Genomic DNA, 144,179 nt, shown 5'->3' with positions numbered 1-144,179 from the left:
AAGCCGAATACCACCTCAGAAGAAAAAAAAAAAAAAAGCTACCGCATCAAAGTAACAGCTCTTTGACGCAGGCGCACACCCTCCAGAACGCTCTAAAAATACCCGTCAGCCTCCCTAAATTTCTACCCTTCCGCTGTAAAGCCAGGAAAGGAGAGGATGGTATTAATATGATTCTGTTTTAAAATTTAGTGACAGTATCCGAAAAATTAAGGGGAAGAAAACCAATCAAGATTTGAGCTACAAGAAAACCTGAGGAAGTTGGCGACAGTGATAGCATTTGTGAATATTTATTCAACCTCACTCAACTTCGCAGTCAGTTTCACTCTTCAAATCGCCATGTCTCTCTTTTACGTATGTACACTTTACTGCACCGGTCCTATTCTCCATCACAGTTTCGTTGCAGACACACACACGAGCACACACGACCCCCTCCCCACGTTTGTGACACACTGCCCTTGCCTCTCCCATGTGAAGCGAACACACACTCATCCACTCTCCCTCCTTTTTCACACACACAAACCCACATATTTACTCTTTCTCTTCTCCAAACACACTCAGACACCACCTATCACACTCCCCGCCCCCCGCCCCACAACACACACTCTATACTGCACTGTCCCTCTTCCCTCCCCAGGTTTATCACTCAGTCACACTACACTCACCCTTCCCCTCAACAATTTACTGGTCTGCTCCCCTTAGTCACACATACAGTTAAATTGTCACTCACAACCCCCTCTCCCTCTCTGCACTGTCCCTCCCCTCCCCCCGTCACTGTTACACTGCCAGACTCTAGTCCCCAACCTCTCCGCATCCCCCCACCCCCTCCCCCGGCTGCACTGTGTTCTCCTCAGCTTGGTTGCACTCGCACATAGTTACATACACACACACAAAACCGCTTTGTAACACACACGCAGTCACGCGCGCCCCTCCCGCTACCGCTCCCCGCAGCCCCCCCACGGCGGCCGGCGGCGGCGCCGATGACCTCACGGCGCGCGCGCGGCGCGGCCCGGCGAGGCCGCAGATTGGCTGGCCGCGCCTCCGCGGCACTTCAAAGCCGGAGAGGGAGCTACAATTGTGGTGGAATGGGCGGAACTGATCATTGTATTGCACACCTCTAAAAAAAACACTGCCTCTGATTTATCAATATAAAAAAGATCCTCTGAGAGGAGGAGGGCACTTTTGTGTGATGGCAACTTCACTTCTAGGGGTGAGTCTCAGGATTTTCTCTTGCTGGTTTAATTAGTTTTCTTTTATTGCCGATCGGAGGGGGTTAAAGTCGCCCCGGCCAGGCCACGGGCTATCGGTCTCTATTGAGAGCTTTTTTCCTCCCCCCTTTAAATACAAGTGAGTTTAGAGAAAAGAAAGAGGGGGAGGGGGGGGGGCAGAGTCACTTTTTTCAGCGCAGGAAAAGGTTCGGAGGGCATTTAGACAAGCCACCTCGCAGCGCCCGGCCGCTCCCCGCCCCGGAGACGTGCGTCCAGCCTATTTTACGTGAGACGATTTAGGGGGTAAAGAGAGCAAGTTTTTCCTCCTGGGCAAATTGCAGATTTTTCTCTCTTCCCCTTAAAAAATTCCTCAGCCCGCCTTGTCTTGCAGGTACGTTGAACCCGTCTCTCTCTCTCATTTTCTCTTTTTTAGTATTGTAGACTTTTTTTTTTTTTTTTTAAGAAAATCAGGAAGAGCGATCGAGCCCTACAGTTTCACGTCTTTTGGCCTGGGAGAAACAACCCAGGATGGGTTTCTGGGAACTGCAACAGGATTTTCAAAGCTCTTCTGTGGATTTCAGGAGTAGCTCTTAAAACCAATCCAATGGTTTTTCCCCAGGCTTCTCCGCAAAGGAATCTTCCTTCCTCCCCAATCTGGACTTTCTGCTTGCTTGTTTGTTTCGAAGTGCCTGGGGCCTTGTGTGCATAAGAGTGTTGTTTTAGGTGAGAATACTTGTCAAACTCTTCTTTAGCGTGGCGCTTTACTCCCGAATCAGACGCCGGCAGCCAAACTTGTCCCCTCCCGTAGAGTAGGAAGCAGCCGGGCGCCGGGGCTGTTGGGGGAGCCAGGTGAGTTGGTGGCGCCGTGCCGCAGCGAGAAATGGGGTGCACTGGGGGCGTTTTGGAGGCTACTGGAGGACTGATGCACATTTCCTTCCTCCCTCCCCCACCGGACTTTTGCCCACCTCCCCTCCCCCACCCCTTCTCCTCTCCTTCTCTCAGGAAGAACCGAGGTTGGGATCGACTCCTTTGGCCATGCTTGCTGCTACCTGTAATAAGATCGGCAGCCCCAGCCCGTCTCCCTCCTCCCTCTCGGACAGCTCATCTTCCTTCGGCAAAGGCTTCCACCCCTGGAAACGGTCCTCGTCCTCTTCCTCAGGCAGCTGCAACGTAGTGGGCTCCAGTCTCTCAAGCTTCGGCGTGTCAGGGCCCTCCAGAAACGGCGGCTCGTCCTCGGCCGCGGCGGCGGCGGCGGCGGCGGCGGCGGCGGCGGCGGCTCTGGTGTCCGACTCTTTTAGCTGTGGCGGCTCACCCGGCTCTAGCGCTTTCTCCCTAACCTCCAGCAGCGCCGCCGCCGCCGCCGCCGCCGCGGCCGCCGCCGCCTCGAGCTCTCCCTTCGCAAACGACTACTCGGTGTTCCAGGCCCCTGGCGTGTCGGGGGGCAGCGGCGGCGGCGGTGGCGGCGGCGGCTCCTCGGCACACTCGCAGGACGGCTCCCACCAGCCCGTGTTCATCTCTAAGGTGCACACCTCTGTGGACGGGCTGCAGGGCATCTACCCGCGCGTAGGCATGGCGCACCCTTACGAGTCGTGGTTCAAGCCCTCGCATCCCGGCCTGGGCGCCGCCGGCGAAGTGGGGTCGGCAGGCGCCTCCAGCTGGTGGGACGTGGGCGCGGGCTGGATCGACGTGCAGAACCCGAATGGCGCGGCGGCGCTGCCCGGCTCCCTGCACCCCGCCGCCGGGGGGCTCCAAACCTCGCTGCACTCGCCGCTCGGAGGCTACAACTCGGATTACTCAGGCCTGAGCCACTCAGCCTTCAGCAGCGGTGCCTCTTCGCACCTGCTCAGCCCCGCGGGGCAACACCTCATGGACGGCTTCAAGCCAGTGCTGCCCGGCACCTACCCGGACTCGGCCCCGTCGCCGCTGGCCGGCGCTGGGGGCTCCATGCTGAGCGCGGGGCCGTCGGCGCCTCTGGGGGGCTCCCCGCGCTCTTCAGCCCGCCGCTACTCCGGCCGCGCCACCTGCGACTGCCCCAACTGCCAAGAGGCGGAGCGTCTGGGCCCGGCCGGGGCGAGCCTGCGGCGCAAGGGCCTGCACAGCTGCCATATCCCGGGTTGCGGCAAGGTGTACGGCAAGACGTCGCACCTCAAAGCGCACCTGCGCTGGCACACGGGCGAGCGGCCCTTCGTGTGCAACTGGCTCTTCTGCGGCAAGCGCTTCACGCGCTCCGATGAGCTTCAGCGGCACCTTCGGACCCACACCGGCGAGAAGCGCTTCGCCTGCCCCGTGTGCAACAAGCGCTTCATGCGCAGCGACCACCTCAGCAAGCACGTGAAGACGCACAGCGGCGGCGGCGGCGGCGGCTCGGCGGGGTCCGGAAGCGGCGGCAAGAAGGGCAGCGACACCGACAGCGAGCACAGCGCCGCAGGCAGCCCGCCTTGCCACTCCCCGGAGCTGCTGCCGCCCCCCGAGCCCGGGCACCGAAACGGCCTGGAGTGACGTGCACCCCGCCCCTGCCCCTCTCCCCTTCCTCCTCCCACCTTGGTCCGTTTGGGCTTCGTGGGTCCTGGCTTTGGCTTCAGTCTCTTTCCACCCTGCTCAGTATGTCTTTCTGTCTCTGCCCTTCTCTCTTTTAACTCTCTCTGTGACAACTTTGTAAAGGGAATGTGGACATGTAAGTAACACGCGTTGTTCTCCTGGGCCCTAGCTGTCTCTCTACCCGATAACACCGTTGGGGCCCAGAACAGCCCCAGCCGGCCCCTCGGCAGGCCTTTAATTCTTGTCCTCTCCTTGTTCTCCCTTCACCATCCCCAGTTGGGACGGGCACATCTTTTAGAGGGAAGTGGCCGCTGGAGGTAAGGCTGGACCGATCCAGTGCCTGGGACCCCGGGCCTCCGAACGCGCGGTTAACCACTAGGCTGAGCAAGTTTGAGCGCCACCCAGGGCCTCCGGGGCAGGCCAGCCGCCGACTGGCTAGGTACCAGTACCAGAACCGTGTTTTCGGGCGTCTGAGTTGCTGAGCGCCCTGCCCTGCAGCCGGGCGTCGCGGCCTGCCCTTCGCAGAGCTGTCGGGTGCCCATCTCGGACACGGAGACCCGGAGTTTGTCTAGTTCAGCTCTCCAACGCCAGCCCTGACTCTTTCCCTTTGTTCCCTGGGGTGGAACCGATGCAAGTTTTAGCTAAGGGCAGTTTTGGTGAATCGATGCAACAGCCTTCTTTAATCTTTATAACTTTTTTAAACGGAAAATCTAAAGAAAACACAACAGCATCCTTCTATTTGGTTTCCCTTGTAGGTAGTTTTTCCTCTATCAGTAAGCAAGTCTTTCTCTCAAAATTGTGCTAATATTGATCCCAAAGTTATTTTGATCGCATTAACTTAACTTATGAGGTTGGGGGTGGGGGTGAGGGTAGGTGTCTTTTTCTTATGCAAAAATACCCTTTTCCGGTGAGACCAGATTAACTATCTCTGTGTTTGTCCTTTGCTACCTCGTTTTCACCACTCCCGAGCATAATCTCTCTCTCTTTTTTTTTTTTTGCTAGTCCAGCAGTCAATTTGTATAGTACCCATTTCTGTAAATTCTTGCAATTCGTTGAAGATTCTTAGGGTTTAACTTTTTTGTGTGTGATTTAAACTTATAAACAAGTAAAGAAGCTATTGTTTATTTCGGACCAGGCTGTAGTTTAAATGCCAAAAGGGAAAAACAGAAAAAAATTGTAAGATTTATCTGAACCTAATGGTTTGTACAACGGGAGAATAGTTCTAGATTAGGTATCGATTAACTATAACTCCACCAGTGTATGGGTGCGAGGTGCAGTTGTCCAGGAGACGATTTTGTATATTATTTTTCTTGTACATTACTTCCAGTAAATATTTGAAAATATATTGAAGTAAACTTGATTTTTTTTTTTTTTGGTCACAAGAAAATATTAAGAGTTATTCTTGCAGTTCTGATGAGCTGCAGATTTTTTGAACTCACTTCTGGAGGTGCAGAGCCACAAACGCACTTTCGGGGCCTAGTTTTGCTCGAATATGAATTTAGATAGGTATCAAACTGTAACTAAGACAATATTTGATAAATGTGGGATGACACTTAATTTAATGAAGCATGTACTTACTTGCATTTGCTGGCAGTTCAGGCATAGTTAAAGTGAGAGTACTCTTATATTTCATAATAACTGGGTCTGCCAAAAACCCATGTGTTAAATAAAATGTCCAAGTGAATCTCAACTAACTTTGGCCTCTGTGTATTTCCTGAAGGTAATATTGTTAACTGTTAATAATAAACACTCCTGACACTACATTTAAATGTTTGCAGATTCTGCAAACTAATTGCTCATTGTAATGTTGAAATAATTTGGATATTTCACATTGAAATGAAAAGCCTTTCTCTGGAACATTTTAGACTTGCATTTTAAATGCATGAAATGTAATTGATTTATTTGTAATATTTTAAATGGTATTAATAAACTCAGATAAAGACTAGGTCAGTTAATTTGTTTTTTTTTTTTCCTTTTTAAACTATGGACATTTGCATTTTATCTTCAGTTAAATGTCTAATTTAAACAAAACATAGCCCTGTTTTGAGGTAATATTTAAAGAATTATTTTTAAGCTATTACTTAGATGGAATGATATATTTGGGGAAGCTGTGTTTTCTCTATTTACCAAGATAAAGACTGTAGTGTCTAAGAAATGTAATTATTTACCAGTAGATTTTAGCTCCAAGCATCAGGATTTACTGAGCTCTTAAAATTTATACAAAGTCACCAAACAATTGAAAGAAATTTCTTCGTTCTGCTTTCTTCTCATTCTCCAGAAGGAGTCAGGTTGTTGGCCATTGGTTGCATTTGGTATTTAAAGGCCAAGCCTTACACTAGAAGATCAGTACATCTAAAATAAAAACATGGGTTTGGGAATAACTTTTTGTTGTTAGGGGGTGGAGGAGGTCAAGCTAACAAAAGCTTGTTTTTGGCATTCCATGTCTTAGCTAAAGATTATGTAGAGGTAAATATCAGTAGTAGATTCCTGTTGAAATGACTTATCTGTTCTTTTAAAGTCTCTAAACAGCCACCAAAGAAAAGGAAGGTTAAACCTTAATCTATCTACTAGGCTATTGTTCATAGGTGTCAATGATGCCAATAAAAAGATACTGTCTTGTTATGTCTAAGTGCATTTAAGCAATGGGTGTTCCTTGAGCCATACTTTGAAACATAAAATACTTTAAATGTTGATTGCTGTTATATCAAAGTATTTCACTATTAGATTAATATTATTTTGAAACAAACTGAATAAAAAGTTAGTGTGTTCAGATTCTTTTAAGTTTAGCTTCTTTCTTTCCGTTTGCATTTCCCCACCCTAAATTCAGTCTTGGTGTGCATCTTGAATTGACAATTTTTCAATGAAATTTATATAAAGTCATTACTATCCATAGAAACAAATGAAAATACGGAGTATAATTAAATACTGTAAATTCATAAGGAAAAGACAGGGATAAAGTATTTTAGAATAATGTGGTTTGTGCCCAAGTAACAGCGTGCCTTAATCCTGTTGCCTGTGCTGACGTTTGAGAACTCCAACCCCTATGACTTCAGGCAAGCAAGTAAGCTCTAATTCTTTGGTATACTACAGCTCTACATAATGGTTTTAAAAAGTAAAACAGTCTCTTTCTGTTACTTTCTTCCTAGGAATAACACGCAGAACACAATTTAAGTGTTGTTCCTTTTTTATTGAAAGTTGCAGTGCTGAGGGATTCAGAGAAAACGGTTCTGAAGGAGTTAAATGTAGTGGCAGGTAAGAAAAAAGCTGCTTGGTACCTTCATTATATCAGTTGCATTTTACCCAGGATCACATTTGATTTACAAAGTGATTGATGATAAGGATAGATATTGTCTGGAAGAAGCTTCTGGGGTGGGTAAACGGGACAGATTTTTCTGTAGTATGGATGTTCAAATTTTCACTTTCTTCCTTGGGCTTCTCCCCATTTTAGCTTTGGTTTATTTTGTATTGTTGGCTATAGCCAACATATTCATTTCTGCAGGGTGGCCAGGATTTCCTTTTGGGGGTGCACATCTTTTTGGAGGATAGAGGATGAAGTAAAAAACTGGTTTCTCCCCGTTTTATTTATGCTAACGCACCCCATAACAGTGCCTGCAGGCTCACTCAAATGAAGCCAAAGGGTTGGTCTCACTTTAAACCAAGGGACAAGCTTCCAGTCTTGCAGATCAAGGTAGAGTTAAACTAGTTGTTGACCCACAGTCAGGCCAGCATATATCAGTCCACCCTCAGGAGACTGGAATAGGGCTGCAGCTGAGTCCAGCTTTTCTGTTAACCTGCTTCATTTCGTCCCCAAACTTGAGTGTTTCTTCCTTACCCTGCTTTCTCCTGTTCTGGTTCAATTTCTTTTTGGATGATGTCTTTTGCTTAGGAACATGACTATGATTTGTTGAGATGGACTATCAGCAAAAAATTTGTTTAAGCTAACACAATTTAAGCAAATGTGATGAGGTACTCTTCTTTATTAACTGATACTAGAAAAAGTTCCTGGATGGATTTGTCCTCCTTCCTCTCTCATCTTACCCCAGTCTTGGCATAACTTCTCAATGGGGCTCCCATTGGGGACAGAATGCTGAAATTAAAAATTAATGACAAGCATATGATGAGACTGGACTCCTGAGCGGACAAATCGATAATCCTGCCATCTACATTTTCATTTCCCCATGGATCTTTTGTTGAGATTATTGAATGGAATGTTACAGAGGACCTGTGGAGGAATTTTTTTAAAATAAATATTCTATTTTAGAGGATTAGCTCAAAGGTCAGTTAATCTTTTAGGCTGGTAAATTAAGGCAGGAACTTTGGGGGGAGCGAGAGTGTAGATTTGATTTTTCTCTGGTTGCCTAAACTGGTAGAGAAATTCTACATTTTGCTCAATTTTTCAAATAGCCTCAAAGAGGGGTTAATTTGAGGTAGATATTTTGAATAAACTGGGGTTTAAAATTTACTGCTGACTTTTACAGCTTCTGTCCAAACAGGCATTATTATTCTCCCTACACCCTTAAGAAAAACTCAGGTATGATCAAGCCCCTCTCTCTTTTAAAAATGTGATTTTTATGTTGTTCCCCCCCCCTTTTTTTTTCTTTAAAAAGTAGACAAGCAGATTAATTCTATCACTGTCTTGAAAGAAAATCGTGTTAAGTAAAGGATCAGTGGGAGTGAAGTGTACTCATTTTTAAGTTAGGATTGTTATTCTGGGTGGTATCTTTTGAAGACTTTGCTCGATATACAATTGTTGCTGTTGTTTAAAAATTAAGATTCAGAATTTGCTTCCGCCCTATTTATTCCCTGCTTCCGGATTAAAGGAAAGCCGATAATTCCTTGCTCCAGCCGCTAAGGTTTAAGGGGATGCGCGTCAGTGGCCATCTCTAGGTTCGCCGCATTCCCTGTACGCTGAAGTGTTGATTTGCTTAGCGGGGGGAGGGGGTTTGGGGCTGGTATCTGTTTTCTTTGGTCCCTGGGCGCGTGTTAATTTAATTTAATTTCCTGCGGAGTCTCCTGGCGGTGAGGAAGCAGCCTTAAATACATTTTGCTTCGATTCCTAACGACAGTCGGGGCTTCTAGAGCTCCAGAGACAGCGAAGGGAGCTGGAGGATGACTGAGAACCGGGAATGAAGCGCCCGCTCAAAACTGCTGCTTTTCACTGTTGTTCTTTCCTGTCCATTTGGGGAATTTCTTCTAAGCCCATTCCCTAACTTTACTTCTCAGACAAGCCATTTCTTGCGCGGGAGGGAAGGTGGAGACACCCGCTGCTTCTCTTGCGGGGCTCGAGGCTGAGTTTGGGCTGCCCAAAGTTGCCATTATTCTGTTTCAGTGAATTCAAGGCGATGTGTTGAGCCCAAGAGAGTTTTCCAGCCTCTCTAAACGCTACTTCCTCTTTCCTTTCCCTTCTCGACTTGCCAGCTGCTCTCAAAAAGCCTCTCCGATTCCCCGGAAGCTTTTGAGCGGACGAGCTGCGTTGTCCACCCAAGAGCTGCAGCGAAGGGTAGGGCGGCAGTCGGGTCTATCCCGGACCACCGTACCCGCCCGCATTCCCCCTTGTGCTGCCAGCCGAGCCGCCGCAAGCGGCGCCCGCGCACACAAAGGCACCGCGGCCGCCTCCTCCCGCTGCACGGACAGCGAGCGCCACCCTGTGCCCCGTGCGCGTCCTGCAGCGCGCCAGCCGCGGCCGACACCGGCCCAACCAGCCCGCGCTTCCCGGAGCCTCTCTGGCCCCGCGCGAACCCATCGCGGGAATCGCCGGGTGAACTTCTCCTGCGCTCACTTCCCGGCTCAAAAGAAGCCGGCGGGCCTGGGATGGGCGGATTCCCTCCTTTGGCTCGCCAAATCACCAGCATCCGCCCACTGCCTTTAGCCATCCGAGCGCCGGGACCCTCGGGCCTCTATCCCACCCTATCCCGGTATGGCAGGCCAAGTGCCTCGTCCCTGCCGGTGCTACCCCGGGCCTACCGCGGCGTGGCGGGCCAAGATCCTTCTTCCTGAACCTGTTGGATTTCTTTGGTATAGCATCGACTGTGCTCTTTTCTGGCTAAAGTACTCTGTTCACTTTTGCTTGTCTCTTACCCGTTTCTGGCCCTGTAGCAGTTTAATAAACTGCTACTCTTGTCATTTTATTAAGGGTTTGCCGGACTCAAATGAAGGAATTTGTGCACCTTTTCTCACACTATTGTCATAAGGGAAGCAAAATCAGGACCGATTGACTGTGATTTTTGATTTCAGGAATCAAAAGAACAGTTTAGCCACTTAAATGACGACCTAGAAGAGAATCTTATCGACAGGTATATATAGATACATAATCACTGTACCTGTTGAGCTGATTTCAACTTGTCTTTGCTGCGTTGTACCTAAAACCCAACAACCTCTTTTGGGCTTCTTCCTCTCCCTTCTTGCCCGTCCACGCTTCTGGCAGCTGAATAATTGAGGAGTGCCAGCAGTATTCTCCCGGCCCCGTATTTTGGTGACATCTGATGGGAGGAACGGGTCAGTCCTTCAGAAAAAGTACCATACTTCCTTTAAAGATCATCTTTATTTTGAGAATGTACCTGGTGCTCCCTGGGGCGGACTGAGGAACAGAGGCCCCTCTCAGTAGGTTTGGATCTGAGTTCCACTTTGTACTCTCTAGATATGCCAGGGATTAAATTTGGAGTTTATTTTTGGTTATGCATGCACCATCTACAGGCTTTTAAAGTGCCCTGTGATGTGCTGCAATCTAAGCGTCTGCTTCAATATTCAAGAGTTCGCAGAGCTGCACACCTGCGTGTGCTATGGCTCCAATCATGTCCAGTTTGTGGTTAAATCCACCGGCACCACTGACCCGCAATCCCAGTAGCAGGGAAGGGAGAGGAATGGCTTAACTGGTCTGCAGTTTGGGCCTCTCTCGAAAAGCCCCTGAAGCCTCAGGGTAGAAGCAGCCTGGCCTTCTGGAATTCAAGGGTGTATTTGACACATCCACCTCCGGAGTCCTTCCCTCAAACCAGCCGGTGTGGAAGCCCCCACCTCCACCCCTCTCTCCAGGGTCCGGAAAGCCGGAAAGTGCTGGAATGTCGCGTTCTCTCACCCTATTGTGCCTAGGTGTTGCAAACCACTGGAGGACAGAGCTTCCGGCTTTGATCTCGTGTCTCGGTCATTCTTTACCACCGAGGGGTGAGTTTAAATTAAATTTCTTTCTCTGCTGATAAGTTCTAATGGGCCTCAGAAGGTGAATAATTATGCAGTAACATTTCATGGGTTGTTGGAGTGGGAATTCCCACTGCGCTGTCACCAGGAACAGCATTTCCCCTGTACCTCAATGCTAAATGAAGCTTCACAAGTAAACTACAAGTGTCTTTCAAAGTCCCCGTCTGGATGATCTAATCTTTCCCTGCTCTCACCTTTCTTGTGCCTGCAAAACAGTTTGGCATCACTTTTTAAATTTAAGTTTTATTTGTGGCTTAAAAAAACTTTAAAAATCTCTACTAAAGGATCTTATGTTTGAGTGTAAAAATTTTTGCTTTGATGATTAAATATGCATTCCTATCAAGACAAAATATACATTCATGAAAGCTGAGGCCACATTTTTCCTGGAAAAAGGCAGACAAGCCACCTGGGATTTGCCTGCTTTCTCTTGTCACTTATTTTAGTGAATTTGTGCGTTTTTTGCTTGGTTCTTGAGAAAAAGGCTCAAGACCTGGAACTGCTGCAGTCAGTGGTCTGAACATACCTGGTTTGCGGTTCAGAAGTGCACTTTCTGTGCCAGAGGGAGAGGATAAAAAGCATACTACTTTGTTGCTTCATTCAAAATAGCTATTTACCTATTTGAAAATGTGGACTTCCTTAAGATTTTGATTTATATTTAATTTTCCCCCAAGATAGGTAAGAAATAGCATCAACAGTTTGAATATTTAAATGGATCAGGACATTCTGACACATACTTTAAAATCAGACTCAGCTTAAATCAAAGAAATCCAAATTTGTAATTTAAAAGCACAATGGAACTCTTTATAGCTTTTTCTTTAAAGAAAATCCTTTATACCCTGTTCACATCAGTGTTTCACTGCTTAGCATTTTCCTTGTTTACTTTTCTTCCTTTTAAATTTATTGTGCTCCCACAGTTTTAAGATTTCTTAACACATGGAAACTGGAGCCTGCTTATCAAGTTTTCACTCCTTTCTTGGCAACTAATTTGAAAGTGCCCAAACAATGAGTTGATTTACATTATGTTCATTTCACTCTATACTCCTTGTGAATGTTAGAAAAAAACTCAGTAATTTACCTAGGGTTATCTTTATATCTTTGAAGGGGACTGATCCTTCCAGTTTTAAGATTTTTAGCCACTCCATTTTAAGCACCAAAACAGAAGAAAGAAAGAAAGTAGATGTTATGCCCTCCACCTCCCCCAGAGTTCAGGTGATTGTCTACTTCAACTGAAAATAAAGATTGTACTGCCCAATTCTGCACCCAATTTAATATCCCTAATTATTCAAGTACCCTATCATCAGGTTTCCCATCATTTCAGGAAGTTTTGTGCTCATTCTTCTGTACCGATCAATATTTCGTTTCTCTTTTACATACCTGTCCCTTATTTTGGCTTTTTTTTTTTTTCATAAGCACTTTCCCCTTTCAATTAAACAAACAATGACCTTTGTAAGGAGAGGGGAACCAGTAAGTGGAAGTGAATTTAAGAGTTATTCACATTGATTTAGTGAATCAATATTATCAAGTTGTGTATATGTATGTATGTATGTGTGTGTGTGTGTATATATATATATATATACACTCTTAACAGAATTTGACTACAAATATATGAAGTCTCAGTTTAAGGAAAAATAATCATTTTTCTAATATTAAATTCTGTTTCTCTTAAACCTTTAAGAAAGTAAGATGCTTGCAGATGACAATTCAGTGTCCTTTGTACTGTTAGGCAAATTGAGTTTTTCTCTTTTTCCCAGTACATAACTATTTGGTTTAAAACTGTAGCAGTTATGTTGGAGTATGATATACATGTATCATATTTTCTATGCCCTCAGTAGTGACATACTTTAGTTTATTATCACAATTGACTGTTGTAATAGTAAGGAATATAAGGGAATAAAACAGCCTTGAAAATATTTTGGCAATAGAACATTATATATTCTTTAGTTGCATATACTTTGTAGAAAGTATATGATATAATTTATTTAGTATATGGTGTAATTATTAAATGTGAACATACTTTGCTTAGTGACATGTTCACTTGAATGTTTTACTATGTATACCCAAGAAAATCAGAATCTGTGAAGTGTTCCATTCTTAAAATTCTGCCTGTTGTTTTGCAGAGAAAATGTTTCAGAAGTGGAATATAATAGTGATTCCTATTGTAAAGAAATAGTATTTATGTCTGTGAAGAGGTTTAGAATGACTTTTAGTATTTTTATAATCCAAAAGCAGTGGCATTTTTTTACTTCATTTTTTTTTAAATAAACTTTTCATTTTGGAATAATTTTAGAACAGTATAGTGAGCTCTAGTAGTTTTCTCTATTAATAACATCTTACATTATGATGGTGTATTTATCACATCCAGGAAATCAATATTGGTATATAATTTTTTTAAATAAAGAATTAAAGTAAACAAATGTCGCACTGCATATCTGTCAGTGATAGATTGCAGCTTAGGAAAATGCTGACTTCTTTTTGTTCAACTTCTTATAGTCAACTTGTCTATGCTGCTGCTGCTGGTAAGTTGCTTCAGTCGTGTCCGACTCTGTGCGGCCCCAGAGACGGAAGCCTACCAGGCTCCCCGGTCCTTGGGATTCTCCAGGCAAGAACACTGGAGTGGGTTGCCATTTCCTTCTCCAATGAATGAAAGTGAAAAGTGAAAGGGAAGTCGCTCAGTCGTGTCCGACTCCTAGAGACTCCATGGACTACAGCCCACCAGGCTCCTCCATCCATGGGATTCTCCAGGCAAGAGTACTGGAGTGGGGTGCCATTGCCTTCTCCCTTGTCTATGCAGAGGCTATATACTACATTAATAAACAAGTTACGTAGAAAGCTACTCTACAGGGGTGTGTTTTTAAAATATTTTTTCTTAGAATAAAAAGATTTTTAAAAATTCTTTAATAGTTAAAATCTATGAAAATATCTAGTTCAGTTTTCATTTTTATTTCATGTATGAAAACATCAGATTAAATTTTCACAGTTGATGGTTTCACTTAAAATTATAATGCAATTATTGTTAGCAATGTTCTACTTGTAGCCTAGAACTATTTTTTGTCCTGCAATTTAAAATTACTTATTTACTCATTACTTGTAATAATATACTGATTCTATTTATTTCCTGTTTTCCAAGTTAAATTTTAGGAACACTTTTACTAAGGAACTGAGTTTGTCAGCATATAGAAAGCTTTGAAACTTAATGATTTTTCTTTCTTCTTTTTTTAAACACAGATAAATGTGTTTCCATGGAGCAATACATTTGCTTGGATCTTTGTCTCATTTAAGTGAGATTATAAGCAGTTTCATAAAAAGGAAGTATTCTTTATTTAATATATATTTTAATTTTATATAGAGTTGCTAGATAAAATACAGGAAATCCAGTTACACTGGTGTTTTAGATAAACAACAAATAATTTTATTTGTGTAAGTATGTCCCATGTAATATTTGGGACATAATTATACTAAGCATGATTTGTTGCTTTTTTAAAATTCAGATTTAACTGGGTGTCCTGATTATTTATTTTTCCTTTTTTTAAATGAAATTCATGTATTTATAAGGATAAATCTAAAAATAAAAGGCAATATAAATATAAAATAACTTCTGCTTGTTCATGAAAATGCTAAAGATAGCATTCCATACTATTTAAAATGGAAGTACATGACATAATAAAGTTAAAATTTACTTGTTACGTGTAGGATGAAAATATAAATATAAAATTGGTTTTCCTCTTTTCTGTTTTTTATTTTTCAGCTTGTTTGGCTTCAAACTGGACTTTCCTTATACATTTAGAATAATCCGAGTATTACTTTGCCATACTAAGAATCTACATTTACCTAGCTTTCAAGAAAGTAATATTATGCTGATGTGTGCACTCTTCTTTCTAATATTAATGTTATAAAAAGGAGATATCTAAAAAATCACCCTAACTTCTAGTCATTAGATTCATGCATTTAAGACCCTATAGTAAACTTTTGCTCTTGCAAATTCTGCTCCCCAGGTACTTTACACCTACTTAATTGCTCTTACCTAAACTGTATAAGGAGAAGGAAATGGCAGCCCACTCCAGTGTTCTTGCCTGGAGAATCCCAGGGACGGTGGAGCCTGGTGGGCTGCCGTCTATGGGGTCGCACAGAGTCGGACACGACTGAAGCGACTTAGCAGCAGCAGCAGCAGCAAACTGTATAAATGTGGATTCCTGTATCTCCAGAAGTCATGTATAAGTTGTAGCAGCAGTACTGCATATGGAATTCATTTGCCAGATGGTCTATAAATTATAAGTAACTAGAAGTTAAAGTTCTTCCTACTAGGAGAGTTTGTTTTTCCTTCTGTGGAAGTATTGCTGTAGGACATAAAGGTAATATCCACTTATTTATTCATGACATTTTCTCCAGAAGCAATCCATTATCCTAATATAATAGTTTTCCTCCTTGTGATTCATTTATACTATTAATTTTTCTAACAATTTCCTATCTCTTGGCAGTTATTATTTGTGATTATTCCTAAAAATAATGAGTAAAATTCTATGTAGCTTAGATACAATACAGGCTAATAATAATAAATAAGTGTGAGGGGGGACAGTGAACCTGGCATCTGGTTTATCCATGTTGCTTTCACACAGCGCAAAGAGTAAGTAAAGACAACATTAACAGGCCATGTATACCAATGAGATAAATCATTAAGAACAATACAGGCAGTCTTTTATTCATAAACAAGGAATTTATCAAAAGCCCAGACTTTAAAGGTAGCTGCTTTTATCAGACAGTTAAGCTATTACTCTAAAGGTCGGGAAGTAATGGCTAAGTGGGAAGTGTAGGAAAATTTATTTAGGAGGCTGCCTTGATGGTAGCACTCCCTGAAAATTAAATTGTAGGCAAGTTTTCACAAAGTGCCCTACTTGCCCCTCCACTTTACTTTGTTTTATAAAGCTAATTAGATATTCATTTTGGTTAATTTTTAAAAATATAATTACCTCTGTGACTTTTAAGGGAGGCATTCATATACAAATGCAAATTTGTCAAAACATATTACCTCCATCCTAATCCAAAGACTTTCCATTTCAACAAAGTTTGAAACTTCAGTTTTTGGAGACTATTAGAGCCTCACGAAGAGTTGACTCATTGGAAGAGACACTGATGCTGGGAGGGATTGGGAGCAGGAGGAAAAGGGGACGACAGAAGATGAGATGGCTGGATGGCATCACCGACTCGATGGACGTGAGTTTGAGTGAACTCCGGGAGTTGGTTTTGGACAGGGAGGCCTGGCGTGCTGCAGTTCATGGGGTCGCAAAGAGTCGGACACAACTGAGCGACTGAACTGAACTGAACTGAACTGAGAGCCTCACTGAAGATATCCTAGAAAATACAAGAAATTGTGAAGAAGCAGAGAAAACAAATACCTTAAACCCACTTCTGAGATACATTATGTCTTATAATTTTTTTCTTTGTGATTTTTATATGAGTATAATTTACTTTTTCCTCATTAATATCAAAATTAATTTTCCTCACTATTAAAAGTTATCTGCAAATGCAATTTTCAGTGGTTATGGACCCCATATTATCAAAATTTTACTACTTCCCTAATACTGGGCATCTGGTTGTTCCCAAATGATTGAACATCCTTATGTATGACTTTTTGTTCTAATTTCTGATTATTTCCTTAGGATACTAAAAGAGGAGAGAATTTTTGGGATAAGAACATTTTAATGACTCTAGATAAGGATGACCAGATTACTGTCCCTGAAGTATATAGCAGTTTATACTTCAGGAAACAGCAGTTGAAAGAACTGGCCTTAAGTGCACTGAATTCTTTGTTCATTTAATAAGAAAGAAATGACTCTCATTATTGCTTTAAGTCATATATTTCAGATTCCTAAACTTTTCTTCACCATGTGTGTTTGCTGTTTTTATTCTCTCTTTTGTAAATTGTCCTTCCATGGCTATGCCCTTTCCTGAATGATCGTCCACGTGGTTGCAAAATCAAGCAGATGATCTGGGCCAGAGAAGAACACTAGAGAAACAGTGTTGGCTCTGGAAGCAGAAACTCCTTTTCAGTCTTTGCACCATACAGTTCCCTTAAGGTGAAACCTGCAGATCGGTTTCCTTTTGTTGGTACCAGCTTAATTGCGGTAAGTGGGCAGAGTGGAACATAAATACATGCTATCATTTTACAAAAGAATTTTGGGGAAACAACCAGTTGTATTTCCCAACTAAGTGTGAACCTTGTCTTGCACTGTCACATAGTTCTAAGTATAGATTCACTTGAACATGTGAGCTGTAACTGTTTGAAAAGTTAAAAAAAAAATGAGTCTATAGGATAGTCCCAAAAAATGACTTATAATTTTAATAGTTTACTTTTTAAGCTGAATTAGCTAGGGCCTCTGGCTGCATGAAGCCACAGATTTGATCTTTAAAGAGACTTATTTCATTCCATGGTGGCTCAGATGGTAAAGAGTTTGCCAGCAATGCAGGAGACCTGGGTTTGATCCCTAGGTTGGGAAGATCCCCATAAGAAGAGAACAGCTATCCATTCCAGTATTCCTCCCTGGAGAATTCTATGGACAGAGGAGCCTGACAGGCTACAGTCCATGGGGTTGCAGAGAGTCAGACACAACTGAGCGACTTTCACTCACTCATTCAACTAATTCATGGTCACCATAGATAATGAGTTTGAGTCAGCCATTTTAGCAGGACAGAAAGATCTATTTTAAAATTTTGATATTTTATGGCCACTGGAGAAATAATGTCCAAGAATAAAGTAAGGTCTACATAATCACTAATGAATTCTAAGTTTTTTAAAAAGTTTTTTACATAATTATTCCTTAACAAGCTTGAAGTAATAACTACATGACATATTCATTAGCCCTTGAAAGGAATGCTTAAATACAACCATTAAAGAGTCAAACCCTTGAGTTACTGGGAAAAGAGAAGGAAGAAGAGGGTGAGTAGATTGGACATACATCATATCTCTAATATAGCCTCAGCTTGTAGTAGAGATAACAATATCTCATAGTGATATTTTAAATGATACATTTGCTGTTGTTCAAAAATTTTTAAAAATAACAAATACCAAATGCCTACTTTGTGTTCAGTCTTTTGGGTTAAAAATAAGCCTTAAGCATTATTATGAATCACTGACATAATTTGAGAACTTATTGTAAACAGGAGTAAAATATTTCTTGTGTCCTTTCTTTAAGAAAAAAATAATCATTTGAAAAGAAATCACCCCATCATTCTGACCATATGACTAAAATCAACTATTTAAAAATTTAACAGTATGAAGGCATTTTCGCATTATAATTTCAAAATGCTCAAAGTGTTAAAATAGCTTAAACTTTAGTCTGTGTGTGTATATGTATTTACCCAGAATTATGCCCAATCTATTTTTAATCTAAAATTGTTATAAGAGGACAAGTTAATATTAGTTCATCCTCCAAATAAAGTTAATTGATTATTAACTAAATGTAAATATTCTTTTGTGTATAATAAACTGATAGTCACTGATGTTGCTAAATAGACTTTTGTAAAAGTAATTGCTCTCCTTTTTAAACTATATATAACAAATTTTGAATACATCCAAAAAAAAAAAAAAATGGATCCAAGAGCTTATGCCTTTCTAAAACTAAACTTCAACAAAGAAAATAAGGTAACACTTACTGGATTTAATTAATTGTTCTATCCATGCTCAAGTTTACAACTTTTGTTTATGAATCCTATATTTAAAGTGGCTAGTTTTAGAGACAGTTTTTGTTCTGTTTTGTCTTTTTTTTTTAAATTCTGCTCTAGAACAATGGTTCTCAATTTTGTTGTTAACAAACCCCTTTGAGAATTTGATTCAGGTTATGGATCTTATCTTAAGAATATACTTATCTCAATACCTCTCTGATACCTGTAAATTGACTCAAGATTTAGAGGTAGATGTATACTGTTGAGTCCTTAGTTTGTATGTTCTACTAAAATGCACATGTTTTTAGAGGAATTTTACTTGAGTAAGTCAAAGAAAGTGTCTTTTATCTTTGACTCTGTTATCTAACCTTGATAAAAATGAACGTGGAGAAAGGTTGGCTCTTTTCCAACAGACTGGAATGTCTCTGAAGATTCCAATAAAGAAGAACTACCAGGGTGTTGTCCTTCACATTTCAGAAGTGTATGATTAAAATTTTGTGATGTTTGTACTTTTCTATGCTGGGTCTGTGATATACTAGTGGTCACTCCAGATGTTTTAATTTTGTCTAGGCTAATGTCTTAGGCCTTCTGTTAATATGGAAATAGATGGAATTTTATAGTACATCATTTAATGTCCCACTTTAAAATAATTTTATTACTGAAGCAGTATTTATTTTCTAATATTTGGAAAGTCATTCATATGAATAGGAGCCTCAGTACAATTGAGCAAACCCAAACCACTTCTGATGGACTCCACCTTAGCCAACACTTTATCCAATGCGTATGTTACTATCTTTTTTTTTGTCAGTTACAACATTTGTAAATCTGTCTTAGTTTTTGCATGATACAGCTATCAACATCTTTTTTATCTTAACCAAAGAGAAGAATGATACATCAGCAAGTGGGCTGTAAATGGAACAAAAGAGTTATGATAAACACCCTGAAAATAAAGATAGAAGGGGTGATTCAACAGTGAGAGAGACAGTCTATGTACACCTTGGGTCTAATCTTCCTCTACACTTGTGAGCACTGGTGTCTGAAGGTAGAGAAGACTGAACAATTGTGGGGAGAATGTGCTATTGCCATAGCAGCTTTATTTGTAAGCCTTCCAAATCATAATTAGGTTGTGCATGAGAATTTTTTTCAGAGTATGGGTTGGCAGGAAAAAAAAATCTAGATTCACATCAGATGTTAACCAGGGAGGAACCATGCACCTTTATGTTTTTGCTGTGTAAGGCGGAGGCACATAGCAAGCTATTTTCTATGTAAATGATTCAAAAGTACGACTTCCAGTTCCATCTTAGAAGGGTAATGTGTTAGTTGAGTGTGGGTTATAGAGTCAGATTTTCTGAATTGAATCCTCATTCTGTTACTTCCTTGGTGTTTGCTTTGAGAAGATTCCTTAATTAATCTGTGCCTCATTTGGTAAAGTTTGAATAAAAGAATCTTACTGTCAGTAGGTTAATGCCTGTAAGGCTCAATCGTAGTGCCTGATGGATGAGTGCTTAATGAATGTGAACTTAATTTTATAAGTTCTGTATAAAAAGTATGTATGGTATATAAAAACTGGAACTTATAAATTAGCTTATTTTATATTATTGATCTTATTATTGTGGATGCTAATGACAGGAGCATTTCATTTTATAATGGAAGATATTCTCTTTGTTACTTTGGAGGTTCTTTTCCCTTTCTCTTTGAGAGCCCTATTGACCTAGCTCTTATTTGGTGACCCCTTCTTGCTCCTGATTTCCTTTGGTGTCCTGTATATACCATGCTTTAAGAGCCAGACTTTTCCTTTTTGGCTTGTATGCTGGTCTTAACCCTCTCTTCCTAGGGGATTTAGTTCTAGGAAAGTGGGGGCTAAAGGAACTTATAAAACTAATATAGGCAAAGTAATTCTGCTTTAACTAGGGCCACGAAACTACAAATTTAAATTTGTAGGGTTTTTTTTTTTTTTTTTTTACATTTTCTGAGGATTTCATGGTGGAATATTTTTTTCCTTTCAGTCCTAAGCTGATTCCTTGAGTCTATTATATTCTTTACTGTTTGAGTATTTTCAAATAGTTTTTTCCCTCTTTTTCTAGTTCATTCTTTCTCTTGCTTGCTCTCCTTTTCTTTTTTGCTGTACAATTGTCCAGAATGTTCTGGTAATTTAACAACTTCAACTATCTTCCTAGAATCTTTTCTTGACTTTCAGCTGGGGAGAAAATATTTTAGCCATGTATTACATTACTGGATTGTAGTAAAGCTGATGGTCAAACAAAATACCTCCATTCAATAGAAAATTTTACTTGGCTTATAAAGAATAGCATTCCATCATTTACTACATCTACAGAAGCACAGATCAGTTTACGAGACCATTCTTTCCTTCAGTTTAATAATGCAGCAGTGATTGCTTTCATTTATAGTTCTTCACACTGAATTGTCTATAACTTTTGCTTTTCTAAAATCTCAAACATCTTTAAGGAGCTCCTCAAGTAGTTTTAAAAGTAAAATATTTTAATAGGATTGAACTGCACCTTTATAATTAAGTATAAATCATTAAGGAAACATGCCTAACAAATTCAATTACATTGGTAATGCTTTTCAGTGTATTTCGATAGACATTGTATTCACAGATACTATGCTTTTTTTTAAGATGGGAAAATTATCCTGGATACCTACATGGGCTCAGTGTAATCATAGGGTCCTTATATAAGAGAACGAGAAGAAGGGCAAAGGCAGAGACGGAGGTATAATGAAGTAATCAGAGATCTGAGAGATGCATGCTGAGGTGCATGGGTAAAGAACAAGGAATGGATCTGTCTCTGGAGCCTATGGAGACTGATTTTAGACTTCTGTTCTCGAGAATTGCCAGATAACAAATGTATATTTTTTTAATCCACTGCATTTGTGGTAATTTGTTACAGCAGCAATAGAAAAGTAATACAGACTTTATTAGTGTGCTTTTGCTAAAAGGAGGCAAGCTGTGTTGCTTGAGGTTACTATGTAGACATTTGATGATCCATGCATTTTTTAAAAAATAATTATGTCTTTTAAATGAGCTTTTAAGTTTCTATTACTTCCAATTTTCCCAGTTTCCTCCCTTGGCTAGTTCTTATGAGTGAATTTTCTAGTCAACTTATGATTCCACTTCAGTAATCCTCTGGAAATAAGAGCTCAAATTAAAACAAGGAACACACAAGTGGACACTAACAGAAAATATTTTCATACAATAAGTCATATGCAAAGCACTCTGTATATACTATGAAACCGATACATTGAGTAGGCTAAAAGCCAGGTTATTAGCTATGACCTAAGATTACTGAACATAAAAACACACCACCGTTTGTTTTAAGGAGTGGTAAGATAAAAAGTGAGTTGGTTGGGTTATATTTTAAAACCATTTTTAAAATAATACAGCAATTTAAAATTTTTAAATTGTGATGTTTACTAAAAGCAACTGGTCTCTACTTACTTTCTGCCTTCATCAGCTGATAACCCCACAGATCCTTGTATACTATCCAGGACCCCAGTTCTCAGCCTGGTTACTTGTTCCAGTGAAGGCAGTAGCTTTAAGAGAATTCTGCCTGTGGAGTACCCTTTAAAATCTTTTGAAATACAAATACAATATTAGACGGGGCTATTAATTAGAAAGTGTTTCACTGACATCTGTAGGTATGACTGTGGAACTGCTGTGGCTAAGCCCAAGGAGAATATAGGCTTGGCAGGTATTTCTAATCTAGGAGGCATTACAGAATTGAAGCCTGGACTGCTCCTGCTCTGAGAAATTAGCATATCCAATACCATACTGCTCTCTCCCTCCTTACTCAGGAAAGAGAAACCACCAAGAGCTCGACATCCACACATAGCAAAGCGGCCACAGGCTTTCATGCCAATGCCTTTAAACAATAATCGGGTTCTCAATCCCCCAATCCTATTTTTATTTTGCATTTTCTAAAGTGTGGCATAAAACACAAATGGTTTTAATTTTTTTCACATTTCAGATTACTGGCAGAGTGCACTTTAGGGAGGCTGGTTGTAAGTATCACTGTAAATAGAAAGAAATACAGTGAAGAATAGACATAAAATCACTGGATGAAATTACATATTTAAGTAAATGTAAAACATGACTCAGTTGATCAATACTGTTATTTACGTGGAATTTTAAAATCATACATGTATTACATATAAAGTTTAAACAAATTAGTTGATTTAATAATAATAAAGGCATTAAAATTTTTTTCACCATAGTAAAAGCAGCTCTTATTTTAAGTAAATAAGTGTTCATATATGGAGTAAGCTTGTGACTTACTCTGCCAAACCCAAAGCTTGAAATAGTGGAATCTTCAGAATGGATCATGTAAACCATTTCATTTACTGAAGTGGAAGATAACTTCCCAATTCTGCCAAAAATTTTACATTCTTAATTACATTATAATTCTCTCTATCCTCTTGACAAAAGGATATAATGAAAGTTTGGGTAATAGTGGATATTCACTGAGAGAAGCATTGAGAGATACTGTGAGAGAACATCTGATGGTTTGGAGAAAAGGACCAGCTCAAATTACTCTAATATTTGCTAGAAAATTTGGGATGTTCCAAATCATTCTTCCTGCAATGCCACAGGTCCAACTACATCATACTATTTGCTAAAATCTTTAAATTTAGTTAGTTGGGTAATTTTTCCCTCTAGGAATATATTCCCAATTTTATAGCAGAAATTGATAGGAAAATACGCACTTTGCAGCAAATTGCTTTATAAGCAAGTGTGCTTTTTATAAATTGAAGGATATATGCATTATCTCACTTAAATGAATTTTTGTTTCCTTTTAAGAATCTGAAGGGTAGATGGTGTGTGAACAAAACGTGTCTACTTGAATAGCATGATTCTATTGATACATGCAATAAACAAGATCAAAGCATACCAAATAATTCTTAGGCAGTCTTTCTTTGCATACACAAAGATCAAAATATGTGTTAACTCCAACAAAATCATTGCACTGACTGTGCGTTTACTAATTTAAAATATATGTCTCGATTTCTCAGGAGCTCTTGATGAGTTCCTTGTTCCTTTATTTTCCCATTGTGCAGAACCACTATCAAATCTGCGTTCTGTATCGTGGAGAGTCTGTGAGCCACCACTAGGCATGTCCTCCCCTTACTGGCCTTATCAAGGGCATGTTGAACCACCTGAAAGAGAGAAGGACCTGTGATTGCTAGCTTTGGTTAAATGCCAGTAAACTTGCCCAAGTCAAATTGATTAAGGAAATCTAATAACATTCATTGTCTATTTGCTTATCTTCAAGGAAACTACCCTTATTTGTGGAATATCTTAATAGAAATTTAGAAAAAGTAATTACAGACACTAATTAAGATTTTTATTTGGAGTAGCTTTTGTGACAATAAAAGTTAGATGGTTATTTGTATGTGAAAGTCAAGTCGCTCAGTCGTGTCCGACTCTTTGCGACCCCATGGACTGTAGCCTACCAGGCTCCTCTGTCCACGGGGTTTTCCAGGCAATAGTACTAGAGTGGATTGCCATTATTTGTATTTAAGTGGTTTCAAAGTCAAACCCAGAAAGTAGTATTTCCATACTCAATTGTCTGTTTACTTCATTTCTTCTCATAGTTTCTTTTGTTTGTTTTTCTTTTTAGAATTTAGTTGTAAAACTGTCCTAGCTAAAACAGCATCTCAGCTACAAAGAGGTAATAATGTTGTATGTATATGAGAAATAAGGGAATTCCCTGGAGGTCCAGTGGTAGGATCTGTGCTCTCACTACAGGGAACACAGGTTCAGTCCCTGCTTGGGAAACTAAGATCCCACATGCCTCACGGTGCAGCCAAAAACAAAACAAGAACAAGCAAGAAATGGAAGCAGAAGGTAAAATCCGATTATTTGCTGAATATATAAAATATTCTAATGATGGTTATCTCATTTAAATCATTTCAGTATCTCTGTAAGGAGTATTTTCATTTTCCTGATAAATAAACCAAGATTCGAAAAATTCAGGTCACTTGACCTAGGTCACACTGCTAGTAACTGATGAATCCAGAATTACAGCCCAAATATGTTTGATTCCAAAAGTCCCATTTTTTTCTTTCATAACACACTGTCTCATGGAAATCAAGAATGATAATCATCTACAAATAGTAGTTGTGTAGTGATTAATCTCATGGGATCTTAGATCAGATGCACTTTATTAGAATTTAAAGTGAAAGTGAAAGTTGCTCAGTCGTGTCCGACTCTTTGGGACCCATGGACTATGGGATTCTCCAGGCTAGAATACTGGAGTGGGTAGCCTTTCCCTTCTCCAGGGGATCTTCCCAACCCAGGGATCGAACCCAGGTCTCCTGCATTGCAGATGGATTCTTTACCAGCTGAGCCACAAGGGATTTAAGGAAGTTACTTAACTTTTTCTAAAGCCTTAGTGTGCTGATCTGTAAATTGAACATAGTAAAAAATAATTAATCAAACTGTTGTGAGGATTGAGATAGTAGTGTATAATAAGCACTTAATAAATATTGAACATTATTATTCATTTAACCAGCTTTCATTTAACAAGAACATACTGTATATGCAAGAACTTCTAAGGGACAAGAATATAGTAAAATTAAACATGAGAAGAAGCTTGAACTGTACACCTGTTGTTACATGTCTATTTGCCCCCTTGTTTCCTTTTCAAGGGGGCAAATAGAGAAGGAAATGACAACCCACTCCAGTATTCTTGCCTGGAGAATCCCATGGACGGAGGAGCCTGGGGGGCTACAGTCCACGGGGTCGCAAAGAGTCAGACACTACTGAGCGACTTCACCCACTCACTCACTTCCTTTTCAAACTGAGCAAATATTCTAAAGAAGGTAGAGAAACTAGCAGGCTCCAACATTGCTGTGTAGATCACTCTCTTACATATGTAGATTACCTTATTATTTTGTTTGGTATCATTAGAATAATAATAAAACAGGAAAGTAATCTTCCTTGGGCTTTTTTCTTGAGTGGAGAAGCATTTCAAGAATTGGGACCCTTTTGATGATGAGACCAATTCTAATGAGAAAACCTTTCTAACACACGAGATGCTTTGTGCCCCAACTCTCTCCCCCCTCCCCACCAGCCTCTGACCTTTACATAAAGGTCAAAACCTTAATTACAACTGGTGACCCTATGACTACAGTTCTCTCCAGGCCTTTTTTTTCTCCACCAACTGACCTTAATTTCTTCCAAAATACTCCACTCTCATATTTCCTATTAATCCTGAGATGAAAGAAGAGAAAGTTACCTTTTCACTCTCATTGTCAAGAGCTGAAGTGGCCTCATCCAACAATAAAATTTTTGGTTTACGGAGAAGAGCCCTTGCAATAGCTAGTCTTTGTTTCTGGCCGCCAGAAAGCTGTGTTCCTTTCAGTCCAACGTGTGTGTTGTATTTCTATTACAGGAACATGCAATTAAGAAAGCAAGTCTTGGTTATTTAAATTAACATGGCAACTGTGGGCGAGAGCCATCTAAATATTTCAGATTTTGCTACTCTAAAATTTGTGTCCCAACAAGTGCTGAAATCTATTCTTGGGCTTTGTTGCAAATAAATGCTAAACCAGCAGTAAACACTACCATTTCATTTACATATCTAATCTGATCACAAACAGTAGACCTTTGCCATTTTGCTTCTACAAAAGAATTGTTCAAATTAAAGCATTAAAAAAAAAAAAAAATTAGGGAAAAAGTTCCCAGTAAACACAAATCTTTCCCCATTAAGTTAAATTATCTTCTGTTTTCAGGTCAAAATGATTTAAAGTAACATTTTAAAATAAGTCATTGGGTTCCCTAGCTGTGGCTCTTACTAAATCTCTGTGGGCACATTTCTCCAGGTGTCATGATGCCATTCTCAGTGGTGCAGGTATCATCCTAGGAATAAGTTAGGCCGTCATCTTAAGACAGTCCATTCAACTTTTCAGGTCATGATAGTGATATTTAGCACTTCACAAATTGCTACACTCTCCTACTTACTAATGACTACCTTTTCAGTATTACACTCCATGGAAGGGTAAAGGAAATTTCTCACATATCTAAATCATAATGGATCAGCAAGCAGGCTCCCACTTGTTTTCTACATTATCCTGTTGACTCTGCTTTCCTCCAGGGTTTCATACTGCTCTCTGTTAGCCCTTGCCAGTTGTCTGAGAAATACATGCCATTGGTACCCAAACAAGGATGTGTGGGTGGATCAGCTCCACTGGGAAAGTAAGTCCAACTGTACAACCTTCTAAAGGTGGATCCCGTAGCATCATCATAGAGAAACGCAGCACGTGATGATGTACTGTTTAGCTTAGGACCCTGGAGAGGCCTGATTCAACTGCCTTTCCCTCCGCACCTTGCTGCCTTCAGGAGGTGTTTCTCCAGCAGAGGGGGTTTTGACAGAGCTTGTGAGTAACTTTAATAACAGATATGTCTCCTTAATCTCATTTTTCAACTTAAAATGCTTAGTTGCTTACTTTATATCAAACAATGGGTGTCTGAATTATTGAAGCCCAGTAAGAGTGTCCTTTGTGAATGGTCTACAAAGGAAACAGACTTCAGCTATCTCCTTTGTGATTTTGGGAGAGTCCCTGGTGGCTCAGATGGCAAAGTGTCTCCCTGCAATGCGGGAGACCTAGGTTCAATCCCTGGGTCAGGAAGATCCCCTGGAGAAGGAAATGGCAACCCAATCCAGTACTCTTGCCTGGAAAATCCCATGGATGGAGAGGCCTGGCGGGCTAGAGTCCATGGGGTCGCAAAGAGTCGGTCGCGACTTCAGCTTCATTCTTTTTTCTTTGTGATTTTACCTGAGACTGCTAGCCCACTGGGCCTTTTCCTCCTAAAACACATTTTATTAAAACTGGAATCACAGGGCTGTAGATAATTAGGTAAAACTCAGCGGTTCATATCCACACACCGCAAGTTTCCCATCTAAATTAGAGGATTCAATCTTAAGCCAAAAACTGGATTTGGTGGCAATGATAACGGACTTTTAGTTCTTTCTGCCAGTCTAGATTAAATTGTACGTGGATTCTTCTCTTACAGCTGAAGAAGATATAATACTAGCTTAGAAATCACTTTGCATTTCTTGGCTTTCTTTAGCTTTCAGGAAGATGTAAGCCTCAAAGAATGAACTGGATGAAAATACAGTTCAGATGTTTTTGCCCATCATTAAGCCCTGGTGGCTCAGATGGTAAAGAATCTGCCTGCTATGCAGGAGACACAGGTTCAATCGCTGGGTGGGGAGGATCCCCTGGAGGAGGAAATGGCAACCCACTCCAGTATTCTTGCCTGGAGAATTCCATGGACAGAGGAACCTGGCAGTCTACAGTCCATTGGGATCATAAAGAGTCGGACACAACTGAAAGACTAACACTTTCAAGCAGAACAGATTATAAATATAAATATACATGTTGTCTCAATAGTAATCTAAAAACATTTTCAGACACTTAAACTGAAGGTTTTTGTCTTTTTGTTTGTTTCTAATGAAGAACTACAGGATTTCATTCTTTCCTGTTTCAACTGAAAATCTAAATCAGTTTTCTGGCAAACACTAGGATGGTGAGTGCCCTGAAATCACCTGTTTTATGAGATACTCAAGAAGCAGTAGCTGTTCAGTGTAAACCTGGGTCTAAATACCAACTGGATCCTGGAAGGAACATCAGATAGAGTCTAATCCTAAACCAACTGCATGCTGGAGATTCCTTGCAGGCCCTTTAAAGGAGTTTCAGGGTGGTTCCAATGGGAGCCAGGAAGTGGTTCGAGAGCTGACTGTGTGAAATTGTGGGCACTAGGGGATTTCTACATCTGATGTTTTTCTCAGGGATCCTCAAGACCAAGCCAGTGTTATCTGAACTCCTCTCCCAGGCTGATATTTCCAAATGCCTGGAGGTTCTATTCATGGCATACACCATAGATTTGTTACCCTTAGCACACTCTAAAGTGAAGTCACTCAGTCGTGTCCGACTCTGCGACCCCATGGACTGTAGCCTACCAGGCTCCTCTGTCCATGGGATTTTCCAGGCAATAGTACTGGAGTGGATTGCCATTTCCTTCTCCAGGGGATCTTCCCGACCCAGGGATCGAACCTAGGTCTCCTGCATTGTAGGAAGACGCTTTACCATCTGAGCCGCCAGGGAAGTTTAGCCTTGATCTGCCAGACAGGTCCATAATCCTTTACCTGAAACCCACAGGGCTATAGTTGCTTAACAATTCTATTTTTCTTTACTTTAGAATAAAATACTATAAATTGTACACATCATACATTATTTATATTTAATATGCAATATATATTATTTTGGGCTTCCCAGGCTTTGGGGGTAAAGAATTCGCCTGCCAGTGCAGGAGACACAGGAGACTCAGGTTTGATGCCTGGGATGGGAAGATCCCCTGGAGAAGGAAATAGCAACATGCTCCAGTATTCTTGCCTGGAAAATTCCATGGACAATGTAGCCTACCAGGGTCTCAAAGAGTCTCAAAGAGTCAGACATGACTGAGCAACTGAGCACATACACATATATTATTTAAGACCCTCAGAAAGGGCTGGGTAGCAATCAGTAATCAAATATGTGAATACTTATGTAGAAATAATTGACAATTCATTCTAAGTAGGATTAATAAAGACTACATAAAACCTCACATCATTTTGACCACCCAACAAATTTACTTCAAACATATGGTCTTTGTGTGTGGAGGGGAGTGTGTGACGTTTAAGAACTTTTGGAAATTGGAACTGGGGGAAAGAAAAATATGGACCTGAGTTTCTCTCATCCAGGTTGTAATGTACCAAGACTTGCCCCTTTCATGTAGTCTGGGCCATTGCCACAGAGGTCACAGCGTCTCTTGAATGAGCAAACAAAAGGCTGAGCTTCACATGATTTTTTTTTTTTTTCCTTTAAAAATTCGATCATGTCGCTTCTTTGTGTAAAAACGTCTAGCGGTTTCCTCTTTCCAATAATAACAGAGACCAAACTTAGTCTGGTAATTCAGAACCTTCACATTTAGTCCATGCTCATATTTGTGTGGCTTATTCTTAATTCCCCACTTTATGCTCAGAACTTTAAACTTATTTTCCCTCAAACACATAAAACCCTTTCACATGTATGTGTTTCTGCACGAGCTTATTCTGTCTCCTAAAAATGGTGTTGCTCCCTGTGCCTAGTGAACTACTCATTCTTCAAAACCCAGTTCAAAGCAATATCCTCTGTGTGGTTTTCTGTGAAACTTCGTCATTCCTGCTTTTGTACTCTCATCATATGCTCTTTGTGTTTTCATGCCAGAAAGCTGCCCAGTGTATTATGTACTTTCTTGCTCACTTTCTACAGACAACCTGAAGCTCAGTCCTGACAATTCCACTTTTATGATATTTTTTACATCCTTTTCCTTGTTTTATTTTACTTTATTAATTCAGACCTTCATAACTTAACCCTGGAAATAGCTCTGAGTTGATTTCCCAAAATCCCTGTCCTTTCTCCACTCCAAATGGTCATTTACATTACTGCTAGACTAGTAATTTCCCTGTCCTATTCCAAAAGGATATTTTGGCACCAGATTTCTTTATGGTTCTATATATTTTGCAGGTAAGAGTGATATGAAAGTAAACTACAGTTTTATTTTAAAACACTTAGAAACAAGCTATTCTTTCTTTTGGAAATGACATTATGATTCTCAAAGTTGATTGTAAAAAGAATGCTGAATCTCTGCAGTATATAGTTCTGGGTAAATCTGAGAAATAGTACAATGAAAAGAATGAAAGATAAAAAACAATTTAACGGTAAAAGTCAAATGGTACAAATATAAAGTGGATAGCATTTTACCATACATAAATTAAAGAAAAACCCTATTAGGATTATGTAGATAATAATCTATCCTTGAATCAATAATTCAGTGAGTGTCTTGGTTAAAAAAGGGAAAGCTATAGGGTCACAATATTTTGTTACTCCTTCTATTATAGTTAGTAATGCAGAACCGTACTGAAGTTAGGGAAACTGTATTAATGGCCCATTTCTAGTTAGAGGAACCAATTAATGTGGACAGGAGATGGTGAGGGATGATCTAGTAGTATAAAAGAGAGTATCCTTCTCCCAAAACAGGGCATTAGATTATTGTTTGATACAATGCTTACTAACCTTTGGCATTTCCTTTTAAAGTGAGCTAGAAAACCACATTATACAAACTTGTTTCTAATCAAAAGTAAGTGTGTGTGTGTATATATATAAATGTAGGTATACACATATACTTTTTAAAAATTTTTTTGCTGCACTGTGCAACATGTGGGGTCTTAGTTCTCTCACCAGGGATCAAACCTGTGCCCCTTTTAGGAAGTGTGGAGTCTTAACCACTGGCCCACCAGGAAGTCCCTATACTTTTATTTTATCTATGTGTGCATGTAGGTATAAATAGTAAGAACTTATAAGTTGCAATCAACATTAGTGTCTCTGTGCACTAATTCTGGATTTGTATCAATGCTTGCTATGCTAAAGCCCTCTTGACAACCAAGATTTTCAACTTTTCTGAGATTTTGTGTCAGCTGCCACAGCCAATACAGAGAGATGACAAAAATGGCAGACAAGGACCTAACACTCTAGTGGGAAAAGGAGACCCTAAGCAAATTAATAAGCACCAGCATAATTTTAGACTGTGGTAAGCACTCTGAAGACTATGCGATAGGCTATAAGGGCTGGTGGGTCCTCTTTAAAATAAGATGGCCACGGAAGACTTCTGCAAAAGTGACATTTGAAAGAGCTTGAAATTTAAGGAACTGGCTCTTCGAAGAGTCATAAGAAGGGAGAACCCAGCTGAATAAATATGAGTGTAAATGTCCTGCAGTAGGGAATTAAAAATTTCATGAGACAGAAAGAAGTCAGTATGGCTGGAGAGAGTGAGCACATAAAGAGATCAGGGCCAGATCACAGAAGGCCCTGCCGGTCTTATAAGAAGTTTTGATTTCATTCTTAGTTCAAAGGGATGACTTTAGGAGGTTTTAGGCAGGGAGGGGTATGATTTACTTTATGTTTTTAAAAGATCCAATTGATGTGAGGAAGAATTATAAAGAGGCAAGACTGGAAGCAGGAAGACAGATTAAGAAGGTACTAAAGTGGTCCTCTCTGATGTCTCAGACAGTAAAGAATCCATCTGCAATGTGGAAGACTCAGGTTCAATTCCTAGGTTGGGAAGATCCCCTGGAGAAGGGAATGGCTACCCACTCCAGTGTTCTTGCCTAGAGAATTCCATGGACAGAGTCCATGGCATCACAGTCAGATGTGACTGAGCGACTAACACTTTCACTTACTTTCAAGGTGGTCCAGAGGGGGATGATGGTGGTGTAGCCATAAGTAGAGTATAAATGAATAGAAGTATAAAATGAAGTATAAATGAATAAATGAGTAGAAGGTATAAAATAAAAATATGAAAATTAATTGATATTCAGTGAATATTAATACAGTTGGTCTTGGAAAAAGTCACACAAACATAATTTCAAATTTTGCTTTTTATATCTCACTTTACATTAGATGCCAGCAATAAATAAATTGTGTAATCCAAGAAGCACATAAAAATAACCACTTAAGCCCAATAAAATACTAGACAGCTTTTAGTTCAAGATTTCAGACATTTTCTTACCTCAGGGAGACTCTCAATAAAAGAGTGGATGTTTGCTGCGTTTGCTACTTCTTTTATCTCATTCAGTGACACAACACGGCTGTTATCACCATAGGCTATGTTCTCAGCAATGCTACAGTTGAAGAGCACAGGTTCTTGAGAAACGATTGCTATCTGGGAACGGAGCCACTGTACGTTCAATTCCTTTGCATCCACACCATCAAATAGCTGCCAAAAGCAGAATGGAGAATGGTATGTGAAGATCCAACAACTGCATCATGTTACAGCTCACTGCATTCAAACGTATACAAATCATAACAAGAAGGTTAGGAATCCAAGCTGTTTCATAGCATAAACGTTACCCGAGAAGGGCTCATAAATCATATGTTGTATAGAAGCAGACAGCATGTATTAATAACTAACTGAAGTACCAACTCTTAAACTTACTTGACATTTCTGGGAATGGCCATATATTCTAGAGACCTGCCCAGAGTTTAGAATGAAGTCTGGTGTTCTGGACTAAAGTCAGATGAAAAATGACCAACCTCCACTGTAAAGGACCCTGTTTTATTAAAGCCTAGTGAGGTAACAAAATTCAACTGACATCTGATGAGCATAAGCATACCTACTATGTGATGAGGACTCTTCAGGCACTGGGGAAAGAGTAATAAACAAGACAAAGGTCTTACCCTCCTGTAGCTTATACTGTAGTGGAGAGAGGCAGGTAATAAGCACACTAACAAACAACGTCAGAAAAATAAAGTGTCATGATAACATGATAAGATAATGGGATAGAGAGTGACTAAGAATGTGCTGAGGATTTGGGAAGGGGACAGGTGAATGCATTATATTCTATCTAAGAAGTCCCCTCTAAGGAAGTAGAATTTTTAGACTGAGATGTGAATGATGAGAAGGTATTGGCAAAGAAGTTATAGTAAGAACAAATTTTGATCAGGGGAACAGCAAGAACAATGTGTGTTCAAAGAACACTGTGTATTTAAAGAACATAAAGAAGTCAGTGAGACTGATACACAGTGTATAGTGAGGTAGGAGTGATAGGAGAGGAGTCTGGAGGGAGAGGCAAGGGCTAGATCACAAAGGACCTTGATTTGATAGTATGGACTCTCGTTTATTCTAACTGCGATAGAGAATCATTGGAGAGTTTAAAAGAAGGAGTGTGCTATGCTGTATGCAAACAGCTGAGTGTTACCTTATTTTGGTACTCATTGTTCATTGTTTTCTGTGAAGGCAGCCATTTTGCAAATAATCTTTGCGACTGTGATGGGCAAAAGACTAAATTGCAGCAGAATGATGACTATCAGGACAATCTTTGACTTTTATGGGCTTTTTGTTTTTTGCGGTGGTAGGGGAAGGAAGAACAGGAAGTTGTCTTTGTGTGTTTGTAATGTGGTGGTGTTTGAAGGGACAGAATAATTGAAAATCTGAATATAAGTTAGAGTAAGAAAAGTGCCAGGTAAAAAAAACCATCCTTGGAGTTCAAAGGAGGGAGAGGTTGCGTTTTTTTGAGATCAGGATGCAGAACTTAATGGAGCTGATTCAAAAGAGCTCTAATCATGCCTATGGTTTTGAGAACTGTGGTGTGGAGATGGCCAGAGTGAATAGCAGGAAGCCTGAACTTAAGCCCAAGGGAATGTTTAAGAACAGCTCTGCTAACCTCCAGATAAGTTGTATTTGAATTCAGTCTTACCACTTGTCCTTTGACTGGGTCGTAAAATCTCTGCAGAAGTTGGACAGAAGTGCTTTTCCCACAGCCACTGCTTCCAACAAATGCTACTGTCTTCCCTTTCTCAATACTGAGGGATAAACTGCGAAGGATTAGGACATCTGGGCGACTTGGATAGAAGAAAGAGACTTCTCGGAACTCTATATTCCCTTCACATATGTCCTGTGAAAGAAAGTTGGCAGTGTTTAAAAGGATGACTTAGAAAGTCTGTAACATACTACAGCACACTCTGGCCGAGTGCTTTCTGAAAACTGTCTGTTCCACAACCATTTTAATTTTAAACATCATGTTCCTCTGTGTCGCGTTGCTGACTGCACATTGTTGTCGTTCAGTCACTAAGTCGTGTCCAAATCTCTGCGACCCCGTGGACTGCAGCATGCCAGGCCTCCCTGTCCTTCATTATATCTTTCAAACTTATGTCCACTGAGTTGGTGATGCCATCCAACTATTTCATCCTCTGTCTCCCCCTTCTTCTCTTGCCCTCAAACTTTTCCAGCATCAGGGTCTTTTCCAGTGAGTTGACCCTTCACATCAGGTGGCCAAAGTTTCAGCTTCAGCATCAGTACTTTCTGTCATTTTGCTTGAGATTTTTATATCTGTAGTTGTTGTGGTCTTAGCTCTCAGACTTCCTAAAAACACTGGTTTTCTTTGGCTTCAGTACCCAGTCACAGTCTGATCTGCAGAAGAGCTGTTTGACCACCTGCTCTAAATAAATACATCTTTTAAAAAAATTAGTTTGTGTTTTACAGATATTATTTGTGCTTTATAGGTATTATTGCTTAACTCAGAATAGCTGGAGCCCTCATAAACTATGTATAAATGTTGTTTTTATAAGTTGGACCATGATTTACAGTTTATATACATCTCTTTTAAATTCAGATTTATCTGTGTTAATTGATCTTTTGGCAGTGACATTTGCCTATAAATTTATTTTTCTCTTTATGCTTCAATCTCTTTAGTGGTTGATAATTTGTAAACCAATATTTATGTATATCATAAGTATGATGTTTATAAAAGATTTTCCAGAACAATCACTAAATGATGATTAACTTTCTCTTTATATATTTCGTTCTTAAGATTTTAGGTTCTTTTGAATTCCATGTTTGCCCTCAATCAAATGCATTTTAACTAGTGAGGTTTAATAATCATGCTCAGCATATTCTGAGCCCAGTATATAGGTAGGAGGCAGAGATAGGTAGAGGGGAGGAGTATCAAAAAATATTTGACAAATTATTCTGTTGTCAAAGGAAAGAAATGTTAACTTGTGGTTAAGTATTGTAGAATTAGGAAAAAAAATCCTGAAACGATATGTGCCAAAATATTAAGTTTAACAGCAGCTTATTTTTAGCTTTTTCAATGCTTTCTGTTTTGCCCATTACAGCACATGAATATTATTTGTGAAAAAAAAATTTTAAAAAAAACCTTAGAGAGTACAATTATTTCTGTATGCTCTGATGCCTTTTGGAAAGGTATAGAAAGATATTCTAGACTTCCAGACTTTAATACATTTAAAATTTTACTATTTTAAATATTTTGTAATGGAAAAATTTCAAACATCTATAAAAGTAGAGAGAATAACATGTAATGGACTGTTTGCATATATGCCTATCTCCCAACCTCAGTAATAATCATTGTTTGCCAGTTTTGTTTTTATCAGACTTTATTTTTTTAAAGCATAGAGAATGGGCTTCCCTGGTGGCTCAGTAGTAAATAATCCACCTGCCAGTGCAGGAGACAGACTAGATCCCTGATCTGGGAAGATCCCATATGCCACAGAACAACTGAGCCTGTGTGCCACAACTATTGAGCCTATGCTCTAGAGCCCGGGAACTGCAGCTACTGAAGCCTGCTCAACCTGGAGCCTGTGCTCTTCAGTAAGAGAAGCCACCACAGGAGAAGCCTGCGTACCACAGCTAGAGAGAAGCCCCTGCCCACCACAACTAGAGAAAAGGCAGCACAGCAACAAAGACCCAGCACAGCCAAAATAAATGAATAAAAATTAAAATAAAAAATAAAGCATAGGGAGTGATAGAAGTAAGTGTCTATTAAATACAGTAGAGATTAAATAACTTAATTTTATAGTCTTTATAAGAAACATTTCCACAATCTATCCCTTTGAAACAGTTCTATGGGAATGTTTATCAGTGAGATGCTCAATCCCTCTATTGTAACATTTAGAAAGAAATGACTAGTAATATTACTAAATATCTAAATCCTAAGATTTAAAAATTTTCCTATATTACTTTTCAAAAGACAAGTATGAAATTTTATTGTGACATTCATGTATCTTAAAGCATTCTATTTTGAGAATGTTATGATCTTTTTATTTTTAACTCTCATTTCTTTTAATAATTATGAAGTTTGAGTGATAATGTACTATTTTAAGCTATCATACATATAAATCTACTGTTAAAATTCTAGAGGGAAATACATTTAAATGAAAATTTCCTTTTAAGTGTATACCTAATAGTTATTCTTTTAAATTTAAAATGTCTAGAAAAACTGAATATATATTTAATGTATGTATCTTTTAGAGTTTGTGACTAAATGTGTACATGTGTTTTAATATTAATAATTTAATATAGTTCCCATTTCCTATCTTCTGTTTACACATATATTTTCCATGAAAAATGGCATCTGAAGTAGCAGGATACTATTTACTTTGCATATGTTATCAGAGAAAAAAATGAATAAATCTTAATGCAAAGCTTTATCCAATATTAAAACTTTTGCAGTCTAAATAAAATCAAATGTATAAATCAATCCTGTGTTCAAGAACATTCTCATGGCATCAGGCAAATAAACCAGAAGCACATATTTTTTAATATAAAATCTGTACATTTTAGTAGGAGAGGTGAAAATTTGATTAAGAAAAGATCCTCTTTCTCCTTCTGTAACCATAACAGTTATTTATACAAGCTTTTAATTATTATAGCACTCATTTGCAGTTATCGAATAATGCCTTAATTTAAGTCTAATTAGAGAGCATGCATATGAAGAATTAATAATAAGTGGACATTTAAAATCATAGTTGTGCTTACTGTTTTTTTCCCTTCTTGACTATAGCTGTCTATAGTTGGTTTCTTTTCCAACAAAGCAAACAGATGCGCAGCCCCAGATTTGGCTCTCGAATATTCAGGTGCCAAAACAAGTGTTTCTCCAATGGCCATAGCTCCATATGCAATTGCAGTAAAAACTCTATCAAAAGATAAAACATTTGAATCTCAGTTAGGTATATTTTCAAATAAGAGCTCTAAAAGTGAAGGAAAAATCAAGCACTGGAATATAATCTTTTGAACCAGATAGAGCCATTAATGCTCAAGGCCCAACAATGATACAGCTCTTTTGTAATTTTCTACCACATATTGATTATCCCTTTCCTATACAACAAAATAACTTTGGAGCTCAGGTAATCTTAAAAATTTCTCTTCCAATTAGAAAGACAGGTCAAAGGCTCTAACTAGTGAATATAAAACTTCTTAGCTTCTTTGATATAAGGATCATTTGCTTGGAGATTTGACAGAGAATTCAACTAACAAGGGAAGAATGGACTCCCCAGTCATGAGGTCGGAATTTACACAGTAGATATGAATGGTTTTTTTTTCCCCCTTTTTTTGCATATAATGTAGTTAGAACAGATAACTGATGCCAGATGATTGGTTATCTGCCTGAAGTGCTACAAGATTTAAAGTGAGCAAAGCATGGAGACTGTGCTTTGTTAAGATCCTAAAAACAATGTATGAGTAAAGTACAGCTTAGCCAGACTGGAAGAAGTGCTGTGATCTTTGGTCTGCTACAGATTATGATCTCAGTTTTAAAACATATTAATTCTAAAATGGTAAGTATGCAGATGATAGCACACAGGATAATAGTCACAGAAATGTGGCATATCATGTGGCCATGGTTAAATATTTTTCCTCTCATTTTTCATTTTAGTCATGAAAACACATTATTGGAATGAAAAATACTGCATCTCAGTGACAGAGCTAAAGGTGTAATTCAGCTAACAATTATATAAGTTTCACTGGCAGTATTTAAACATTAGGCAATAAAAGGACACATAGAACCTAGCTGCTTGTTTGCTGTGCTGGATCGCAGCAAGGTAAACACAAACACACTGGTCCCCTCATGAATTTCTCCAGCGATGGGACCTATCAAGGGGTGGATTTTGATGCAATCTCTTCAGCAACATAGACTTCAGATCTTGAACCTTGTTTTCTTTATAAAGGTCAAACACCATATAAGATATATAAACAACTGGTTTACTGGAATGTGTGATGCTAAAATTTTGTAGTTACTAGCTCTGTGATGTCAAGGCATTTTTAGTACTAATATTTACCGAAATTTAGAGCTTAAAATGCCATTCAAAATACTTAATACTCAGCTATAAATATCAGAAGTGTGTACTGAATTTAGGTAACACATGAGAGTAGGCTTCTCAGAACAACTAAGAACATACCTTAGTATCTGAAATGTGCCAAAATATCTTACTGTCCTAAAATTTGCATAATTAAAAGTCAATTTAATTATTTGACGTAAGTGTACCGAGGCTAATGTCTTTGTTAGGTCTCCCATAAGATGAATTTACTGAGAAGGGGAGAAGGGAAAACAAAGATGCAAAATAGATTAAGAAGAAAAGTTTTAGTAAGAAGGAGAGCACCAACTGAAAGCTCTGTGCTGTCTTTATTGTGTTTATGTTGAGGGGAGGCTAAATGGAACGGGGATTGATGTTGATGAGGATTAGATTGAGGAAACTAACTTTGTGGTGATGGGACTGTCTAGGGGTTTCAGTTCAGTTCAGTTCAGTCGCTCAGTTGTGTGACTCTTTGCAACCTCATGGACTGCAGCACGCCAGGCCTCCCTGTCCATCACCAACTCCAGGAGTTTCCTCAAACTCATGTCTGTTGAGCTGGTGATGCCATGCAACCATCTCATCCTCTGTCGTCCCCTTCTCCTCCTGCCTTCAATCTTTCCCAGCATCAGGGTCTTTTCCAATGAGTCAGTTCTTCGCATCAGGCGGCCAAAGTATTGAAGTTTCAGCTTCAGCGTCAGTCCTTCCAATGAATATCCAGGGATGATTTCCTTTAGGATGGACTGGTTGGATCTCCTTGCAGTCCAAGGGATGCTCAAGAGTCTTCTCCAACACCACAGTTCAAAAGCATCAATTCTTCGGTGCTCAGCTTTTTTTATAGCCCAACTCTCATATCCATACACGACTACTGGAAAAACCATAGCTTTGACTAGACTGACCTTTGTTGGCAGAGTAATGTCTCTGCTCTTTAATATGCTGTCTAGGTTGATCATAACTTTTCTTTCAAGGAGCAAGCGTCATTTAATTTCATGGCTGCAGTCACCATCTGCAGTGATTTTGGAGCCCCCAAAAATAAAGTCTAGGGGTTTAGTCAGGGACATTATTCTCCCTTATACTTTTCTCCCAGTGGGTGCTGTATAAAGAGACCAAAGCTACGGAATCTGTCCTAACCTCATCTGGCCCAATTAGATAGAATGAACTAAAGTGCAGTTCACTTCCACTTAAGTATTTATTGCACAATAACCAGTGCTCTAACTCCATGAGAGTGTTAGTGAAGTGAAGTCGCTCAGTCGTGTCCGACTCTTTGCGACCCCATGGACTGTAGCCCACCAGGATCCTCAATCCATGGAATTTTCTAGGCAAGAATATTGGAGTGGGTTGCCATTTCCTTCTCCAGCAACCTTCCCGACCCAGGGATCGAACCCAGGTCTCCCGCATTTCAGGCAGATGCTTTACCGCCTGAGCCACCTGAGCCCTATGAGAGTGTTAAGTCTCTTCAAATTGGTCCCAGCTCCTGGAGGCCTCTGAACCAAGAGCTTACTCCAGGAAATGTTCAGGCTGACTTCCCATGCCAATATTGGTCATGGGAATTTTGCCCATTTAAGATATATAAAGAGTAATTTGCTGTAGTGGAGAAGGCAATGGCACCCCACTCCAGTACTCTTGCCTGGAAAATCCCATGGATGGAGGAGCTTGGAAGGCTGCAGTCCAAGAGGTCGCTGAGGGTCGGACACGACTGAGTGACTTCACTTTCACTTTTCACTTTTATGCATTGGAGAAGGAAATGGCAACCCACTCCAGTGTTCTTGCCTGGAGAATCCCAGGGACGGGGGAGCCTGGTGGGCTGCCATCTATGGGGTTACACAGGGTCAGACACGACTGAAGCAACTTAGCAGCAGCAGCAGCAGCAATTTGCTATAGTTTTAAAGTCACCAATAACACATTCATCAAAGTATTAATCAATGATAAATACTTATACAGCCTCTTCATGCCTAAATAAGATTACAAGAAACATTGCACAGTTCAGAAATGATTTGCATGCTGAAAAAATTCTTGAGCCACAAATATGTAATGTAAGAATTCAAAAACCTAAAATTTAACTTCCATAATTTTCTTAAATTTAAATTGTCCATGGAAGAAGAAATCTTTATCTACAGCTTATCCTTACATGGATTTACTCTGAATTTATACTGCTTTACTGATTTTATACCAAAAATCTCTGGGATGGCTAGAGTTGAGGAAAGAGAATATTGAGCAGAGAGAGATCTGGAGAGGGTTTTCACGTGCTGAGCTTCTTTTCTAGTTATATGGATTCTTCATGGGTGCATGGGGTCATTGTCACTGCAGCCTCGCTACAATGATCCTTTCAAGCATTCCCAAGCAATGGAGAAATCTCCTTGCCCATCATTGCTGCTGAAGTAGAATTCAAATTTTTAAAAGATCTTTTGGCTAGGAACAAGAATAAAAAAAGCATAGAAATGAACAAACCTGATTTTAATACAATTGCTCCAAATAGAAATATCTAGCCTAGTAACTAGTTCATGTCTGTATGTCTCCCCTTAACCCTGCTCCCATATCCAGTGTGTATACCTTGGCGACTTACTTCAAGAGGAAGTATACTAGTGGGTTCTGAGACTGACTCTGCAGCCAGACCACTGGGACTACATCCAAACTCCGTCCTTTCTGTACTAGCTCTGCGACCCTCAGCATGTTCTTTGTGGTTCTGCTTCTGCATGACAATTCGGAGATAACAAGTCTATCTGCATCTTACAGGATTGTTGTGAGAATTGAATATGTTAATAATGTAAAGTGTTTAGTATAGTGCTCAGTGAATGTTTAAGTTGTTGTCATTCCTCTCACAGAACTGAAAGTTAATGGGACACTTCCTGTTGGAAAATAAGCTCACACATTTCTATGGATGTAGATTAGTGCAGCAGGTCAAACCACAACTTCTGAAGTCCCTACCCAGTAAGTTTCTGTTTTTGAATTGGAAGATAAAGTATCTTTCCTCACACAGGTGGCCATTACAATTATTCCTATACTCATACTCTTTCTCCCTGTATCTAGGTAACAATACAAAGATCCTTTTCTTTTTACCCTAAATCCCTTTCTCAGCAGAAGGGAGAAAGAAAATATACAACTTATATTTATTTGTTTCCTTAGGTTTTATAGAATATTTTCATATATATGATACCATTTGATCACTTAGGAGTAAGGTAGGAAAATTTATCCATTTTTAATAAATCAGGAGACTCTTAACTCAGAGAAATAAGCAATTTGCCCAGAATCACATAGCTATGAAAACTTTAGGCCTGGAACTTGAACTTCCTTGTTTACTGTATTTTCCCTTCTACAGTGCTCCTTTCCGTGGAAAGCTGACCTGAACTATGTCCTGCATGTTGGGGTTTGTTACCACTTGTTTCCCATTTTAGAATCTTCAGACAACCTTAGATATCAAATCTCCCGTGATTTGTCTCCTTTAGATCCCTTCACTGCTTGATCCCTCTATCTGGTCTCCTTATCTTGTCCCCCTCTCTTCTGGATAATCTCTGGGGAGAAGTTGGGCAGCTGTCTTGGCAGTAAACACTGAAAGAAGACTTTCCTGTTTTCCTTGTTTTGGCTAATCAAGATTGTTTTCCTAACTATCAATATAATGTTAACTCAGTTCCATGGCTGCCTGGCTTACCAGAGCAAAGATAATAGTGAGGATCTAGCTTGCTTTCTGGGCTTGTGCTCAGTTGCTAAGTTTGTCTGACTCTTTGTGACCCCACGGGCTGTTGCCCACCAGGCTTCTCTGTCCATGAGATTTTCCAGGCAAGAAAACTGGAGTGGGTTGCCATTTCCTCCTCCAGTGAATCTTTCCGACCCAGGGATCAAACCTGTGTCTCCTGAGTGGCAGGCAATTTATCACTGAGCTACCTGGGATTGAATATTTAAAGTCCAATATGATTTCCTGTCATGAACTGTATTTTTGATTTTTGGAGGACTAGGCTGCAACACATATGCTGCTTGGCTCTGCTTGTCAGGCAGTTTTCAAAGCTGTGGCTTTTATTTTAACTATTCTGAAGGTGTCATGCCTTGATTCTTTCTTACCCATCTGCTCTGCTTAGCTTCCTGCTAATATGCATAACATAGAAGGAAGAAACAGAGAGAGAGGCAAGTTCTGAAGTCGGAGTACGAAGAGCTACAGAAACCTCTGCTGGACACTAAGGTTTCTGGACTATATTGCACAAGACAGGTCAGCTAGAAACTAACCTAAAGACACTAAAATTCAGACAGAATAAACATGTTGTATTTCTCAAAGTCTGTACGTTTATATTAGAGTAAACCCAAAGTGTTACAAGGACTAACAGTGGCAGAAGTGGAGAGTTTTACTACACATATGTGTAATGAAAACCTAAGCAAGAAATTTTTCTAAATGCTTATGCATCGGCTGCAAGGCAACAGAGTGAAAATGTTTAAAACCTTTTAAAAAATGCTCATTTCAGAGAAACTTTTACAATAATAGAGACAGCTTCTACCATAAGAGATCTATATGACCCCTTTTTTTTAAGAAGAAAAAACTAAGGTTGATAGGAGCTTGGCTGATTAATACTATGAGCACATCAAGGAATTCTGCTGATAAGACTGTCTTTGTGTATCTCCTTTTATAAGTGAAGTGAAAGTCGCTCAGTCATGTTTGACTCTTTGTGACCCATGGACTGTAGCCTGCCAGGCTCTGTCCATGGAATTCTCCAGGCCAGAATACTGGAGTGGGTAGCCATCCCTTCTCCAGGAGATCTTCCCAACCCAGGGATCAAACCTGGGTCTCCTGCATTGCAGGCAGATTCTTTGCCATCTGAGCCACCAGGGAAGCCTTCTAAAGGCACACTGTCATTTCTGAAAGAGAGACAGCTTCCTCATCCTGGTGGCCATACATCATGAAAATACATTCACATTTTACAGAGTGAATAAAACATTTTTATTTTATACAGTAAATTAAAATATGAATTTCCCAATTTTTAGATAATTCTAGGAAAATTTTCTGAAATGATCAAAAGAAAACTCTAAGGTTTTAAGGAGCTATGGAGAGCAGCCTGGGATTCAGTCCGTATACTCATATTTCTTAAAGAGTGATCTTCAGATTCTGTGCCTCAGAATAATCTGGATGTTTGGTAAAATGTAGGTTCCTGGCCCTACACCAAATCTACATATCTCTGGATTAGATCTATGGGGTGAGCTCCAAATATCTTCATTTTTAACCAGTTTCTCGATTAATGAATCAGGAAATCACTGATTTAGAAAACACCACAAAGTTCTTTTTACCTAAAGAGGGTTCTAGTAGAAAGTGGTTAACTTTGTAAAATTTTCCATTCACTTAGCTGATGAGGTAGAAAGCTGTCCTACTCTGGAAAGTGCAGCATCCTTCAAGCTAGGTATAATTTAGTGTTGATAAAGGGACACTCATGACATGATCATGGTTGTCAGAGACCACTTTGGATTTCCAAGAAAGCTGAAGATTTTGCTATTGAAGACAAATCTTATCTGTTCACATTTTGCACAGTCCCATTCCCATATTTTTCAGAGCCCATCTCCTATGTCCACACTATAAAAGTATCAGTATCCTTAGTCTGTTTGTAGTCTGGTTGAATGAAACAAATCAAAAATGATACTAGTGCTCCTAGTTCAGATAGCTCCTTGTTTCTTCCTTCCCTCAGGGCCCTGGGAAATACCAATGTGATGCTGTTCATTAATCAATGCTCTCATGTTAATAGCCTTAACATATATTCTGACAGCTAAAAAGTTTATGTCTCCAGAAATTATCCTTTTTAATGAGTTTAATAAAAAAGAAATTCAGGAAATGTGGTAGGCCAGCAGGAGGAGGAGTTTTTGTACGGGGGCCTTTTGATTCTCCTACTTTTTAGGGCCATAAAATAACATAAGCAAGTTACTTGTTTCATTTATGGTAATCATTAGCCCGACTCTAGATATTTAAATGTTCAGAAAACTACATAAGAATTTAAAAATAATAATTTTATAGAAATATTCTATGCAAATTTGTCACAGAGTTAGTAATAATAATAACTAATGATTAATAATAATAAATGTCTACTAAGCAAAGCCCCTAGCATCTTGCATCATGAACTTGAATCTGTGCTCTGCCACTTACTGATTAAGTGACTTTGGCCAAGTTAGGTAACCTCCTTGAGTCTTAATTTTCCCCACCTGTAAAATGGGAATCATAACATTTCACAGGGCAGTTGAGAAGATTAAGCAAATCATGTATTACAAATCCTTAATACTGAATAAGGACTCAATCAAGTTTGTTGTTACTGTGATTATCATATGAAACAGAATGGTTGGCAGTCTTGAGAGGCCCCATTCAAGAAATATCCTGCCAGATGTCATTTGCAGGCATGAGAGTGATGGTGTGATTTTGAGGTTGTATCATTCTTTAACTAAGAAGATTGTTTGCTTAGTTTTTATCTAAACAAATCTCAGGGCAGCTCTAAATGTTTAGCAATGACATCTATGATATAGATTAATAACATTCTGACATTTCAGGGAGACTTAAGAAGCTCAGAATTAATACTCAAAATTAATTTTTCTAATTTCAGAAGTTGAATTTAGGTATTTGTATGAAGTAAAGAAATTCATATCTATGTGAACAGAGTTTCAAATAGAAGCACCAACAAATGCTTTGGGAAGAGGCAGCCTCATTGGGATGCCAAGATCGATTCTCAGTGTGACTTTTCTGAGGAGAAATACTCATTTACATGTGTTTCTTCTGGAGTGTTTGCTTAGCAAGGAACTCACCTCGCTGATTTACAATCATACTTGTTAAAGCCATCTCTACCTGGAGAGATAATGGATAACAAGAAGACATATTTTACCTTACATTCCCACATCTAGTAAACTGAAGTAGTAAGTGATTCATTTGAGAGTTTAATTCAGAGTACCTGTGTTGGACAAGGAAATGGCAACCACTCCAGTATTCTTGCCTGGAGAACCCCATGGACAGAGAAACCTGGCGGGCTACAGTCCATAGGATCGTAGAGAGTCAGACATGACTGGAGCAACAACACACACACACACACACCTGTGTTGACATTGAAGTTGCTCAGTCGTGTCTGACTGTTTGCGACCCCATGGACTTTAGCCTACCAGGCTCCTCCGTCCATGGGATTTTCCAGGCAAGAGTACTGGAGTGGGTTGCCATTTCCTTCTCCAGGAGCTCTTCCTGACCCAGGGGTCGAACCCAGGTCTCCCGCATTGTAGGCAGACACTTTACTGTTTGAGCCACCAGGAAGTCCTGTGTTATATTAGTATTTTACTGACGTGACTGTACTTATTAAATAACAATTATTTTTAAATTTCCCAGTATGTCTTTTACACATATATATTATTTAAATGATAATGCACTCTAAACTAGATATCTTTCTGGTTACTTTAAGTACATAACCCATTTACAGAGTTTATATTTGCATGACTTACATGAACATGCCCTCTGGGGTCATTCGTCCTGCTTGAATTAAGTAAGTTCCAAATCGAAATCCCACTGCATAGGCAAAATATACGAAGGCATGGCTGAATGCATAACAGATTCCAATGATCTGTGCTTTCTTCAAGGTATTTCTGAAATGCACAAAATTTACCAGATAATGGGGCATGAGGTATAGCAAGGTCTTTTAAATAAATGTAGAGTAATGAATATAGAAAACAAGATAGATTATTATTTAGAATTTTAGAGAATTTTTTCTAAGAATTAAAAAAAGAATTCACCTTTTTAACTACTAAATTATTACAGAGAAAACAACAAAAAAATAATGATTTTCCCTATAGCTCTATGTCTCTATAGTTCGATGTAACAAAACTGACTCCATGTATTTTTAAATGAATGGGCAAGGTCTGTTAAAGCAGACCTAATGAAAGAGTTAAAGAGATTTGGCTTAAAAATATTTTCTATCCTAATCTTGCACTAAGAGAACAAATGGTGGAAATTAAAGGGCATTACTAACCAAAGAAGCATGAGTGTGAAAGAATACAAAGCTGTCTTTCTGATAAAGTAAGGAGGGCTAGTTTAAAATTAAAAGAAGTGATCGCATTTGATGCGTATATATTTGTTTTAAAATGTGAACTATTTTAGAGATTCAATATAAAGGGCTAAGCAATATTATTTTCTTTCTTAGATATTATTATTTCCTCAACCTTGTTTCATGGAAATAATAAAATGCTCACCCAGTTATAGTTCATGGCAATGTGAGAGGACCTAAAACATATGTTCTAAATGTGCTTACTCTCAACTCCTCTTTCTAGTCTCCTCTTGGTGGACTTATGTGAGAAAGTCTGATATGCCATTATTAGGAATGATTCCAGAGCAAATGAATTGGCAGGCAAACCACTGCAGTCACCCGGGAGTACTGCCTTTATAGGAACAAACTATAGTTAATACAGTCAGTATGAATCTACAATCACCTGTGCTGAGTCTGAAGCGTCTCCTCATACATTTGCTCAAAGGCTTTTTCTCTTGTTAATGACATTATAGTACGTATATTCTCCACAGCTTCAGTTGCTATCTTATAAAACAAGATAATAAAAGAGAAATAAAATTAGTAGTGGTTAAACTTCTGATTGTGAATTACAGTCACATCGAAGACATGTTAAGTACATCAAGTCAATAAGTTTTTCTAATGAGTTTTCTTAGCTTCTTTTTTCCTTTCCCCAAAATAAGATTGTTGTTGTTTAGTTGTTAAGTTGTGTCTGACTCTTTTTGCAATCCCATGGACAAAATAAGATAAGAAAGTAATATATCAGGATAATACACTCAAGGAAAATTCCTTTGGAAAAGATTTAGTCCACTGATCTAAATTTAGCCTTCAAGTCTTCATTGAATTTCTATTTAAACTAGTTCCATAAGCAGAGGGATCAAATGTTAGTCAACATTATATCCATATGTAACTATGCAAAGGAGCTGTCTTATGAATTATGAGCTAATTCAAGAAAAAGACAGCAGAGAGAATCAAATAAATAATTATTTCATTCTAGCACAGAAATGCAAACAGCAACCTGTTTGCAACTTAGGAACACTGCCATAAAGTAACATAGAGTGTGGCTTTTCAATTCTGTATAAGATATTTTATGGCTATTTTAAATTTTGATTTCTTTAACCTTAAAAGGATATTTATTTATTCAATTATTTGCTGCACCACACAACACATAGGATCTTGGTTCTCCAACTAGGGATCGAAGCTGTGCTCCCTGCAGTGAAGCATGGGTTTTTAACTACTGGATTGCCAGAGATATCCCTTAAAAATGATATTTAGTTTAATTATATTAATGCTTCTTCATAGTTACATAGTTTTCAAAAAGAAGAGGTATCGAAAATGGAGGAGACTTTTGGCTTAGAATAATTTGGACATGAGAACACATGTTGATCTGAAAGAGAAATTTCCTGCTTTCACAGTCTGTTTCCAGACTGGCAGAGTGGACTGTGGAACAGATGAAGACCTAGGTAGACACTCAAGGTTATTTGAAGGGGACTTGGGTTATGGGAGAGAACTGGATATCTGGACCATGGTCAGGACTCAAAGAAACCTCCATTTGTAATATTTTGTGGATAAGATAATGGATAAGAATGCTGAAATCTTGAGGAAAATAAAGAGAAATGAACACAAAATCTTGGGTTCACTTTTCACAAGGGAGAAAGGACTAATAAGAGAGACTTAGAAAATAACCTTTATTTTTTAATACTAATATGGTCACTTTAAATCTGAAAAATAAAACATTTGATGATTTGTCCAAATCTATACATGCAACCAAAGAAGGACCATATTCTTACTGGTCCATATTCTAAGTTTTGGTGTTTGGTAAAATGACAGATTAAAAAGCCAGTAAGAAAAGGACACGTTGCCTATTTGACTGGAATTATTAATTGTATAGTTTGAGGTTACTCTAATAATGCAAAAAGGAAAAAAATCAAAGATTTTTGATTTATTTATTTTTTTAAATTTTATTTTATTTTTAAACTTTACATAATTGTATTAGTTTTGCCAAATACCAAAATGAATCTGCCACAGGTATACATGTGTTCCCCATCCTGAACCCTCCTCCCTCCTCCCTCCCCATACCATCCCTCTGGGTCGTCCCAGTGCACTAGCCCCAAGCATCCAGTATCGTGCATCGAACCTGGACTGGCAACTTGTTTCTTACATGATATTTTACATGTTTCAATGTCATTCTCCCAAATCTTCCCACCCTCTCCCTCTCCCACAGAGTCCATAAGACTGTTCTATACATCAGTGTCTCTTTTGCTGTCTCATACACAGGGTTATTGTTACCATCTTTCTAAATTCCATATATATGCGTTAGTATACTGTATTGATGTTTTTCCTTCTGGCTTACTTCACTCTGTATAATAGGCTCCAGTTTCATCCACCTCATTAGAACTGATTCAAATGTATTCTTTTTAATGGCTGAGTAATACTCCATGGTGTATATGTACCACAGCTTTCTTATCCATTCATCTGCTGATGGACATCTAGGTTGTTTCCATGTCCTGGCTATTATAAACAGTGCTGCAATGAACATTGGGGTACACGTGTCTCTTTCCCTTCTAGTTTCCTCAGTGTGTATGCCCAGCAGTGGGATTGCTGGATCATAAGGCAGTTAAAGCTCATGACGTGCTCCCTCATAGCTCAGTTGGTAAAGAATCTGCCTGCAGTGCAGGAGACCTGGGTTCAATTCCGGGGTTGGGAAGGTACCCTGGAGAAGGAAATGGCAACCCACTCCAATATTCTTGCCTGGAGAACCCCATGGATAGAGGAGCCTGACAGGCTATAGTCCATGAGGTCGCAAGAGTCAGACACAACTTAGTGACCAAATCACCACCACCATGACATAAAAATTAAGATGAATAAAATACAATTAATTAGGACCAGATTAACTTGGAAGTAGTGATAATTTGCAAACACATGGAGGGCTGAACAAAATTTCAGCCCTCGGAGTCAAATACATGCTAAACAGTTCAGTCTTTTTGCTCAAGTAGACATTCTAAAGGTCCTTATCTAGTGCAGGAAAGGTGGAAAGGACAAAGGGTCATGAAAACCAGATTTATTTGAGCCCTGTGCTTCATTGGATCCCTATTCATGAATAGGTGACTGTATCATATTAGATACATATGTAATATGATATTTAATATGATACTATACCTAATTTGATATATTAGATCTATATCTATATCTAATCTATATCTAATATGTGATCTATATCTAATGATCAGTCACTGTGATTCAGACCATAAGGATATTAAAATCATTTTCATACTCAGGAATGTTCACCAACTTTGATATAAATCTTTAATACTATATCTTGGGCTGGATGGCCAAGAGAAGACTTGACATTTACATGATGCAGCTTCCTAAAGTCATGAGAAAGGTTTTGGACCTCTACTGAGATGAAAACTGAGAAGGATAGAAGGTCCCCAAAAGCAAACAAACAAAAAAGTAGACTATCATCTAAGGGATAGGCAACAGCCTGGGAAAGTAATATACCACCTGCAACTACAGAAAAGGGAGGATAGAAGATGGATAGACATTCAAAAGGGATGTTACATAAGAGATTCTAACTTTGGGTGAGTGGCTGGATCAAATGACATCTCTTTCAATTCTTAGATATTATGGTACTACATTTCCAATATTTCCCTAAATCTCTACTACAATGATGATTGTTATGAATATGACTGATCTTGGGAAAGTTACATGTGGGTTTAGTTGCTAAGTCATGTCCAACCCTTGCAACCTCATGGACTGTAGCCTGCGAGGCTCCTCTGTCCATGAGATTTTCCAGGCAAGAATAGTGGAGTGGGTTGCCATTTCCTTCTCCAGGGGATCTTCCCATCCCAAGTTGAACCCTGGTCTCCTGCATTGCAGGCAGATTCTTTACTGACTGAAGTACTAGGGAAGAAAGTTATATATGTCAAAGCATTTTCTAAGTAAATGCATTGTTCATTTTGACCAGTATAAAGTTTTGTTTTAGGCACTCCCAATAGCAGTACCTTGCCTTGCATTTAGTAAATATTATATTTCCTCTTTATTTTGAAAAATGAAACACCTGTAATTATTCAAGAAATTTAATTATTCAACAATTAGAGAGTGGGTAATCACAATGTTAACAAACTCCCCCACAATTTGCTAACAGTAATAATGACTGACATTATTGAGTGCTTACTGCCTTCCAGATACTATTGCGTATACCTAATAAGACTGTTTTCTATAATACTCATGAAGATGTATAAGTGGATAGTATTTTATTTCTACTTTACAAAGGAAGAAATTGAAGTCCAGAAATGTTGATATAACTTGCTCATATCACACATTTTTAGTGATAGAATCTGGATTCTAATTCAACCAATTTGACTGCTAGCCCATGCTCTAAATTATGTGCCCCCCTATTGCTATGACATATCTATACCCGTCCTAAACTTATTTGTATGGATTTCAATACATATACACCACTTTACAGATTCTTAAGAAAGGAAGTTAATGTTAAATATGGAATCTCTTATTGATTTTCTCTTAAAATGTTATGATGGTAGCAATGATCTTTATTTTACCTTTCCAGCACGCAGAAGTTCTTGCTTATCCTTGTTGGCAAATCCAGTCATTGCTGCTGTTTCAATCATTCCTGTGAGAGCAAGTACTGGAGCAATACTCAAAATCAGCAGTGTCATCTCCCATCCGTATATGAAGGAAATGATAACTGAAAGTCCCATATTAGTTGCATTTTGTGTTAAGACACCAACCCTTGAACCTGTTGCCTATAATCAGACATAAATTGGGGGAAAGCCAGTCAATTTTAAGTTTATAAGAATTGCTATGATAGTTTCTTGCAAAATAAGGGTTTTTTTTTTTTATACATAGATTTTTATTTTGAATATATTCCATAACATCTTACAGAAAACCCAAATGAACTTTTGGGTCAACCCAATAATTAGAGATTGTTTTTTAGTCCCTCAGTTGTGTCTGGCTGTGATCCCATAGACTATAGCCTGCCAGACTCCTCTATCCATGGAATTCTACAGGTAAGAATATTGGAGTAGGTAGCCATTACAGATTCTTAACCATCTAGAACACCAGAGAAGTCCATTTAGAGATTAAATAATATTTAGAGTTTAAAAATGTCCTCTACTATGGGGTCACTATGTTTTATTTGTATGCCTTATGTCCAATATTGTTGTCCTTTGAATTGTTCCTATTATTCTTTGAATGTATTATTGGTTTCTGATACAAAAATATTTTCTAGGCCCTACACCTTAAATTTGTCATTTCTTCAAGGAGTCTGAGTTTCTGTTAGTAGAGGATGTTATTTAGAAGTCAATATATAGTGCTAGTTGTGTTCATTATCAGTGGAATGTTAGTGGATATAACGGTGGAGTGTGTGTGTGTGTGTGTGTGTGTGTGTGTGTATGTGTATAGATGCATGCACATATTGAAATCTATATTTATTTCTCTCTTTACATTTCTTGAAATCCATGGGTTTATATCAATACATCCAGTTCCAATTAAAAAAACACAAGGTTATTATTTCTGGCTTTCTCCCTTCTAATATTTGTTATCCACTTCTTCAATAGTAAGAAACCTAGCTCCCATTTTCTTTAATAGAGTTTCATGATCAGTCTCTCTGCTATCATGCAGATCATGACCAATCTGCTATCATGACCCCTGTCTCTGCCCAGGACGCATACTCTCTCCTCTGCATGCTCTGGCTTTGCTTTCCTACATGAGCTTGGTGCCTCATATGAATGCCCGACTCACCATATGTGGTCTCCAAAACCCAGTCCTGCCCCTTCCTCTTACACTGAAAAAGGGCTGGTACTCTTAGCTACTGTACTATAGTATGCTGAATTGAATGAAGATATTCACTGAAGTATATCCTTTGTATATAATATCTTCCCTTTTCTGCACTTTATAACAATTTCACTCAGCAAAGTTCTACAGAGGCAACATCAAGATAGAAAAGGAGTTGGAAACATTTGATATAAGATAACGTAAAAGAAATTTGGGGAAAACTTAAAATAGGTAGAAATATCTTCATCATTGTTTTATGAGAACTACAGGTCTTGAAATTTTAATCTCCTTTATACTGGGATGAAAAAAGGAAACCCCTATTTACCTAGAAACATAGCTACAATCAACTGAGATATCAATTCACTTTTTAGAACATATGTTTTGCTCTGATCATAAAAACATGGTCATTGGAAAAGGTCTAAATAATGTTTAAAATGACATCCTTCCAGACATAAATACATACACATTCAGATTAGGATTATTGTGTGTATTCAGCATTGTATCCTGCTTTTATCCCTTTATATTATACTGCAAGCTTTTTCGTCAGTCATTAAATAGTCTTCAAAAATTTTTTAGTAAATTGCTTCCAATTTTTCACTACTAAAAACAAAGACGTAATGAGCATCTTTGTGCAAAATCTTTGTGCTCATCTTTTATTTCCTGATATTAAATTCCTAGCCTGGAATTATATGTTAAAGGGTATATACCCTTTCATTCTTCATAAATATTGTCAAATTGCTTCTCTAAAAAATGATATTACTATTCACTGACGTACCCCACTCCCAAATTAGTATCATCATTAAAATAACATTAATGAAAAATCTTCTTTCCCCACAGGGCTCTGTGAAGTAAAAAGTTGCCCAGCTGTGTTCAACTCTTTGTGACCCCATGGACTATCCATGGAATTCTCCAGGCCAGAATACTGGAGTGGGTAGCCATTCCCTTCTCCAGAGGATCTTCCTGACCCAGGAATCGAACAGGGGTCTCCTACATTGCAGGCAAATTCCTTACCAACTGAGCTATCAGTCAGGGCTCTGACTTACTCCTAAAAAATTTTTTATGGTTTTAGTTTCAAGACTGCATTTCATAATGATTCACTATTTTCCCATTTTTCACTGAACAATCAAAAAAAACTCCCCAAAGTAAAAACAAATAACAATAGCAAATACCAAACAAACCACTAAATACTGAAAATTCAGACAGACAGACAGGTAACATTTTAAATATGCCTTAGGGTATTTATTACAGACTGACTCTAATCTATGAGCTTAAAATAAGAACATCATTTGGTACTTAATACTTGCTCACACTCTGTCTCTTGAGGGTTCTGGATGATGCAGAGATATATGATGTGTATATTATGACTGAATTGTCCTACACCTCCCACCCAAACTCATATGTTGAGATCCTGACTCCCAGTTCCTCAGAATGTGACTGCATTTGGAGATAAGGTCCTTAAAGAGGTGATTAAGTTAAAATAAGTTTTTTGAGGTTGAACCCTACTCCAATATGATTGGTTTCCTTATTTTAAAAAAAGGAAATTTCAATGTGGACATGTTTGCATGGAGGAAAGACACAACAAGAAGAAAACTATATATAAGTCAAGGTGAGAGGATGCAGAATGAAACCAACCACGCCAACATTTTGATCCTGGCTTTTAACCTCTAGAGCCATGAGGGAATAAATTCCTGTTGTGTAAGCCACTCAGACTGTGGTACTTGGTTACAGCAACCTAGCAAACTAATATACTGTCAACTTGCTCCTTTCCTCCCACCCTCACCATGAGTTTCAGAGTTATATAGATCATATAGTGGGATGAAGAGGCTGTGGAACTTAAGCACTCGTAATGTTGAAGGTCCCACCCCCACATCAAATTAACTGTGGAATGCCCCTACAGCCACATAAACTGTATATATTTTTCTATAAAATAGAAATATTAAAAAAAATTACAATCAGGTTTTGTTAAGAATAAGATATTCTTTTAATATAAAATTCATCTATATATTACTAAGAAATTACTTGCCATCAATTACTTGATACCTATGATTTGTAGGCCTTTATACATTCATTAATTTCCGCTTTGTAGTTTCTTAGTTTGAAGTCAATGACTTTTCCTTTTTCAGATGACAGTTCTTAGCACTATATCTATATTAACAAAAGTATGAAATATATCCAGTGGACAGTTATTCTTTTCTGTTTGGATATTTCCTATTAGGTGGCCATAATATAGTTCTTTTCTTTACTGCCTTCCTCCATTTTTATCCTATTTTCTTTAAAAATTACAATTCTTGACAGTAGATCAAATGGAAGTAAAGAGGTAGAAAACCAGAAGAGGAAAGACAAAGTATGCTGAGGATTGTAGCTTTTGTGTATAAAATTATGCAGTGTGCTGGAAAGAGAGATAGAAGTACAGTAGATGAACTGAAGATGCCACAGTAGATGAACATTTGAGAATCACTGAAAATTAGGCTATACACTATGCATACCAAACTCATGTCTAAAAACATTCAAGTGTAAACCTGCCAAATTTTTGATGGAACAGTCTTGTGTTTGAACTTTTCGTTTAGGACATAAGACCTTTCTATAAACTGACTTGTACTTGCATATCCTTGTTTATTCAACAAGCTTGAGTTATCCACTTTTGTACTAATCTGCTTCTTAAAAATAAGATCATATACCTTTCTATGTGGCATTTTAGTTTAAGCTACCAGAAACTTATTGAAATATACAGTCAATGCAGCCATGGACAGGCCACAATCCCTGCCTTTTGGTGATGGTAGCAGGATAAGAAGGATCCAAATATATCTTTCTTATTCCAGGAAGAATTAAAAAAAAAAAAAAACAATTCAGTCTTGAAAAATACTATAAGAACTAAAGGAAAATAAAAAATTGCCTTTAAAGCCTAGAGTAATAGTGTAGTTCTGGAAAGAATTTAGAACTGGAAATCAGAAGAAATTTAATTAAACTTCTTTAGATTCTTTATCATTGTGCAGAAAAATAGAACTTTTCCTTGAGAATTAAAAGCAGAAAGTCATAAATAGTTCTGCAGATAACCATTATGGAGCATCTACTATGTCCAAGGTACTGTAATAAATGTGGGGAATACAACTTTGATAAGAAAATTCCAGAAAATGGCTACCGTAAGAAGATAAATGGAAGTAAACTCAGTATGTAATTGTAGAAATAAAATTCCATGTGGCAGGATTCCTGCTTCTGGCTAACATGAACAGAAGGAATGAATTTGTCCTTTCAGCTGAAACAAATAAAAAATAGACAAAATATATGAAACAATAAGTTTCAAGATACTAGACCTAAGGCAACCAAGGGAAATGGGAAACAAACAAGCTAAGCCCTATGATTGCCCCAGCTTACGCCTTGAAAGAGCTTCAAGGCTGTAGAATAGAAAGGGTGAACTCTAAGACCTCTAAGACAGAGCCCACCAGACTAAGTGGAATAGACAAAGCTGAGAGTCTGGAGAGGCCAAAGAAGCTAGAGTTTGCAATACAGAACACTAAAGGTATACAGAAAGAAATCTACATATCCAGAAAGGGCCCCTCTTGAGTATTCAATTGAACAATGCATGTGTGAAGGCTAGAAATAGTGTTTGGTCATACCAGCCTGACTGGAAAACCTCATTATTCACCCAGCATTGGGTAGCGCATGTTCAATGTCTTGCCTCAGTAGTTGACTCCAGTCTTGCTTAATAAATCTTAAAACCAAGACCCGCCTCCCAAAGATCAAACTGTTTCCAGGTAATTTAACTGCATCCCAGAACAAGACAAGAATATTTATAGAAATACAAAAATATTCAGCACCTAAAAATTTATATTCACAACATGTGGCATCTAGTCAAAAATTATCAGGTATGCCAAAAAGCAGCAAAAAAGGACCCTTAATGAGCATAAAAATCAATAAATTGAAACTGACTCAGAACTGACAGAAATGTTAGATGTAGCAGATAATGGCCTTAAAAGTTATTATAATTGTATAGCATACACTCAAAAAGTTAAGAGATAAGGAGGATAAATGAAAAAGACCCACATCAAATTTCTACAAATCAAAACGTCAGTGTCCATAAACAAAGTTTTATTGAAACACAGCCATGTCTCTTTGTTTACCTATTGTCTATGGCTATCTTAGCGCTAAAATGATGGAAGTTGAGGCATTGCTAGAGAAACCTTATGTGCCCCTCTCCTCACTTTGTATTGCTGCTCAGTGTGAGACAACTGTAATTTGGCAGCATGTGGAGTGCCACGTGTGTTGCTGTACTATGGTATTTTATTCAAATTTTAAAAATTACCATTGATGTCCATCATTTAAAGACAAGAAAGGAAGAGAAAAGTGGACTTTGGGAGGTCTGCTTTTAAGGCACAATAGGCTGTGGATCACTTTGTGTTCTAATTAGATGCCACAGTGTTGTGTTTATTATGCTATGATACTGTATAGTTCTAAAAAGAAACAGAACAGGTCAACATTAGGAGACAGCACTCATCATAAAATTCCTAATTCACAGGAAAGTAACATTTATAAATATTAGAAAATTAAAATGGAATAACACATCTTAACAATTTATTCATAAAACTAAAAAGTGAAAATGAGGCTGAATCTAAATAAGTTTCTGAGCAGCTCATTTATTAGCTAAGTAAAGAAAGTCACAGATAGTGAGTTAATTAAATCATGTTTGATTGCAGTAGTGGAAGAGATGTGTTCAGAGAGCATAAATTTATATCAGATGATGTGAAAACTATTGCTCAAAAAGTTGAGAACAACAAAAATGTCAATGATCAATTGAAAATCAAGCTAGGTCATTTTAAGTAGTTTCCCTGGCTCTTGATGGATTGACCTAAACAGTTATACTGCTTAATTCTTGTTTTTTTTTTTGATGAGTCAATGTCAAGTTTGAAGTGACTGAAAAATTAGCTGCTATGGATAATCTGTATGCAACAACTACAGTTGAGAATATTTTCAAAGAAGTTGAGACAAAAACCTAGACGAGTACAACCTAAGTGTAACCTGCTAAGATGTATTACAACCGATGGTGGCAAAAATATTTGTAGAGGAAAAAAAAAGGTTTAGTTGGACAAATTTATAAAGTTTGTGAAAATGAAGGTGTTTAAGGCTTGTTGTTGTTCATTGTATTCATATTATTCATTAATAAAGTATTTTGTGAAAAATAAATGAATTTACTAAAAGAGATGGGAATACCAGACAACCGGACCTGCCTCTTGAGAAACCTATATACAGGTCAGGAAGCAGTTAGAACTGGACATGGAACAACAGTCTGGTTCCAAATAGGAAAAGGAGTACGTCAAGGCTGAATATTGTCACCCTGCTTATTTAACTTATATGCAGAGTACATCATGAGAAATGCTGGACTGGAAGAAGCACAAGCTGGAATCAAGATTGCTGGGAGAAATATCAATAACCTCAGATATGCAGATGACACCACCCTTATGGAAGAAAGTGAAGAGGAACTAAAAAGCCTCTTGAAAATGGAAGAGGAGAGTGAAAAAGTTGGCTTAAAACTCAACATTCAGAAAATGAAGATCATGGCATCTGGTCCCATCACTTCATGGGAAATAGAAGGGGAAACAGTGACAGACTTTATTTTTTTGGGCTCCAAAATCACTGCAGATGGTGATTGCAGCCATGAAATTAAAAGATGCTTACTCCTTGGAAGGACAGTTATGACCAACCTAGATAGCATATTGAAAAGCAGAGACATTACTTTGCCAACAAAGGTCCATCTAGTCAAGGCTATGGTTTTTCCAGTAGTCATATATGGATGTGAGAGTTGGACTGTGAAGAAAGCTGAGCGCCGAAGAATTGATGCTTTTGAACTGTAGTGTTGGAGAAGACTCTTGAGAGTCCCTTAGACTGCAAGGAGATCCAACCAGTCCATTCTAAAGAAGAACAGTCCTGGGTGTTCTTCTAAAGCTGAAACTCCAGTACTTTGGCCACCTCATGTGAAGAGTTGACTCACTGGAAAAGACTCTGATGCTGGGAGTGATTGGGGGCAGGAGGAAAAGGGGACGACAGAGGGTGAGATGGCTGGATGGCATCACCGACTCGATGGACGTGAGTTTGAGTGAACCCCGGGAGTTGGTGATGGACATGGAGGCCTGGTGTATTGTGATTCATGGGGTCGCAAAGAGTTGTACACCACTGACCACTGAACTGAACTGAACTGAACTGAACTGAACTGAACTAATTACACATTTGGACCAGTATGCTCAGTGAAGTCCATTTGTCCCTATAGCTTTCTCTTATTTTTTTGGTCAAAAGCGGAAGTTGAATTTCTTGATTTGTCTTCCCAACAGTTTGTGGGTTTAGCAGCGGTAAAGTTTTACTATGGAGTATTGAGTTCAGGACTGAGATTGAAATTTTTCTTTATAAGAAGAACCACCTTGAACCACTATATTAAGTTTTGCTATAGACTTGATAATGTCTCAATGAATTCAACCTAAAATTGTAAGGCAAACAGCAATTATACACTAACATTATACTGTGATAAAGTGATTTCAGTGACTACTCACATTGTTAAGTAATGTTAAGCTGTTTTATACTCTTTCCATGTCAAAAAATTTAATCAAGAAGTGAGGTCACCATTGTCTAGGCAATGATAGCAGAGCTCTACCTAATCAATTCATTGGGCTCTTGGAATTAATAAATGAAATTTCTATTTCTTGGGGGGCAATGTAACTATAGTTCTGATGAGGAGAATTTTGGAACTAACACTGTGTCTGTCAGTGGTATATCAAGTGGACGTTGTGGCCTTCTTAAGGACAAAAAAAAAAAGTGAGGTAAGACTTCTGGTTGGTGAAGAGGAGTTGCTAAAATATACAGAAACAGTACCTTGTAATTCTGTAAAATTCAGTCTCCCAAGAATTTAAAATGGCTCTATACCTTTAATAAAACTACATTTTACACAGAAAATAGTCTGTTGACAGCTGTACTGGCAGTAAGCCATTACCTTGGGCTGAAATAATGCCAGTTAAAATGGTTGTATTCAATCAACTGTTTCATGAATCATTTTGTCCTATAATCTTATTTCACTAACATGTTTTTCTCAAGACTCTCAGAGTATCAGAACATCTAAAAATGACCTAGAGCTTAGACTTTTGGTCATTAGTAAGGGTTTCATAATAATATTTATGTTATTAAGGGGCTAGTTCATGAACATTCACCCTATTACATTTGATAAAAGTAACATGTGACTGAAATTGCATGATGAAGAAACTGAGATGGAAATATATCTTCCTCAAGTTGATAGGAAATATGACCCTGAATTATTGTTTTCTGATTCATCTCTAGTGTGGTGTATCTTTGTGAGAAAAGAAATACTGGTCAAATGGGATTTGGAAATAATTCTTCCTTTGATAGAGAATCCATTCAAGTTGATAGAGAATCCATTCAAACCTTGGCAAAGCAAGGGTTTATGTGAATTATATGCTCGTAGACACAGTCTCCGGAGAAGACAATGGCAACCCACTCCAGTACTCTTGCTTGGAAAATCCCATGGGTGGAGGAGCCTGGTAGGCTGCAGTCCATGGGGTCGCACAGAGTTGGACACGACTAAAGCGACTTAGCAGCAGCAGCAGCAGCAGATACAGTCTCATTCTTTGTATCCTTCTTTTGTTGCTTTGCTTTTCAAATTCTGCAACTTTAAATGGGTCATTGAGTATTCTAGCCATCTAGTCTTTAGCTATGGAGAAGGCAATGGCACCCCACTCCAGTACTCTTTCCTGGAAAATCCCATGGATGGAGAAGCCTGGTAGGCTGTAGTCCATGGGGTCTCTAAGAGTCGGACCCGACTGAGTGACTTCCCTTTCACTTTTCACTGTTGGAGTGAAAGAGGGATTGGAGAGGGAAATGGCAACCCCCTCCAGTGTTCTTGCCTGGAGAATCCCAGGGACAGGGGAGCCTGGTGGGCTTCCGTCTATGGGGTCGCACAGAGTCAGACACGACTGAAGCGACTTAGCAGCAGCAGTCTTTAGCTACTACTTCTTATTCAATGAAAATGATTTGACTTGCCCAGAAGTTATCATGAGAACGACATTTACTAACTGCAACAGGAAATTTTCAAATGATCAAATGGTATTAGTCAAATGCTTATGAGGAACCACACTGACAAATATTCTCATTAATTTCTCTTGATAAGAGACAACATTATCATTTGACACAACTAAGAGATTTTAGGAAAGCAGTGTTGGTCTTTAGTACTAATTTGTTCTTTTCATTCAAGTAAATACTTACTAAAAGAAATGTCTTACTTATAAAGTATAGCTGGAAGTAAGAATTCCTACTTCACTGAATTCTTAAAAGATCTGAATGATGATAGGTAGTAAGAGAAAAACATTCACACAGCAAAGGAAAAAAAAAAGTTTTGTAGAATGGAGATCCAAATGGAATTATAGGGACTGATATTTCTGCCAAATTTAGTGAACCCTTGAATTTCTAAATACAGATGTTGCCATTCATCTCATTCTATTGTGCTATGGAGGATTATTGCTATCCTCATTCCTTAATGACTAAGTGAAATTCTATCCATCATTTTTTTCCCATTTATATCAGTAAAATCTAGCTTCTCAGCCTTACTTTAAAATTTAAATGCTATCCAATGAAATTTAGAGCCTTGTTTTAAAAATTATAAAAAAGAGTTTCAGGAAGCGATGAAGATGATGCCCTCTTTCCTTTTTAGGTCTTTCTACATCATAAAATTAGTTTTCTAAACCAATACAGAAGCATGTGAATGTTTATAATTGTAACCAACTTGCTCTATTCTCTAGTATTAGAAATCTATTTCCTTGAATGTATATATTGAAAAAGAGGTTTTGCAAAAGTTACTAAAATTAGAATAGTGGCCATGTCTTGTGGAAATAGCTTCCAAAAGAAAATACAATTTTGAAGAGCTGTTTTAGTTGACAATTTGTTGCTGTGATAGCAATGCTGTAATCAACATTTCAGCATTTCTAAACAATAACAACAACAACCAAAAACTGTTAAGATTTTTCTGTCCTTCAGAGGTGCATCATTGACTTTCCTTTTCTCCACATACATAAGGAAAAATGAAAGTTTATAACTGGTAGAATTCTTATTTTAACAAAGAGAGCAAAAACTTTATCTCACTTAAATTCAAAGTGGAAAAATTTTGTTTTACATTTCTTTTCTCAATCGTAGTTGAAACTCCGCTTGTAATAAAAGATTAATTTTATTAAAATAACAGGATGAAAGCTAATAAATTACTCTTTATCTTCCATACTATCCTACTCCCCACACTTATTTAAGCATCACTTTGACATACGTTATGCTAGTCATTCTGTCATTGATTTTGAATATTGTGCATCAGTGTACATTTTGTTTACACCTATTGTGACCAGTCATGATTACACATAACTCTTTAACTTGATCTGTATAACAACCGCACAGAACCATTTCCAGATACACATGAATTTAACTTGTTACATATTACTTAAATGAGATTTTATTTTCTGGGGGGAAAGAAAAATTAAACTTTCTTCTTTTAAAACTTCCAAGTTATTTGTGTGTTTTAATTTTGTTACTGTATCTTATATTACTATCTAATTCTGAGCTTTTTTGTCTAACTCATTCTTGGTATTTTCTGTAGTCCTCTGGTTATCCTATTATGTGTCCTAAATGCCCCTTATTTTTAGTTAAAATGTCCAGAACTGAAACGCTTCCTTATATCTTTCATTGAGAGCTTCCTGTTAGCCCTGAGACTTAGCTGGTTTCCTTAATGATGTGGGTCATCTCAGCATAGCTCACATATATGCAAAGACACATATGTGTACATGCACTCATGTGTAACACAAACATACACCATTTAAAAATAAAAGCAATATACATACTCCTTGGATTTGTGCTATATCTATGGCTAATATTGTTGTCAAGGCTCCTGTGGTGTTTTCTTTATCATCAAACCAGGAAATATCCTAAAGAAAAAAGAGAATTAAAATGGTTATCAAAAAATTCTTTGACTTGTGATTGTGCTGTATTAACTTGTGCTGTGTGCCTATTTGCTCAGTCATGTCCAACTCTGCAGCCCATGGACTGCAGCCTGCCAGGCTCCTCTATCCAAGGGGATTCTCCAGGGAAGAATACTAGAGTGAGTTGTCATGCCCTTCTCCAGGGGATCTTCCCAACCCACGGATCGAACCCAGGTCTCCCGCATTCCAGGTGGATTCTTTACTGTCTGAGCCACCAGGGAAGCACTGTATTAACTTTGAAAGCATTTATTTGCCTGCATCTTTACTCACAGGCATTTAAATTTGTGGAGCAAATAAATTTTTTTTCTTACTTCATGAAGATCTGTATGTAGATACAAACTGAAGAACTTAAGCCCAACAGCTTGGACTCTTTACCATGCTACAACACTATATAATAATCGGTGTTTAAAATGATCATTTTGAACCACCAAGTAATTTGTGGAGAGCAGATTTTACTAAAAAAGTAAGGTAATGCACAAGACACCTTAGAAATATTTCCAAACTTTCTGTCTAAACTTAGAAATGATTTAAAAAAAAAATCTGTATCCTTCTCTTCAGGACCTATATAGGCAAGATTTTCCCTGACACTTTACATTCCCACCTAGATCTTATAAGTACTGGGCATTGTGAGAAGCTAAAGAGGCAGAAAGCCTGCTGTAAAACCCCTGCAGCCAAAAAAGCATGCAATTTGATAGGTCAAAAATACACACAATAAAAGCATAATGTTATAACCAATTTCATTTTCAACATCAAATACAGATAGCACTTAGCACTTCTCAACTTTGAGGAATGCTGATTTTCTTTCCTTAGCTATTGAATGTTTCCTCCCATGCACTCAAACTACTTAAACCTCTTATGGCTTAAAACTGTGTGGAGACTGGCTCTAAAAATGACTGATTTTTAGTGAGTGAAGAGCAAAAGAATTCTTGAATTACTAAACCCAGCCAGGGCCCTGATGCCCAGGTAACATGTTTCTGCCAGCTAAGGAAACAAAAACAAGACAGATAGAAGGTGGTGCATTAATCATGCTGCTATGTAAGAAGAGAGCCCCTGTGGAGGAATATGGGAGGGGTCAGGGGGATTGCAGTCCTAGCATGACATCACTACTCTGTAAACCCCTGGATTGAGAAGGTGTCCCAGACAACTTAGGGTCTAGATGCTCAAAGGGCATTTTATAGAGATCACGATCTGCACGATACAGTAGTGGTGTTGAGAACAGAACCCCAGTCAAGAGCCTATCTTATTGTGAACACACACGAGTGGTAATTTTAACTACAGCGCTCCTGATCTAGAAGACATTACTTGGTTTTTATTGTATACTAGCAGGCTTGATCCCTGGGTTGGGAATATCCCCGGAAGAAGGAAATGGCAACTTAACTCCAGTATTCTTGCCTGGGAAATCCCATGGACAGAGGAGTCTGGTGGGCTAGAGACCATGGGGTTGCAAAGAGTTTTGGACAGGACTGAGTGACTGAGCATGCACTCATAGAACATATATATATATATATATATATATAGTTTACACTGCATAATTATTTCTATATTTCAACATGACATGGAAATTTTAGATACAATATAAAGTAAAAGTATAAAAAATAATTTATTTAATATTACATTCCTGATTCTGTTGTTGTTGTTCAGTCGCCCAGTCATGTTGGACTCTTTGTGACCCCATGGACTGCAGCATACCAGGCCTCCCTGTCCCCCACCGTCTCCCGGAGTTTGCCCAAGTTCATGTTCATTGCATTGGTGATACCGTCCAGCCATCTCATTCTCTGATGCCCTCTTCTCCTTCTGCCTTGATCTTCCCCAGCATCAGGGACTTTTCCAATGAGTCATCTGTTTGAATCAGATGACAAAAATACTGGAGCTTCAGGTTCAGCATCAGTCCTTCTAGTGAATAATCAGAGTTGATCTTTAAGATTGACTGGTTTGATCTCCTTGCTGTCCAAGGGACTTTTAGGAATCTTCTCCAGCACCACAGTTCGAAGGCATCAATTCTTTGGTGTTCTGCCTTCTTTATGGTCCAACTCTCATAACCATACGTGACCACTGGGAATACCATAACCTTGACTATATGTACCTTTGTTGGCAGAGTAATGTCTCTGCTTTTCAACACCCTGTCTAGTTTGTTATCGCTTTCCTGCCAAGAAGCAATCGTCTTCTGATTTCATGGCTGCAGTCACTGTCCGCAGTGATTTTGGAGCCAAATAAGAGGAAATCTGTCACTATTTCCACCTTTTCCCCTTTTATTTGCCATGCAGTAATGGGGCTGTATTTTATTGGTTTTTTAAAAAATATTTAGTCTTAAGCCGGCTCTTTCACTTTTCTCCTTCAGCTTCATCAAGAGGCTGTTTATTTCCTTGTCGCTCTCTGCCATTACAGTGGTATCATTCGCATATCTGAGGTTGTTGATGTTTCTCCCGCCTATCTTGATTCCAGTTTGTAACTCATCCAGCCTGGCATTTCTCATGATCTGCTCAGCATATAGGTTAAACGATCAGGGTGACAGCAGACAGCTCTGTTGTACTCCTTTCCCCATCTTGAACCAATCAGTTGTTCCATACAGGGTTCTAACTGCTGCTTCTCAACTCAAATACAGTTTCTCAGGAGACAGGTAAGACAGTCTGGTATTCCCATCTCTTCAAGAGCTTTCCATATTTTTCATGATCCACACAGTCAAAGGGTTTAGTGTAGTCGATATAACAGAGATAGAAATTTTTCTGAAATTCCCTTGCTTTCTCTATAATCCAGCAAATGTTGGCAATTTGATCTCTAGTTCCTCTTCCTTTTCTAAACCCAGTTTAGACATCTGGAAGTTCTTGGTTTGTATAATGCCGAAGCCTAGCATGCAAGATTTTAAGCATGACCTTACTAGCATGGGAGATGAGTGCAATTGTCTGATGGTTAGCACATTCTTTGGTACTACCCTTCTTGGGAATTGGGATGAGATTGACCTTTTCCAGTCCTGTGGCCACTGCTGGGTCTTCCAGATTTGCTAACATAATGAATGCAAAACCTTGATGGCATCCTCCTTTAGGGATTTAAATAGTTCTGCTGGAATTTCATTGCATCCACTAGCTTTACTAACAGCAGTGCTTCTTAAGGCCCACTTGACTTCTCACTCCAGAATGTCTGACTCTGGGTGACTAACCACATCATCATAGTAACCTGGTTCATTAAGATCTTTTTTTATACAGTTCATCCATGTATTCTTTCCATCTCTTCCATCAGTGGTAGGGGAATAAACTCGAATTCCCGTGATGGTGAATGGTTTGTCTTGAAAACGAACCAAGATCGTTCTGTCCTTTTTAAGGTTGCACTCAAGTACTGTATTTCAGACTCTTGTTGATTATAAGGGTTACTCTGTTTCTTCTATGGCATTGTTTGCCCACAGTAATGGATATAATGGTCATCTGAATTAAATTTGCCTATTCTTGTCCATTTTAGTTTGCTGATTCTTAGGATGTCGATGTTTTTACCCTCTCCTGCTTGACCATATCCAGTTTTCCTATACAATACTGTTCTTTGCTGCATCAGATTTTACTAGCGTCACCAGACACATCAAAAACTGAGCATCATATCCACTTTGGCCCAGCTGTTTCATTCACTCTGAGCTATTGGTAATTCTCCTCTACTCTTCCCCAGTAGCATATTGGACACCTTCAGACCTGGGAGACTCATCTTTAAGTGTCATATCTCTTTAAAAGGCCTTTTATACAGTTCATGAGGTTCTCATGGCAAGTATACTGGGGTGGTTTGCCAACTACTCTTGCCTGGGAAATCCCATGGACAGAGGAGTCTGGTGGGCTACAGTCCATGGTGTCATGAAGAGTTTTGGACATGACTGACTGAGCATGCACAAACGCAATTATATGTATATATATATATGAGTGTGTGTGTGTGTATATATATAGTTTACACTGTGTAATTATTTCTATATTTCAGCATGACATGGAATACCCAAAGAAGTTTTAGATACAATATGAAGTATAAAAAAGAATTTACATTCCTGATTCTATAGTATAGTAATTGCTCTGATACATAAGGCAAAGGATACATATATGACTAGTCTTAGTCCTTATGTGATGATGTTCAATCAGCAAGATATCCAAACTTGCTTTTCAACAAGTCAGCAATTATTCACTCTAGGGTTTGCTTTTCAACATAGGCACTATATGCTGAAACACTTAGTATAGTTTCTGGAACACAGCTGGTATTGAGTAAAAATTAGCTTGCTTCTTATCTTCCTGATGGTGATATGATTATAAATTAGGTTAAGATCCCCTGAAGAAGGGAACAGCTATCCACTCCAGTATTGTGGCCTGGAGAATTCAATGGACTGTACACTCCATGGGGTCACAAAGAGTTGGACACGACTGAGCAACTTTCACTTTCATTAAGTTTTCCGATACTAGAAAACCCATTTTCCTGCCAATAATTCTAATAGAAGTAAAAATCTACGGTAGTGGCATTGTAAGTGCTTGGTATGTTTTTGCTCATTTAATCATCACAAGTATAAGACAGATACTACGATTATCCATATTTTATAAATGAGAAGAAGGAGGAACTGAGAGATTAACTTGCCCAAGGTCAAACAGCTGGAAAGAACTGAGGCCAGGATTTAAACCTAGGCAACCAAATGTCAGAATTTTTAATCAAGCCATCTAACTGAAGCATTACAGTTGAGTTTCATGATATGTTTTTCCTGCTTCAGGATTTGTTACCTCAAATCTTTTTGGAGATTCCTTAGTGATCTCCACTAACACAATCATCTAATGATTTAGAGCCCCCTCCCACCCCTCCGCACCAAAGCCCTACCCAAATCAGTTTAGAGAGAAATAGGCAAAAATAAGCTTTACATCTTTTAAAAAGCCAAATGGATCTATAGGCTAATATTTATCATTGTGTGCTCACTTAGTCATGTCCAGCTCTTTGTGACCTCCACGAACTGCAGCCCATCAGACTTCTCTGTCTGTGGGATTCTCCAGGCAAGAATACTGGAGTGGGTAGGCTTTCCCCTCTCCAGGGGATCTTCCCAACCCAGGGATCGAACCCAGATCTCCCGCATTGCAGGCAGATTCTTTACCAGCTGAGCCATAAGAGAAGCCCTTAAACATAATAAACAGTGAGTTATTTATAATCACTGAAGTCAGCAACAATTTGAACATTCTTTTCAACTGGAAGGATCTCAAGTGATCAAATAAAATAGCAATTTTATACCTACAAAAAGACCACACCTGATTCCATAAATACCTCAACTTCAACTGAGGTTTCAAAATGGTTATAAAAAGCACTGCAAGTTTTAGCATGCTTTCTAAGACTTAAAAAAAAAATTGTATCTTAGGGGAAAAAAACAAGTAACAGGAGTTAGGGCAAAACTGTACATTAGGAATTTCCCTTACTAACAGACAAAAGTGAAACTTCTACGACATTTATGAAGAAAAGGCCAATTACATTACTCTTTTTTCCAATTTTAAAAAAGCAAATATGCAGAAAGAGTACTGAAGAATGAAGAGGGAAAACAAATGGTAAGCTGAAAGGGGCTCAGTTGAATTTATGGGAGAAATGAATAATATCTGCTGAATAGCACAGTTTCTATTTGTGTCTTTGTATGTTCTGAAGAAGGAGAGCTTATAGTTTACAGGTATGTGTATTCTCATGGGCAGACACATTAATCCAAGAATGTTACTCTCCTCATGGTCACATGGCTAATGCTAGGCAGAGGATTAATGTCCAGTATCAGCCATCAGATATTGTTGGATTAACAATATCTACTGGTTAAACTGGCTTGCGGCCTTAGGATACTCCACCAAAAGCATCCTGTAAACCTCTAGAAAGAAGTTCAAAGTAATAATTGGAAAAGTTAAAATTTATATTCTTCTATTTAAGATATTCAGAAATTCAGGGAACATTTTCAAAAGTTCCTGGAAATTGAAAATAAATGTCCTTGAATGTGGGAAAACATAAATACACAAAGAATGAAAAATGAGCAGAAATTTTCAACAAATGTGAAATATAGTATTAGCCAATTAAAATCACACCTAATTTCATCAAAAATCTGGGGTAAAAAAATAAACTATTCATAGAAAAAAAAAAGTACAAGCTTAATGAGAATTACACAAGATGTGTAGTCTTTAGATCATTTTATGATCCATCAAGTAGATTTTTGTTTTTCTGGATTGAGTGCTTCCAATTGTCTCTAACAGGACATTTTGAGAGAGGATGTTAGGTACCAACTGCTTCCAGTTGCTATGGGAAACTCATTTTTTTTTTTTTTTAAATCTGTAATCCTCTAACAGCACACAAAGGTGGAGGAGTTTTGTTACTCAGCAGTTCTTTGAGCACTACTGCTAAAAGTCACAAGATGTAAAAACTGGTTTTGATGACTCGACTGGAGGCATAGTAACTCTACTTTTGAAAAGAAATGACCCTGGCAGGAAGCTATTTACTCCTGCATGGTGAGCTCCGGTGACAGAAAGTGTGGCAAAGGGCTTCAAATGATTACTGGCTTTCAGGGTAACCCAATATACCTCAGCCTCCTGAAAGAATTTTAGAGGTGCCAATCTGAGACATTCCTGCCATTTGCCCTCACGACTTACTTTTCAAGATTATTATTTGATTCAACTATTTTTAGTTATTGCATAGGTGTGAATGATTGTGTGTCGCAAGCTAGACATGTTATCTGAGTTCAGTACTCTTCTGATGTGGGCAGAAAGAATGACTGCTTTAAGAAGTCAGCAGTGAATGAGCACTATGAGAAATTAACTCCTTTTTAAACATGTTCCTTGAGATACTGTAGTTCTTAACACTCCTTTTCAGTTTTAAGTTAGCCTTCCATTCTGATTCTAGAACACTATACATTGAAAGAGATTTGTCAAGATAAATGCAAGGAGCAAGGAGTGAACTCTACATCTTGTTTTCTGTAAGTTGCATTTTTGAACATAACAATTTTCGACTTGCTTCTGTTAGGAAAGTACACCACAAGAATTCTGATGTCAGATGCTGCTTGGGACACAAAAAGGATGCTTTTAAATGATCAAAGGAAAGGTTATGTCAAGAAAATGTTTATGAAGAAAAAACTAAAAACTAGAATATTTAAAAACACATTTTAAATAAAATAAGATAAAAATAACTAACCACCAACCTGATATAACATGGCTTTAAATGCCAAGTGTCTTAATCTCATGGTTAAGATTTCCCCTGCTCTGCCATAAAATAATCCCTGGAAAAGAAACAAACAAAAATTTACATTTATTCTTAACTGTCTTTTCCATTTCTTTGGAATATTTAGTTACTATATTTACTTATTTGTATTTTATTTAGTTATATCTAGTTACTATTTTTAACTCAAATAGGATGACACAAAACAGTAATCACATACACAGTTAATTCATTAAAAGCTTACCTGAATAAAATAACTGACAAAGCACATAACACCCAAAATTACAAATATCATGGAATAAATTTCTGCATCATGTTTTAATGTGGTTTTATCATCATTTTCAAACATCTGAAAAGGAGTAGATTTTTTAAATCAGGTGATTGGAGGAGAATATAAAAGAAAGAAAAAACTAAAATATTTATTCATCAGAATTTTAAAAATGAATTTCAACATAATAATTTCCACATATTTCTGGGGGAAAAATGCACCTCATTCTATCCTCTACATTTATTACATAAAATAAAAAATAACACTACTTTAATGAAAAATAACTCATCATAAATCCTCTCACTTAAGATATATCAATAAGAAATCAGACAAATGAGTCCTCTATCTGCTATTAATATCACTGTATATTTTCAAAGAAACTATTGAAATTAGTTTTCTAATTAAAATATTTCTAATAACTCAGGTTTCTTAATATTCCTCTATTCAGAGTACCACCTGCAATATGAGACCTTTAACATGTCTCTACAAATTGTTCCTAAAATTAGTAACTATACATATATTGGTATCTATGTTGACACAGCGTCAACAGTCTTGGACTGTTGCTGTTGTTAAAACTGAAGGCTCTAATAAGATCCTTGAATTCATCAGCTCTCCCGGGTCCCCAGCACAGTCCCAAACTCCTTATTTCCTCTTTCTGACTGGTAATAAAAAATGGTCATTGTTCAGACCAGTTGAAAGAAAGAGTAGCCATATTTGTCTCTTTTATTACTTCAGTGTTTTGGAATGCTGACACAGCACTGGAGTCAGAATTAGAAAACAAAGCAATTTCTTTACTGATTGCCCAGTTAACAAGGTACAGCCCAACACTTAACAATAGAGGCTGGCTTATCCCCTGAGAACATTAGCTAACCTTTCTATCATGGATCCCACACGAGGGGTGACCCACCACACATCTCAATTTTCCCCTTGTTGAGTTAAGGTACCCCAGGTCTATTCTCTCAGGTCACACTTTGTTTAAAATGGTTAAAAATATTAGTGGATTAGTTTTACTTACAGTTACAATTTTTGCAAAGATGATGGAAAATATTGGATGAACAGTTCCATTTAGAACAGAAGCCAGTGTCCCCAGAACCACAGAAGGCCATTCAGACTTATATAATTTAAAAATTTTTAATAGAGAAACTTCAGGAAGATTTGTCTATAGATAAAATGAAATACTTTGGTTATAACCAGTTTGAGAGCATAATGGAATCTAAAGAAGTTAGCCCATCTTGATTAGATCTATAATATAAAATATCAAATATAATAGGTAATAGAGAAGAAAGCAGAATTTCTCTTAGAAAAAATTTACTGCCTATATTACTGATAATGGTATCAAAACATAAAATAAATTTTATACAAAAGTGACTGTGCAACTTATCACCTTTTGGCATTTCGCTCAGTCACTATCATTAAAAAGTATAAATTAACACACGTGTGCTGATAGCTAAGACTTTAGAAGAAATCACAGGCATATTTTTCTTTACACCTGTTAAACTGGATTGAATATCATGCCCTAGCATAGGACAAAATCTAGATAGGGACTAAGCATAGACAGAAGGTAAAAGTTTTTCTAGCATTTTAGCTTGAAAGTTTTCTAGTTTCATTACTATTTATGGAAACATTTTTCTAATACCTTGGTTAAAAGCTTATTTTGGGGTTCCCAATTATAAGTTAATTGCTGCAATATCTGAGTATGTTACTTACAATCACCATGGTTCACTTTCCTTATCTTTTCGAGGAAGATAACAGTTCCTATCTTACAGGACTGTTTTTTTGTTTTTTTGTTTTTTTTTTAGTTTTTATTTTTATTGAAGGATAGTTGATTCACAATGTTGTGTTAATTTCAGACGTACACCAAAGTGATTCAGTTATACATATATCCATTCTTTTTCAGATTCTTTTCTTGTGTAAGTGACCACAGAATAGTGAGTAGAGTTTCCTGTGCTATACAATAGGGCCTTGTTGATTATTATTATTATATATAGTAGTGAGTATATGTCAATGCCAGACTCCTAATTTATCCCTCCCCCATACATTTCCCCTTTGGTAACCATAAATTTATTTTCTAAGTCTGTGAGTCTGTTTCTGTTTTGCAAATAAATTCATTTGTATCATTTTTTTTTTTAGGTTCCACATATAAGGGATAGCATATAATATTTGTTTTTCTCTGATTTACTTCACTTAGTATGATAATCTCTAATAATGCTAGAAATGGCATTATTTCATTCATTTTTATGCTGAGTAGAGGATTGTTTTCAGAATTAAGCTTAACTCAGTATTTGCACACAATAAATACCCAGTACCAACAACCTCGGATATGCAGATACCACTCTAATGGCAGAAAATGAAGAGGAACTAAAGAACCTCTTGATGAGGGTGAAAGAGGAGAGTGAAAAAGCTGGCTTAAATTCAACATTCAAAAAACTAAGATCATGGCATCGAGTTCCATCACTTCACAGCAAATAGATGGGGAAAAAATGGAAGCAGTGACAGATTTTACTTTCTTGGGCTCTTAAATCACTGTGGATGGGGACTGCAGCCATAAAAACACACTTGCCCCTCAGAAGAAAAACCATGACAAACCTAGATAACATATTAAAAAGCAGAGATATCACTTTGCTGACAAAGGTCCGTATAGTCAAAGCTATGTTTTTTGTAGTAGTCATGTATAGATGTGAGAGTTGGACCATAAAGAAGGCTAAGTGCCGCAGAATTGATGCTTTTGAATTGTGTGTTGGAGAAGACTCTTGAGAGTCCCTTGGACTGCAAGGAGATCCAACCAGTCCATTCTAAAGGAAATCAATCCTGAATATTCATTGGAAGGACTGCTGCTGAAGCTGAAACTCCAATACTTTGGCCACCTGATGCGAAGAACTGACTAGTTAGAAAAGATCCTGATCCATGGAGGGTGCCATGGGGGAGGTAGTAGTCATGATGATCAGAGGATAAATAACATAATAATGCTATCTCCTTTCTCTTGTCTGGAATACCTAGGGGATTTATTTAAGAAACTTCAAAAATCTTGTGAACAAATTCTGTGGTGAGTAATTCTTTTGAATAGGAATGTAGGTAGCAAACTACTAGGCATTTTATATGTTGAAACTTCCTCATGGCATTCACTGTTGAAGTAATGAAATTTATGAACCTGATAACCAGAGAAAGATTTCAGGTAAGATATAAAATAGTATATAATTCTTGTTTTAGTCTTAGCCTGGCAATTATAATACAAACTCTATTGTTTGAACAAAAGAAGTTTTAAAATTCTAAAGCCTTTAAAGTCTTTTTTCAGGATGGCTAAACCAAATTTATATTGGGGGATTCCCTAGTGGCTCAGATGGTAAAGAATCTGCCTGCAATGTGGGAGATCTGGGTTTGATCTCTGGGTTGCAAAGATCCCTGGAGAAGGAAATGGCAACCCACTCCAGTATTCTTGCCTGGAGAATCCCATGGACAGAGGACCTGGTAGGCTACAGTCTATGAGGTTGCAAAAAGTCAGAAACGACTGAGCAACTAACACTTTCACTTAATAATTTAATTATCTAGTATCTTCCTTTCTGAAGTTTTCTGAGGATTTTCATCATAAAGAGCTTTACTTTTCAGGTAGGTCACTGTCCAACAGAATATAGAGAAATTTTAAAAGTTCCATTCCAACTCTTTGTGAAGTCCTAAACATGGATTTTCTTTCTTGTCAAACTCTTTACAAAATTATCTCATTTTTTAATGAAACTATAAGCATGTCCCAGGACACAATACCAGTACATTACAGAGCCAGCTAATGTAGGAGGTCTATCAGCTTCTGCAGAATACCTTTTTACCTCTAAACATATGAAAAAAGATCGAAAAAAGGGTATTACTTAAATAATGCTATAAAGAGAGAAAAGAATAAATTGAAATAAAAACAAAATGAAAAATTTTAGTAAAATCATGAGAGTCTGGACTACCTAACTGTGTTACAGGTTATATTAATAGCATGTTTTTAAGAGAACTCGGTATAAAAATATATGAAATTAGAGTCATTTTATAAAGAGATATGAAAGGATTTTTAAAAGTTAAAAAACTCTTACAAATTTAAAATTTAATTGGATATATTTTAAAGCTTTATTGAGTTATAATTTTCATACAAGCGACACATATATAAAGTGTACATTTTCATAAGATTAGACTTCATTACACACCCATGAAACTATCACCACAGTCAACATAATGAACATACCCCTTACCCTGGTAAGTTTCCTTCTGCTTTTCTAATCCCTTTCTTCCACACTTCTCAGCTGCCCATGATCTTCCCCTACAACGTATATTTTTGTCACTATAGACTGCTTTGCAGTTTCTAGAGTTTTTTTTTTTTTAATATATATAAATTAAATCACATAGTATGTACTCTTTTTATCTGGCTTCTTTTTGTTCAAAATAACTGCTTTGAGATTTATTCATGCTATTCCATGAATTAATATTTCATTCATTTTCATTGCTGAGAAGTGTTTCATTGTTTGGATATACCACAATTTACCTCTTGACATAAACTTGGGTTATTCCAAGTTATGGGCTATCACAAATAAAGCTGCTATCATTCACATACAAGACTTTGTGTAGAGATATGATTTCATCTCTCTTAAGTGAACACCTAGAAGGGCTTCCCTGGTGACTCAATGGTGAAGAACTCTCCTACCAATGCAGGAGACGCAGATTTGATCCCTGGATTGGGAAGATCCTCTGGAGAAGGAAATGGCAACCCACTCCCATATTCTTGTCTGGGAAATCCCATGGACAGAGGAGCCTGGAGGACTGCAGTCCATGGGGTTGAAAAAGAGTTGGACACAACTTAGCAACTAACAACAACAACAACAACAAAACCTAGAAAAAGAATGGCTGGATCATAGTAGGTGCATGTTTAACTTTTAACAAAACTGCTGAACTATTTTTCCAAATTGAGATTACTACTTTTTATTCCCACTAGCAAAATGTAGGGTTCCAGATGCTCTACATCACCACGAATACTTAGTAGTCTTTTTAGATTTAACTATTCTAAAAGGTGTATCATGACATCTCAATTATAATTAATTTTTTCTTCTCTAATGCCTAATGAAGGACAGGGAAGCCTGGCATACCGCAGTCCATGGGGCTGCAAACAGTCAGATATGACTGAGTGATTAAACAATAACAATGCCTAATGATGTTAGGCATATTTTCATATGCTCATTTCCCATATGCATATCTTCTTTGGCAAAATGTCTATTAAAATATTTTGCCCATTTCCCTATTGGGTTGTTGGTATTCTTATTACTGTGCTTTGGGAGTTCTCTGTATATTCTGGATACAAGTCCTTTATCACATATGTGACTTACAAATATTTTCTTACAGTTTATAGTCTATCTTTTCATTTCTTAAAAAGTTTTACTGGGAATTTCCTGGCAGTCCAGTGGCTAGGACACTGTGCTTTCACTGCCAGGGCCTGGGTTTGGTCCCTGGTCAGGGAACTAAGATGCTGCAAGCCTTGTGATGCAGGCAAAAAAAAAAAAAGTTTTACAAATAGAAATTTTCTTCATTTTGAAGTCTAACTTACCTATCTTTCTCTTTTACAAATTGTGATTTTGGTGTTGTAGCTAAGAAATCTTTGCTTAACTCAAAGTCATAAAGATTTTCTACTATATTTTCTTGTGAAAATTTTCATTTTTAGCTTTTCAGTAAGGTCTGAATTCCATTTATAGTTAATTTTCATCTGTGCTTTGCTGTTTATAATAGCCAGGACATGGAAGCAACCTAGATGTCCATCAGCAGATGAATGGATAAGAAAGCTGTGGTACATATACACAATGGAATATTACTCAGCCATTAAAAAGAATACATTTGAATCAGTTCTAATGAGGTGGATGAAACTGGAGCCTATTGTACAGAGTGAAGTAAGCCAGAAAGAAAAACACCAATACAGTATACTAACGCATATATGTGGAATTTAGAAAGATGGTAACAATAACCCTGTGTATGAGACAGCAAAAGAGACACAGATGTATAGAACAGTCTTTTGGACTCTGTGGGAGAGGGAGAGGGTGGGATGATTTGGGAGAATGGCATTGAAACATGTATAATATCATATATGAAACGAATCACCAGTCCAGGTTCGATGCATGATACAGGATGTTTGGGGCTGATGCACTGGGATGACCCAGAGGGATGGTATGGGGAGGGAGGTGGGAGGGGGGTTCAGGATAGGGAACACGTGTATACCCGTGGCGGATTCATGTTGATGTATGGCAAAACCAATATAATATTGTAAAGTAATTAACCTCCAATTAAAATTAATAAATTTATATTAAAAAAAGAAAATATTCATAAAGTGAAAAAATTTAAAAAAAATTTCATCTATGCTTTGAAGTATGGATTGAAGATGATTCTTTTGGATAGATAGGTTTTTCTTTCAGCATCTTTTCTTAAAAAGACTATATATTTTTGAGGCTTCCCTAGTGGCTCAGTGGTGAAGACTCTGCCTGCCAATGCAGGAGACACAGGTTTGATCCCTGGTTAGGGAAGATCCCACATGCCACGGAGCAACTGGGCCCATGCTCCATAACTAGCCTGTACTCTAGAGCCCCAGAGTCACAACTACTGAGCCCGGGTGCTACAACTACTGAAGCCTGCACACCCTAGAGGCTGTGCTCAGCCACAGGAGAGGCCACCGCAAAGGGAAGCCCAAGTGTAGCAACTAGAGAGTAGCTCCCACTGGTGGTAGCTGGAGAAAAGTCTCCGCCGGGCAACGAAGACTCAGTGCAAGCAAAATAAATAAATACAGTTGAAAAAGACTATATATTCTGTACTGAATTGCCTTTGCACTTTTGTCTAAAGAGCTGACTGTATGTGTGTGGGTCTAATTCTTGGTTCTCTCTATTCTGTTCTATTGATCTATTTCTCTATTTTTGTTCTAATAGCACATTATTTTGATTACTATAGCTTTATACTACAAAATGGAATTAGTAATTATAAATCCTACAACTTTGTTCTTCTTTATGAAAGTTGTTTTCCTCATTTTATCTTTTTGAATTTCCATTTAGAATCAGTTTGCCAAATTCTACAAAAAATCTGCTAAGATGTTGACTGGGATTGCTTTGAATTATGGACCCAATTCAGGAAGAAATGACTTCCAAATAACGTTGAATCTTTTTATTCTGGAGCTCAGACCCTCCCCTGGCATCCTAAAGGACAGATTTCAAGTAAACTTCACCAGCAAGGTACCTTGGCATCTTCTTTGTTAGCCACTGAGTCATTTAGTTGCAGGGAATAAAGAGGGCTCTTCCTTGGGTCTCTGTTTCACCCCAGGGATAGCGGTTGGCACTTTTTATCTGCTACCTTGGCATTCTTTAGTGTTCTCTTACTTTTAACTAGCCAATTCCTATTACTTTAATTCCCTAATGATTCGTTACACTAAACTGTCGCTGTTCATATTCTGTGGTTTCTGTCTTCTGACTCAACCCAACCTCCTATTAATTCTGTTCTAAAATCCTACTTCATATTTTCCATTTCATTATTTATTTTTATAGTCTCTGTTCACTTTTCATTGCATTACTATAGTCTGAAAAAAATATTTCAAATATGGCCATGGAGCTGAGGTTTGGCTTGCTTCCCTTCGTAAGACTATATCCTTCCTTCCAGGCTCTCAGTTTTCTACTCGCTATAGCAGCAGGCACTGGTAACCAAGTTTGTAGCCTCCTTTTACTACTACATATAAAATAGATAATTAATGAGAACCTACTATATAGTACAGGGAACTCTATACTCAGTGCTCTGTGGTGATCTAAATGGGAAGGAAATCCCCAAAAGAGTGGCTATGTGTATATGTATAACTGATTCAAACCAACACAACATTGTAAAGCAACTAAACTCCAATAAAAAAAAAAAAAAAAAAGAGTAGATGCATGACTGAAGCCCAGCTGACCACTTGGTACTTCTGCTCTGTTTCTAGTAGGTGGAGATATTTATCTTGTTTGGAGCTTGGATATGTCTAACTGTTTTTTCCCTTTTTATGTTTTATCTATCATTACTGTGTGTATGGAGCAGAGCAGTTGTATCAGAGTGTAAATTTACCCTATCATTTTCTCTGTAAGTCTGAGTTGTTTTTTAATTTTATGATTTTCACCTTTATCCGATTTTAAAATTCCACTTTATATACCTGGTGAATTTTCAGACTTCAAGGTGGACTTTTATTCTGTTTTTAACAATTACAGTGGGAGTAGCTATTAACTACCAGTAGCTATTAACAGATGTTTTAACATAGTGTTTTTTACACTGTTGCACAGCATTTCACAAATTCTTATACAGTATAAACTCTTATACTGTCTTCTTATACTCAGGCCTTTTGCCATAGAGAAAATTACCTATGCTATTATTTACTTAATATTGTTCTTTTAATGTTTACATAAATGCATTTTTTAAAGAAAATTAATAGATAAGCAAACATATAAATGTGAATGCTATGTAGGATCACATACCTAAAAAGGGAAGAAAACTGCATCTAGAATTAGAAGCAACAGACTGGCAGTGCCAGAGAAAGGCAGAGGAGGAGGTTTGAGTCAGGTCATCCCAGGGCTTCAGACGGATAATAGATGAGACTGAGAAGTGTGGGCAGGATGATGGTGGGAATGGCTAAGGGGTATTCAACCTCAAGTATCTGTCAACCCAAGGAGAAGAAGGGAACTCCAGTTTGTGAGAAATAGTGAGCCAAAGATAAGAGTGGATGATATGGGAGCTGGAGTTTAGGAAAACAGAAGCTAATATTCAGGGGCTGAGGTGAGAGACTTCATGGTGTATGAGTTTACAACTGAGAAGCAGCAAAAGGGCTGAGTGAGGTTGCCTGGGGTTGCGGAGAGAGCTGGACTTAGGGAATGAGGAGGCTGGAAGAATCACAGGCTGAGGTGAGATGGAACTATGTTTTATGAAAGAATGCGGAGGGAAAGAGTGAGAGTGGAAGTTGAGGTCCGAAGAAGGTGCTGGGAATTGTAAGAAAAGGGAGGCTGACTGGGAAAGAGAAATTAGACTTGAGGTAAGAATGAAGACTGAAGAGGTAGTACAGAGAGTTATGAGACATAAGGAGGCTTAAAGGAGACTGATCTGGACTCAGGAAGAGCCTGGGGGTAGGTGTAGGCGAGCAAGCATGGGAACAAGTACTCCTTGCCCAGATGAACAAAGCTATTAGGGTTGCACCCTGGGGTTGAAAGACTGGATCCTGTCTGTGCTAGTGCTTATCTGCACGCAGTGTGTGGAGTGGATTTGGGTCTTAATCTGACTTAGATTGACCTTGAGCATCACTGTTAGTACCACACCACCGGAGCCACTGTTTTAACCCATGGTTTGCCATATAGGAAAGGATTCTCACAAGAGTTCTTGCCCCAGTAATGACCTCTGATGTTCAGTGCAGTCTTATTTGAAGGCTTCTTTGTTACAGTCACAGTGATGTTAGAGTGAAGTTCGGCAAAGACTTAGGTTTGGTAGCCTAAGTGCTATAATAACATTTTATAATAAATACACTCTAAATATATTATAAAGATTGTATCAAAATTCATTGGAGAACATGTTGGTAACTTGTTGATAGTTGACCCATTACCTCTTTATATTGGGTGGATTCCTCAACCTTGTCAGTAAAATCTGACTTCATGCTATTCACAGAGCACAGAGGAATTGAGCTGGTATCTTTTTCAGCAGAATAAGCCACTGATTCTATCTGTTCATCAGCTTTTTTAATATCCTTAAATGAAGAATACCCATGTTACCACCAGAATAATGCCTTAAAAATTCAAAGCAACTCTATTAAGCATCCCTCTAAAATTGTACTGCCTTTGTTACTGAAAGTGGTATATTTCTGAGCAGTTCTTGCTGAAGTTTTTAGACTCAATACAGAACCAGTAAGTCCAATTCATACTAAAATGTTAGTGAGTGACAATAGCTTATTGTGTCTTTCCCCCCAAAGACCTGTATAATTAACCACAGAAAATAATGCCTTAATTAAAAACAATTATTCCACTAGCAAGAACAGATCTTTAAAATGAGCTTTGTGAGGGCAATGACTCAAATGTACTCTCTCTCTGATTCCTTCTTCCCAGCCTTTTCTGGAGCTTACAAATTTATAACATATAGTTAGGCACTCAAATGTGAAGCTGGCCCTAGGTATGAGATAGATCTCAGGAGACAATAATACTTTGCAGGCTGGCCGCTGCTGCCCATTCCAAACAAACTAAAAAGCAAATTTGGTGGGGCCAGCTCCAAAAGAATGAGAAATTCCAAAGACATCAAATTAACCTTAAAGAAATTGCTTAAATCATAGAATAGGATAAAGTTCTAAACCAGATTCCTCTAAGTCTAGTTTTTGTTTTTCTTGGTACTCCAGAAAGTAAGGCCAGTTTTAGTGACTTCCTTATGAAGACATGGGAGGAGGGGTGAAGACAGAAACGAAGAGCTTGGTTAGGATGATGAAGGCCCAACCAGGTGGGGAGTGTAGATGATAAGACTTAGGTAACTTCAGATGCAAAGGAGAGTATGTACATGAAAGGCTTCCCAGGGACACTGTGATTCTTCAATAAGATTAGCAATTATTAATTAGTCATTTCAAGGTACATAAACTTTAACCAGCCTTATGCTATCTTAATGTCTTGAATCAGACATTCCTTTATGCTATCACTTTCTTTTTTCAATAAATTTCCCTACTAAGAAACAAAATTTTTATTTGGCATTTTTTTCAGGAGCTATTTACTTTGCGGCAAGCTTAAAATAAAATTTTGACTTCTCATAATAAAATTTTCTAGAGAGGTGCTTACAGAGCAAGAACAATTCTATTTGCTGAGAAGGCTGCTACACAAAATAACAATGGCAAGGAGTTTGGGTATGTATGTAGTTCTACCTGTTTTTATTTCATTTTCGTGTGGAAACTCACTAAAGGAAGCTCACAGACTTGCTATATATGTAAATAATTATGTGCATTCTAGATAAACAATTACAGCATTAATTGGTACATGGTTACAATAATAACCATGGTTTGAACTTTCCTTAAAAATTTGATTGCATAACAAAGAATAATAATATAATAAAATTTATTACGCCAATAATAGTTCTAAGTACTTTACATGAATGAACTCATTTAATGTTACTATTATTTTTCTCATTTTAGAAATTAGAAAACTGAGGAAAAGAGAATTTAAACAACTTACTCACGGTCCTAAAACTATTATGTGGAAGAGTAAGGATTTCAACTTGCTGTGTCTACAGAGTTCACGAGTGTAACCATTTTGCTGTGCTGCTTTAGCAGCAGTAACTTTGTAATACTTATGAAAATCATCAATTGTCATAAACTGATTCATTTGGACACTACAGGCAATGGTAGCAAATAAGTCCATCCAGAGTTTCAGAACTGTGTTACTGTTTATGCAGATATCATGTCTGTTATGTTTACTATATATAGTTCCCAGAATATTAGAGTTGTTCATTGAGTATTAATATTTAAAATTATATTATTATATCAGAATGAACATTATTTTAGATAATTAGAGAGTACTAATCCATTCTGAATAAGATTTTGAATAAAAGTTTTACACAGTTATACCATAAACACTCCATTTTTGTTTTCCCTACATTCTGGAACTCTTTAACCTAACACCTAAAAATGGAGTTTTAGTTTGGCTATAATGAAAAATGTGTTGCTTCAAAGATCTGGGTGTAGTAGTTTTTAAGAATCTTAAAATAGGGTTAGTTTGACTACAATGATTTCCTTTTATTTTTTACAATTATTAGTTTGAAAATATTGAAATTAATAAATTGTTAAATTTACTATGGAATGAAAATCAGACAAATTCAACTGGCAAATAACACATAAATTTTATTTTTAAAGAAGAATATGGCCTAACATGAAATAAAATTGAAATAAAGAGGTTTTAAAATTAATCAGTGTGAGATTACATTTTCAAACTTTTTATTTTCTCTCTCTCTTTTTTAAAACTATCTTTGCTTTATAGGTTGTGTTTAAAAATCCTTCATTTTAACATGGAGAAAGCTGGGGTTTGAAATTTTAAGTTTCGTGAGGTATAGGCTCATAGCTTTCCAGATTTCCTAATTTGTGAAATAATAATGTTGATATAAAAAATATAGTCAGAAAGTTAAAGAAGTAAAATAAACCAAAAAAAAGGTTAATATTAGTTGCCTGCAGAAGACCCCTTGGAAAGAGGGCTGCCTTCTTGACCAAGAGAAGAAGGGAGAATGAAGATAGCTAGAGCCTAATCACTACCCCTTATGTTAATGTGCCCTAATAAAAAACTGAAATTCAGTAGGGTAGATCACATGACATGCAGAAATTTGGATCCCAAATTTGGGATTTGCCAGCTTGCCCCAGTATTGTCATGTATCTTCCTGATTACCTAACGTGAGCTTTCTGGTGTACCTGTGATAATGTGGTGTATATACAGTATGGACATGTATTATACATCCTTTCATTTAGCAGATATTTTTTGAGTGCCCATTTTGTGTTAGGCCACTGGGTTAGGTGCTTCCTACACAGGAAGTCTTAATCTTTACATGGTCTGATCTTCATTATCCAAATTTTCCATTATTCTCCCAACACTCATTATTACTTTCTGGTCTCCTTTCTGTTGACCTGCAAACCAAGTTCCTTCTTACTTCCATATTACCTAGATTTCTCCTCCTTACCCGCCTGCTTGCCTTCAATATTTCTTCATGAATACTTTCATGGGATTCATGTCTCCAACAATCTTGCTTCTTATTTCTACAACTTGTAGCATCTGTATGCATGATTCTGCATTTTACCTCTGTAGCTAAGTTTTAAGCCTTTAAGTAGGGATTATGTGTTATAGTTCTTTGTGGTTTAACAAAAAGATCACAGTATACAGAGTTAGATTATTCTGGATCTGCCAGATACAAGCTTTTAAGCCTATTTGTTATCTGCATGGCAAATATTAGGTAAAAATACTATATGTGTGTGTATGTGTGTGTGTGTGTGTGTGTGTGTGTGTGTGTATATACACCAATGTATATGTATATGTATATATACACCAATTAGTTCTTTAACTTTTATCATTATCTACAACAATGCTGAGGATATTAGACACACTGAATTTCTTAACTAAGGAACTATGAATATCCTTGATTGCCTCATGAAACATAAGATAATAATTCAGGACTTCTGTTTTCTAGCATGGCATGATCTCTGAAAAGTTAAAATATGCAAACACAACATATGTCATGTAGACATTACCTGTGACATTGCGAGTGAATAATATAGACCCTGTTTTGTCATTAATTCAGCATGTGTCCCTTTTTCCACCACCATCCCATCTTTTATGGTCACAATCATATCTGCACTTCGAATAGTGGAAAGCCGGTGAGCTACTACAATTGTAGTCCGACCTTTGCTTGCCTATAAAGCAATAAGCAAAGAAAATGAATGTTAGTAGGAATGAAATAAACTTGGAATATTCAGGAAAACTTCTTATACTATTATTTAAGCATAAAAGAATCTTACCTTTGGATATAGAAATTTGAAAACTTTAACTGATTTGGAAGGCCAATAGAAATTAAAATTAAAAAGCAGGAAGTTAGATTCCAAATTGTTGAATTTATAAAACCATAGTCGGGCTTCCCTGGTAGCTCAGTGTTAAAGAATCCAACTGCCAATGCAGGAGACATGGGTTCAATCCCTGGTCTGGGAAGATCCCACATGCTGCAGAGCGACTAAGCCTGTGTTCCACAACTTTTGAGCCTGTGCTCTAGGGCCTGTGAGTCACAACTACTGAATCCTCACCCCCTAGAGCCATGATCCACAAGAAGAGAGGCCACCACGCTGAGAGCCTATGCACTGCAACTAGAGAGTAGCCTCTGCTCACTGCAGCTGCTCCACAGGAAAGAAAACCCAGTGCAGCCAAAAATAAATAAATAAGTACTTAAAAAACACCAACACAGGCTCTTAGAGCTGAAAAGGAAACTAAAGACTATTTAATCTGAGCCACCTAACAACCGCATGGCTATCAGTAACTAAAAGTAAAGAATCATTTCTTATTTTTCATCTCTAAAATGAAGGTACAGATTCAAGATAATATATATTTTTAACTTTTAACAAGTACTATATATATATACAGAAAAACATAGCACAGCAAATATAGCTAAAATTTTATAATAAATTTATATGTAGTGTAATCTATAAAAATATTGAATCACTATGTTGTACAACTGAAACTATATAATATTGTAAGTCAAGTATATGTCAGTAAATTTTTCTTTAATGGTTAGAATGGCAAATTTAATGTCATGTATATTTTACCAGTGTTTCTTCTTGTCATGACCTTAATAACATTCTAATAATCAGACTGTAATTATTATTCAAAGCATCTAAACTTGTATCACAGTTAATCCACATCTTCTGTCACATAGATTAGATAGAGTAGTTATTACTGCCCTCAGCAGGCCTACCTATATTTTAGATCTTTTAAAAAAATAATATGAGATAATATGAGTGACACCAAATTGCCCTTGATTTTTTTAGTTTGAAAGCAGATCATCACACTGCATGAATAGCTAAGCAAGCAATAAACTAGGAATGGAGCCCACTGTTTCAATTAAAACTCACAATACAGTGACATATATACTGATGGACATAATGTTGTTGTTTAGTTGCTAAGTCGTGTCTGACTCTTTTGTGACCCTGGGGACTATAGCCTGCCAGGCTCTCTGTCCATGGGATATTCCAGGTAAAAATATTGGAGTGGGTTGCCAGCTCCTCCTCTAGGAGATTTTGCTGACCCAGGGATCAAACCCATGTCTCCTGCATTAGCAGGCAGATTCTTTATCCCTGAGCCACCTGGGAAGTCCAACTTACTGTATTACATGCTAATTAAGTACAAAAGGTAAACAATTTCATATATAGACTATAAAATATACCATGCTTATAAAGGAAAGTTTAATTTTCAATAATCTCCTCAACATTTGTGTTCTCCGGAGTCACAGTTCCTAGTTTTCAGTCTTTTTTCTGTCACTTCTTGGGTCTGCGATCTTAAACTAGTTTCCTCATTTATTAAATGGGGTAAATTATGCTACCTATATTTTAGGGTTATCGTGCAGATTAATATTCTTGGTGAAGTGAAGTGAAAGTGAAAGTTGCTCAGTTGTGGAAGTATACTAATGCAAGTTTTATTACTGTATAAGAGTTACCAATATTCTTGGTACCATGCCTCAAAGATGGAAAGTTTGCAGTAAATAATAGCTTTTATACTATTAACTGTTTTCAGGCTGCAGACCCTTGACTATTTACTGAGGGCAAGCCCAGTGTATTAACAGCATGGGGTTTATAAAGCATGTATAAGTGTACAATATATGTATATTATTATTGTGCATGCTCAGTTGCCCCAGTCATGTCTGACTCTTTGTGACCCCATGGACTGCAGCCCACCAGGCTCCTGTGTCCTTGGAATTTTCCTGGCAACAATACTGGAGTGGGTTGCCATTTTGTACATCAGGGGATCTTCCCAACCCATGTCTCTTGCATATCTTGCTAGAAAATAATAATAATAATAGCTTGAAGGCCAGAAAGGGAGGAATGGAAGTAAGTTTTTTTTACTATACATGAGGTGATGTAATGTCATTTGGGGGTAGATGGTGATAAGTTAAAGGTATATACTCTAAACCTTAAACCTGTCACTGAAATAAAAAAGTTATAGCTAATATACTTACAAAAGAGATAAAATAGAATCATAAAAAGTATTCAGTTAATCCATGTAAAGGGACAACATGAGGAAAACAGAAACAAGTGCAGAGGAAAACAGAAATAAGAGTAGAAAAAACAGCAAAGATTATCTATTTAAATTGGGTGGTTTAGTCTCTAAGTCATATCTGACTCTTGTGACCCCACGGACTATATCCTGCTAGGCTCCTCTGTTCATGGTGTTTTCCAGGCAAGAATCCTGGAGTGGTTTGCCATTTTCTTCTCCAGGGGATCTAATAATCACAGTAAATGTAAATAGTCTAAATGCCCCAATTAAAAGTCAAAGATTGTCAGACTGAGCATAAAACCAAGACCCAACTGTATGCCAACTACAAGAAACACATTTTTTAAATCAAGACACAAATAAGCCTACAGTAAAGGATGGAAAAAGACATACCATGCTAACTCTCAGTAAAAGAAAGCTGGAGTGGACTGTATTATCAGTATCAGACAAAGAAAACTAAGGAGCAAAGGATATAACCAGAGTAAAGGAGCATATTCCATAATGATAGAGGGATCAGTTAATCAAGAAGACCTGGCAATCCTGAATGTTTATGTACATCACAACAGAGTTCCAAAATACACCACACCAAAATGGACACAATGGCAAGGACAAGTCCAATCCACAATGAAAGGTGGATAATTCAATAACTCTCCCTCAATAATTTATAAAGCAAGTACACAGACTAGCTGTAAGGATAAAGAAGACTTGAATAACACTGTCAACCAATTTCCCATAATCAGTATTCATAGAACATTTGATCAATAGCAAATACATATCATTTCCAAGTTTACATAGAATATTTACCAAGACAGACCATATTCTGTGTCATAAAACATCTTAATAAATTGAAAATATTCAAGTCATACAAAGTATGTTCTCTGACCACAATAGTATTAAGTTAAAATTTAATACAGAAAGATCTCTGGAAACTCCCTAAATACTTGGAAACCAAATAACATTTCTGAAGTAAATGACCTCAGAGTCAACCTAAGAAAACAAAAAGGGAAGAGAAAGTTAAACTCAAAGTAAGCAGAAGAAAGGAAATAATAAAGATCCAAGCAGAAAACAATTAAGTATAAAAGGAGGAAAATAAGTCAAAAAGAGAGACATCAGTATAAGAGAGACTAAAGATACACCCATACATATATGGAAAAACTGATTTTCTACAAAGATGTAAAGGCAATTCAGTGCAGAAATAAGCAGTCTTTTCAACAAATATTGCTGGAACAGTTGAAAGTTCATGTGCAAAGAAAATAAAACAAACCAAAAATAAAACAAACTTCAAACCATACATGGCACCATGTACAGAAATTAACTCAAAATTGATCATAAACGTAAATGTAAAAACTAAAACTATAATACTTCTTGAATAAAAAGTAGGGAAATAATATTTTTGATCTTGAATTTGGCTAAAAATTTCTTAAGTAGAACACCAAAAGCTTGATTTATAAAGGGAAAAATGATAAACTAAACTTCAAAATCAAAGACTTCTGTTCTTTGGAAGATATTAAGGGGATGGAAAGACAAGTCTCAGATTAAAGAAATATTTTCCAGTTATCTGATAAAGCCCTTATATTCAGAATGTAAAGAATATATAAAGAACTCTCAAAACTCAATGACAAGAAATCAAATGACCAATCAAAAAATGGTATAAGCATAACATGTGAATGGAAACTTTAAAAAAGAAGAGATATGATTCATGCTGATGTATTGCAGAAGCTATCACAATACTGCAATTATCTTCCAGTTAAAAATAAAATATAATTTAAAAAAAGAAGAGATATGATGTTCAAAAAGCACATAAAAATGCTCAACATCATTAGTCATCGGTAAAACTCAAATTAAAATAAAAATAAAGCACCGCTAAACAGTTCTAAAATTATTATGCCTGGATATACCAAGTGTTGGCAAGTATGTGGAGTAGCAGGAATTCTCATGTAGCTGATAAATATCTTTTACTATTGTGATTATGTAACTATTATTTGTTTTAATTCCATTGTATCATGATTGTTCAACAGAAAATAATAGAATTCTATACCACTAAAACTAACGTTTAATACAAAAACCTATAGTGATTTTTAAAAATCTAGATGCACATTACAATTATCTTGGAATTTTTTGAAAAATGCAAGTGCCTGGGTATTGTTTCTTTTTCCAAAGCTCCAGGTATGATTCTAATGAGCATCCATGTTTAAAAACAACTGGATTATATGATAATCTTTTATTTTTATCTAGTTTGTTTCACTTTTACTATTTGATATTCAGTGCTCGTATTTCATTTAGTTTATATTTTCCAATTTCTCCATCTTTTCTTTGTTGTTCTTTCTCAAGTCTTTATCAAGTGTAGTAGAAAAGCTTTTGTATACCCACACGTGTATATAAATACTATGTATAATATATATTTTAGAAAACATGAAATTTTGCTTAGCTAAAGAATTTATGACATTTTACACTGGTTATACTAAGTACAAACAGAACGTTAGATTTCTAATATATATTCACTCAAAACTTTGATATAGTTCCATTTATTCTGGCATCTAGTATGACTGCTAAAAGTCTAGAAAGTTTATAATTTTAGTGATTAAAAAATCTGAATGAGGCTAGAAACTTCTAATCTGATTCTGAGAATATAAAGAAATACTGTGTTGTAAAAAAAAAAAAAACAAATTAATGTGATACAGTAATACTAACTAAAGCACAGATTTTGTTCAAATTTCACAAAATTTTATGCTGGTGTCCATTAATTGTTTTCATACCTTATTCAAGATTCCACACTGCATTTAGCTGCACTGAGCAGCTTCAGCTGCATGTGACTAATTCTAAGTTCTCTTTTCATTTTTATTCTGTTACAAATATTTTCTAATTTTCCTTGTTATGGCTCATTAGATGTTTGATTTGAAAGTGGATATTTAATTTCCAAATACATGGGGGTTTTAAAGTATCCTTGATATTAATTTCTCATTTAAATGCTTTCTTCTCTGCAACTGCCCTCTTTGTTTTTTCAGTCTTTTAACTTTATTGAACAAAAGAGCCTCTTGATGAAAGTGAAAGAGGAGAGTGAAAAAGTTGGCTTAAAGCTCAATATTCAGAAAACTAAGATCATGGCATCCAGTCACATCACTTCATGGCAAATAGGTGGGGAAACAGTGGAAACAGTGGCAGGCTTTATTTTGGGGGGCTCCAAAATCACTGCAGATGGTGATTGTAGCCATGAAATTAAAAGACGCTTATTCCTTGGAAGGAAAGTTATGACCAACCTGGACAGCATATTCAAAAGCAGAGACATTACTTTGCCCACAAAGGTCCATCTAGTCGAGGCTATGGTTTTTCCTGTAGTCATGTATGGATGTGAGAGTTGGACTATAAAGAAAACTGAGTGCTGAAGAATTGATGCTTTTGAACTGTGGTGTTAGAGAAGACTCTAGAGAGTCCCTTGGACTGCAAGGAGATCCAACCAGTCTATCCTAAAGGAGATCAGTCCTGAGTGTTCATTGGAAGGACTGATGTTGAAACTCCAATACTTTGACCACCTGATGCAAAGAACTGACTCATTGGAAAAGACCCCGATGCTTGGAAAGATTAAAGGCGGGAGGAGAAGGGGATGACAGAGGATGAGATGGTTGGATGGCATCACCGACTCAATGGACATGAATTTGGGTAAACTCCGGGAGTTGGTGATGGATAGGGAGGCCTGGCATGCTGAAGTCCATGGGGTGGCAAAGAGTAGGACATGACAGAGCGACTGAACTGAACTAAACTGAACTGAATTTTATTGAGGCTTTCAATGGCTAAATCAAAGATCTGTCTTGGTAAATGTCACATTGCACTTGAAAATATGTGGGTTATTTTCAAATATTTTTTGATATTGCTTTCAAACATAATTCCACAGTGATAAGAGAACAGACTATCATTTCAATATCTTTAGGCCATACATTTTTTGCATCTTGTTTTATATCCCTGGATATATTCCAGGCTCTCCTGGTTTATAGTCTATGGGAAGTTGAATAGAATTTGTATCCTGCTGTTGTGTGAAAACTGTATAAATCTTAATTATGTTGAGTTGGTTCATAGCGGTTTTCAGGTCTACTATATCCTTTTACTTTTCTGTCTATTCATTCTATTAATTTTTGAGAGTTTGATATTGAAACACCAATAAAAATCTTAATTTATCTACTTAAAAATAATTGTAATATATAGTGGAACTATATGTAACTTTGTTCTGCTGTTTCCAAGTCTACTGTAAATGTGTTATATTTTCCTAACAAAAAAACAAAAAAGAAAGAAGGAAAAAGGTATCCATGAAAAGAAAAGAACATAAAAGGAAAATAGTTTGGCACTCAATGAAAAACTTAAACATACTCCTACTATAAGATTCACCCATTCAAATTTTAGGTATTTACCTAAGAGGAAACAAAAGTGTATGCCCACAGAAAAAAATGACATACGGATGTTCAGAGCTGCCTTATCCGTTAATATTCAAAACCTGCAAACGAACCAAATAACTCAAATGGGCATCAATACCAATAACTCAAACTGTGTTATATCTCTATAATGAAACACCATCGACCAATAAAAAAAGGAACTAAACATGGATGAGTCTCAAAACAATTACACAGAGTGAAAGAAGCCAGAAAAGAATACATACTATAAAGCTCTAGAAAATACAAACTTCTCTATAGTGGCAGTAAACAAATCAGTGGCTGTCAAGAGTCAAAGAAGGTTAGAGGGGTTGGGATGGAGGGATTACAAAAAGCATGTAAAAATATTTGAGAGTGACTGGTTGACAAATTTGATTATGGTGATGGTTTCACAGGTGTACATATATGCCCAAACTTTTCCAATTGTATATTTTAGTATGTGCAGTTATTGTAAATCAAAAAACTGTTAAGAAAAAGAAAGTCAAACAAAAGAAGCATGTTTACAGCACCCCAGGTGGCCATTCTTGAAGTTCTGCAAAAATCCCCAATGAGACAGACATTTTAATGATATTATGCAAATATAATGAAAAAGTGAACTGAGTAGCAGCTAACTGCATTGTAGGTAGGAAGCTTTCTTTTTCTTAACTTCAGCAAAGTCTGAATATGGACATTGTGAGTTTCTATGGATGATATTTATGTAACATACTCTGTAGTAGAAGAGAGGTCTAAGTACTACAATGCTTAGTGCTTCCTTCATTTTTCATATTGCCAAATACATTGATTTTTTTTATTAAACTAATGAGTGGATATATTTAGGCAATGAATATTTATTGTTTGCTTTGTTTTCCTCAGTCTCTTATTTACTTTTATGTGGTAATTCTAAACCTTCCTTATATGGAAGCATCCTTATGAATGGTATAAAAGGTGAGTAAAAAATGTAATGAGACTGTTTTAGTTTCTTTAAATAAACTTTTGATTTTAGAATAGTTTTAGACTTACATAAAATTTGCAAAGGAAGTACATCCATGTACCCGCACATAGTATACTCCAGTGTCATCATCTGATATTTCTATAGTGCATGTGTCACAACTAATAAACTAATATAAACTATGTTATTTTTAACTAGACTCCAAATTTTATTCAGATTTCTTTAATTTTTACTTGTTTTCCTTTCTTTCTGTTCCAGGATATCGCATTGCATTTAATCATCATGACGCCTTAAGATTCTCTTGACTGTGACAATTTTTCAGATTGTTCTTATTTTTGATGAACTTGACAGTTTTGAGGAATATCTGTCACATACTTGGTAGAAGGGCCCTCAGTTTGGGTATGTCTGATGTGTCAAGTTTTTAGGGGCAAGGTATTCAGCCTAGACTGATCCCACTTCTCTCATTCAAACTGGGAGATCCTAGGACTTAACAACAGTGCCTTAAAAGACAATGTTAATAATGTTGTTAAGTGGATATGATTTAGAACTATCACCACAAAGGCGAAAATACCCAGACACCCAGGCTTCTGCTCTATATTGCTCCCATTTATTCAATTACTTTTCCATGAGGTTACAAATGTTATTTCTTAAAAGCAACAGAGCTCAAACCTTATTGATAAAGCTATGTTATCAATTAGTTCAATGATTTTCACAGTACTATTAAATATTTCTTGAACAAATTAATGTGAATGAAATTTAATTAAAAATATGAAAGGGCACATATAACGCCTCATGTTCAAACGAGAATGTGGGGAGAGAGAATGTTGTAAAAATCAAACAATTTGGAGCTTGCAACTAGAAGAGGTCTGAGAATGGTGTGCAGCCTCTTGAGACAGAGTCAGAATCACAAGGTTTCCTTATGCAGGTTTGTCTAGTCCTTCTCTTCTTCAAAGAGGGACTCAGGCATTTTTACACACATATATTCTCGTATTTCTTCATATATTAGGCATTACACATGGTGTGGATGTACTTATTCTGAGAAAGTTCATACTGTTGTCAGATACCTGAAAACTGACACTAAGAGATAACCATTTCTGCACTGATGTTCCCCTGATAGGAATGGCCTGAGCTTACACATTTGTATCATCTTTACTCTGCCAGAATCCTGATCTAAACTACAAACATTTGATTAAAGTATATATTATGTTGGGGCTTGCCAGGTGGCACAGTGGTAAAGAATCCACCTGCCAATGCAGGAGACTTGAGTTCCATCCCTGGGACAGGAAGATCCCTTGGAGTAGGAAATGGCAACCTGCTCTAGTACTCTTGCCTGGGAAATCCCATGGACAGAGGATCCTGGAAGGCTACAGTTCATAGGGTTGCAAAGAGTCAGACATGACTGAGCACAAGTACATATATTATGTTACAATTAATTTATATCATGAATTAGAATCTGAGTATTTCAAACAAATTACAGAAATACATAATACTTTAAAGGGGAAAAACTTCTCCAAAGGCATATAAAACGGAGCCTGCAAGCATCAAGGTAAGCACTTAAGGCACCATAAAGTACACTGTGTATGTATGTTCAATTGCTCAGTGGTATCTGACTGTTTGTGACCTCATGGACTGCAGCCTGCAGGCTCCTCTGTCCAAGGGATTTTCTAGGCAAGAATACTGGAGTAGGATGCCATTTCCTATTCTAGAGGATCTTCCTGACCCAGGGATCAAACCTGAGTCTCTTGAGTCTTCTGTATTGGCAGGCAATTCTTTACCACTGTGCCACCTGGGAAGCTCATAAAGAACAATTTCACTACAAGAATACAATTTCACTACATCATAAGTGTGACCTAAAACTCATATATGAACCATAGGGAACAACAACAAAAAAAAGTTTGGCACCAATCATTTCAGACTTAAAACAGAGAAGAGATTTTGGAAGCCAAGGCCTCTTAGAAAACTGATCAAAGAAGTGTCAGCTGATGCTTTGTCTTTTAGCAATAATTACTATAAAGATAAGGCTTCCCTTATGGCTCAGCTGGTAAAGAATCCACCTGTAATGTGGGAGACCTGGGTTTGATCCCTGGACTGGGAAGACCTCCTGGAGAAGGGAAAGGCTACCCACTCCAGTATTCTAGCCTGGAGAATTCATGGACTTGTATAGTCCATGGGGTCCCAAAGAGTCGGACACAACTGACTGACTTTGACTTCACTGTAAAGATAAGGAAGGTAGTGCAATTCATTCCACGTTTTTTTCAGATGCTTAGGTGTAGCAGATTTTCAATATTTCATTGTTGCTATTATTCCTTCTAGAAAGTACCAGTTTGAATGAATCTTCTGGCATTTCCTCTGCTCCTTCACATTTTGTACATGCTGAAAGACAAACCATTAGGTATTTGACCAAAGAAAGGTCAACAGAAAGATTTCTACTTGACACTTTGCTGGCATTTTCAGATTACTTCACAATTTCATGAACAACCATAAATCATCAGGTAATTAGCTTGGATTTTGAAAGACAGTGTGCTTTAAAACATCCCTCCCAGAATTGCTAGGGCAGAGATAAGGGCCTGAGGAGGTCAGCTAGCTTCTCATCATTGGCGGCCATAGGCCTTGAACAAGAGTGGGCAGCAGGAAAAGAAGGGAGAACAATAAAAAGCTGTAAGCATTTGAGAGGGCCTGCATTTGACTGCTGGGTCAATTAACAGGGGTAATAGACTCTCTGGAGAAGCCTGTAAACACAGAGTTCTAGTGTCTAACAGCAAGCGTGATGTAAGAAACCTATGGAACCACAAGTTCTCGCTGACTGCCTCCTAGAAGACTGCCTCAGGTGGACTTGGGGCCCACTCATGACATATGCTCCATGATCCAGGCCTGTGGTCTTCAAACTCTTTTTCTTTAAGATGAAAAATCCTTTCACCAAATGAAAGCACACATAGAAACTTTATATGTTTAAATAAACCATACAGATTAACGAGTAACTCCTCTGTATGAACTGTTGGCCGTAGCCCTGCCCGCTCATCCTACCCCACCTCCCCGCCTTCTTCCACACCTCAAGAGGTTTCTGGAAAACTCTAGTACTTCAAAAATAAAGTCTGACAAACCTCTCACTGCTGCTGCTGCTGCTGCTAAGTCGCTTCAGTTGTGTCTGACTCTGTGTGAACCCATAGACGGCAGCCCACCAGGCTCCCCCGTCCCTGGGATTCTCCAGGCAAGAAGACTGGAGTGGGGTGCCATTGCCTTCTCTAATGCATGAAAGTGAAAAGTGAAAGTGAAGTCACTCAGTCGTGTCTGACTCTCACTACTCTTTTGCAAATTTCTGTCTTTTTTAGCTACCAAATTTTAACTCATCTGCTATAAGAAACTCTATATATGAGCTTCCCTCATAGCTCATGGTTAGTAAAAGAGGTAAAGAATTTGCCTGCAATGCAGGAGACCTGGGTTCAATCCCTTTGTTTGGAAGACCCCCTGGAGGAGGAAATGGTAACCCACTCTAGTATTCTTGCCCAGAGAATCCCATGGACAGAGGAGCCTGGCAGGCTACAGTCCATGGGGTCACAAGAGTCACACACGACTTAGTGACTATATGTATATCGTAGCTATATGGGAAACACAGGATTTTGGAAGTCTTAACTACCTCATTATGATGTTGAGAGCCCATTGGCTTGGTGTTCTTCTGGGTCAACACTGGTTCCATAGGTGAACAATAAGAATTTACTGCCCCATCTCATCACCTGTCCAAGAAGGCTTTCTCTTTTGTAAAATGTGGTGATGAAAAGAAAAATACTAAGGACTTAGAAGCTATATTTAATAAGGGACTCACCTCCTTCCCAATCTCTTTCTTTCAACTTGCATGTGAATATGTATGTATGCTTAGGTTAAGACCCTTTAGAAAGGAAAGCACATTGAAAATCTAAACTCTGCTGAGTTGAAGCCATGTGGACTAACAAGTTAGTAAACTGGAATAGGACTGTATAGTACAAAATTTTCTTTTTATATCCTGGAATCTCTTCATTATCATTTTTAAATAACTTAACAAACAACTTGGCAATTGAAGATAATAAAATTATTTATAATCATTTAATACTTTTTTCCTTCTCTTAACTTTATTAACAAGCTGACATTTGTGGATAAACTTACAACAGAAAGTAAATGAAGAAGTAAATAGTGAATAAGAAGAGAAAATGTTACAATAGTTAGCTCATCTTTCTTCTAAGAGGAAATAAAGTCTAACCTAGCTCAGAGCGCTGGCCAAAAAACAATACATTAAAGATGTCTTATTTGCTAACAGCTGTAACCAGAGAACAGTTGCCAACATCCATTGGATCATAGAAAAAGCAGAAAAACTCCAGAAAAACATTTGCTTCATTGACTACCCTAAAGCCTTTGACTGTGTGGATCACAACAAGCTGTGGAAATTTTTCAAGAGATGGGAATACCAGACTACCTTACCTGCCTCCTGAGAAACCTGTATGCAGGTCAAGAAGCAACAGTTAAAACTGGATTGGAACAACAAACTGGTTCCAAATTGCTGTATACTGTCACCCTGCTTATTTAACTTATATGCAGAGTACATCATTCTGAATGCCAAGCTGGATGAAGCACAAGCTGGAATCAAGATTGCCGGGAGAAATATCAATAACCTCAGGTATGTAGATAACACTGCCCTTATGGCAAAAAGTGGAGAGGAACTAAAGAGCCTCTTGAAGGTGAAAGAGGAGAGTGAAAAAACTGGCTTAAAACTTGACATTCAAAAAACTAAGATCATGGCATCTAGTCCCATCACTTCATGGCAAATAGACAGGAAACAACAGAAACAGTGACAGACTTAATTTTCTTGGACTCCAAAATACTGCAGACAGTGACTGCAGCCACAAAATTAAAAGACACTTGCTCCTTGGAAGAAAAGTTATGACAAATCTAGACAGTGTATTAAAGAGCAGAGATACTACTTTGCCGACAAAGGTCCATCTAGTCAAAGCTATGGTTTTTCCAGTAGTCATGTACAGATATGAGAATTGGACCATAAAGAAAGCTGAGCACTGAAGAATTGATGCTTTTGAACTGTGGTGTTAGAGAAGACTCTGGAGAGTCCCTTGGACTGCAAGGAGATCAAACCAGTCAGTCTGAAAAGAAATCAACCCTGAATATTTATTGGAAGGACTGATGCTGGTGCTGAAACTCCAATCCTTTGGCCACCTGATGCGAAGAGTTGACTCACTGGAAAAGACCCTGATGCTGGGAAAGATTGAGGCAGAAGGAGAAGGGTACAACAGAGGATGAGATGGTTGGATGGCATCACTGACTCCATGGACATGAGTTTGAGCAAGTTCCAGGAGTTGGTGATGGATAGGGAAGCCTGGCATGCTGCAGTCCATGGGGTCACAGAGTTGGACATGACTGAGTGACTGAACTGAACTGAACCATGGTAGTTACATGGATGAGCTGGAATGCTGACTATCTGGGTCCAGGTTCTGGCTTCACTACTACTGCTAAGTCACTTCAGTCGTGTCCGACTCTGTGCGACCCCATAGACGGCAGCCCACCAGGCTTCCCCGTCCCTGGGATTCTCCAGGCAAGAACACTTGAGTGGGTTGCCATTTCCTCCTCCAATGCATGAAAGTGAAAAGTGAAAATGAAGTCGCTCAGTCGTGTCCGACTCTTAGCGACCCCATGGACTGCTGACTACCAGGCTCCTCCATCCATGGGATTTTCCAGGCAAGAGTACTGGAGTGGAGTGCCATTGCTTCACTGCTTCCTAGCTATTACGCAACCTCCCTGTGCTTCAGTTTACACATCTGTGAAACAGGAGAATAAATGTACAACTTTCATTGGATTCTTGTAAGGATTAGTTTTTCTTATTCATCTGTTCCATTATTACACCTAAAATAATGACTTATGAATGGCTTCAGGGGGTCTATGAACCTCTCAATATTATACATAAATCTTAGTGTACAAGTGAATTTGCACATTTTTGGGAAGATTTACAGTGGTTTATTTTTCTCTTTCTTAGATTCTCAATGGGCCCCTGATCTATCAAATGGGGAGAAACACTATTCTAAAAGGAGTTAGTGGCCTAACTCCTTACTCTAAAAGGAGTTAGTGTTGACACCAAGTTAACACCAAGTCTTATGCATGTGAGCTTGATTAAGCAAGCTTGTAAAATGTCCCATGATGCTTTGGGATGAGGTAGTATCTGTGTTACCTTTGTTCTCCTAATTAAATTCCAGCCAAGGAATTTCCCTTGTAGAAATTCCCTTTCTGTTCCCAACTACTAACAAATAGTTTTAAAAACAGGGAGGGAAGAAAGAAAAAGATCTAAAGTATTTCCAATTCCACATATAAAAGGAAAGATATTTAACACAGACACACCAAAACGTGTGTGTGTGTGTGTGTGTGTGTATGTGTGTGCATCTGTGTGTGTAATATAACCTCACTTCTTGGGGCTTAATTTAATAAAGTAGTCCACAGCTTAATGCAATATACCAACTTACTTATTAATTCTCCAAGTAGTATAAATATAATGTAAGGGACTTCAGAGGAAGACCAACAGAATGCATCATATCAGAAACAGAAATGATGATAAAGAAAAGCCCATGGCTGTTGCAGCAAAGTGGCTCAGTCTCTTCAAAGAATAAAGCTGTGATGGAAACCCATCTTTCATAATCAGCAAAGGGCCTTTTTAAAGGTTCTCCACTGATGCGGTATAGCTGAACCTCCCTTAATAATTATTCCTTAGATTTGCATACAACTTTTAACATTTCAAAGAGCTTTCACAGGCTTAATCCTAAAATCAACATGGGCTTTCTCTGCTTCCCCAGGGGCTTGCAGGTGTTCACTGCCATGCCTCCTCATAGTAGGACAGCTTGGAAGCCTGGTGCATTGGCACACCAGGTCCAAACCAGTAGCAGAGTAAAACTCCATAGCTGTGATATAGATCTTTATCCACTGATCTTAAATCCTCCTCTTGAACAAGATTTATGAAGCAAAACTAGATGGTAGCAGGCCTACACTAAAAAAGTCCAGAAAAGAGCACTTCAGGCCTTGAAACTCTTCTGTATCACACTCATCCAAACACTAGTCAACAAATATTTATTGACTAATGAGGGCCAGGTATTGTTCTATTGCTGAGTATGCTGCAGTTAAGCAATCAATGCCTTTGATAATAGACAGCAGATGTTTTAGAAGAGAGTAGATATTTTAGTAGGGGAAGAGAGAAAATAAACAAATATGTGTATAATATATTAGCTGATATAAAGGGCTATGGTATGTCTAAGGGGTAGCCAATGTGGGACAGAGTGGTTCGGTTCCAGAAAGCTTGGTGCCAAACTCCATAGAACCTTATACCTTCTGTAAGGAATTTGGTTTTTACTTAGAGTGAGAAGTAAGATAAGGAGCCATTGAAGGGTTTGAAGCAGAAGGGCAACACAATCAAATTTACATTTTAGTAATATTGTCTGTGTGCTGTGCTGAGAACAGACTGAAGTGAGCAGTATGAGAGATATGTTATGTGTTCGTCACTCAGTCGTGGGCAACTCTCTGTGACCCTATTGACTGTAGCCTAGCAGGCTCTTTTGTTCATACGATTCTCCAGGCAAGAGTACTTGAGTGAGTTGCCGTTTCCTTCTTCCAGAGGGTCTTCCCAACCCAGGGATTGAACCTGGGTCTCCTGCATTGCAGGCAGATTCTTTACCATCTGAGCCACCAAGGAAGCCCATGGGAGATAGCTATTGCAATAATCCAAGTAAGGACAAGAGTGATATTTCCCTCATGCCCCTTTTCAGTCAAAATCCACCCTCTTCCCCCAGTAAACTATTGATTTGACTTTTTTTCTTTTTATCACTATAGATTAGTTTTGCTGGTTCTATAGCTTCATACAAAAGGAAGACGATGGGGTAATGGAGAGGAGGGGTTGGGAGGATATCTGAAGGCTGGGTATGGAAGGAGGTAGATGCTGCATTCACCAGTGAGAAAGAATACAATTTATTGTTCCCTCTTTGTTGGCTAGTGGTTTACATGACATTTTGAGCTATAAAAATCGGTTAACTACTGTGGGTTAGGCTGTATCATGCCACAGGGTTCTAGAATTTATAGACAGATGTCTGAGCAGAAATGAGACCTGTTGGATGCCCTACCCTCTTTAGGTGGGGACCTCTTTAAAGCTTGGTTCCGCAATCACCATCTGTGTAGTGGGTGTACAGAACTCTCACAGCACTGGAGTGTTCATAGTTTGCCTGTATTTTAACTTTTCCTTTCGTGTGTGTGTGTGTGTGTGTGTGTGTGTGTGTGCACGCGCTAAATCACTGCAGTTGTGTCCAACTCAGTGCGACTCTGTGGACTGCAGCCTGCTGGGTTCCTCTGTCCAAGGAATTCTCCAGGCAAGAATACTAGAGTGGGTTGTCATGCCTTCCTCCAGGGGATCTTCCCAACCCAGGGATTGAACCTAGGTCTCCTGCATCTTCCGCATCACAGGCAGATTCTTTACCACTGAGCCAATGGGGAAGCCCCAACTCTCCTCTCCACCACACATCAATTAAATACTGAGGCATATATATTTAACAAGCTGCACCACTTGTCACCCCATAGTAACCATTTACCCTCACCTCACAAAAGATCAGCAAAGTCTACTTAAAGTAGTTTCACACCTATACATCTCTATAACACTGATTTAATTACACCCTTTAAAAACTGAAAAACAATAACAGTAACTGAATTTTAAAAATATATACTTGGAATAATCATTTACAAGCATTTTGTATTTTTATATTTTCACTTATGATATAGGTTTCATATATTCATATTTTCAGGCAGTAGAAAAAAATATTGATTAGTTTATCATGACTAAGCAACTCTCTACAGTAAGTTCCCCCTGCAAGTTGTGAACTTTCAAAGATGTTTCTCGTGTCTAACCACTTAAATTAGTTCCCGTGTCTGGTACACGCCATCACTTGTGTGCATTCTCTGCAAGTGGTTGTGCTCTGGTGTACTTTACTGTACAATGCTATACAGAGTGCAGTATCTTTACTTCAAGCCAATGATGTCTGGAAGCAAGTGTAAAAGCAGAGGTGATATAGCTGGGACTGTACCATACTTTTCAAGATACTGTATTGTAAGATTAAAACTTTTATTTTTTGGGTTTGTTTGTTTTTAATGGATTGTTCTGTGAAAAGTATTATACACCTATTACAGTACAGCACTATATAGCCAATTGTATTAGTTGAGTACCCAGCCTATCTTCGTTGGATTTACAAACAAATTGGACTTAAAAATGCACTCTCAGAATGGAACCTATTCATATGTAGGGGGCTTACTGTATTTTTAAAAGTCTGAACAAGTTTTGATTGCCTGAAGTGATTAACATATTGAATGAAAAGACAATGGGCACAATGTTTAACCTGTAAACAACTTCAGAGCCTAGTATAATATTAAAAAAAATCTTATATATGTATGTTGATTATATTTCAATAAAACTAAAAAATTGTGTAATTTGAGACAGTTAAATCTAATCATTTTTGAGTACATTCCAGCCTTAAGTAACTAAACATCACCATTAGTATACACAATTTGAGTGTATTCTATAAATAGAGCCCTGTCTTAGTTATTAAGTGTTAAGAAATGAATAGAGTATGAGTCAAGCTTTTGAGGAAATTATCATTTCTTCACCAAAATGAACCAAATTGGCAAAGCGTCTACAATGAACATGGATTTCCATATTATTTATTTTATGAAAAGAAATATGAGAAACTTGTGGTACTCTTATCATGTGAGATGGAAACAAGGTAAAATTTTATAAATCTGTAAAACTCTGATTTGCAAGTTGATAATAGTAAGTAATACACAGAAGAACTGTACAAAAAAGATCTTCACGACCAAGATAATCACGATGGTGTGATCACTCACCTAGAGCCACACATCCTGGAATGTGAAGTCAAGTGGGCCTTAGGAAGCATCACTATGAACAAAGCTAGTGGAGCTGATGGAATTCCAGTTGAGCTATTTCAAATCCTGGAAGATGATGCTGTGAAAGTGCTGCCCTCAATATGCCAGCAAATCTGGAAAACTCAGCAGTGGCCACAGGAGTGGAAAAGGTCAGTTTTCATTCCAATCCCAAAGGCAAGGCCAAAGAAAGCTCAAACTACTGCACAATTGCACTCATCTCACACGCTAGTAAAGTGATGCTCAAAATTCTCCAAGCCAGGCTTCAGCAGTACGTGAACTGTGAACTTCCAGATGTTCAAGCTGGTTTTAGAAAAGGCAGAGGAACCAGAGACCAAATTGCCAACATCCACTGGATCATCGAAAAAACAAGAGAGTTCCAGAAAAACATCTATTTCTGCTTTATTGACTATGCCAAAGCCTTTGACTGTGTGGATCACAATGAACTGGAAAATTCTGAAAGATATGGGAATACCAGACCACCTGACCTGCCTCTTGAGAAACCTATATGCAGGTCAGGAAGCAACAGTTAGAACTGGACATGGAACAACAGACTGGTTCCAAATAGAAAAAGGAGTACATCAAGGCTGTATATTGTCACCCTGCTTATTTAACTTATGTGCAGAGTACATCATGAGAAACGCTGGGCTGGAAGAAGCACAAGCTGGAATCAAGGTTGCCAGGAGCAATATCAATAACCTCAGATACGGAGATGACACCACCCTTATGGCAGAAAGTAAAGAGGAACTAAAAAGCCTCTTGATGAAAGTGAAAGAGGAGAGTGAAAAAGTTGGCTTGAAGCTCAACATTCAGAAAACGAAGATCATGGCATCTGGTCCCATCACTTCATGGGAAATAGATGGGGAAACAGTGGAAACAGTGTCAGACTTTATTTTTGGGGGCTCCAAAATCACTGCAGATGGTGACTGCAGCCATGAAATTAAAAGACACTTACTCATTGGAAGGAAAGTTATGACCAACCTAGATGGCATATTCAAAAGCAGAGACATTACTTTGCCAACAAAGGTTCGTCTAGTCAAGGCTATGGTTTTTCCAGTGGTCATGTATGGATGTGAGAGTTGGACTGTGAAGAAAGCTGAGTACAAACGAATTGATGCTTTTGAACTGTGGTGTTGGAGAAGACTCTTGAGAGTCCCTGCAACTGCATGGAGATCCAACCAGTCCATCCTAAAGGAGATCAGCCCTGGGATTTCTTTGGAAGGAATGATGCTAAAATTGAAACTCCAGTACTTTGGCCACCTCATGGGAAGAGTTGACTCATTGGAAAAGACTCTGATGCTTGGAGGGATTGGGGGCAGGAGGAGAAGGGGATGACAGAGCATGAAATGGTTGGATGGCATCAGCGACTCAATGGACATGAGTCTGAGTGAACTCCGGGAGTTGGTGATGGACAGGGAGGCCTGGCGTGCTGCAATTTATGGGGTTACAAAGATTCGGACATGACTGAGCGACTGAACTGAACTGAATAGTAAGTAATAGATTTTTCAATAATCAGTTGGGACTCTGGTTGCCAGTATCTATTTCTAGTCATGCTAAATCAGTATTTAAAAAGAAAAAGTCTGTGATTTTCGTAGAAAAACACAACCAATTTTTAGAGAAGCACAAAGTAAAAAGTGCTATTAAGCCTTCTAAAGGGTTTGAAAGCCATGATATCAAAGAGGGTTTGGTTATTGGAAAAAGTATTCTATGGTTTTTCACATTACCACCACTAACTACCTTCCCAGATGCAGTGCATTTTGGTGTAAGGCCAATTCTGCACTGTGGCCACGAAGCATATTCAGCAGCTTGTAGTGAGTAGGGTGCTTCCCTGTTGACTCAGCAGTAAAGAATCCACCAGCAATGCATGAGCTGCGGGAGATGTGGGTTCAATCCCTGGGTTGGGAAGGTCCCCTGGAGGAGGGCATGACAACTCACTCCAGTATTCTTGCCTGGAGAATCCCACGGACAGAGGAATCTGGCAGGCTATAGTCCATAGGGTTTCAAAGAGTCGGACGTGACTGAAGCGACTTAGCACGCATCCACACAGTGAGTAGGAAGGCAGCATGAGGGCCTTAGGGCTGTTGAAGGAGGATGGTTCAAGGTCAAGGCAAACCACACGGTATGTTTCTCCACTTGAAGTGAAATTAAAATGAGTACTCTGGGATTACCCTAGAGAGGAAAAAGTGGTCAGAGAAGAGAACCCCATAGCTGTATGTGGAAGAGACAAAGGGTGGATGTGATTATAATTGTGGTAGGGGTATGGAGCTACCTTGGGGAGGTGGAAAGTGCAGACCTGTTGGAATGGGATGTAGACCTGTATATATGGGATGATTGCTTGGTTATGAGCCTCATATATATTGTTAACACCAAGCATAGCATCTTCTTTTCTTCTCCAATTCACTTCCTATAAACATTATAGAAGTTTTTACAAGGATGAACACTCTGCATTCATAACTGAAGGAGGGCTCTGAAATAAATAAATAATCCACTATGGAGCCATACTTCCTTCTATTTAAAAATTATGCTGAACCAAGAATATTAAAATAATGAGTCTGCTTACTTACCTTCACCAGTGCAGCTTGAACTGCTGATTCGCTTTCTGTATCTAAGGCAGACGTAGCCTCATCTAAGATCAGAATCTTCGGGTTTCGAACTAAAGCTCGAGCAATTGCAATTCTCTGTTTCTGTCCTCCACTCATTTGAATTCCTTTTTCCCCTACCAAGGTATTAAATTTCTAATGAAAATTAGGAAAGAAAACAGAAACAGAAGGCAGCATGGTCAGATGATTAGAACAGGAAATGGCAGTCACAGTTGTGGATTTTTTTTCTCATTTATTTATTTATTGAACTTTTTATTTTGTATTGGGGTATAGCTGATTAACAATGTTGTTAACAGTTTCAGGCAAAAAGCAAAGGGACTCAGTCATATACATGTGTGAATTCATTCTCCCCCAAATCGTTGTGTTTTAATGCCAGATTAATCACTGCTACAGCCTGGATAGTATTTGATCTATGATTTAGCATAATCTAGGATTTTAAGGAAGATTAACATTAATTTTAACCAATTTTCAAAGTTTTAAAGACACTTTTATAATGCACTGTAGTGCACTGTAGTACAAATAATTTATTATTTAAATTATTTATTAGTAATTTAATGTATTACCCATAATTTCCTTTATATTCTGAAAAATAGTATGAAAAAGATTACTGCAAAAACAAACTTCTTCCTCAAAACGTTTTTTCAATCTTGGGAGACTTTTTGGGCCTTCTTTTACTCTTTTTTGATACATATATCTTTAAGAAAGTATATACTGTTAGATATTTGAAGTTGGAGGTAATTTCTAGAACTAATGAAGCATAATTAGTAATACTCTATTGTGCTAACTCCCTGATACAAACTTCATTTCTTCAAGGACTTACTTTCAAATACTATTTCTAAACTTTTAACTTCTAGAGTTTGACCTTTACTTTAAAAATGTGCATGCTAAGTCGCTTCATTCATGTCTGACTTTTTGCGACCCTATGGGCAATAGCCTGCCAGGCTTCTCTGTACATGGGATTCTCCAGGCAAGAATACTGGAGTGGGTTGTAATGTCCTTCTCCAGGGGATCTTCCTGACCTAGGGATAACCTGCATTGGCAGGGAGGTTCTTTACCACTAGCACCATCTGGGAAGCCCCACAGTAAAAAAAAAAGTATATATATACACACACACACACCTTATTGATGAATAATTTTTCATGATAAAATGCACCTGTTTTAAAAGAATAGTTGTATGAGTTTTGAAAAATGCATGTATCCATGTTATTACCACCCAAATAAAAACAGAAAATTTCCTTCATCCTAGAAAGGTTCCAAATGACCCTTTCCAGTCAAAACCCACACCTTGCCTCAGGTACCACTGATTTGATATTTATCACTACAAATTAATTTTGCTAGTTCTACAATTTCACATAAATAGAATCACAGAGTGTGCACTTATTTTTGAAGTTTGATGGCTTAAGTTTCATTTGGTCTGGGATTCATGGTAAATTATGTGTATAAAGTATGAGGTAAGGGCCACGTTTCTTTCTTTTTAACACATGGATATCCAATTTTTCCAGCACCATTTGTTGAAAAGACTTTCTTCTCTCCCCCTGAATTACATTGGCTTTGTCAAAAGTCAATTCACTAGATATATGTGGGTCTATTTGTAGACTCTGTTGTGTTCCACTGACTTACACGTCCATTGCTATGTCAATGCCTGTGTATGCTCAGTTGTGTCTTACCCTTGGCGACCCCATGAACTGTACCCTGCCAGGCTCTTCTGTCCTTGGAAATTTCCAGGCAAGAATACTGGAGTGGGTTGTCATTTTCTACTCCAGGGGTCTTTCCAACCCAGAGTTCGAACCCGCATCTCCTATGCGTCTTGCATTTCCATCAGCCACCTGGGAAACTCGCTGTTAGGTAATTATCACTGTCTTAATTGCTGTCTTAAAATTAACTATTGTAGGTCTTCCAGTTCTGTTGTTCTTTTTCCACAATTGTTTTGACTATTATTGGTTCTTTAGATTTCTAAATAAATTTTTTAATCAGCTTGTTGACTTCTGCACATGAAAAAGACAGCTGAGATTTTGATTGAGATAGCATTAAATTTATAGATTGGTTTGGGGAGAATGCATATCTTTAAAAATATTCAACCTCTAAATCAATGAATAAGATACATCTTATTTATTATATTTAGGTATTCTTTAATTTCTCTAAGCAGCATTCTATAGTTTTCACATAGAAGATTTACAGATCTTTCATTATATTTATTCTATTTTATATTTTTAATGCTATTGTGAATGCCACTTTTAATTTCATTTGTAGTTGTTGCTACTATTCTGAGAACCAGTTTATTTTTTTTGTAGTTATACGTCTTATTAAGGTTACCTATCCACTTCTTTTTGAGTGAGTTTTTGTGGTTTGTGTCTTTCAGGGAATAGAACCTCTTCTCTGTTGTCAATATTATAGGCATATCTTTATTTGTAGTATTCCTATATCAACCTTTTAATGTCTTTGGGATTAACAATGATGTACCTTCTTTGATCCCTAATATTCATAATTTCTCTTCTCTTTTTTGTTTCTTCATCAGGTTTGCTATAGTTTTACTGATTTTACTGATCTTTTTAAGGAATCAGCTTTTAGTTTCACAGTGACTGTTTCTAATGTTTTCTGTTTTTAAGTTCACTGTTTTCTGCTCTAGTCTATATTATTTCTCTTCTACTTGCTTTGCATTTGATTTGCTCTTCTGACTCTAGTTCTCAAGATGCAAACTCAGTTAATGGATTTTAGATCTTTTTCTTTTCTCAAGTAAGCACTTGATACTGTAACTTTCTCTTAAAGCAGTTGATCCTTGAACAACATAGGTGCTAGGAACACCAACCCCCATCCAGTCAAAAATCCAAGTATAACTTTACAATCCGTCCTCTGTGTCCACATCCTTGAATTCCACCAGCTGGGAGTCATGTAGTGCTACAGTATGTATTTTTTGGAAAAAATTCCTGTATAAGTGAATACGTACAATTCAAACCCATGTTGTTGAAAGATCAAGTGTATTCCACAAATACAGATACCTTTTATTTTCATTTTTACTTCAAAAGTTTTTAATTTTTCTTGAAACTTCCTATTTGCACCATATATTATTTAGAAGTAGGTACTTTAATTTGCAAATATTTTTGGATTTTCCAGGTATATTTCTGTTGTTGATGTCTACATTTTAATTCTATTATGGCCCAAGGACATACTTTGTATGTTTCCTTTGAAATTATAAACATTTTTTCTTTCAATGTCGAGAATATTATCTAAGTGAACATTCCACATGCACTTAAGAAAAATGTTTTATGCTGTTATTGGGTGAAACTGTCTATAAATATCAGTTATATCTAGTTGGAAGATAGTATTGTTGAGGTTGTCTATAACCTTAGATCTTTTGCCTACTTGTTCTATCAAGTATTAAAGCCTTCAGCTAAAATTGTGGATTTGCCTGTTTTTCCTTTCAGATGTATTGTTTTTGCTTCATGCATTTTGAAATTTTTTTTGAAACTTTTTAAAAAGACTTAAAAAGATTTAAAAAAAGTGTTATTTATTTATTTGGCCGTGCTGGGTCTTCATTGCTGTGTGGGCTTTTCTTTAGTTGCAGTGTGCAGGCTTTTCATAGCAGTGGCTTCTCTTGTTGCTGAGCATGGGCTTTAGGGCACATGGGCTTCAGTATTTCCGGCGGGAGGGCTCAGTAGTTCTATAGCACAGACTCAATAGTTGTGGTGCATGGGTTTAGTTGCTTCAAGTCATGTGGGATCCTCACAGACCAGGGATTAAACCCAGGTCTCCTGCATTGGCAGGTGGATTCTTTACAACGGAGCCACCAGGGAAGCCCTAAAGATTTTTTTGATGTGAACCATTTTTAAAGTCTTTATTGAATTTGTTATAATATTGCTCTTTCTTCTTCTTTTATTAATGTTTTTGGTTTTTTGGCCCTGAGGCATGTGGGATCTTAGCTTCCTGACCAGGGATCGAACTTGCACCCCCTGCACTGGAAGGGGAAGTCTTAACCACTGGACTGACACAGAAGTCCCTTGAAATTTTGCTTAAGTGAATAAATATTGAGATTATGGGTGTTTTTTTTTTTTTATTTGCCTATGGATCATAGTTCCCTGTTTCTTGGCACATTTAGATATTGTAGAATATATATTGAAATCTATGCATAATATGCTGAAGAGACTCAGTTCTGTTTTCTTCTGAGGAAAATGTTGATTTTACTCTCATATGCATGTGTGTTTGCTAAGTTGCCTCAGTCATGTGCAACTCTTTGCAACCATATGGACTGTAGCCCACCAGGATCCTCTGTCTTTGTGATTCTTCAGGCAAGAATACTGGAGTGGGTTGCCATGCCCTCTTCCAGGAGATCTTCTCAACCCAGGGATCGAGCTTGCGTCTCTTACGTCTCCTGCACTGGTAGGTGGGTTCTTTACCACTAGCACTACCCGGGAAGCCCTTTAACTCTCCTAGGCAATTCAAATATTAACTGATCATCCTGGTTTTATGCTTTGTTGTGGTGAATCTGTTGTTGTTCAGTCACTCACTCTTTGCGACCCCATGGACTGCAGCGCGCCGGGCTTCCCTGTCCTTCACCATCACCTGGAGCTTCCTCATTTAAAGAAAGCCTCAAAACTTGTCAGGACCTAATATCCAAGTTCTGTCTCCTTTAGGGTCTTGTCATCACTTGGTTTTAGGATTTGTTAGAGCAGATTATTTAGAGTCAGCCTTATTCTAAGGTGTGGTCTTTACTTCTAAGGTGTGATTTTTTTTTTTTTTTTGGTGTCTCAGCTATATGCCTGAGGTATAAAGAGGTGTTAATGTGACTGACCTCTCTACTCTGGCTGGGTTGTGTTTTCAACAGCTCCACCACACTGCCTGACTTTGAGTATCTCTGCTCTACTATAGCTTTGTAGCAGCTGCTCTCCTGTAAGCCAGGGGTAATCTTATATCCGAGAAGGATTCCTAAAGGATGCTTACATGGTCATCTGCTCCCCTCCCCCACCTCATGTCCACAGCTCTTTTATTTTGGCTCTTCAATTTCTTAAGCTGCCCTGAAATTCTATCCTCAGTGGGACTGACATGTTCTCTTTAAATTCCATTTTACAGAGATGTGATGGGGTCATAATTTGTTCCCAGGAAGCATGCTGGACATTCATGGACTTTCTTCAAAAGTTTCCTTTCTCTCAGGAATCATAGTTTTGTGCTACCGCTTATCTAATGCTTGGAAACAATTGTCCTATGCCTCATATATTCTAGTCCGTTTTATAGCTGTTCATGGGGAAAAGCTAGCAAGTATCAGTTAATTCTAACATATTAATTAAAAAATATGTGTGTATCATAGTTGGCTTCCCTGGTGGCTCAGATGGTAAAGAATCTGCCTGTAATGCAGGAGACCTGGGCTTAATCCCTGGGTTGGGAAGATCCCCTGGAGGAGGGCATAGCAACCCATTCCAGTATTATTGCCTGGAGAATCCCCATGGACAGAGGAGCCTGGTGGGCTTACACTCCATGGGTTGCAAAGAGTTGGGCATGACTGAGTGACTAAGCACATCATAGAAGGATTAATGGTATTTATTTATTTATTTTTCTTTTTAATTTATTTTTTTATTGAAGGATAATTGCTTTACAGAGTTTTGTTGCTTTCTGTCAAACTTCAGCATGAATCAGCCATAGGTATACATATATCCCCTCCCTTTTGAACCTCCCTCCCATGTCCCTCCCCATCCCACCCCCTCTAGGTTGATACAGAGCCCCTGTTTGAGTTTCCTGAGCCATATAACAAATTCCCATTGGCTATCTATTTTGCATATGGTAATGTAAGTTTCCATGTTACTCTTTCCTTATATCTCACCCTCTTCTCCCCTCTCCCCATGTCCATAAGTCTATTCTCTATGTCTGTTTCTCCATTGCTGCCCTGTAAATAAATTCTTCAATACCATTTTTTTAGATTCTGTATATATGTGTTGGAATATGGTATTTATCTTTCTCTTTCTGACTCACTTCATTCTGAATAATAGGTTCTAGGTTCATCCACCTCATCAGAACTGACTCAAATGCATTGCTCTTTGTGGCTGAGTAATATTCCAATCACTGCAGATGGTGATTGCAGCCAGGAAATTAAAAGACACTTATTTCTTGGAAGGAAAGTTATGACCAACCTAGATGGCATATTCAAAAGCAGAGACATTACTTTGCCAACAAAGGTCCATCTAGTCAAGGCTATGGTTTTTCCAGTAGTCATGTATGGATGTGAGAGTTGGACTGTTAAGAAAGCTGAGCACTGAAGAATTGATGCTTTTGAACTGTGGTGTTGGAGAAGACTGTTGAGAGTCCTTCGGACTGCAAGGAGATCCAACTAAAGGAGTCCATTCTAAAGGAGATCAGTCCTGGGTGTTCTTTGGAAGGAATGATGCTGAAGCTGAAACTCCAATACTTTGGCCACCTCATGTGAAGAGTTGACTCATTGGAAAAGACCCTGATGCTGGGAGGGATTGGGGGCAGGAGGAGAAGGGGATGACAGAGGATGAGATGGCTGGATGGCATCACCGACTCGATGGACGTGAGTTTGAGTGAACTCCCGGAGTTGGTTTTGGACAGGGAGGCCTGGCGTGCTGCAATTCATGGGGTCGCAGAGAGTTGGACATGACTGAGCGACTGAAGTGAACTGAATATTCCATTGTATATATGGACCACAACTTCTTTATCCATTCATCTGTTCATAGACATCTAGGTGGCTTCCATGTTCTAGCTATTGTAAATAGTGCTGCAATGAACAATGGGATACATGTGTCTTTTTCAATTTTGGTTTCCTCAGGGTATACACCTAGGAGTGGGATTGCTGGGTCATATGGTGGTTTTATTCCTAGTTTTTTGAGGAATCTCCATAATGTCTTCCATAGTGGCTGTATCAATTTACATTCCCACCAAAAGTGCAAGAGCATTCCCTTTTCTCCACATCTTCTCCAGCATTTTTTGTTTGTAGACTTTTTGATGATGGCCATTCTGACTGGTGTGAGGTGATGTCTCATTGTGTTTTTGATTTGCATTTCTAATAATGAGCGATGTTGACCATCTTTTCATGTGTTTGTTAGCCATCTGTATGTCTTCTTTGGAGAAATGTCTGCTTAGGTCTTTTTCTACTTTTTGATTGGGTTGTTTGTTTTTCTGGCATTGAGTTGTATGAGTTGCTTGTATATTTTGGAAATTAATCCTTTGTCAGTTGTTTCATTTGCTATTATTTTCTTCCATTCTGAGGGTTGTCTTTTCACCTTGCTTATAGTTTCCTTTGCTGTGCAAAAGCTTTTAAGTTTAATCAGGCCCCACTTGTTTACTTTGGTTTTTATTTCCATTACTCTAGGAGGTGGGTTATAGAGGATCTTGCTTTGATTTTATGCCATCGAGTGTTCTGCTTATGTTTTCCTTTAAGAGTTTTATAGTTTATGGACTTACATTTAGGTCTTTAATCCATTTTAAGTTTATCTTTGTGTTTGGTGTTAGGAAGTGTTCTAATTTCATTCTTTTACATGTAGCTGTCCAGTCTCAATGGTGAAAAACTGAAAGCATTCCCCTAAGATCAGGAACAAGACAAGGGTGTCCAGTTTTGCCACTATTATTCAACATAGTTCTGGAAATCCTAGCTTCAGCAATCAGAGAAGAAAAAGAAGTAAATGGAATCCAGATTGGAAAAGAAGTAAAGGTCTCACTGTTTGCAGATGACATGATTCCCTAAAGACAGTATCAGAAAATTACTAGAGTTAATCAGTAAATTTAGCAAAGTTGCAGGATACAACATCAATACACAGAAATCACTTGCATTTCTATATACTAACAATGAAAAATCAGAAAGAGCAATTAAGGAATCAATCCCATTCACCATTGCAACAAAAAGAATTAAATATCTAGGAATAAACTTCCCTAAGGAGACAAAACAACTGTACCCAGAAAATTATAAGTCACTGATGAAACAAATCAAAGACGACATAAACAGATGGAGAGATATTCCATGTTCCTGGCTAGGAAGAATCAATATTGTGAAAATGACTACACTACCAAATGCAATCTACAGATTCAATGTGATCCCTATCAAATTACCAATGGCATTTTTCACAGAACTCGAACAAAAAATTTCATAATTCATATGGAAACACAAAAGACCCCAAATAGCCAAAGCAGTCTTGAGAAAGAAGAATGGAGCTGGAGGAGTCAACTTTCCTGATTTCAGATTATACTATAAAGCTACAGTCATCAAGACAGTATGGTCCTAGCACAAAAGAGAAATATAGACCAATGGAACAAGATAGAAAACCCAGAAATGGTATTTATTTTTGAGTATAGCTTTCCCTAAATTTTCACCTATATGAAACCACTTCTGTAACTTTTATTTATTATTATGTTTATTCTTATGTCCCAGTTTAACCATCATGGCTGTGGAATTTAGCTTCTATCATAATAAACCAGCAATTTTAATTTGTTCTTTGGATTATATCTTTAGAATTTACTATTAGATTTATATCAAGAAACACCTTTGTGTAAATATTGGTCTTTTAGTAAAAATAAGTCATAACTTACAGGGAATGACTTCAGTTCAGTTCAGTTTTGTCTCTCAGTTGTGTCTGACTCTTTGCAACCCCATGAACTGCAGCACGCCAGTCTTCCTTGTCCATCACCAACTCCCAGAGCTTACTCAAACTCATGTCCATCAATTAGGTGATGCCAATCAACCATCTCATCCTCTGTCATTCCCTGCTCCTCCCACTTTCAATCTTTCCTAGCATCAGGGTATTTTCCAATGAAGTTTCAGCTTCAGTATCAGTCCTTCCAATGAATATTCAGGACTCAGTTCCTTTAGGATTGACTGGTTGGATCTCCTTGCAGTCCAAGGGACTCTCAAGAGTCTTTTCCAACACCATAGTTCAAAAAATGACTTAAGAGGCACCAGAAAACTCCTTAATTCCAAGGGGAAAACTGAAGATCTTTTTTTTTTTTTTTTTTTTGAAGAAAAGAAGTCAGTGAAAGCGTTGAATGAAGGTCAAAGAAAGGAAGTTTGTGTTTTCCCAAACCACAAGGCAAAGAATGACCTCAAAGAATAACTTTTCTGTCCTAAGTATGACCCTAAATAATGGGGAAAGGAGGTAATAAATAGCATAACAAAAATTTTATGAAAAAAACAAAAGAACAAAATTATTATGATCTATGGAATGTGGTTTGTAAAATATATTCATTAAAATAACTTTTTTGTTATTGCCTTCTGGGATGTTAGAATTTTATTTGTGTTTTAATTTCACATATCATCCTTTCTTATTCCACAAGGTGCTCCCCATAATAATTTCAGGTGATACTGGGGTGAAATTGAAAATTAAACGAAAAAATGAAAATGAAATGCTACTAATGAACAAATACTTTAAGAAATATAAATGTTTTTATAGCTCTCGGTCAATTTTAAATATCCATTAGGATCTCATATGTCCTAATATCCCAAATTATAGTTTACTGTATCTCTTTCCAACTATAATTTCACATTTCTTATCCAATAGTAGTTTCATATACTACAAAAACAAAATTTTTTCCTTTGCCTTAACACAGAACCAATCTGAACATTGCCTGTGACATTCCCACTCTTAGCCACAAGATGGACTTGCAAATCACCATTTTGCAGATACACATTTCTCAGGGTGGACTGATGATTTTGTTTCATATTTCTTTGTTATATTTTAACATATCCTTTATTTTTCTTTTCCATTAGCACTGAGAACTAGTAAGAACAAAACAGATTAAAAAAATTGACCTTCAACGATGTATTCTTTGGGTTGTTATCATGCTCTCATTTATAGTTGTTTCATCTAGGACAATGCAAGAATTAATCACACTTACCTTACTCTGTAGATGTTATCATTATTTAACTTATTTTGGAATATTTCAGTGCTTTAGGTTTAAGCTAAGAATATAGGGTACATAGTGTACTTACCTTGGGAAATTCCATTATAAAATCATAAGCATTTGCTTCCTTTGCTGCTTTCTCAATGTCTTCATTAGTCACACCATCTTGTCCATATCTAATATTGTTATTAATGGTGGTTCCAAACAAAACAGGCTCTTGGCTGACCACTCCAAAATGTTCTCGATAATGTCGCACATTTAAAGTTCTAATGTCATTACCATCCACCGTGATCTACAAATCCAAAGGAATGAATCATTGTGATGCCTTTCACGGCATTGCGTTAAAACTGTTTTTACTACTCCAAAACATAAGCTGAGAAGCAGGTTGTTTCAGGAAACAAAGACTGACTATCTTTTGATAAAATATGTATAGCAAGTACAATTGCCAATAGATTCTTTCTGGTAGTTGGGAACTAATAAAACCTAAAAAAATTGACTTAAAATTTGGTCAAACTATATGAATATCTTTACCCCATAGACTATAACCTGCAAGGCTCCTCTATCCATGGAATTTTCCAGGCAAGAATACTGGAGTCATTCCCTTCTCCAGGAGATCTTCCCGATCCAAGGATTGAACCAGGGTCTCTTGCATTACAGGCAGATTCTTTACTGTCTGAGCCACCAGGGAAGCCCTAACACTATGGCTAACATGATCTACAGGCCCTAGCATGATCCACAAATTAGGTATTATGAGGCTATATACTCTAGGAGTCACAAATGTTATTATGTAGACACATGTAAAAAACTTCAGTTTTGTTATTTTAAGACTTATGTGACTTCTGCATTGTTTTCTAGGCAATTCTTTCCTTCCCTTCAACACCATAATCCTCTGCAAAAGATAAAAGTGCATTTTACTCCCTGCTATAAATAATCTTAAATGAACATTGTAGTCTCCATAGATAATGCCATTATCCATTATCCCAACATATTTCAATGACAGAAGCCAAGGTATGATAATTGTAACTCTGGTATTTCACACCAACTGGTATTCTGTCAGGGCATGGGTAATCCATGCAACTGCTTTATATATGGGATACTTAGCCAATAATTTATTCAATATTAGCATGAATATGTAGGTCTAATGGCACCCCACTCCAGTACGCTTGTCTGGAAAATCCCGTGGACGGAGGAGCCTGGTAGGCTGCAGTCCATGGGGTCACGAAGAGTTGGACATGACTGAGCGACTTCACTTTCACTTTTCACTTTCATGCATTGGAGAAGGAAATGGCAACCCACTCCAGTGTTCTTGCCTGGAGAATCCCAGGGACAGGGGAGCCTGGTGGGCTGCCGTCTATGGGGTCGCACAGAGTTGAACATGACTGAAGTGACTTAGCAGCAGCAGCAGTATACTCCACATAAAGACTTAAGATGTCAAATTTATGTTTCAGAAGAGTATATTTTCTTTTAAAAGTAACAGCTGAAAAATTGAATAGAAGCATTACAAATTATGCTTCTGTGACTATCATAGTCTTGTTTTCTATGCTATTTACAGGTTAAAAAATTAAGTGCATCATATGGATGATGCAAAAAAATGAGAGTGCATATTTTCTACCGATGTTATTCTATTGGGATGTTTTGAGAGACTTAAATTCTTGTTAAGTTCTGGGTATTACAAATTACTAGTTATTTTTCTTTACAGCATTTATTATCTTCTAATATTATATAATTTACTGATTTTATTTATGGTCTGTCTCTGCTTATTAGAATGTAAACTTGATGAGGGCAGAGAGGTTTTTTTTTGCTTTGTTCAGCAGTGTATTCCCAACATATAGAACAATGTCTGGTTCTTGGTAGGTGCTCAGTAAATACTTGCTTAATGAATTAATATGCAAGAGAGAAAACAATATGGCTTCTCTCCCAGCCCCACTGTTAAAAATTAAAAGTTGACATAGCTGTAAGTTCTCTGTAACAGGTGGGCATTTCCACATCTCGTTGTGTGGTCTCTACATGTTCTTACTAGGTGCACTTACAAAGCCGTCATCAGGATCATATAACCTCTGCAGAAGCTGGACTGCTGTACTCTTCCCACTGCCGTTGGGGCCGACCAAGGCTACTGTCTCTCCAGACTTAATTTTGAGATTCAGACCTTTCAAAATCTATTGAAACGTATGGGAGGGAAATTCATAAAAGTAGGATAAGTAAGAATATGATTTTCCTATCTTCAGAAATTTAATATATAATTACAAACAGAAAAATTTTGGCACTTAACAACAAATTTAGATCTTGCTATGTTTGTTTCATGTATGTGTATAATTATCTACACAATTTTGGAAAGTAACAGTAAAAAACTAATAATCTCTCTATATAAAAAGATCTAAGTTGAGTACTCATATACTATTAATGAGCCACAGCAAACTTTTCAACTTTTCAGTCAAAATACTTCATGTGAATTTCATGACTACCAAGTTAGAGAAAGTTATATCTTCTAACCTGCAGAAACAGGAATGAAACCTTGCCAGATATCTCTGTGAGCCCTTTAAGGAAGTTCTTTCTTAGAATATATTTAACACTGTTGCAAAATATATTCTAAAGTAAAACTGGCAGACTTCTTAGGGATTCCCAAGAATAGGATTTCACCACTAGACATCTTCCTTTTCTAGTGGTAGATCTCAAAGGAACAATTTAACTTAGGGGGAGTAAGTACTTTTATACTTTTCTCAATACCTGGGGGTTGCTACCAGCAGTTAGCGTCGTGGAACCTGCATTATGAGAGAAACTCCAAAAAACTACCCTCTCAAAATGACAACAGTAATCCTGTTGAGAAACTCTCACCCTTACATATTCTCTTGAATTCTTTCACTTTGATCTCCACATTTGTAATGAAAGAGAATCTTTAAACAGACCAAAGGTAAAACCTTCAAAGGGCCAAGCAGAGAAAAATTCTCTAAAAGAGATGAGAAATAAGGGAACCCAGTGGGAGTACCTCCTCTCCCATCTGCAATTTTACTCTAGAATTCACTTCTGTTCTTTCTTTCGAAGAATTTGTGTTTTGTTTATTTAAAGTGGGTAGATCTTTTTTCCGGGGGAAATTATTATTCATTTTTTTAAAATTTCATTTTATTTTTAAACTTTACATAATTGTATTAGTTTTGCCAAATATCAAAATGAATCCGCCACAGGTATACATGTGTTCCCCATCCTGAACCCTCCTCCCTCCTCCCTCCCCATACCATCCCTCTGGGTCATCCCAGTGCACTAGCCCCAAGCATCCAGTATCGTGCATCGAACCTGGACTGGCAACTCGTTTCTTACATGATATTTTAAATGTTTCAATGTCATTCTCCCAAATCTTCCTACCCTCTCCCTCTCCCACAGAGTCCATAAGACTGTTCTATACATCAGTGTCTCTTTTGCTGTCTCGTACACAGGGTTATTGTTACCATCTTTCTAAATTCCATATATATGCGTTAGTATACTGTATTTATGTTTTTCCTTCTGGCTTACTTCACTCTGTATAATAGGCTCCAGTTTCATCCACCTCATTAGAACTGATTCAAATGTATTCTTTTTAATGGCTGAGTAATACTCCATTGTGTATATGTACCACAGCTTTCTTATCCATTCATCTGCTGATGGACATCTAGGTTGTTTCCATGTCTTGGCTATTATAAACAGTGCTGCGATGAACATTGGGGTACACGTGTATCTTTCCCTTCTGGTTTCCTCAGTGTGTATGCCTAGCAGTGGGATTGCTGGATCATAAGGCAGTTCTATTTCCAGTTTTTTAAGGAATCTCCACACTGTTCTCCATAGTGGCTGTACTAGTTTGCATTCCCACCAACATTTAACAAAAAAAGCTATGTTTCAAAGGTTCATTTAAAAAATAGTTGTTTAAAACCCAGAGAGCTCTTTACCAAGCAATGTACCGGCAAAACTGCTGCTTAAGTCTCCAGGAAGCCAACCCAAATGTAGTTGCAAAATGGAATTAAAATGCTCTATTTATATTAAGAAAAATGATGGAAGACAACACTATTCCAATAATGGTAATTGAGTAACAAATTTTTTTAAAAATAGCGATCTTTGAAAAAAATAATTTCAATCAAAGACCTAGAAAAAAATAAGGTAGTAGGAGTAGGTAAATATTTTTTTCGATGCAAATTATGCAGGGGATATTTGGACACTTTAAAAGATAGTAAAGGTTGATGGCATTAGTAATTTTACCTATTTCACTTAAAATCATCCTTTTTCTATAAAACAGGTATTTTAGTAGGAATTATTCCTTGAAATCTTTAACAGTAACTCCTTTTTTAAGATAAATACATTAATAAGATGAAAGGATGAAAACAATAGAACAGACACACATATTTTTGCTAGAAATTGCCCAAGACTGAATGATAAAAGGAGAAGGATGCACTTTTGCTGAGTGGTGTGTGTGTGTGTGTGTGAGTGTGTGCTTGTGTAAAAGTAAGAGACAGAAACTGAGGCACAAAAGCTGGTGTAGTAAAGGCTTTAGGGAAGGGAAAAGGGAAAGACACAACATATACACAATTCCCCCAGATTAGAAACTTCAAAAAGTTCACGGAGCTGTCTATGCTGAGTGGGAAAATATCCAGGGACCACCAGTAGGTGGCACCATCAATTCAAGACATTTTTGCTGTGCTCCCAAATTCAGAGTGAAGGAATTCCAGGGAGGTGAAAATACTTTAGTCAGTTGAATACAGAGAAGAGGCTGCAAAATGCAAGTAGTTTTTTCCAGAGTTATTTGTGCATTTGTGATCTTTCCTTCCTTCTTTCCTTCTCCTCTTTATGTGTCTCTATCTCCATCTCTCCCCTCAAATCTCTACACAAAGTAGCCAAATCTTGGTCAGACTAATTCTAAACAATTTCCTAAGAAGTGATCAAGCCAGTGGAAAGTAATATTAGAAAATTGTACATTTCCGTAATTAAATTTTACTTACCTTGATAGATGGTCTTGATGGATAACTGAAAGAAACATTTTTAAATTCCACAGTTCCTTCTATGCATTCCAGTTTATAGCCTGTTGTTGAAAAGTTATCTATAGTGGGTTTCTTGGAAAAACAAAGAGGGCAGTATAAATCTTAGAGAAACTAAGCTGACACTCTCTATATTCTAAAAGTAGTTTAAAGATGTGTTTTCTTTTACAATATTTTCCTTTCTGCTTTAGAAGTGCATTGAGTTGGATGTGAAGCCTTTGATAAAACACAATCTCCTTATAGAAGAGTTAAAACAATTCCTTTTTCTATAGCCAATTGGTCAACATGGATTTTGTCCATCTTTTCATTTTAGTGAAATGAGTGTGCCTGTACTTTGGTTTCCTTCTTGCAGTAATGATAGTTATCTTTCAAATCAATTGGGAGTCTTACCTTATCAATAATGTGGAAAATATTAAAAGCGGCTCCTCTGGCTATAGTGAACGTTTCAAAGTTAGGGGCTGCTGCTCCAATACAATAACTACTATGGATTACACTAAAAAAAACCTACAGAAACAAAAAATAATATTTATCCTTCACAGTTATATAAGAGGGACAACAGAATGAAGTGTATACTTGGTTGAGATTCAGAGGGATTTTAGAGAAATTAGATAGGAAAGATCGGAAGATGTTGTCAAACAGAAAGGAAATATTAGTTAATCCAAATGCAGTTGGCCTTTTCTTAATGTTGAACAATTTCTAATTGTCCCATAATCATCTTGTTATTACCTGTGGGGAAGCTGAGCAGAAAAATCTGCTTACTGAGGACTGCTAGCCATACATGAACCTGGATCGGTGAGGAGGTGAGCTGTACTGTCCTGCATGCTGGTTAACTTCTTAACTTTAAAGGGAAGGATGTTATAGATTTCATTGTCTTAGAGATGCCGTACTATTCTTCCCCAACTTTTCTGATTACTTGTATTAGTGGACAGTTGTCCATTTTCAGACAGACACATCTCTGCCAAAAGACAAATAAGCAAAGAGTCTCACAAGCTAAGTGCTAGTTTCCCTGTCTTATAGATGAGGAAGCTAAAGCTTAGCAAGTTAGTTATAAACCTAGAGCCACACATAAACTGAGGAGGAAAAAGGTGCTAAAAATTTCTCAAACTCAAGTTTTATTTACCAGAAATTAATGAATAGCTTAAAGTCTTAAAAGTAAAAGTCTAAACTTTAAAAGATGACTTTAGTTAACAAAAAAGAAATCTACATAGAATGGGAAGGCCAAATGAGAACTAAAGTATATCAGCCAGATCCATTTAGTTCATCAAGACAAATGAACTTAACCCTGAACTCATATGTTTATTATTGAAACTTAGGAGCGTAAGTGAAAAAATTATAATTTAATGTATAACCATTAAGAGTTTAAAAAACTCTAAGTTGTGATGCTGAACATAGCTATATATAGTTTGTTTTAAACATTACCATGAGCTGAAAGGACAGAGGAAGAGTAGGAGAGTCCAATCTACAGAACATTTCCAGAAGAAGACATTTAGAAAGGTGAATGCAGAGCGTCCTCTTATCTCAGCAAGATGGAAAGAAAACAGTCTTACAAGAGACTGGTCTTTTTGACTCCTGGATTAAGATGACTCTAACTCCCAGTGAAGAATTCAATTATGATTCTTTCAAAAGCATCATGCCTTTAGAAGACACTAAATCATACTGGATGAGTAAATCCTGACAACATACAACTATAAAGGCGCATACAAATCATTTGAAGGAAAGAAATACTTGTTTATTAAAACACTCATCTCTAAATATTCACTATCATTCAAAGAGAAATTTTTAATAAATGCTAGGTAAGAAAAGATTATCTAAGCCAGTTACCTGTGTTCTCAAATAAGACTTACAGCAAGAACAGTTCCGATGGTATAATCAGGTTCTCCACTAAGAATCAAGGAGGTTCCATACCAAAAAGCAAGTCCATAGGTTCCATTCATAAAGAAGTACACAGCTCCAAGAGAGAGTTTTGAAGCAATAGCTTTTTTTATGCCAACATCCTTTGCATCTTTTAGATTCTGCGTATACCTTTAAAAGGCACAACAAAATATAATAATCTTGAGTGATAGTCACTCAGTCGTGTCTGACCCTTTGCAACCCCATGGACTATAGCCCATCAGGCTCTTCTGTCTATGGAATTCTCCAGCCAAGAATACTAGAGTGGATTGCCATTTCCTTCTCCAACCTTGATAAAGTGAAACAAGTTGCTGAAAAACAAAGATTCTAGCCATGAAATGAGTCCTTAATTTTCCTCTTCACTTTAGAGGAATAACTTTGGGATGACAATTATTTCTGGGAAGAGATTTGCTGTCTAAATTTTGAAAAATTCTTCAAATTCCATTTCCATTTAATTTTCTTCAGGTAAAAGTTAAAGTAATTATTTTTGTTATGAATAAGATGAAGAGCAGGCTCACACTTAGCAGAATAATTTCTGTTGATCTTTGTATTGACCTCCCTATTCTGATGTCTGTGTATATATGTGAAAAGATGCCTGGAATGATAGTCACTAAATATTAATTGTTTTTCTGAAGAGGGTGAAACAAGGTGAGTTATTTTTCTTCTGTATATTTCTCCAATGGTTTGAATTTTTATAATATGGCTGCAACACTTTTACACAAATTATAAAGTTATTGATCTTATTTAACAAAACAAAAAACAACCACCAAAAAAAAAAGTTGCAGCTGTGATGTCAGACAGAGATGTGTTCCCATTACAGCTGGACCACTGACTCCTGGTGGAAATAGCCTCAGGGGGAAATAAAAGCAAGTGTATATTATCATAATTAAAGAAACAGACCTTTGAATTTCTTTCTCCTGGGCCCCAAAGGCTATGACTGTTCGGATTGATGACAAGACTTCTTCTGCTACAGCGCCAGCTTTGGAATAGGCATTTAATTCCTTACTGGATAATGAAATAACTATCTATAATAAACAAAGACCACAGTTAACCTAAGAATAACTTAGGGTAGACAAATACCATATGATATCACTTACATGTGGAATCCAAAAGACGGCTACAAATGAACTTATCTACAAAACAGAAATAGAGTTATAGATGTAAAAGATACATTTCTGGCTACCCTGGATAAGGGTAAGGGGACAAATTAGCAGACTGAGTTTGACACATGCAAACATATATACATAATAGATAAGTAATAAGGAACTACTGTAGAGCACAGGGAAGTCTACTCAACACTCTGTAATGGCCTATATAGGAAGAGACACTAAAAAAGAATGGATATATGTATATGTATAACAGATTCACTTGGTTGTACACCTTCAACTAACACAATATTGTAAATTATACCCCAATAAAAAATAAAGTGTGATCGATTATCAGAAAAAAAAAGAATAACCTGAGATACTAACAATGTGCAGAGAATTTAATTCAGGTAGAATCTAGAATGACAAAATTTTACTACTGAAAAGATACTTACAACATTCTAACTCAGTCAGTTTGCAAATAAGGAAATCAACGATGACAGATACTGACTTTTTAGAATCTCGCAGCAGTGAATAAGCTTAGCTTAACATAACCTAGAGTCTAAATCTCTGTTTTTCCTTCTAATGGAGCTTCACTGTTTTTTCTCTATATTTTTAAAAGCTTAGAAAATGAGTATCTATCTCAATACTGTTTGGAAAAATTTGATTTGGAGAAGAATATTAGGGACATGGTTCTTCTTAAGTGTATTTTGGAAATTAGTGTGCCTGATCTGACTTGATTTGATTTCTTACTATGTAAAAAGAAAAAAAGAAAGACTTCCCAAGGGTGAGTTAGAGAGTTGTAGCAAGAAGAGGAATGAGAGAGAGAGAGACTATTTCTTGGTGATATTAGTCAATTTTACTTGATTTCTCAAAATTTTTAATCAGCATGTGCCTTTTTCTCTATTATACATCTCACTTACTATTCCTTTAATAAGTGAAGGATTTAATTTAGTAATTAGCATAACAGTTCAATGAAAGGAAGCAGGGAAATTGTCCTTAGGGTTATGAGTCTATAACTGTGGCTTGCTCCCATAACAAATCAATCCACTTTCAAAATACACTCCACATAATTGGAACTAATTTTGTGTAAGACATGTTCAGGTGTTTGCTAAAGCAGAAGGTATTACAAACTGAGTAATCCTCATTATTTATCGAATTCACTTAATAAAGATAGCTATTTCTATAATGTATCACTGAAAGGGAAGCTGCACATAGCAAAAAACCTTGTAGTAGGTTGGCCAAAAAATTCATTTGGGCTTTTCTGTAACATCTTATCAAAAAACCCAAACAAACTTTTTGGCCAACCCAATACATATCCAGCATTCAATAAATACTTGTCGAATTAAGTTGAATTAAAAGATGCTAGAAACCATCCAGCCTGGCTTCTTCAGTCATTTAGATAATTTTGACTTTGCTTCCTATTGCAACCAGTTAATAACAAGAGCAGACTTTAGTTTCCCCCACTGCTGTTCTTTTTAAACTCATTGTCCACTTCACTTCCTGGGAAGTTATAGCTCTGATTTTAGTAACATGGGTAATTTTCCTACTGAGGGGTCCTCATTTCTGGTAAGCTGGGGATGAAGATTTTGACAAGGGTTACAAGGTCAACACTAGAACTCACTAAATAAAGATCTGTTGTCTAAACACCCAAATCTATTGTGAAGGGATTTTTAATCAGAATATGTTTTATTGCTGAAAGTTCTTGTTTGGTTGAATTTGTATATAGCTAACAAATAAACTCAGTGAATTTTATGGTTTTGACTTCCATAAAGAACAATTAGCTTTGAAAAATTTTAAACTCAAAAAAACCCCAAAACAAAACAAAACTCATCTTTCAAGAGTACACTGTGCCTCCAATCTAGGAAATGGGTATACACATTGGTAGTATTGCCAAAGACTTAACATGGAGAGAGATATTAAGGATATATTGGTGCAGGGATATATATATTTTGCCCTTCACAAAGGGCACTGATTTCAAAACCAGGCTGTAAATAGGTTAATATCTTGTAAAGAGATTAATATTCACACTATAACAGTGATAAAATATAACTTGTGTAAATACATAATTTGTTTTAAAAAATTGAAACAGATTGACATAATATATAAACATATACATTAGCAGACATTTTAAGTGGTTATTCAGAGCCTAATAAAATATAAATTTGGAATGGTTGACATAAAATAGTCACATAACAGCTTAAATGTTTACTGTTTTAGGATTTCTCCATTCTGTTCTAGTGAAATTAATTGAAACACAATTATCTGGGAATTTAAAATACACAAGATTTTTCCAGCATTCAATGTATAGTGGCATAAAACTTTATTCATGCTAGTATTCGAAACTGCATTAAGTTCTAAATGAAAGTAATATTCTTCAATGTTAGTGAGATATTAAACCCAGACTTCATTGTAGTCAAATTACTTGAAGATAGAAAGGCGGTTAATGATAAACAAAATCAAAAGCATTTGTGACATATAATATTCTTTCTTATTTGGGGACACATAAATATAGAACTGCCTTCTTTTTATACAATCTCAGTAAAATATCTTCACATTCTTGCTTTCAGTCAACACTGCATTAGCCATCTTACCTACCCTAGAAAATATGGCTGCTGAAGCAATTATAAGAGGGGACGTGGACAGAGTCACCAGTGTGAGTTTCCAGCCCTTCACCAAACCGATTGCCAGGCCAACAGAAAAAGTAGACATGTTTTGAAACAACAGAGCAATCTTGTCTCCAATACCATCATTGATTTTGTTGATGTCCCTGAAGCAAGAAAATACATGAAATTAAGTCATTTGTACATCACGTATAAGAACAAAGTTGATAAACTGCATATCCATCCTCTTACTCAGTCATGCGCGTATTAAGTTCACCGATGTCACAACTATCAAACCAGCTGATGTCCTGAGCCAAAACTGAATGGAAAAACTGTTTTCGAATTCTCTTGGTCTGTCGTGCTGCAGTCATGACCCAAAACGAAATCTGTATGTAGCCAAAAATCAAGGCAGTAACTCCTATTCCAACATAATACAAGGTTAACCTGAAAAAAAGATTATTGGAAATTTTAGTGAGACTGAAGTACACCTTTTTTTCCTTTGTTACCAAAAAATGAAATTTGTCATATTTGATTAAGAGAGTTTGTGCTAAAGCACATAATTAAAAATAAACCACCACCAGAAAGGCTGAGTATGTTGATAGAGGAATCTAGGTTACCCTCGTATGACACTCAGAATATACCTCTCTTATTCAGCAATATGTGAACCGTGAACTTCCTGATGTGCAAGCTGGTTTTAGAAAAGGCAGAGGAACCAGAGATCAAATTGCTAACATCCGCTGGATCATGGAAATAGCAAGAGAGTTCCAGAAAAGCATCTATTTCTGCTTTATTGACTATGCCAAAGCCTTTGACTGTGTGGATCACAATAAACTGTGGAAAATTCTTCAAGAGATGGGAATACCAGACCACCTGATCTGCCTCTTGAGAAATCTGTATGCAGGTCAGAAAGCAACAGTTAGAACTGGACATGGAACAACAGACTGGTTCCAAATACGAAAAGGAGTTTGTCAAGGCTGTATATTGTCACCTGTTTATTTAACTTATATGCAGAGTACATCATGAGAAATGCTGGACTGGACGAAACACAAGCTGGAATCAAGATTGCTGGGAGAAATATCAATAACCTCAGATATGCAGATGATACCACCCTTATGGCAGAAAGTGAAGAGGAACTCAAAAGCCTCTTGATGAAAGTGAAAGTGGAGAGTGAACAAGTTGGCTTAAAGCTCAACATTCAGAAAACGAAGATCATGGCATCTGGTCCCATCACTTCATGGGAAATAGATGGGGAAACAGTGGAAACACTGTCAGACTTTATTTTTGGGGGCTCCAAAATCACTGCAGATGGTGACGGCAGCCATGAAATTAAAAGACGCTTACTCCTTGGAAGGAAAGTTATGACCAACCTAGATAGCATATTCAAAAGCAGAGACGTTACTTTGCCAACAAAGGTCCATCTAGTCAAGGCTATGGTTTTTCCTGTGGTCATGTATGGATGTGAGAGTTGGACAGTGAAGAAAGCTGAGCGCTGAAGAATTGATGCTTTTGAACTGTGGTGTTGGAGAAGACTCTTGAGAGTCCCTTGGACTGCAAGGAGATCCAACCAGTCCATTCTAAAGGAGATCAGCCCTGGGATTTCTTTGGAAGGAATGATGCTAAAGCTGAAACTCCAGTACTTTGGCCACCTCATGTGAAGAGTTGACTCATTGGAAAAGACTCTGATGCTGGGAGGGACTGGGGGCAGGAGGAGAAGGGGACGCCAGAGGATGAGATGGCTGGATGACATCACTGACTCGATGGACATGAGTCTGAGTGAACTCCAGGAGTTGGTGATGGACAGGGAGGCCTGGCGTGCTGCGATTTGTGGTGTCGCAAAGAGTCGGACATGACTGAGCAACTGACTTGATCTGATCTGATCTGATATTATTAGCATAGCTTGGTATTTCAAAATATGTTTGTTAGTTATAGTTTCTTTCTATATTTTTAATACTTTCATTTGAAAGTGCTACATTGACATAATCATTTTAGTTGTATATGGAAAACATACAAAAAGGGAGAGTAAAGAAATGATAGTAGTCAAAAGTATTTTATAAAATGCTTTAAATATATTTTTTAAATGCTTTAAATATATATATATATATAATACACCATTAAATCCAAAATTATCCAACTTAAATAATTTACCCTGAGGAAATATGTACAAAGATTAATCTAGATGAATGTTTATTGTAGCATTAATACATAAAACTGTAAACATTCTAAATATCTAACAGCGGTAGACCAGATAAGAAATGTATTCATTTCATGCCAAAATCTATGGGACACAGCAAGTTCAGTACTAAGGAGAAGTTCACAGCAGGCCTATAAATAAGAAAAATCTCAAATAAATAATCTAACTTAACACCTCATGGAACTAGAAAAAGAAAAAGAAGTGAAGCCTGAAGACAGTGGCGAGCAGAAATAAATGAAATAGAGACTAAAAACAACAGAAAATATGAATGAAACTAAAAGCTGGTTCTTTGAAAAGATAAAATTGACAGAACTTTGGCTGAACTTACTAAGAAAAAAGAAAAGGCTTAGATAAAATCAGAAACAAAAGAGGAGAAATTACAACAGATACCAAAGAAATACAAAGGATTATAAGAGAATATAATGAACAGTTATTTGCCAACAAGTTGGACAACCTAGAAGAAATAGATCGGTTCTTGGAATCAGACAAGCTTTCAAATAAACAAATGGGATGACTTCAAACCAAAAAGTTTTGCACAACAAAGGAAATTATCAACAAAATAGAAAGACAATCTATGGAATGGGAGAAGATATTTACAAGTCATATATCTAATATTATATATATATATCGGGAGATGCAGGTTCAATCCCTGGGTTGGGAAGATCTCTGGAGAAGGAGACAGCAACCCATTCCAATATTCTTGCCTGGGAAATCCCAAGGACAGAGGAGCCTGGCAGACTACAGTCCATGGAGTCCCAAAAGAGTTGGACAGGACTTAGCGACTAACAAAAAGGTGAGTCAGGAGAGTTAGTGAAGATAAAAAGAGTGATTAAGAAAATTTCCTTTGAGGAAATGATATAATGGCTGGGATCCAAGATATATAAAAATTAATGAAAATCAACAAGGAGAAAACAGACAATCTAAATAAAAAATGGGCTGAGGATCGGGAGAGACATTTTTCCAAAGAAAGCATACAGATGGCCAAGAGACACATGAAAATATGTTGAATATCACTTATCATCAGGGAAATGCAAATCAAAACCACAAGGAGATACCACTTCACATCTGTTAAAATGGCTATTATCACAAAAACAGGAAATAACAAGTGTTGGTGGGGATGTGAAGTAAAGGGAATCCTTGTGCACTGTTGCTGGGAATTTAAATTGGTGAAGCCACTATGGAAAACAGTATGGAGATTCCTCAAAAAATTAAGAATAGAACTATCATATAATCCAGATATTCCACTCTGGGTATTTATCTGAAAAATATAAAACCAATAGTTTGAAAAGACATATGCTCCTCTACATTCATCACAGTATTATTTGCAATAGCCAAGATATGAAAACAACCTCAGTGCCACTGATGGATCAATATCAGGAGATGCAGGTTCAATCCCTGGGTCAGGAAGATCCCTGAAGAAGGAAATGGCAACCCATTTCAATATTCTTGCTTGGGAAACCCCAAGGACAGAGGAGCCTGGCAGACTACAGGAGAGTTAGTGAAGATAAAAAGAATGATTAAGAAAATTTCCTTTGAGGAAATGATATAATGGCTGGGATTCAAAAGAAGAAATGGAACCAGCCATGAAAAAGCAAGAAAAGCATTGCAGGAACAGAGAAGAGCAAGTAATACATTCAGAGGCAGGAAAGAGCTTACCATATTCCCAGAACAAAAACAGTCCAAAGTGGTATGAAATTGTAAGGCTGGAGAATTTGGCAAGTCACAGGGCTCTTACCTATGGTGCATTGCACAAGTTTTATTCCAAGAGATAAGAAGACCATTTAAACATACAATGTCCTTCTCTATTCAACTTTTAAAGATTACTCTGGATCCACTCTGGAGAATAGATGAAGGCAACAACGAAAGAAAAAAAAGACAGTTTAGATAGGAGGCAATTGCAGTGGTCACAGTAAGAAAGATGGAGGCTTAGATGTAGACGGTGGAAGCTGATTGCAAAGAGGTAGACATATTCTAGTTATATTTTGGAAATACAACAACAGACAAGAATTGCCAATGTACTGGATGTGAGGAAAGCAGGAAGGGAAGAAAGGAAGCATAACTGCTTAGATTTTGTCTTGAGCAACTGAATGAATGGGGTGCCATTTACAGATGTGGGCAGGTGACAGAGGAACAGATTTGCAGGAGATATCAAGTGTTTTGATTTAGACATAAGTCTGACATGCCTATTAAACATCAAAGTGGATACCAAATAATAAGTTGAAAATGAGAAGCTGAAGTGCTGGAGATGGGTATTGGCTGGAGATGAAAATTTGAGTCAACAGCTGATAGGTGGCAATTAAAGTACTGGCTGAGATCATCCACAGGGACAGAGAATAAAGTGTGGATATCAATAAAAAAAAAAGAGAATAAGACCAAGGACTGAGCTGCAGTACTCTCCAAACATGGTAGAGTTTAAGAAGAGGACAAAGAATCAGTAAAGAAAGCTTGAGAAGTGGCCAGTGAGGTAATTGGAAAGCCAAGATAGTAAAGTACCAAGAAAAGCACAAAGAGATGTACACTTGAGTCTCATTATTCCCAGATTCTCTGTTGGCAAATGTGCCTGTTCAATAAAATTTACTTGTAACCCAAAATCAGTTATTGCTGTTTTCATTGTTATTTATGGACATGTGCAGAGTGGCAAAAATTTTGAGTCACCCAACATAGATAGATGTTCCCAGCTGAGGCTGAACAAGGCAACATTCTGCTTTTCTGTTTTAGCTCTCATTGTTTTTTGTTGTTGTTGTTCAGTCACTAACTTGTGTCTGACTCTTTGCGACTCCATGCACTGCTGCACACCAGGCTTCCCTGTCCTTCAATGTCATTTTTGTGATCTAGGTAGTGGTAAATTGTTCTCATATTTGTGTTTTTTGCTGATGATTTCACTGTTTAAAATAACTCTCAAGAAGCAAGTTGAAGTCTTGTCTAGCGTTCCTAAGTGCAGGAAGCTGTGAAGTGCCCTATGGCACATGAAAATACATGTGAAAGGGAAGTGTCATTCAGACGTGAGTTACAGTGCTGTTGACCAGGAGTTCAATATTAATTGATTAATGAAAATGTTGTGACTGGAGGTTCACAGAAACCTAGAAGTAATGGTTCAGTATTGGTATTTCAGTGTTCATGATGACTTTAATAGAAGATAATTATTACAATAATGAGAACTGACTGTTTTCTAATAGAAGGGACTGCTCAAGGATACCACAGAATGCTATAGGTTTAATAGAAATCTTATTGAACTCTTTATAATGTTGTGGGGAAAATGTTTGCAATATTGTAAGAGGAAAATGGGTAAGAAAACCAAATGCAAAGAAGAAATGGAAGACTTGTACACTGAAAACTATAAAACATTGTTGGGAGAAATTAAAGATCTGAATAAATGGATTGGAGGACTCAGTGTTGATAAGATGATGAGCTCCCCAGATTGATCTATAGATTCAATCAACCCCTGTCAAAAATCTCAGCAGGCTATTTGGCAGATTTTGAAAGATAACCCCAAAATAGATGTAGAAATGTATGTAGAGATGAGATGTCTAAAGAGAACAAAGTTGGAGGATTTTCATTACCTGATTTTTAAAAATTTATTTATTTAAACTCTAAATCTACAGTATTCAAGGCAGTGTGATACCAACATATGCTGTACTTAGTCGCTTGGTCGTGTCCAATTCTTTGTGACCCCATGGACTGCAGCCAGCCAGGCTCCTCTGTCCATGAAATTCTCCAGGCAAGAATACTGGAGTGTGTTGCCATGCCTTCCTCCAGGGGATCTCCCCAACCCAGGGATTGAACCCAGGTCTTCTGCACTGCAGGGGATTCTTTACTGTCTGAGCCACAAAGGAAGCCCAACAGTAGTATAAGGATAACCATATCAATAACTGCAACAAAAATGAGAGAACAGAAGCCCTTATATTTGTGGGCATTTGATTTTTAGCAAAAGTGCCAAGGCAATTCAATGTGGAAAAAACGTTTTTTTAAGAAATAGTCTTGGGACAAATGAATAGCCACATGCAAAAAAGAAGTTAGACCCTTACCTCACAATAGTCACAAAAAAAACTCAAAATGGATCAAAAACCTAAGGATGAGCTAAAATGTTGAAATTTCTAGAAGAAAATATAGAAGAGAATTTTCATGATCCTATGCAAAGAATTCCTAAGTCCAAAAGGGAAATTCATAAACAAAAAACTTGATAAACTGTACCTAATCAAAATTTAAAACTTTTCTGCCTCAAAAGGAATCTTTAAGAAAATGAGAAAAGGAGCCACACACTAGGAGAAAATATATGCCAGTCATATATCTGACAAAGAACTCATATCTAGAATTTATAAAGAACTCTTACAATTCAATATTTAAGACAAACACAACAACCTATGCAAAATATTTGAATATGTATTTTACCAAAGAAATACATGAATGCTTAAAAAGTAAATAAAAAAATGCTCGTTATTAGTCACTAGGGAGATGCAAATTAAAGTCACAATACCATACCACTTCATACCTACAAAGTAGCTATAATAAAAAAGACAATAACAAGTGTTGGTGAAGTTGTGGAGAAACTGAAACACACGTTGTTCGTGGGAAAGTAAAATGGTGTATCCACTTTGGAAAACAGTTTGGCAGTTTCTTAAAAAGTTGAATGTGACCTTATCATATGACCCAGCAATTCCACTCCTAGGTATCTACCCAAGAGAAATAAAAACATATGTCCACACAGAAACTTACATATTAATGTTCATAGAAACATTATTTTTAAATTGCACACACAAAAAAGAAAAATGGAAACAGTCCTAAAGCCCATCATCTGGTGAACAAACAAAATGTGATATATCCTTACTGTGGATTACTACTAAGCAATGAAAAGAAATAAACTACTAAACACATTATAATATGAATGAACCTCAAAAACATTACATTTAATAAAAGAGGCTAGGTGGGAAATCCTATATACTGAATGTTTCTAAGCACATGCAATGTCTGAATTATGCAACTCTTTAAAGATAGCAGAGATGTATTTGTTTGGGGCTAGAAGGCAATGGCACCCCACTCCAGTACTCTTGCCTGGAAAATCCCATGGACGGAGGAGCCTGGTAGGCTGCAGTCCATGGGGTCACTGAGGGTCGGACACCACTGAGCGACTTCACTTTCAATTTTCACTTTCATGTACTGGAGAAGGAAATGGCAACCCACTCTAGTGTTCTTGCCTGGAGAATCCCAGGGACGGGGGAGCCTGGTGGGCTGCCGTCTATGGGATCGCACAGAGTCGGACACGACTGAAGCGACTTAGCAGCAGCAGCAGCAGCAGGGGTGGAAATGGGAACTGATTACAAAGGAGGAATCTTATTTTCAGAACAATTGTCTAATTAGTAAGACAAAGGCACAGACAACATTAAAACATTAAAATTACATAAAGCTATGAGTGATTGTCTTTGTAAAATGACTCAGGTAAAATAAAAGTCTTCAGTTCCTGATTATTACAGAGGTAAGAGGCACAACTTTATCCCTACCAAGAGTTCTATAAAAAACTGTTTCCCAGAGAGCTGTTCATCAAAACATTAGCTCAGCAGGATGTTTAGTTTCCATAGTTAAAGAGGTTTGGAAAACTTGGGTTAAACTGAGCCATAACTATGCTTATCTGTCCAAAGTGTCCAACAAGGGTGTCATATACAGTGTTTTCTAATTATATATCTCAAATATTTCCAAACTGATAACACTAGTTTGAGAAACAATATCATAACAAATAGTACATTATAAATGTTAGGAATATTTCCTCATAAATTTTATAATCGCTTAATAACTGTGCATAGACTACATAGACATATCTTACTCTAGCCCTTTTATTATCTGTTTTTTATATAGATGTCCCTAATTTTAAAGGTTCCAAACTTTTTTTGTAAGAAACTCATACTTCATGATTGTAACATCAGAGCCCTGTTCTAATACTGTTCAGTTCAGTTCAGTTCAGTCGCTCAGTCGTGTCCGACACTTTGCGATCCCATGAATCGCAGCACGCCAGGCCTCCCTGTCCATCACAAACTCCCGGATTTCACTCAGACTCAAGTCCATCGAGTCAGTGATGCCATCCAGCCATCTCATCCTCTGGCCTTCAGTCCTCCCGCCTTCAATCCCTCCCAGCATCAGAGTCTTTTCCAATGAGTCAGCTCTTCGCATGAGGTGGCCAAAGTACTGGAGTTTCAGCTTCAGCATCATTCCCTCCAAAGAAATCCCAGGGCTGATCTCCTTCAGAATGGACTGGTTGGATCTCTGTGCAGTCCAAGGGACTCTCAAGAGTTTTCTCCAACACCACAGTTCAAAAGCATCAATTCTTTGGCACTCAGCCTTCTTCACAGTCCAACTCTCACATCCATACGTGACCACTGGAAAAACCATAGCCTTGACTAGACGGACCTTTGTTGGCAAAGTCATGTCTCTACTTTTGAATATGCTGTCTAGGTTGGTCATAACTTTCCTTCCAAGGAGTAAGCATCTTTTAATTTCATGGCTGCAGTCACCATCTGCAGTGATTTTAGAGCCCCCCAAAATAAAGTCTGACACTGTTTCCACTGTTTCCCCATCTATTTCCCATGAAGTGAGTAGAAGGAAGTTCCTGGATCCTAATTAGGAATTTTCAAAAGATCCAATACCAATAAATTTTATGAAAAAATTGCTAAAAAAATTGGAAATGTTCCCTCTAAGAAAGCTGAGACTGCAGCAAAGCAAAACTTGAGGCAGTAGTATTCACATTTAGTTGCAGAACAGAACAGCCCAAATGAATGTTCTGTGATGAAGAAAATGTTCCATATTGATGCTGTACAATATGGCAGCCAGCCTTATATAACTTGTGAGCACTTGGCATGTGACTGAGGATGAGGAACTGATTTTTAAATTTTATTTAATTTAAATTAATTGAAGATTATGAAGCCACAGTCACATGAGGTTGTGGCTAACAGTGGGGAAGATCAAGAATTATGGCCTAGAGAGTACCATTGCAATGTCCTTAGGGTTGTGTAACATGGAGGCTTCACTTCTGGGGGAAAAGAATAAGAGATCCCCTAGGTCTGATAAGGGCTTCCCTGGTAGCTCAGATGGTAAAGAATCTGCCTGCAATGTAGGAGACCCAGGCTCGATCTCTGGGTCAGGAAGATCCCTTGGAGAAGGGAATGGCAACGCACTCCAGTATTCTTGTGTGGAGAATCCTGTGGACAGAGGAGCCTGGTAAGCTACAGTCACGCAAAGAGTCCAACACGACTGTGCAATTAACACTTTTACTTTCACTTTAGGTCTGATAAGACAGATAGCTTTAGTGAGACACTACTGAAATCCAGTGAATATACCCAGTAAGTTTGCATTTCTCTAACAAACTCAACACATGCAACAGAGGAAAGCATATTGCTTAAGACACAAGCCTACAAAAACAAAATGTCCTTATAAATTATCTATTTCAGAATTTACAATTTTTAATCTGAATACAATTTTATTATAAATAGTCTGAGACTAGAGATCTCTTCAAGAAAATTAGAGATACCAAGGGAATAGTTCATGCAAAGATGGGCTCAATAAAGGACAGAAATGGTATGGACCTAACAGAAGCAGAAGATATTAAGAAGAGGTGGCAAGAATACACAGAAGAACTGTATAAAAAAGATCTTCATGACCCAGATAATCACGAAGGTGTGATCACTCACCTAGAGCCAGACATCCTGGAATGTGAAGTCAAGTGGGCCTTAGGAAGCATCACTACAAACAAAGCTAATGGAGATGATGGAATTCCAGTTGAGCCATTTCAAATCCTAAAAGATGATGCTGTGAAAGTGCTGCACTAAGTATGCCAGCAAATTTGGAAAACTCAGCAGTGGCCACAGGACAGGAAAAGGTCAGTTTTCATTCCAATCCCAAAGAAAGGCAATTCTAAAGAAAGCTCAAACTACCACACAATTGCACTCATCTCACATGCTAGTAAAGTAATGCTCAAAATTCTCCAAGTCAGGCTTCAGCAATACGTGAACAATGAACTCCCAGATGTTCTAGCTGGTTTTAGAAAAGGCAGAGGAACCAGAGATCAAATTACCAACATCCGCTGAATCATAGAAAAAGCAAGAGAGTTCCATAAAAACATCTATTTCTGCTTTATTGACTATGCCAAAGCCTTTGACTATGTGGATCAAAATAAACTGGAAAATTCTTAAAGAGATGGGAATACCAGATCACCTAACCTGCCTCCTGAGAAATCTACATTCAGGTCAGGAAGCAACAGTTAGAACTGGACATGGAACAACAGACTGGTTCCAAATTAAGAAAGGAGTATGTCAAGGCTGTATATTCTCACCCTGCTTATTTAATTTATATGCAGAGTACATCATGAGAAATGCTGGACTGGATGAAGCACAAGCTGGAATCAAGATTGCTGGAAGAAATATCAATAACCTCAGATATGCAAATAACACCACCCTTATGGCAGAAAGTGAAGAAGAACTAAAGAGCCTCTTGATGAACGTGAAAGAGGAGAGTGAAAAAGTTGGCTTAAAGCTCAACGTTCAGAAAACTAAGATCATGGCATCCGGTCTCATCACTTCATGGCAAATAGATGGGGAAACATTGGCTGACTTTATTTTTTTGGTCTCCAAAATCACTGTAGATGATGACTGCAGCCATGAAATTAAAAGACGCTTACTCCTTGGAAGGAAAGTTATGACCAACCTAGATAGCATATTCAAAAGCAGGGACATTATTTGCCAACAAAGGTCCATCTAGTCAAGACTATGGTTTTCCAGCAGTCATGTATGGATGTAAGAGTTGGGCTATAAAGAAAGCTGAGCATCAAAGAATTGATGCTTTTGAACTGTGGTGTTGGAGAAGACTCTTGAGAGTCCCTTGGACTGCAAGGAGATCCAACCAGTCCATTCTGAAGGAGATCAGTCCTGAGTGTTCATTGGAAGGACTGATGCTGAAGCTGAAACTCCAATCCTTTGGCCACCTCATGCGAAGGACTGACTTATTTGAAAAGACCCTGATCCTGGAAAATTTGAGGGCAGGAGTAGAAGGGGACGACAGAGGATGAGATGGCTGGATGGCAATACCGACTCAATGAACATGAGTTTGAGTAAACTCCAGGAGTGGTGATGGACAGGGAGGCCTAGCATGCTGTGGTTCATGGGGTTGCAAAGAGTTAGACATGACTGAGCGACAGAACTGAACTAAACTGATAATAGTCTGCATAGTTCGTTTCCAAAATTCATCTGAATAAAACTTTACTATTCTTTATTTTTTTTATTTAACTGTTTGTTGCACACATATTTTTGGCTTTTAAAGTTTACTGAGGTGGCACTTTTTCTGTAAGTTTTGTAAGAAAAACAACTTGAAGAAAAGGAAAAATTAGTCATTTAATATCTAGGATATGTACCTTCAGTTCCAGGAAACAAAGCTGATATAAAAATGCAAATTCCAATACATTTCTATTATGACAATTTTGTCAAAACTGAAAGCATATGAAGCTATACACCTTTCAAGTAGGAGAAAAAATAATATGTAATTATGTTTTATATATCTAATTAAAGAAGAGGACATGTTTACTTTACTTATTTATATGTAATATTAATAATCAGATAGACATTTCAGTTTTTTCCATACAAAGCAGCATGCAATGAATATAATATTAACATTTCATTTGTACTCACACAATCATATCTTCATTCACCTTCTCTTGAGACTGAGTACAGTTCCGATAATTTGCTGTAAAAAGGTTTTTAAATTATAAAGGATATTAATCAATTTATAATTGGCCATGATGTGTTTTATATATATATTATATAGTCCTCCAAACAAAACATAATGCCTTCTCAAGAAAATGGGCTTAACATAATGTCTTCTTAAGAAGATGGGCTTAACACGATAGCTAATGATCATCTTTATTTCCTATTCTTCAACCTAAAATTTGAAATTATTATCTCTTGTCACAAGAAGTACACATGCAACATGAAAAATTACGAGGAAATATTAGCCATGTAGCTCATACCTGGAAAGAATTCTTTAGGATATCTCTGATTTCGGCATGTAAGTAATAGTAACAGAATTTCCTTTCCTTTGAGATTATGCATTTAGAATTCAGTTTGAAATACCCCAGGAAACAATTTAGAAAGTCCAGGAAAAGCAACAATACAAATGAAAGTTGTAGTAGTTATGGGAAAAATTTAAAAGAAGCTCATTGAAATTTGTTGGATACAAGAATGGCAACATCATAAAGTAGTATTTAAATAATCTTTGGTTTACCTGTTTCCATGTAAAATTTCTATATATATTCTAAAAAACCTACATCACACGTTAATTGGTATACCAAGGTTGTAATTTCACCAATAGCACAAAACAGAGGTTGATATCAACTATCATAATTTTCTTTCTTAAAGAGCCATAATGTGTGTGTTTGTGTTAGCCGCTCAGTCATATCCGACTCATGGACTGTAGCCCACCAGACTCTGTCCATGGGATTCTCCAGGCAGGAATACTGCAGTGGGTTGTCATTTCCTTCCCTGATCATAATAAACATTTGTAATAAATCAACAGACATCATGCTCTTCATTTCTTACATAAACACAATAACATCCTATATGATGATGTATATGATCTTTATGTGCATTTTTCCTTTATTCCATTTTTGGAACTGATAGGAAACATTTTTTAGGCAGCTTATCACAAATATCAAAGTTGACATAGAAATGTTAAACCTCAGTACAAAGTTTTAAGGAAATTTAACTGAATTAACAAAGAGGTGGGTGGGGGGTTCAGGATGGGGAACACATGTACACCCGTGGTGGATTCATGTTGATGTATGGCAAAACCAATACAATATTGTAAAGTAATTAGCCTCCAATTAAAATAAATTTATATTAAAAAAAAGAGGTCATGGGATGTAAGGAGTTTGTGGAGAAAGGGAACTCTGCATGTGGCAATAATTCACAAGCTCCTCCTCAGAAGCACTTGTTTAGACAGAACAAGGTCTCTTATTGAAGCAGAGAGGAGTCTTGTGAAAAATGGGGCCAATTTCTTAATTTGGTTTTTTGGAGACTTTGTGAAGAAAACTATTTCTGCATTCTGAATGAGAAATGCCTCTGAAGTCAGCTCTCTTCCCACAATATATCTTTTGGAAAAAAAATAGAATATATATTATTTCTAAAAATCATACCTAGAATCATATAAAAATGGTATAATTTCATTTTGGAGACTACATTAATAGAGGTAAAATGTGCAAAAGTTCAGTGCTGGAATAAAAATGGGCCTCTGATCAATGATAGTTATTATTTATATCATTAATTGTAGGAGCAAAAAATCCTCCTCTGTTTTCCTTCAGAAAACCAATGTTAGAAGGCTGAAGATATACTCCTTAATATTTCCACTTCTTTTTAATAATGTGTTATACCAATAATAGGATGTGTGCTTAGTCGCTCAGTCATGTCCAACTCTTTGTGATCCCACGGACTGTAGCCAACAAGGCTCCTCTGTCCATGGGATTTTCCAGGCAAGAATACTGGAGTGGTTGCCATTTCCTCCTCCAGGGGGTCTTTCCGACCCAGAAATCGAAACTGCATCTCCTGTATCTCCTAAATTGGCAGGCAGATTCTTTACTACTGAGCCACCTGGGAATCCCTATAGAAATAAAACCCATTATTTACCTAAATATTTCTCAACCTCTTTGTGTATTCATTACATTTGAAAAAACACACAATGAAAACCTGAATAACACAGCTCAAACAAAAACAAAATTAAAATTCAGCAATATCAGTCAGATACTCATGACTACAGGTTCGATCCCTGAGTTGGGAAGATCCCCTGGAGAAGGGAACGGCTACCCACTCCAGTATTCCGGCCTGGAGAATTCCATGGACTGTATACTCCGTGGGTTCACAAAGAGTCAAACAGGACTGAGTGACTTTCACTTTCATGCATGACTACCCTATCTAAAGTTAACAAAGTAATCATTTACAGAGCAGATCTAAGACTGAAGCAACTTAGCACATATGCATGCAACTGAAGGAGTACTTGCAGAGAGATTGCTTTAAGTTGCTAAGTTTGTCCTTATTCCTTCCCTTTTTCCCCCTCCTTCCTTCCCTTTCTTCACTCACTCATTCAGAGACAGAGACAGATAGACATAACTGGGAATCAACAAACATATATTCAATGAATTGGGAGTTCCATTTGTTTACCAAGTGAAATGACATCTTTAGACTCTATCATTAAAATATCAAAAAAATTAATAACTGTGTAGACAGGATGTCATCACATGGAAGGAAATAGAGATGGAAACTATGAATTTATTCCACTTGAACAAAACTGGGGCATTTAAAAAATTAAACTTTGGGTGGAAAATAAGATGGTATAAATTAATATTTAAAGTCAAATAGGGAACAGAGGGTCCGCAGTCTGGCAACTTACCTTACAGATTTTGGACTTAGGATTTCCCCTAATCATGTGAGCTATCTTTTTTTTTTTTTAATAAATGTCTCTCTTTTTCTCTACATAAACACACACACACATACACACATTCTATTGGTTCTGTTTCTTTGAAGAAGGCTGACAAATATGGATTTTGGTTCTTCAGTCCCTGGCAACACAGAAGAATAAATATTACATAGTTTAACAAGAGAATAATCTGTATTATGAGTTTGTCTGCTTTCCTTAATACTTTTGAGTCTGTAGCAACATAGAAAAGTAAATATTGTACTCACTTGTGTTGGTTTTGACTAGACATCCACTTATAAGGTTGTCACTCATTTCTCCTAATATCAGTGACATTACAGGAAGACAGGCCCCATTTACTAGTGATGCTAGTAATCCTAGGATCATGAGTGTGATATCCAGTCCATCAGCAAAGCGAAACTGAGGAAAACATATAAAACATGGTAGCATGATACTATTAAAAAAACAGACACCAAAAACCAACCTTTAGCTTTTGCCATTATTTTGGGCGAAATTGGATATTTGTACAGGTATTGTGTTTTTTTTTTTTAATCTCTTATTACATCATTTATGGGTTGCTGCTGCTGCTAAGTTGCTTCAGTCGTGTCCGACTCTGTGCGACCCCACAGACGGCAGCCCACCGAGCTCCTCCATCCCTGGGATTCTCCAGGCAAGAACACTGGAGTGGGTTGCCATTTCCTTCTCCAGTGCATGAAAGTGAAAAGTGAAAGTGAAGTCACTCAGTCGTGTCCAACTCTTCGCGACCCCGTGGACTGTAGCCTTCCAGGCTCCTCCGTCCATGGGATTTTGTTACTTACATATATTTTTCCTGTTGGAAATAATAGTTTGGTAAATTATTTTCTTAAAATCCCCCAAACACAAAAATAAATTATGTTTGTATGAGACAAACACAATTATTCTATACTCTCCTGACAATTCCCTAAAATTTTCCGATACATCGACACACTTTCTAACTAATTTTACTTACTATTTCAAAAGGTCCAACAACTTGCTTTCTTACTTTAGGCAGTTCTTGCAGTTTTCTGGAAAACAAATGTTTAAAATGGAAAGATTACAATGTGAATATAATTTGTAGAATTTTCTAATTAAAACTGTGTTGAAGTATCAAATTTTATACTTGGTAACAAGTTTATATCAACACTGAGATTTTAAAATCAAATGATGATATACAGTACAAAGGTTTTTAGTATAATCACTGGGAAAGTAATTTATCACTGGCTGTCTCTGCTTTATTAGTTAGGTAACAACTGAAAGACACATATCTGAAGTAGAATTTTTTTTTATAGTGAAAAAATACATATAACATAGGACTTACCATCTCAACTATTTGTAAGAATATAATGGTATTAAGTACAATCATACTGCTGTGCTTCTATCACCATCAACCACTCATAGAACACTCATCTTGGCCAAAAGAAACTCAATCCCCAATAAATAACTCCTCCCCTATAGCCATTGCCAATCACCATTGTACTTTCTTTTTCCAGGAATCTGACTACTTTAATAACTTCATTTTGGTGGAATAATACAGTATTTTATTGTTTTCTGAAGGGTTTATCTCACTTAACAAAATGTCTTCAAGGTTAACCCATGTTGTAGTACTTGTCAGAATTTTTCTCCTTTTTAAGTCTGAATACTGTTCCACTGTGTATTACCTCACATTCTGTTCATCCATTTACCGGCAGTGAACACTTGGGTTGCTTCTACTTTTTGGCTATTGTGAATAATACTGCTATGAATATAGGTGTAAAAATATCTCTCCAAGTCCTTGCTTTCAATTCTTTTGGGTATCCGACCAAGAGTAGAATTTCTAGATCATGTGGTAATTCTTTTAATTTCTTGAGGAATCACCATACTGTTTCCTACATCATTTCATATTCCCATCAACCATGCACAAGTATTCCAATTTCTCTATATCCTCAACAACACTTCTTATTTTCTGCTTTATATTATTATTACTATTTTTAGATAGGAGCCATCCTAATGGGCATGAGATGGTGAATTAGAATTTTTAACCCTTTGTAACAAATTGCTCAAGAGAAACTGTATGCTTTAAATGAAAGAAGTTCTATTAGGTACACATTAAACAAGTGTACTGAGAAATTTGTACCCATTGAAAATTTCATTTCTTAGCTCACTTTCAAGGAGTTTCAGATGAAGAATGTAAGTTTTTGTCCACTGATTTCAGGGAATCTGTAATCTGTCATTAAATACACACACACACACACACACACGACAAGACTCTGAAACATTAAAAGAAGGGCGGCGGGGATCAGATTAAATTTCCTAAAAAAGATTTTACAGAAGGATGAACCCCTGATTCCTTTCTTCAGCTTCATAACATATTGTTCTGGCAGCTTTGATAAATGACAAGTCACTTAATTTTATTCCACCTGAAGTTAATAATTTACTAACATATTGGGCCAGTTTGCACTGAGATAATTCATAGATGACAAAAATTATTGCTTCAAGATGATAAAGCCCTACAACCCCTTCTCCCAGCTCAAATGTGGACTCTTAAAGCTCTAGATCTAGTGAGCCCTATCTTCTTTTGATAAATTTTGTTTCAGGAATATATAACTAGTGACTAAAGCAAGCTTCTACAGTTTTATAGTTTCTACATTGAAATGTAACTCAATTATTATGGTAAAAATAGAAATAAAATATTTAAAATCATTTCCATTTTACATCTCTAAGTTAATGAATTACAGGTGTAGGAAAACTTTATAACACACATACAAATATACATATAGACACTAACTTATTGAAAAAATAATTAGAATCCAATATTTTCTTTTATTAACTGTACCACATTGAATGAAGGATTCACAAAGAATTAAAAATATTTAAGTATTTTCCCTCTACATGTTGGTAAGAGATAAGAAATTTAGAAGAATAAATATCTGAAATAAATACAAAATCAAAGCCTGTAGCAATTACGCTTCCTAAATTTACTATTAATCCAGTTATAACACTATGTTAAAGTCCAGCAAAGTGCAAACAGCACTGTTATTTTTGGAAAATATTATTGACATTTTGCTACAGTTGAGAAAAGGATAAGATATAATTGAAGTTGCAGAACATGTTTTGTAGAATTTAGGCAAAACATACCCATTTCTCTGATAATTTTTTTGCATTTCTTCAGCTTGTTCAGAATTTGCCATCTTATTTACAACTTAATTCTTCTGAAATAAAATATTAACAAGTATATCATGACAATGTGAACTTTTATCATTTAATTGATATGAAGCATTCTTTACATCCCTAAGGGCTTCCGGAAAAGCATGCTTGCTGCTGAGTTTCACCATGTCCCCCCAACCTTGACACATCAAATGAAGTTTCTGTTACCTAGCTCACCTATTCAGAACTTAACATGAATTTATAACTTCTTTGCTTCATTCTGGGCTTAGATTTGGAGCTAATAAAATTCTAGAAATAGAATAAAAAGGAGAAAAGACAGATTTCATGAACAATGCATGTTTTCCCAGGATATTGGATTTTATTCCTCCTCTAACACTGATCTTATTGTTACTGATAAAAACCTTTAAATTATCTAGTGCTTAGTTTTCTCTGTAAAAAAAAAACAAAAAACAAACAATCACAAAACTGATGCAATAGTTTCTGTTAGCCAGTAATTTGAGGGAGCAGAGTTCTCTAGTTTACTAAATATGAGGAAGTTAGAGCTTCTACTATGTATGAATAAATAGCTCTTAAAAATTAGAATATTAAAAAAACCTCATTATATTAAATATAGTGTATTCTTCCTTTAGATGATATTTTAAGGTCTTAGGTGGTCATTTAGTCACTAAGTTGTGTCCAACTCTTGCGACCCCATGGACTGTAGCCCCGCCAGGCTTCTCTGTCCATGGGATTCTCCAGGCAAGAATACTTGAGTGGATCACCATTTCTTCTCCAGGGGATCTTTCCGACACAGGAACTGAACCCTGGTCTCCTGCGTTGCAGGCAGATTCTTTACCATCTGAGCCACCAGTGAAGCCCAGTTAGGATCTTAGCTAGTCTCAGGATTGCAATTATCAACATAAATTATCATTTCTTTGCAAATACACAGATGTTTTTGACTCAATCTGATTTGTTAGGCCATGCAATATCTATGGGCCTGATAGCTCAGTTGGTAAAGAGTCCACCTGCAATGCAGGAGACCCCAGTTCGATTCCTGGGTCGGGAAGATCCGCGGGAGAAGGGATACGCTACCCACTCTAGTATTCTTAGGCTTCCCTTGTGGCTCAGCTGGTAAAGAATCCACATGCAATGCGGGAGACCCGGGTTCTCCCTGGGTGTGATCCCTGGGTCGGGAAGATCCCTTGGAGAAGGGAAAGGCTACCCACTCCAGTATTCTGGCCTGGAAACTTCCATGGACTGTATAGTCCACGGGGTAATATCTATATTGAGATGATTATAACATATATGGACTTAAACTCAAGAGTGGAATTAGTAATCAATTAAACACTACCTGAAAGTGTTAGTGCTCAGTTGTGTCTGACTCTTTGAGACCCATGGACTGTACTACCTAAGCATCTGTAAAAACCTGTAAAATACACTTTCAAATAGTAAGTTTCTCCATGAAGAAATGATTTCAGTGGGTCAGAAATGGGTCTGTCCATGGGGATTCTCCAGGCAAGAATATTGGAGTGGGTTGCCATGCCCTCCTCCAGGGAATCTTTCCAAAAACCCAAGGATAGAACACAAGTCTCCCACATTGTAGGCAGATTCTTTACTATTTGGGCTGCCAGGGGAGACCTTGAGAAGGAAAGCATGATACAAATACACTGGCATATTCTTCCTGTTTTGGAAACCAATGTTCATAACTTCATACAAGAAATCTTCATAATTGCTATACTGATGTTATACCATCTCCAGTTATTTAACATATGTATAAGTAATTAAATAGACTCTATCAAACACTGCATTTCATAGAAATTAGCAATTATATAATAAAACTCATAAATTCATTAAAAGAAATAAAAACAATTTAGGCTCACCTTGGTAAGTGCATGATCTGCTGATTTATACCAAACTCATGGGTTGTTTCTCCTCTTCAACAACAGAAAAAACCAATTGCACTTTCAGAGCTGTGCTTTGCTAAAGCCTGTTTTCTGACCACACCTTAATATCTGATTACAGCAAGGGTGAATTTCCAAGTAAAGCACACTGTGTTCTTGTCATAGTGTACGTAGGAAACAAAGTGAGCAAAGAAAATTCATTGAGCCAAATAAACACTCTTTTTAAAGATGTGTAGTGCCTATAATCCCATGGACGGAGGAGCCTGGTAGGCTGCAGTCGGTGGGGTCACTAAGAGTCGGACACGACTGAGCGACTTCACTTTCACTTTTCACTTTCATGCAGTGGAGAAGGAAACGGCAACCCACTCAAGTGTTCTTGCCTGGAGAATCCCAGGGACGGTGGAGCCTGATGGGCTGCTGTCTATGGGGTCGCACAGAGTCGGACACGACTGAAGCGACTTAGCAGCAGTAGCAGGAGCACCAGTGCCTATATACCCAGTTTTCTATTGTTTCAGTTCAGTTCAGTTCAGTCGCTCAGTCGTGTCCGACTCTTTGCGACCCCATGAATTGCAGCACGCCAGGCCTCCCTGTCCATCACCAACTCCCGGAGTTCACTCAGATTCACGTCCATTGAGTCAGTGATGCCATCCAGCCATCTCATCTTCTATTGTTTAGTCCCATATAATTTTATTAGCTGAATTAGTCATTGTAATAAGTAAAATAAATGTTTTTAATGTCAATGGCACATTTGCACAACAAATTTTTTCATTGACTGATATACATTATATATTTATCTGCTGGTGGCTGAACACTTAAGTTGTTTGCATATCTTGGCTAATGTGAATAGTAAGAAGCAACTGATTTTTGCATGTTGATGAACACATGTATTAGCTATAACAATTTTGTGTGTGTGTAAGTGACAGAGAGAGATATTCAGATTCACTGTATAAAAAAGATCTTGTCTGAGAACAGAGTTCTTTT

At 37.5% G+C, this 144,179-nt stretch overlaps 2 protein-coding genes across 2 annotated transcripts in view; one reads left to right on the top strand and one right to left on the bottom strand.

Moving 5' to 3' along the window:
• The window catches only part of SP8 (Sp8 transcription factor), a 5,535-nt gene extending 98 nt beyond the window's left edge, over positions 1–5,437 (top strand). Inside the window, exons 1-2 of the mRNA XM_002686706.5 lie at positions 1–1,207; positions 2,208–5,437. The exon at positions 1–1,207 is cut by the window's left edge and continues 98 nt beyond it. Coding sequence (XP_002686752.2) covers positions 1,187–1,207; positions 2,208–3,704 — 1,518 coding nt within the window. The 5' untranslated portion in view covers positions 1–1,186 and the 3' untranslated portion in view covers positions 3,705–5,437. The remainder of the gene's footprint in view (positions 1,208–2,207) is intronic.
• Positions 5,438–22,703: 17,266 nt separating this feature from the next.
• On the bottom strand, positions 22,704–143,355 carry ABCB5 (ATP binding cassette subfamily B member 5). The gene is made up of 28 exons (XM_024991009.1): positions 143,178–143,355; positions 141,289–141,362; positions 139,145–139,199; positions 138,426–138,576; positions 135,384–135,438; positions 123,783–123,974; positions 123,526–123,697; positions 120,743–120,867; positions 119,797–119,974; positions 118,343–118,456; positions 117,917–118,027; positions 114,989–115,114; positions 113,047–113,250; positions 103,089–103,259; positions 82,743–82,904; positions 79,092–79,232; positions 70,512–70,655; positions 69,473–69,577; positions 69,212–69,289; positions 61,927–62,010; positions 50,824–51,027; positions 46,689–46,789; positions 45,708–45,848; positions 36,964–37,120; positions 33,887–34,084; positions 32,200–32,406; positions 25,847–25,993; positions 22,704–23,762 (listed from the first exon to the last, which is right to left on the bottom strand). The coding sequence occupies exons 2-28, from the start codon at positions 141,339–141,341 to the stop codon at positions 23,565–23,567; spliced, it is 3,774 nt and encodes a 1,257-aa protein (XP_024846777.1). The 5' UTR covers positions 141,342–141,362; positions 143,178–143,355; the 3' UTR covers positions 22,704–23,564.
• Between the last annotated feature and the right edge of the window lie 824 nt (positions 143,356–144,179).

The sequence above is a fragment of the Bos taurus genome, chromosome 4 (genome assembly GCF_002263795.3).
Source record: "Bos taurus isolate L1 Dominette 01449 registration number 42190680 breed Hereford chromosome 4, ARS-UCD2.0, whole genome shotgun sequence".
Taxonomy (NCBI): domain Eukaryota; kingdom Metazoa; phylum Chordata; class Mammalia; order Artiodactyla; family Bovidae; genus Bos; species Bos taurus.
The sequence above is the reverse complement of the archived record's forward strand: the minus strand, read 5'-3'. Positions and strand labels throughout refer to the sequence as shown.

Coding starts and splice junctions, on each gene's coding strand:
- ABCB5 (XM_024991009.1), bottom strand. CDS start 141,341: ATGGCAAATTCTGAACAAGCTGAAGAAATGCAAAAAAATTATCAGAGA. Junction 69,578..70,511: donor TCTTTGCAAAAATTGTAACT/GTAAGTAAAACT, acceptor ACTCCTTTTCAG/ATGTTTGAAAATGATGATAA. Junction 34,085..36,963: donor GTCAAGAAGGGAAAAAAACA/GTAAGCACAACT, acceptor TTTCTTTCACAG/GACATATGTGAAGGGAATAT.